Here is a 144,179-nt window from a genome sequence, read left to right on the forward strand (position 1 = left end):
ATCAAACTCTTAGAGGAAAACATAGGTAGAACACTCTATGACATAAATCACAGCAAGATCCTTTTTGACCCACCTCCTAGAGAAATGGAAATAGAGACAAAAATAAACACATGGGACCTAATGAAACTTAAAAGCTTTTGCACAGCAAAGGAAACCATAAAGAAGACCAAAAGACAACCCTCAGAATGGGAGAAACTATTTGCAAATGAAGCAACTGACAAAGGATTAATCTCCAAAATTTATAAGCAGCTCATGCAGCTCAATAGCAAAAAACAAACAACCCAATCCAAAAATGGGCAGAAGACATAAATAGACATTTCTCCACAGAAGATATACAGACTGCCAACAAACACATGAAAGGATGCTCAACATCTTTACTCATTAGAGAAATGCAAATCAAAACTACAATGAGATATCATCTCACACCAGTCAGAATGGCCATCATCAAAAAATCTAGAAACAATAAATGCTGGAGAGGGTGTGGAAACACTCTTGCACTGCTGGTGGGAATGTGAATTGGTACAGCCACTATGGAGAACGGTATGGAGTTTCCTTAAAAAACTACAAATAGAACTACCATATGACCCAGCAATCCCACTACTGGGCATATACCATGAGAAAACCATAATTCAAAAACAGACATGTACCAAAATGTTCATAGCAGCCCTATTTACAATAGCCCAGAGATGGAAACAACCTAAGTGTCCATCATCGGATGAATGGGTAAAGAAGATGTGGCACATATATACAATGGAATATTATTCAGCCATAAAAAGAAATGAAATTGAGCTATTTGTAATGAGGTGGATGGACCTAGAGTCTGTCATACAGAGTGAAGTAAGTCAGAAAGAGAAAGACAAATACCGTATGCTGACACATATATATGGAATTTAAGAAAAAAAAATGTCATGAAGAACATAGGGGTAAGACAGGAATAAAGACACAGACCTACTAGAGAATGGACTTGAGGATATGGGGAGGGGGAAGGGTAAGCTGTGACAAAGTGAAAGAGCAGCATGGACATATATACACTACCAAACGAAAGGTAGATAGCTAGTGGGAAGGAGCCGCATAGCACAGGGAGATCAGCTCGTTGCTTTGTGACCGCCTGGAGGGGTGGGATAGGGAGGGTGGGAGGGAGACGCAAAAGGGAGGGGATATGGGAACATATGTATATGTATAACTGATTAAATTTGTTATAAAGCAATAAATAAATAAATAAATAAATAAATAAATAAAAGAAAAAAAAAAAAGAAATGATTGCTGAGAACTTCCCAAAACTGGGGAAGAAACTGGGTATAAACTTCATGAAACTAATAGAACTCCTTATTTTAGCAATGAAATAGACCTTCTGCAAGACAAAATATAATGAAACTGTCAAAATCAATGATAAAGAAAGATTTTTAAAGGTGACCAAGATGCGGCGGGGGGAACCAGTAACCTACAAAGGAGCTCCATTAGGCTATGAACAGATTTCTCATCAGGAACTATACTAGCCAGGAGACAGCAGAATGACACATTTAAAGTATTGAAAGATAAAAATTGCCAACCAAGAGCACTCTATCCAGCAAAGTTATTCTTCAGATATGAAGGAGAAATTAACGTTTTCCCAAACAAAGGAAGCCAAGGGAACTCACCACTACTAGAAATGACTTACAAGAAATGCGGAAAGGAGCTCCTTAAGCTGAAAAGTCAAAGGTATGCAAAACTCTTATTAAGGTGATAGACAGAATTAGAAAACTACCTCTAGTTTAGAATAGTATATTAAACAATTAATGCATAAATGTTAAAGAGAAAGAGCATACACATAACTATAACTGCTGCAATTTGGTAACAAATCCACAGCTTAAAAAGATATAATTTGTGACATCAAAATCAAACAGGGGAGTAGCAAAAGGGTGGAACATTTACAGGTGAATGAAGATAAATTGCTATCAGCATAAAAATAACTATTTTATCTATAAATGTTTTATGTAAATCTCATGGTAACCACAAAGCAAAAATCTAGGATAGAGACACAAAATGTAAAAAAGAGGAGATTGAGCAATCCCTCATGGAAAACTACCAACTTACAAAAATAGACAGAAATAGAAGAAAAAAGTAATAATGGAGAGATAAAATAGCCAATCAAAAGGCACAGAGTGGGGCTTCCCTGGTGGTACAGTGGTTGAGAGTCCACTCGCCGATGCAGGGGACACGGGTTCGTGCCCCGGTCCAGGAAGATCCCACATGCCGCAGAGCGGCTGGGCCCATGAGCCATGGCCACTGAGCCTGCACGTCCGGGGCCTGTGCTTTGCAACGGGAGAGGCCACAACAGTGAGAGGCCCACGTACCACAAAAAATAAAAATAAAAAAATAAAAGGCACAGAGTGGCTGGATTGATACCAAAATAAGACTCAACTACATTCTGCCTACAAGAAGTGAGCTTCACTTCTAAAGATACATATAGGTTCAAACTGAAGGGATGAAAGATGATATTTCAAGCAAGTGGAAAGAAAAAGAGAGTGGGCATTGCCATACTTGTATAAGACAAAATAGACTTCAAGCCAAAAATGCTAATGAGTCAAAGAAGGACATTATATAATAATAAAGGGGTCAATCGTCAAGAAAATATAAATTCATAAATATATATGCCCCCAATATCTGAGCACCAAAATATACTATATACTAAGCCGATACAAACAAAACTAAAGGGAAATATAGACAACAACATAATAATAGTAAGGGACTTTAATACTGCACTATTAGAAATGGATAGATCATCCTGAGAGAAAATCGACAAGAAAACATTGGAATTGTATCATACTTTAGAACAAATATACTTAGCATATATGTGCAGAACATTTCATTCAAATGAAGCAGAATTCACATTCTTCAAAAGTGCACACGGAACATACTCCAGGGTAGATTATATAATAGTGCATGCACACACACACACATACACACACACACAATTAGCAAACTTAAGAAGATGAAAATCATACCAACTATCTTTTCTGACCACAATGGTATGAAACTAGAAGTCAACATCAAGAGGAAAGTGACAAGATCTATAAATATGTGGATACTAAACAACACACTTCAGAACCACTAATGGGTCAAAGAAAAAATCAAAAGGGAAATTAAAAGCTATTTTGAAATAAATTAAAATGTCAATATTACATATCAGATTATATGGGATGCAGAAAAACAGTTCTGGGAGGAGAATTTATAGAGATCAATGCTTATATTAAAATATTAGAGGGCTTCCCTGGTGGCGCAGTAGTTGAGAGTCCGCCTGCTGATGCAGGGGACGTGGGTTTGTGCCCCGGTCCGGGAAGATCCCACATGCCGCGGAGTGGCTAGGCCCATGAGCCATGGCCGCTGAGCCTGTGCGTCTGGAGCCTGTGCTCCACAACGGGAGAGGCCACAACAGTGAGAGGCCCACATACCAAAAAAAAAAAAAGAAAAAAAAACATTAGAAAGATATTAAGCAACCTAATTTTATACCTCAAGTAACTAGAAAATAGAAGAACAAATTTGGCTCAAAGTTAGCAAAAGGAGGCAAATAATAAAGATCAGAACAGAAATAAATGAAATAAAGACCAGAAAAAAATAGAAAGGATCAAAAAACTAAGAAGTGTTTCTGTAAAAAAAAATAATAATAAAATTGACAAATCTTTAGCTAGAATAGCTAAGAAAAAAATAAAGTTAAAAATGAGGCAGAAGGCCTTATAACTGATACAACAGAAATACATAAGATGATAAGAGGCCACTATGAACAATTATATGCCAAAAAATAGAAAACCTAGAAGAAATGGATAGATTTGTAAAAACACACAACCTATCAAGACTGAATCAGGAAGAAATAGAAAACCTGAACAGACCAATAACAAGTAAATAGATTGGCTCAATAATCAAAAACCCCCCAACACAGAAAACTCCAGGACTGGATGACTTCACTGGTGAATTCAACCAAACATTTAAAGAAAGATTAATACCAATCCTCCTTAAACTCTTCCAAAGTATCAAGGAGAAGGTAATATTTCCAACCTCACACTACAAAGCCAGCATTACATTGATACCAACACCAGATGAGGAAAGCACAAGAAAAGAAAACTGTAGACCAATATACTTGATGAATATAGAGGCAAAAATTCACAACAGAATATTAGTCACCTGAATTCAAGAACTCTTTAAAAGGATTATACACCATGACCAAGTGGAATTTATTCTTCAGATGCAAGGATAGTTCAACATATACAAATCAAAATGTAATATATCACATCAATAAATGTAAAGATTAAAATCACATGATAACTTCAATAGATGCATAAAAAGCATTTGACAAAATACAACATACTTTCATGACAAAACCTTTAACAGATTGGGATAGAAGGAACATATCTCAACATAATAAAGACCATATATGACAAACCCACAGCTAACCTGATACTCAATGGAGAAAAATTGAAAGCTTTACAACTAAGATCAGAAATAAGACAAGGATGCCCACTCTCACCACTCCTATTCAATATAGTGCCAAAATTATTAGCAAGAGCAATTAGGCAAGACAAAAGTATAAAGGCATCTAAACTGGAAAGGAGGAAGGAAAAGTATCATGATTTGCTGATGATATGATCTTATATATATAAAAAAGCAAGGAGTTAATTTAAAAACTGTTGGAACTAATCAACAATTTCAGGAAATTGGCAGGATACAAAATCAATATAGAGAAATCAGTTGCATTATTTTATGGTAATGATAAACTAACTGAAAAGACCACCTACTGAATGGAGAAGATATTTGCAAATGATATATCTGATAAGGTGTTAATATCCAAAATACACAAAGAATTCGTACAACTCTACACACAAAAAAACCAAACAACCTGATTGAAAAATGGGCAGAGAAGATGAATAGGCATTTTTCCAAGGAAGACATACAGATGGCCAACAGGTTTACTAAGATATACTGAACATCACAAATCATCAGGGAAATTCTAATCAAAACCACAATCAAATGTCACCTCACCTGTCAGTATGGCTATTATCAAAAAGACAACAAATAATGAGTGTTGGCAAAGATGTGGGGAAAAGGGAACCCTCATGCGCTATGGTGGGAATGTAAATTGGTGTAGCCACCATGGAAAATTGTATAGAAATTCCTCAAAAATTAAAAATAGAACTACCATATGATACAGCAATACCACTCCTGGGTATTTATCTGAAGAAAACAAAACAATAATTAGAAAATATATGTGCACCCCAATGTTCATTATAGCATTATTTAAAATAACCAAAATATAGAAGCAACCTAAGTGCCCATCAATAGCTGAATGGATAAAGAAAATTATATGTGTGTGTGTGTGTATAATGGAATATTACTCAGCCATAAAAATATATAAAATATTGCCATTTGCAACAACTTGAATGGGCCTAAAGGGTATTTACACTAAGTGAAATAAATCAAGCAGAGAAAGACAAATGCTGTATAATTTCACTTATATTTGGAATCTAAAAATAACAAAACAAATGAACAAATATAACAAAGCCATAAGCAAGAGTCATAGATATAGAAAAGAAACAGGTGCTTGCCAGAGGGAATGAGGGTAGGGGGAGGAAAGGAATAGGTGAGAGAGATTAAGAACTACAAACTTCCAGTTGGAAATAAATGAATCAAGGGCATGAAATGTACAGCGTGGGAAGATAGTCAATAACTATGTAATATCTTTGCATAGTGACATATCATAACTAGACTTATCATGGTGATCAGTTTGAAATGTATAGAAATATCAAATCACTATTTTGTGTAACAGGAACTAACATGGTGCTGTAGGTCAATTGTATTTCACAAACAAACTCATATAAAAAGAGATCAGAATTGTGGTTACCAGAGGCGAGAGAGGGAAGGGGGAATTGGATGAAGTCAGTCAAAAGGTACAAACTTCCATTTATAGGATAAATAAGTACTAATGATATAGTGTACAACATGATAAATATAATTAACACTGTATGTTATATGGGAAAGCTGTTAAGGGAGTAAATCCTAAGAGTTCTAATCACAAGAAAAATATTCTTTTCTATTTCTTTAAATTTGTACCTATATGAGATGATAGATGTTCACTAAACTTATTGTGGTAATCATTTCATGATGTATGTAAGTCAAATCATTATGCTGTACACCTTAAACTTATACGGTGCTTTATGTCAATTATATCTCAATAAAACTGTAAGTAAAAAAAGTAAACCCTCCCCCCCAAAAAAACTTCATAGTGGTTGAAGACCCCATTTCTTCTTTAAGTCTGTGTTCTTTGGCCAGTTTTACAACACTTTCAGTCTGCTTACCACCCTCAAACCTCTGGTTTAGTCAAACACACAGCATTATTAAGACTCAAGTGGCAAAATTTGTAGAGGTCCTCCAAATACATTAGCCAAAAGCATTGCCATTGGTCCTGCTAAATCATAGATCCATGCATTTTGGAGCTCATAAACTCTCACCCTTTGAGAGAGTCACATGATGCCCAATGCACAAGTCTCCTTCTTGTTTTTTTTTCCGTACGTGGGCCTCTCACTATTGTGTCCTCTCTCGTTGCGGAGCACAGGCTCCGGACGTGCAGGCTCAGTGGCCATGGCTCATGGGCCCAGCCGCTCCGCGGCATGTGGGATCTTCCTGGACTGGGGCACGAACCCGTGTCCCCTGCATTGGCAGGCGGACTCTCAACCACTGCGCCACCAGGGAAGCCCTCCTTCTTGTTTTGACCCACAACTGATAAAAGGAAAGCTACTCCAGTATTGCAAGGGCCTAATTGCTTCTATTAAAATTAACCATATTTTGGTAGAGCAATCTTTTCACAGCGTGCCGTTGGGAGATGAAGACCTTAAGCATCACATCTTGCAACTTGGAGATTTATCTACTGAAAAAGACACCTCCAAAACTTTCTTCTACCTCACTGGAGAGGCCCCTATCAGGTACTGCTAATCAACCCTTGTGCTGCCAATTCCAAGGAATGGACTTTTAGATTCATGTAACACATCTAAAGAAAGTACCAAACCCTGAATGGACATGCACATCATCTGGTTACCTGAAAGTAAAGATTTCCTGGAATTGAAGCAGAGGACATCTGATGAGACAGCTTTCCTAAGACATCTGGACCAGGCCTGTTGGAACTTAGTCTGTCAAATCTTTGGTGATGACATATAACTACAGGTGATCTCCAATGTCTATGATCTTGCAAACATATGGACTGTTGGAAGCCATCCTGGAGCCATTGCACCATGACAAAGTCATGAGCAACGGAAGGCGAAACTGCAAGGCAGCGCCGTGCCAGGAAGGTGGACTACAGCTCCGTTGTTATGTTTTATGATAATAAATTTACATACAGGGGCAATTTTGGGGGGATGTTGCTCCACGTGAAAGAAAAATTCCTCTAGGACTCCCCCTCCTGAAACTACCATGGAATGGGAAGTACCCACTAAAGCCCCGGGGAAATGGGTAAAGAATTAAGAGCCTGGAACTAAGGGGATGTTTTTATGAAAAACACCCTCTAGTATGGAGTTATGGCCATGGACCGGAGTTCCTGATGACATAGGAAATTTATGGTTCTATTATAAAGGAGGATTAATCATAGAAAAGCAAATGACCAGAGCAGAATTGGTTGCCAGGATAGGGAGAAAACACTGTCTCAGTTGAAGGAAACAACGAGAAAGAGCATGCAGGTACATTGTAAATATTTTCATGGAACCATTGTAAAAGGTTACCCATGCAAGAAGAGAAATAGGAACGAGTAGCTCCAACATTTACAATTGAAATAATCATATAACTGCTTGGCTTGGTGATTAAGAAACAACCTGTGATTAATGGGAACTTGGGGAAATATTTTAATAGAACATCTAGAAACTAGGGGATATTTTTTTAAAAATCTTTATAAAACATTTTGAGGTTTGATTGTGCTAAGATTGTTTGGCCACGTACCTGGTAATGTAATCAACTACAATATATAAACCTGTGATTGTAAACAATAGAAGAAGAATGAAGAATAAAGACATGAGAAAGAGAAACATGCAATGCTGATACTTTAAGAAGTGTAATAGAATTATTCCCTTCGCCGACGCTATCCACCCCTCAGGTATCCCTGGACTCGCTGGAGCTGGACTCCGGCAAGTGGCGTCCGAACAGGGACCTGAAGGGTAAGTGTAAATAGAGTGAGTTCGGGATAGCTAGGCTTCCACCTAGGGTGCTGCAGACTCCCTTGCAGATTATAGGCAAGGTAAGTGAAGGGTGGATAATCTAATAAGTTCTATAAAAGGTAAGTTAACTATGGGTCATAAGGAATCTAAAGAGAGAAAATTATTTATTGATATTATTAAACATATGTTATCTGGAAGAGGTATTAAGGTAACTATTAGTCAATTAGCTAACTTTTTAAACTTTATTCAAGAACAATGTCCATGGTTCCCAGAGGAAGGTACAGTTAATTTGGATACATGGGCTAAGTCAGGGGATCAATTAAAAACATATTATTCACTTCATGGTCCTGAAAAAGTTCCTGTAGATACTTTTGCTCTATGGAATCTCATTAGAGATACCTTAGATCCAGTACAAGAAAGACAGAGAATACCTTATATGTGAACTCCAGATGAAAGTACTCCCTTAATACCTCCAAAACCACCTCTTAAGAATGTATTGGCAGCTACATTTGAAAAATGTGAAATAGATGATGAGTTGTCCCCTCAGGATCAAAAAGACCTGGAGGAGGCTGCTGCTGCTTATCATAGAGAACCAGATCCTTGGGATTTTCCTGTTATTAATTCTGAGAGAAAAACACCTTTGCCAAAAGTTAGTTATCCTGCATTACCAGATTATAAACAAGACATGCCTTTGAGACCACCTCCACCTCCTCCAACTAACAAAATGATTAAAAATACATTTACTATTAAGCCAAAGATGCATTCCAGAAGAATTCGGGTCTTTGACGATCCAGAATTTGCTGCTTGTTTCCCTGTAGGTTTTGAAGGAGCCTTTGGTGATGGGGTGACATGGGAACCTCTGCCTTATAAGATTCTCAAAGAATTAAAGGCTGCATATGCTGATTATGGACCATTAGCTCCCTATACACTCACTTTGCTAGATACTTTTGCTAACAGATGGATGACATCATATGATTGGGTCCAAGTGGCTCGAGTCTGTCTCTCAGGTGGGCAATTAATAATACTATGGGGCGAACTTCCGGGTAAGAAGGCGGAAGAGTAAGACGCGGAGATCACCTTCCTCCCCACGGATACACCAGAAATACAGCTACACGTGGAACAACTCCTACAGAACACCTACTGAATGCTGGCAGAAGACCCCAGACCTCCCAAAAGGCAAGAAACTCCCCACATACCTGGGTAGGGCAAAGCGGAGAGATTCCCGCACAGAGGATCGGTGCCGAGCGGCACTCACCAGCCCGAGAGGCTTGTCTGCTCGCCCGCCGGGGCACGCAGTGCTGGAAGCTGAGGCTTGGGCTTCGGTCAGAGCGCAGGGAAAGGACTGGGGCTGGTGGCGAGAACTCAGCCTGAAGGGGGCTAATGTGCCACAGCTAGCCGGGAGGGAGTCCGGGAAAACTCTAGAGCTGCCGAAGAGGCAAGAGACTTTTTCTTCCCTCTTGGTTTCCTGGTGCGCGAGGAGAGGGGATTAAGAGCGCTGCTTAAAGGGGCTCCATGGACGGGCGCGAGTCGCGACTGAAAGCGCGGAGCCCAGTGACAGGCGTGGGACGCTGGGGCTGCTGCTGCCGCCGCCAAGAAGCCTGTGTGCGAGCGAAGGTCACTGCCCACACCGCCCTTCCGGGAGCCTGTGCAGCCCGCCACTGCCGGAGTCCCGGGATCCAGGGGCGGCTTCCCTGGGAGAACGCACGGTGCGCCTCGGGCTGGTGCAACGTCACGCCGACCTCTGCCGCTGCAGGCTCGCCCCGCACTCCGTGCCCCTCCCTCCCTCCTGGCCTGAGTGAGCCAGAGTCCCCGAAGAGGCTGCTCCTTTAACCCTGTCCTATCTGAGCGAAGAACAGACGCCCTCCGGCGACCTACACGCAGAGGCGGGGCCAAATCCAAAGCTGAGACCTAGGAGCTGTGAGAACAAAGAAGAGAAAGGTAAACCTCTCCCAGCAGCCTCAGAAGCAGCGGATTAAAGCTCCACAATCAACTTGATGTACCCTGCATCTGTGGAATACATGAATAGACAACACATCATCCCAAATTGAGGAGCCAGGAGTCAGTGCTGTGCCTCTGAGGTGGGAGAGCCAACTTCAGGACACTGGTCCACAAGAGACCTCCCAGCTCCACATAATATCAAACGGCGAAAATCTTCCAGAGATCTCCATCTCAACACCAGCACCCAGCTTCACTCAACGACCAGCAGGCTACAGTGCTGGACACCCTAAGCCAAACAACTAGCAAGACAGGAACACAACGCCACCCATTAGCAGAGAGGTGGCCTAAAATCATAAAAAGGCCACAGACACCCCAAAACACACCACCAGACGTGGACCTGCCCACCAGAAAGACAAGATCCAGGCTCATCCACCAGAACACAGGCACTAGTCCCCTCCACCAGGAAGCCTACACAACCCACTAAACCAACCTTAGCCACTGGGGACAGACACCAAAAACAACAGGAACTACGAACCTGCAGCCTGCAAAAAGGAGACCCCAAACACAGTAACATAAGCAAAATGAGAAGACAGAAAAACACACAGCAGGAGAAGGAGCAAGATAAAAACCCACCAGACCTAACAAATGAAGAGGTAATAGGCACTCTACCTGAAAAAGAATTCAGAATAATGATGGTAAAGATGATCCAAGATTCTATTTCCCAGATACAAAATCTCGGAAATAGAATAGACAAAATGCAAGAAACAGTTAACAAGGACCTAGAAGAACTAAAGATGAATCAAGCATCGATTAAAAACACAATACATGAAATAAAAAATACTCTAGATGGGATCAATAGCAGAATAACTGAGGCAGAAGAACGGATAAGTGAGGTGGAAGATAAAATAGTGGAAATAACTGCTGCAGAGCAAAATAAAGAAAAAAGAATGAAAAGAACAGAGGACAGTCTCAGAGACCTCTGGGACAACATTAAACGCACCAACATTCGAATTATAGGGGTTCCAGAAGAAGAAGAGAAAAAGAAAGGGACTGAGAAAATATTTGAAGAGATTATAGTTGAAAACTTCCCTAATATGGGAAAGGAAATAGTTAATCAAGTTCAGGAGGCACAGAGAGTCCCATACAGAATAAATCCAAGGAGAAATACGCCAAGACACATATTAATCAAACTGTCAAAAATTAAACACAAAGAAATCATATTAAAAGCAGCAAGGCAAAAACAACAAATAACACACAAGGGAATCCCCATCAGGATAACAGCTGATCTCTCAGCAGAAACTCTACAAGCCAGAAGGGAGTGGCAGGACATACTTAAAGTGATGAAGGAGAAAAACCTGCAACCAAGATTACTCTACCCAGCAAGGATCTCATTCAGATTTGATGGAGAAATTAAAACGTTTACAGACAAGCAAAAGCTGAGAGAGTTCAGCACCACCAAACCAGCTTTACAACAAATGCTAAAGGAACTTCTCTAGGCAAGAAACACAACAGAAGGAAAAGACCTACAATAATGAACCCAAAACAATTAAGAAAATGGGAATAGGAACATACATATCGATAATTACCTTAAATGTAAATGGACTAAATGCTCCCACCAAAAGACACAGAGTGGCTGAATGGATACAAAAACAAGACCCATCTATATGCTGTCTACAAGAGACCCACTTCAGACCTAGAGACACATACAGACTGAAAGTAAGGGGATGGAAAAAGATATTCCATGCAAATGGAAACCAAAAGAAAGCTGGAGTAGCAATTCTCATATCAGACAAAATAGACTTTAAAATAAGGACTACTAGAAGAGACAAAGAAGGACACTACATAATGATCAAGGGATCGATCCAAGAAGAAGATATAACAATTGTAAATATTTATGCACCCAACATAGGAGCACCTCAATACATAAGGCAAATACTAACAGCCATAAAAGGAGAAATCGACAGTAACACACTCATAGTAGGGGACTTTAACACCCCACTTTCACCAATGGACAGATCATCCAAAATGAAAATAAATAAGGAAACACAAGCTTTAAATGATACATTAAACAAGATGGACTTAATTGATATTTATAGGACATTCCATCCAAAAACAACAGAATACACATTTTTCTCAAGTGCTCATGGAACATTCTCCAGGATAGATCATATCTTGGGTCACAAATCAAGCCTTGGTAAATTTAAGAAAATTGAAATTGTATCAAGTATCTTTTCCGACCACAATGCTATGAGACTAGATATCAATTACAGGAAAAGAGCTGTAAAAAATACAAACACATGGAGGCTAAACAATACACTACTTAATAACGAAGTGATCACTGAAGAAATCAAAGAGGAAATTAAAAAATACCTAGAAACAAATGACAATGGAGACACGACGACCCAAAACCTATGGGATGCAGCAAAAGCAGTGCTAAGAGGGAAGTTTATAGCAATACAATCCCACCTTAAGAAACAGGAAACATCTCGAATAAACAACCTAACCTTGCACCTAAAGCAATTAGAGAAAGAAGAACAAAAACATCCCAAAGTTAGCAGAAGGAAAGAAATCATAAAAATCAGATCAGAAATAAATGAAAAAGAAATGAAGGAAATGATAGCAAAGATCAATAAAACTAAAAGCTGGTTCTTTGAGAAGATAAACAAAATTGATAAACCATTAGCCAGACTCATCAAGAAAAAAAGGGAGAAGACTCAAATCAATAGAATTAGAAATGAAAAAGGAGAAGTAACAACTGACACTACAGAAATAAAAAAGATCATGAGAGATTACTATAAGCAACTCTATGCCAATAAAATGGACAACCTGGAAGAAATGGACAAATTCTTAGAAATGCACAACCTGCCGAGACTGAATCAGGAAGAAATAGAAAATATGAACAGACCAATCACAAGCACTGAAATTGAAACTGTGATAAAAAATCTTCCAACAAACAAAAGCCCAGGACCAGATGGCTTCACAGGCGAATTCTATCAAGCATTTAGAGAAGAGCTAACACCTGTCCTTCTGAAACTCTTCCAAAATATAGCAGAGGGAGGAACACTCCCAAACTCATTCTACGAGGCCACCATCACCTTGATACCAAAACCAGGCAAGGATGTCACAAAGAAAGAAAACTACAGGCCAATATCACTGATGAACATAGATGCAAAAATCCTCAACAAAATCCTAGCAAACAGAATCCAACAGCACATTAAAAGGATCATACACCATGATCAAGTGGGGTTTATTCCAGGAATGCAAGGATTCTTCAATATACGCAAATCAATCAACGTGATACACCATATTAACAAACTGAAGGAGAAAAACCATATGATCATCTCAATAGATGCAGAGAAAGCTTTCGACAAAATTCAACACCCATTTATGATAAAAACCCTGCAGAAAGTAGGCATAGAGGGAACTTTCCTCAACATAATAAAGGCCATATATGACAAACCCACAGCCAGCATCGTCCTCAATGGTGAAAAACTGCAACCATTTCCACTAAGATCAGGAACAAGACAAGGTTGCCCACTCTCACCACTCTTATTCAACCTAGTTTTGGAAGTTTTAGCCACAGCAATCAGAGAAGAAAAGGAAATAAAAGGAATCCAAATCGGAAAAGAAGAAGTAAAGCTGTCACTGTTTGCAGATGACATGATACTATACATAGAGAATCCTAAAGATGCTACCAGAAAACTACTAGAGTTAATCAATGAATTTGGTCAAGTTGCAGGATACAAAATTAATGCACAGAAATCTCTGGCATTCCTATATACTGATGATGAAAAATCTGAAAGAGAAATCAAGGAAACACTCCCATTTACCATTGCAACAAAAAGAATAAAATATCTAGGAATAAACCTACCTAAGGAGACAAAAGACCTGTATGCAGAAAATTATAAGACACTGATGAAAGAAATTAAAGATGATACAAATAGATGGAGAGATGTACCATGTTCTTGGATTGGAAGAATCAACATTGTGAAAATGACTCTACTACCCAAAGCAATCTACAGGTTCAATGCAATCCCTATCAAACTACCACTGGCATTTTTCACAGAACTAGAACAAAAAATTTCACAATTTGTATGGAAACACAAAAGACCCCGAATAGCCAAAGCAATCTTGAGAACGAAAAATGGAGCTGGAGGAATCAGGCTCCCTGACTTCAGACTATACTACAAAGCTACAGTAATCAAGACAGTATGGTACTGGCACAAAAACAGAAAGATAGATCAATGGAACAGGATAGAAAGCCCAGAGTTAAACCCACGGACATATGGTCACCTTATCTTTGATAAAGGAGGCAGGAATGTACAGTGGAGAAAGGACAGTCTCTTCAATAAGTGGTGCTGGGAAAACTGGATAGGGATATGTAAAAGTATGAGATTAGATCATTCCCTAACACCATACACAAAAATAAGCTCAAAATGGATTAAAGACCTAAATGTAAGGCCAGACACTATCAAACTCTTAGAGGAAAACATAGGCAGAACACTCTATGACATAAATCACAGCAAGATCCTTTTTGACCCACCTCCTAGAGAAATGGAAATAAAGACAAAAATAAACACATGGGACCTAATGAAACTTAAAAGCTTTTGCACAGCAAAGGAAACCATAAACAAGACCAAAAGACAACCCTCAGAATGGGAGAAACTATTTGCAAATGAAGCAACTGACAAAGGATTAATCTCCAAAATTTATAAGCAGCTCATGCAGCTCAATAACAAAAAAACAAACAACCCAATCCAAAAATGGGCAGAAGACCTAAATAGACATTTCTCCACAGAAGATATACAGACTGCCAACAAACACATGAAAGGATGCTCAACATCTTTACTCATTAGAGAAATGCAAATCAAAACTACAATGAGATATCATCTCACACCAGTCAGAATGGCCATCATCAAAAAATCTAGAAACAATAAATGCTGGAGAGGGTGTGGAAAAAAGGGAACACTCTTGCACTGCTGGTGGGAATGTGAATTGGTACAGCCGCTATGGAGAACGGTATGGAGGTTCCTTAAAAAACTACAAATAGAACTACCATATGACCCAGCAATCCCACTACTGGGCATATACCCTGAGAAAACCATAATTCAAAAAGAGACATGTACCAAAATGTTCATAGCAGCCCTATTTACAATAGCCCAGAGATGGAAACAACCTAAGTGTCCATCATCGGATGAATGGATAAAGAAGATGTGGCACATATATACAATGGAATATTACTCAGCCATAAAAAGAAATGAAATTGAGCTATTTGTAATGAGGTGGATAGACCTAGAGTCTGTCATACAGAGTGAAGTAAGTCAGAAAGAGAAAGACAAATACCATATGCTAACACATATATATGGAATTTAAGAAAAAAAAATGTCATGAAGAACATAGGGGTAAGACAGGAATAAAGACACAGACCTACTAGAGAATGGACTTGAGGATATGGGGAGGGGGAAGGGTAAGCTGTGACAAAGTGAAAGAGCGGCATGGACATATATACACTACCAAACGTGAGGTAAATAGCTAGTGGGAAGCAGCCGCATAGCACAGGGAGATCAGCTTGGTACTTTGTGACCGCCTGGAGGGGTGGGATAGGGAGGGTGGGAGGGAGACGCAAAAGGGAGGGGATATGGAAACATATGTATATGTATAACTGATTAAATTTGTTATAAAGCAAAAAAATAAAATAAAATTAAATTAAAAAAAAATAATACTATGGAAGATATGGGAGCTTTACAGCCTGGATTGCCCTCTCCTGTTGCTGTTCCAATAAATTATAATATCATTATTATAGATTTACAAGATTGCTTTTTTACTATTTCTTTGGACCCTCAAGATAGAAAAAGATTTGCTTTTAGTGTACCCTCTACTAACTTTAAACAATCTTATCAAAGATATCAGTGGAAGGTATTACCTCAGGGAATGAAAAATAGTCCAACCTTATGTCAAAAATTTGTGGATAAGGCTATAACAGAAATAAGAATTAATAATCCGGAAGTATATATGATACACTATATGGATGATATATTGTTGGCCCATTCAGATAGAGGATATTTACAATAAGTCTTACAGCATTTAACAGAGGTATTGCAAAAAAATGGACTCCAAATAGCTCCAGAAAAGATTCAAACTGAACCACCTATGACTTATTTAGGGAGAATAATACATACACAAACTGTGACACATCAACTTCGGAAAGATAATTTATGAACATTAAATGACTATCAAAAACTATTGGGAGATATTAATTGGATTAGACCTTATTTAAAAATAACTACAGCAGAATTGAAGCCTTTATTTAACATATTACAAGGAAATTCAGATCCAACCTCATCTAGAAATATGACTCCTGAAGCAGAAAAGGCTTTACAGTCTATTGAATCTGCTTTAAACAACTGCTTCTTACAAAGAATAGATTACACAAAAGAATGGTGTTTGCTAATCTTGCCCACTCCAGTCACACCTACGGGTATACTTTGGCAGGAAGGACCTTTGGAATGGATCCATTTACCAGCTACTTCAAAGAAAATAGTTAGTTCCTATCCTATGTTAACAGCAACTTTAATAGCTAAAGGAAGAAAAAGAAGTAAGGAATTGTTTGGAAAAGATGTAACTAATATAATTATCCCTTATAATAAAGATCAACTACAAATTTTATTACAGAATGATGAAGACTGGCAAATAGCTCTTAGTTCTTATACTGGACAAATTCTGTTTCATTTGCCAAAACATCCACTATTACAATTTTTTGCTACACATCCAGTTATATTTCCTAAATGCTATGTTGATCAGCCAATAGAAGATGCAGCTTTAGTTTTTACAGATGGATCATCTAATGGAAAAGCTGCTTTACTTATTAATAATGTTCCAAAGGTAATTCAAACTCAGGAAACTTCTGCTCAAAAAGCGGAATTAATTGCAATAATACATGCTTTTGCTGAGCTGCAAAACCAGACTTTCAATTTATATTCAGACTCACAGTATGTGGTTAAGCTATTTCCTCATATAGAAACCGCAGTCTTGCCAGAGCATAAAACTACAATTTTTGATCTTTTAAATTGTTTACAAAAACAAGTTTGGGCACGTTCTTTACCTTATTATGTCGGTCATGTAAGGTCACATTCTAACTTGCCTGGAAGCATATGTGAAGGTAATAGCCAAGCTGACCTTTTGACACGAATTGTAGCTTTCCCTTGTATTGAGGAGGCACGAGCTTCACATAATTTGCATCATCAAAATTCCGCAGCTCTGCGATATCAGTTTCAACTGCCTCGGGAGATAACCAGATCTATAATTAAAAATTGTCCACATTGTCCAACTTATTCATCCAGTTTGCCCATGGGGGTCAACCCTAGAGGATTATTACCTAATATGTTATGGCAAATGGATGTAACTCATGTGCCAACTTTTGGAAAGCTATCTTATGTACATGTTTCAGTGGATACCTATTCTCATGTAATTCTTGCCTCAGCAAGAACCGGAGAAGATTTTAAGGATGTTATGCAACACTTATTTTTCTGTTTTGCCTTTCTAGGCATTCCAAAAGCTCTAAAAACTGATAATGCTCCTGCCTATGTTTCAAAGGCTTTTAAAGACTTTTGTGAAAAATTTAATATTTCCCATTCTACGGGAATCCCCTATAATCCTCAGGGTCAAGCAATAGTGGAAAGAGCCCATCATACTTTAAAAGTTCAAATTACAAAATTACAGCAAGGGGAATTCAAGTACAGTTCTCCACATCACATTCTTCAACACGCACTATTTGTATTAAGTAATTTGAATACTGATTCACAAGGTAATACGGCCATGATGAGGTATTGGAAACCCGATATTAATAAACCTAAACCTAGGGTGAAATGGAAGGATCTGCTCACTGGTCAATGGAAAGGACCTGATATTTTACTAGCCAGTGGCAGAGGTTATGCTTGTGTATTTCCACAGGACGCTGACTCGCCGTTGTGGGTGCCTGACCATCTCATCAGACATGTCGGGCCCTCCGCCCCCACCTTACCACTTTCCAGTCAGGCACAAGCCACCACAGCCGGAGACGTCAGCTGATGAATCACCATCAGCTAAAGAACCGCTGCTGCAGCAGATACAAAACCTCACCATCGGAGAGAGACCAATTCTTTGTCTGCCGCGTCCGCGCCGGAGACCTCGCAAGAGACAAGCCATCTCTATGAGAACTTCAAACCCACCAACTTGGGGTCAGATTAAACGACTTGCTGACGACGCCGAGAAAGTGGTAATAGACCAGGGAGCTACCTTAACACCTGGAAATCTTTTTGTTGCTATGCTTGCTATATTGGCCTGCCAGGTAACTAGGGGAAATGTTTTGGGTAACTCTTATTGGACTTATTTCCCTGATCCACCAATTTTACAAACTGTAGCCTGGGATAATGAGGATATACCAGTATCTACTACTATGCCCAGGTTAATGGGAGGAGCCATAAGCTCCTATCCATATAATAAATTTAAAACAAATAATAATTTTACTTTTCATGGAAAATCAGGGTTCCATCCTATATGTTTTGTATTTCCATCAATTAATAATTCTGTAGCCTCTCATAAGCATGGATGTATACCAGTTTTTCTTAAAGGACAGCTTACTGCTTCTCCTTCGAGTCAATCTAATAAGAGACTTCTTTGGTCTTTGATTTATCTAGCACCCGGAGAAGATCCATCTTATAATCAACCTTCCTCTCATTCTTTAAAATTTCCTCCTTTTAACCCTCCTTATGGTATTCGTACAGGAGTACAATCATCTATATTACAATCTCCAGAAGACCAATTGGATAGTAACTGGGATGCTGTAGATACCAATACAGGATTTCCTACATGGAATTATTGTATATATTCTTCAAGAATAGATATTCCCATACAGGATACCACAAAAAATGTGCATGACTGGAGTAATCCTGATCCATCTAAGGATTATAGATCTTATTTACAACATCATGCACGTTATGATTGGAATAATTCATTCATTCCTGCTTCTATGCGTGTTAATAGATGGCACACTGGAGGATGGGTGCCTCCTATCCTAACTATGGCTCAAGATAATATGTATTATGCACAGACCCAGCTTTGGAAAGCTATTGCTGCATCATCGCCAGTTATTCTTCATAGACCTAAAAATATGGGCATTTATTTTATGCAGGGTTGTGTGTCAGCGCCTTATGTATTCTTGGTAGCCCCAAAATATGTGGATAGAAATACTTATCATAATACTTTTGATTCTACTTTTTGGACACATTGCTATGATTGTATTTTGACAAGTTGTATAAATCCCTCTATGAATGTACAAGTTTTAATGATTCTAAAACGACCACCATACATTATGTTGCCTGTAAAATTATCCTCTGCCTGGTATGATGATTATGGCTTACAAGCTTTGCATGAAACTGAAGTTTTATTACATTTAAAGAGATTTGTTGCAGCTTTGATTCTAGGAATATTTACATTTATAGCTGTAATAGCATCATTTTCTCTTTCAATAAGTTCCTTAGCTCAACAAGTACATACAGCTCAACATGTAAATGAGCTTTCAAAAAATGTATCTTTAGCTCTGGCTACTCAGGAAGTTATAGACAGAAACTTAGAAGCAAAGGTGGATGCCTTAGAAGAGGCAATTTTACACATAGAGCAGGAATTAACAGCGCTCAAAGTAAGATTAGCTTTGAGGTGTCATAAAAAATATAGATGGATTTGTGTTACTCCTCTAAAAGTGAATGAATCATTATATTCTTGGGAACAAATTCAGACTCAGATTATGGGAGTTTGGAACCAAACAGATGTTAGTTTAGACCTTACTAAATTACATCAAGAGATTCATGACATAGGAAATACAAACTTAGATTTATCTCTGGCACAGTCTGCTCAGAATTTTTTTGAAAGTATTAAGTCATTTGTGTCACATAAAACCTTATTCTCAATGCTCATTAATGGAGGAATCATTGCAGTGGTTGTACTAATTCTGATATTTTTACTTCCAGTCATCATCAGAATAATTATTAAAAGCATCAAACAACTTTCCGTGGAGCTACATACTGCACTTAAAAAAAAAAAAGGGGGAGATGTCGGAAGCCATCCTGGAGCCATTGCACCATGACAAAGTCATGAGCAACGGAAGGCGAAACTGCAAGGCAGTGCCGTGCCAGGAAGGTGGACTACAGCTCCGTTGTTATGTTTTATGATAATAAATTTACATACAGGGGCAATTTTGGGAGGATGTTGCTCCACGTGAAAGAAAAATTCCTCTAGGACTCCCCCTCCTGAAACTACCATGGAATGGGAAGTACCCACTAAAGCCCCGGGGAAATGGGTAAAGAATTAAGAGCCTGGAACTAAAGGGATGTTTTTATGAAAAACACCCTCTAGTATGGAGTTATGGCCATGGGCTGGAGTTCCTGATGACATAGGAAATTTATGGTTCTATTATAAAGGAAGATTAATCATAGAAAAGCAAATGACCAGAGCAGAATTGGTTGCCAGGATAGGGAGAAAACACTGTCTCAGTTGAAGGAAACAACGAGAAAGAGCATGCAGGTACATTGTAAATATTTTCATGGAACCATTGTAAAAGGTTACCCATGCAAGAAGAGAAATAGGAACGAGTAGCTCCAACATTTACAATTGAAATAATCATATAACTGCTTGGCTTGGTGATTAAGAAACAACCTGTGATTAATGGGAACTTGGGGAAATATTTCAATAGGACATCTAGAAACTAGGGGATATTTTTTTAAAAAAATCTTTATAGAACATTTTGAGGTTTGATTGTGCTAAGATTGTTTGGCCACGTACCTGGTAATGTAATCAACTACAATATATAAACCTGTGATTGTAAACAATAGAAGAAGAATGAAGAATAAAGACATGAGAAAGAGAAACATGCAATGCTGATACTTTAAGAAGTGTAATAGAATTATTTCCTTCGCCGACGCTATCCATCCCTTGGGTATCCCTGGACTCGCTGGAGCTGGACTCCGGCAATGGACTTTAGATTAAAAGCACCTGAAATTTCTCCCTCTTACCCCTCCTTGTTATTCAAATGTGATCTCTATAGATTTTCAATCTGTACTCATTCCTTCTGATGTGAGACACTGCACCCAGGAAAGGTCCTTTGCAGCACTGAGGGACAAAAAGCCATTGAAACTAGAAAACCTGACTCTTGATCAGCAATGCTTTCAGAGAAAAATCTTGATCAAAAGGGGAAAATGTAATAAACAGAAACCTCAATTGAATAGAGTCAGGAGACCAGAAGGGGGAGCTCTCTTGCCCTGCAACAATAGCAGAAGGCACAACAGAAAGAAGGAAAAACTCTTTTTTCCTGGCAAGGACTAAGCCAATGAAAAGCCAAGGACTTTTTGTTTACTAAAGCCCTCCCAACTTCCTTTCCCCCTCTATAAAAGAGTTCTCCTTCCCTTTCCATGGGGGGACCTGTACATGGCTCCTTATGTTGCAGACCCTGAATTGCAATTCTCAGCTGATCCCAAATAAACCTATCTTTGTTGGAGAAATATCTAGCAGTCAACACTGCTAGTCTATTTCTTTTGATTGGGGAGTTTAATGCACTTACAGGTAAAGTAATTACTGATAGGGAAGGACTTACTATTGCCATTTTGTTGTTTCTTGAATTTCTTATAGCCTTTGTGGCCTTCATTTCCTCCCTTACTGACTTCCTTTGCATTTAGTTGATTTTTGTAGTGACACATTTTGATTTTCTTTTCATTTCCTTTTCTGTATATTCTATAGATATTTTCTTTGTAGTTACCATGGAGATTACCAGAAATATCTTAAAATTACAATAATCCATTTAAAAGTGATAACAAGTTAATTTAAATCACATGAAAAATTCTACTTTTTATAGCTCTGCCCCCAACTTTATTTCACTGATGTATCAAGTTACATATTTATTTATTATGTATCCTTTAACATAGATTTACAATTTTTATGTTTTTGTCTTTTAATCCTATGAAAAATTAAAGGTGAAGTTACAAACCAAAATAATAATAATACAGGTTTCTATATTTTACATATATTTACCTTTACCAGAGAACTTTATAGGTTCACATGGTTTCAATTTACTTTCTAATGTTCTTTTCTCTCATCTTGAAGGACTCTAGTTGTAGTGATCTCCCTCAACTTTGGTTTACCCAAGAATGTTTTCATTTCTCCCTCACTTTTTTTCCTCTTTTAAATAGATTTTTAGAACAGTTTTAGGTTCACAGCAAAATTGAGTGGAAGGTATAGAGAGTTCCTATATACTCCCTCTCCCTACACAGGTACAGCAACCCCCACTATCAACACCTCTCACCAGTGTGGTACATTTGTTAAAATTGATGAGACAACATTGACACATCATTACCACCCAAAGTCCACAGTTTACATTAGGGTTCACTCTTGCTGTGGTGCATTCTATGAGTTTGGAAAAACCTGTTTAATGACATGTTTCCACCACTATAGTATTACACAGAATAGTTTCACTGCCCTAAAAATCTTTTGTGCTCTGACTATTCATCTCTCTGGCCCCACAACTCCAGACAACCACTGATCTTTTTACTGTTTTCATAGTTTTTACTCTTTCAGAGTGTCATATAGCTAGAATCATAAAATATGTAGCCTTTTAATAGACTTCTGTCATTTAGTGATATGTATTTAAGATTCCTGTATGTTTTTTCATGGCTTGATAGCTCATTTCTTTTTGGTGTGGAATAACATTCCGTTATTTGGATGCACCACAGTTTATCTACTCACTACTGAAAGACATCCTAGTTGCTTCTAAGTTTTGTCAGTCATGAAAAAACTGCTATAAAAGTCTTTCTGCAGGTTTTTTGTGGACATAAGTTTTCAGCTCCATTGAGTGAATATCAACAAGTGCAATTGCTGGATCATATGGTAAGAGTATGTTTAGTGTTGTAAGAAAACACCAAATTGTCTTCCAGTGTGGCTGTACCATTCTGCATTCCCACCAGCAATGAATGAGAGTTCCTGTCATTCCAAACCTTTGTCAGCATTTACTGCTGTACGTGACCTGGATATTGGTCTTTCTAATAGGTATGTAATGGTATCTCATTGTTTTAATTTGCATTTCTTTGATGACATATGGTGTGGAGAATCTGTTCACATCCTTATTTGCCATCTTTGTCTCTTTTTTCTTGGAGAAGTGTTTCTTAAGGTCTTTGTCCCATTTTTTAACGAGGTTGTTTGCTATTGTTAAGTTTTAAGAGTTATTTGTATATTTTGGATAACAGTCCTTTATCAGATGTGTCTTTTGCAGATATTTGCTCCCAATCTGTGGCTTGTCTTCTAATTGCATTGACAATATCGTTTGCAGAAGGGAAGTTTTAAAATTTTAATGAAGTCCAGTTATCCATTATTTCTTTCATGGATCATGTCATGTCACTGATACGTGTCTAAATACATATCACCATACCCCAGGTCATCTAGGTTTTCTCTTATATTTTCTTCTAAGACCTTTATAGTTTCCCATTTTATATTAGGTTTATGATCAAACCATTCTGAGTTAATTTTTGTGAAGGGTTTAAGTTTTGTGTCTGCATTTATATTTCTGCTTGTGGATGTCCAGTTTTCCAGCAACTTTTGTTGAAAAGACTGTCTTCGCCCCATGGTACAGCCTTTGCTCCTTTGTCAAAGATCAATTAGCTATATATATATGTGGGTCTTTTTCTGAGCTGTCTATTCTGTCCCAGTGGTCAATTTGTCTCTTCTTTTTCTAATACCACACTCTCTTGATTACTGTGACTTTATAATCAGTCTTGAAGTTGGGTAGTGTCAGTGTTTCAACTTTGTTCTTCTCCAATATTGTGCTTGCTATTCTGAGTCTTATATCTCTCCATGTTAACTTTAGAATCAGTTTGTTAATATCTGCAAAATAATTCGTTGGGATTTTGATTTGGATTGCAAGGAATCTACAGATCAAGTTGGGAAGAACTGACATCTTGACAATATTGAGTCTTTTTATCTATGAACATGAAATATCTATACATGAATTTGGTTCTTTATCAGAATCTGAGGTTTTCCTCACATAGATATTGTACATTTTTAAAGATTTATACCTAAGTGTACAAATTTTTTGGTGGTAATGTAAATAGTATTGTGTTTTTAATTTTTAAAAAAGCATTTGTTTGTTGCTGGTATATTGGGAATCTATGGACTTTCTATATTACCCTTGTATCCTGCAACTTTGCTATAATTGCTTTTTAGTTCCAGTTGTTTTTCATTGATTCTTTCATATTTTCTACATACATGATCAAGTCAACTGCAAACAAAGATAGTTTTATTTATTCCTTCCAAATCTGTATGCATTATATTTCCTTTTCTTGTCTTACTGTATTAGCTAAGACTTCCATTATGATGGTAAAAAAGAGTAGTGAGAGGTGACATCCTTGCCTTGTTCCTGATCTTAGTAGGAAAGCTTTAAGTCTATCAGCATTAAACTATTCTTAGTTTGCTTAGTTTTTATCATGAATCAGTGTTGAATTTTGTCAAATATTTTTGTGCATTTATTGATGCTATCATGTGACTTTTCTTGTTTAGTCTGTTGATGTAATGGATTACATTAATTAATTTCCAAATGTTGAACCAGACTTGCATACTGAGATATATCACACTTGGTCATGCTGTATAATTCTTTTTATACATTATTGGATTTGATTTGGTAAATATTTTGGGGGGGGGATTTTTGCTCTATGTTCATAAGAGCTATTAAAATAACAAAGAATAAGGTGGTATGGTATGATGCCTAAGAGCTCATCACTGGTGTTAGGCCACCTGAGACAGAAACCTAACTTCTTCACCCACAAAAGATGGGGGTAATCTATCTCATACTACAGATACCTAGATACAGATGGTGTTACTGTTGCTTAAACATGTCACATGTTTAAGAGGGCATTTAACAATGACATAAAAGTCAGAGATTTTTATTCAATCAAGTGCCAATTCTGAAGTAATTTCTATCTAATTTATCTATTACAAAAAATAGTTACTCTAGTGTATTCTCTATGCTGATTATACTAGATGCCATGATTACTGCGATTTGTCTCACAAAAAATTAAGCAGATGGTACTTACACACCACAGTCCCACAGGTCCAATACCAATGCATTGGTCTATAGTTTTCTTTTCTTGTAATTTTTTTTTTTTTTTTTTTTTTTTTGCGGTACGCGGGCTTCTCACTGTAGTGGCCTCTCCCGTTGTGGACCACAGGCTCTGGACGTGCAGGTTCAGCGGCAATGGCTCATGGGTCCAGCCACTCCGTGGCATCTGGGATCTTCCTGGACCGGGGCACGAACCTGTGTCCCCTGCATCATCAGGCAGACTCTCAACCACTGTGACACCAGGGAAGCCCTCTTGTAAATTTTATATGGTTTTGGTATTAAGGCAATGCTGGCCTCATAGAATAACCTAGGAAGAAGTCTCTCTTCTTCTATCTTCTGAGATTGTAGATAAGTGATACAATTCCTTTCTTAAGTAATTGGTAGAATTCAACAGTGAATCCAAATGGGTCAGGTGCTTTTTCTTTTAGAAGTTAATTAAAAGTCAATGTTTTATAGATATAGGCTATTTCAGGTTGTCTATTTCTTCTTGTGTGAGTTTTGGAAAATTTTGTCTTTCAAGGAATCGTCCCTTTCATCTAGGTTATCAAATATGTGGACATAGAGTTGTTCACAGTATTCCTATATAATGTTTTTACTTCTATGTAATCTGTAGTGATGTGCCTTCATTCATTTCTGATATTAGTAAATTGTTGTCATCTCTTTTTTCTTAGTTAGCCTGGCTAGAAACATAATTTTATTGATCTTACAATTTTAAGATCAATAATTTTATTGAGAAAACCATCAAGTAATCCAGCACACAGGCAGAGGAATTACAGAAATCCTGATAAATCCCTACCTGGAAAGAAGAGAAAGGGAAACCTCTCCCAGCAGCCTCAGAAGCAGGAGATTAAAGCTCCACAATCAACTTGATGTACCCTGCATCTGTGGAATACATGAATAGACAACAAATCATGCCAAATTGAGGAGCCAGGAGTCAGTGCTGTGCCTCTGAGGTGGGAGAGCCAACTTCAGGACACTGGTCCACAACAGACCTCCCAGCTCCACATAATATCAAACGGCGAAAATCTTCCAGAGATCTCCATCTCAACACCAGCACCCAGCTTCACTCAACGACCAGCAAGCTACAGTGCTGGACACCCTATGCCAAACAACTAACAAGACAGGAACACAACGCCACCCATTAGCAGAGAGGTGGCCTAAAATCATAAAAAGTCTGCAGACACCCCAAAACACACCACCAGACGTGGACCTGCCCACCACAAAGACAAGATCCAGCCTCATCCACCAGAACACAGGCACTAGTCCCCTCCACCAGGAAGCCTACACAACCCACTAAATCAACCTTAGCCACTGGGGACAGACACCAAAAACAACGGGAACTACGAACCTGCAGCCTGATAAAAGGAGACCCCAAACACAGTAACATAAGCAAAATGAGAAGACAGAAAAACACACAGCAGGTGAAGGAGCAAGATAAAAACCCACTAGACCTAAAAAATGAAGAGGTAATAGGCAGTCTACCTGAAAAAGAATTCAGAATAATGATGGTAAAGATGATCCAAGATTCTATTTCCAAGATCCATAATCTTGGAAATAGAATAGACAAAATGCAAGAAACAGTTAACAAAGACCTAGAAGAACTAAAGATGTATCAAGCATCGATTAAAAACACAATAAATGAAATAAAAAATACTCTAGATGGGACCAATAACAGAATAACTGAGGTAGAAGAATGGATAAGTGAGGTGGAAGATAAAATAGTGGAAATAATTGTTGTAGAGCAACATAAAGAAAAAAGAATGAAAAGAACAGAGGACAGTCTCAGAGACCTCTGGGACAACATTAAATGCACCAACATTCGAATTATAGGGGTTCCAGAAGAAGAAGAGAAAAAGAAAGGGACTGAGAAAATATTTGAAGAGATTATAGTTGAAAACTGCCCTAATATGAGAAAGGAAATAGTTAATCAAGTCCAGGAGGCACAGAGAGTCCCATACAGAATAAATCCAAGGAGAAATATGCCAAGACACATATTAATCAAACTGTCAAAAATTAAACACAAAGAAATCATATTAAAAGCAGCAAGGGAAAAACAACAAATAACACACAAGGGAATCGCCATCAGGATAACAGCTGATCTCTCAGCAGAAACTCTACAAGCCAGAAGGGAGTGGCAGGACATAATTAAAGTGATGAAGGAGAAAAACCTGCAACCAAGATTACTCTACCCAGCAAGGATCTCATTCAGATTTGATGGAGAAATTAAAATGTTTACAGACAAGCAAAAGCTGAGAGAGTTCAGCACCACCAAACCAGCTTTACAACAAATGCTAAAGGAACTTCTCTAGGCAAGAAACACAACAGAAGGAAAAGACCTACAATAATGAACCCAAAACAATTAAGAAAATGGGAATAGGAACATACATATCGATAATTACCTTAAATGTAAATGGACTAAATGCTCCCACCAAAAGACACAGATTGGCTGAATGGATACAAAAACAAGACCCATATATATGCTGTCTACAAGAGACCCACTTCAGACCTAGAGACACATACAGACTGAAAGTAAGGGGATGGAAAAAGATATTCCATGCCAATGGAAACCAAAAGAAAGCTGGAGTAGCAATTCTCATATCAGAAAAAATAGACTTTAAAATAAAGACTACTAGAAGAGACAAAGAAGGACACTACATGATGATCAAGGGATCGATCCAAGAAGAAGATATAACAATTGTAAATATTTATGCACCCAACATAGGAGCACCTCAATACATAAGGCAAATACTAACAGCCATAAAAGGAGAAATCGACAATAACACAATCATAGTAGGGGACTTTAACACCCCACTTTCACCAATGGACAGATCATCCAAAATGAAAATCAATAAGGAAACACAAGCTTTAAATGATACATTAAACAAGATGGACTTAGTTGATATTTATAGGACATTCCATCCAAAAACAACAGAATACACATTTTTCTCAAGTGCTCATGGAACATTCTCCAGGATAGATCATATCTTGGGTCACAAATCAAGCCTTGGTAAATTTAAGAAAATTGAAATTGTATCAAGAACCTTTCCGACCACAATGATATGAGACTAGAAATCAATTACAGGAAAAGATCTGTAAAAAATACAAACACATGGAGGCTAAACAATACACTACTCAATAACAAAGTGATCACTGAAGAAATCAAAGAGGAAATTAAAAAATACCTAGAAACAAATGACAATGGAGACACGACGACCCAAAACCTATGGGACGCAGCAAAAGCAGTTCTATGGGGGAAGTTTATAGCAATACAATCCCACCTTAAGAAACAGGAAACATCTCGAGTAAACAACCTGACCCTGCACCTAAAGCAATTAGAGAAAGAAGAACAAAAAACCCCCAAAGTTAGCAGAAGGAAAGAAATCATAAAGATCAGATCAGAAATAAATGAAAAAGAAATGAAGGAAACGATAGCAAAGATCAATAAAACTAAAAGCTGGTTCTTTGAGAAGATAAACAAAATAGACAAACCATTAGCCAGACTCATCAAGAAAAAAAGGGAGAAGACTCAAATCAATAGAATTAGAAATGAAAAAGGAGAAGTAACAACTGACACTGCAGAAATACAAAAGATCATTAGAGATTACTGCAAGCAACTCTATGCCAATAAAATGGACAACCTGGGAGAAATGGACAAATTCTTAGAAATGCACAACCTGCCAAGACTGAATCAGGAAGAAATAGAAAATATGAACAGACCAATCACAAGCACTGAAATTGAAACTGTGATTAAAAATCTTCCAACAAACAAAAGCCCAGGACCAGATGGCTTCACAGGCGAATTCTATCAAACATTTACAGAAGAGCTAAAACCCATCCTTCTCAAACTCTTCCAAACAATTTCAGAGGAAGGAACACTCCCAAACTCATTCTATGAGGCCACCATCACCCTGATGCCAAAACCAGGCAAGGATGTCACGAAGAAAGAAAACTACAGGCCAATATCACTGATGAACATAGATGCAAAAATCCTCAACAAAATACTAGCAAACAGAATCCAACAGCACATTAAAAGGATCATACACCATGATCAAGTGGGGTTTATTCCAGGAATGCAAGGATTCTTCAATATACGCAAATCAATCTATGTGATACACCATATTAACAAATTGAAGAAGAAAAACCATATGATCATCTCAATAGATGCAGAGAAAGCTTTCGACAAAATTCAACACCCATTTATGATAAAAACCCTGCAGAAAGTAGGCACAGAGGGAACTTTCCTCAACATAATAAAGGTCATTTATGACAAACCCACAGCCAGCATCGTCCTCAATGGTGAAAAACTGAAACCATTTCCACTAAGATCAGGAACAAGACAAGGTTGCCCACTCTCACCACTCTTATTCAACTTAGTTTTGGAAGTTTTAGCAACAGCAATCAGAGAAGAAAAGGAAATAAAAGGAATCCAAATCGGAAAAGAAGAAGTAAAGTTGTCACTGTTTGCAGATGACATGATACTATACATAGAGAATCCTAAAGATGCTACCAGAAAACTACTAGAGCTAATCAATGAATTTGGTAAAGTTTCAGGATACGAAATTAATGCACAGAAATCTCTGGCATTCCCATATACTAATGATGAAAAATCTGAAAGTGAAATCAAGGAAACACTCCCATTTGCCATTGCAACAAAAAGAATAAAATATCTAGGAATAAACCTACCCAAGGGGACAAAAGACCTATATGCAGAAAATTATAAGACACTGATGAAAGAAATTAAAGATGATACAAGTAGATGGAGAGATGTACTATATTCTTGGATTGGAAGAACCAACATTGTGAAAATGACTCTACTACCCAAAGCAATCTACAGATTCAATGCAATCCCTATCAAACTACCACTGGCATTTTTCACAGAACTAGAACAAAAAATTTCACAATTTGTATGGAAACACAAAAGACCCCGAATAGCCAAAGCAATCTTGAGAACGAAAAATGGAGCTGGAGGAATCAGGCTCCCTGACTTCAGACTATACTACAAAGCTACAGTAATCAAGACAGTATGGTACTGGCACAAAAACAGAAAGGTAGATAAATGGAACAGGATAGAAAGCCCAGAGATAAACCCACGGACATATGGTCACCTTATCTTTGATAAAGGAGGCAGGAATGTACAGTGGAGAAAGGACAGTCTCTTCAATAAGTGGTGCTGGGAAAACTGGAGAGGGACATGTAAAAGTATGAGATTAGATCACTCCCTAACACCATACACAAAAATAAGCTCAAAATGGATTAAAGACCTAAATGTAAGGCCAGACACTATCAAACTCTTAGAGGAAAACATAGGCAGAACACTCTATGACATAAATCACAGCAAGATCCTTTTTGACCCACGTCCTAGAGAAATGGAAATAAAGACAAAAATAAACACCTGGGACCTAATGAAACTTCAAAGCTTTTGCACAGCAAAGGAAACCATAAAGAAGACCAAAAGACAACCCTCAGAATGGGAGAAAATATTTGCAAATGAAGCAACTGACAAAGGATTAATCTCCAAAATTTATAAGCAGCTCATGCAGCTCAATAACAAAAAAACAAACAACCCAATCCAAAAATGGGCAGAAGACCTAAATAGACATTTCTCCACAGAAGATATACAGACTGCCAACAAACACATGAAAGGATGCTCAACATCTTTAATCATTAGAGAAATGCAAATCAAAACTACAATGGGATATCATCTCACACCAGTCAGAATGGCCATCATCAAAAAATCTAGAAACAGTAAATGCTGGAGAGGTTGTGGAAAAAAGGGAACCCTCTTGCACTGCTGGTGGGAATGTGAATTGGTACAGCCACTATGGAGAATGGTATGGAGGTTCCTTAAAAAACTACAAATAGAACTACCATATGACCCAGCAATCCCACTACTGGGCATATACCCTGAGAAAACCATAATTCAAAAACAGACATGTACCAAAATGTTCATAGCAGCCCTATTTACAATAGCCCGGAGATGGAAACAACCTAAGTGTCCATCATCGGATGAATGGGTAAAGAAGATGTGGCACATATATACAATGGAATATTACTCAGCCATAAAAAGAAACTAAACTGAGCTATTTGTAATGAGGTGGATGGACCTAGAGTCTGTCATACAGAGTGAAGTAAGTCAGAAAGAGAAAGACAAATACTGTATGCTGACACATATATATGGAATTTAAGAAAAAAATGTCATGAAAACATAGGGGTAAGACAGGAATAAAGACACAGACCTACTTGAGAATGGACTTGAGGATATGGGGAGGGGGAAGGGTAAGCTGTGACAAAGTGAAAGAGCGGCATGGACATATATACACTACCAAACGTAAGGTAGATAACTAGTGGGAAGCAGCCGCATAGCACAGGGAGATCAGCTCGGTGCTTTGTGACCGCCTGGAGGGGTGGGATAGGGAGGGTGGGAGGGAGACGCAAAAGGGAGGGGATATGGGAACATATGTATATGTATAACTGATTAAATTTGTTATAAAGCAAAAAAAAATGTAAAATAAAAAAAAAGAAAAAAAAAAAAGAAAGACACAGACCCACTAGAGAATGGACTTGAGGATATGGGGAGGGGGAAGGGTAAGCTGTGACAAAGTGAAAGAGCGGCATGGACATATATACACTACCAAACGTAAGGTAGATAGCTAGTGGGAAGCAGCCGCATAACACAGGGAGATCAGCTCGGAGCTTTGTGACCACTTGGAGGGGTGGGATAGGGAGGGTGGGAGGGAGACGCAAAAGGGAGGGGATATGGGAACATATGTATATGTATAACTGATTAAATTTGTTATAAAAAAATTATAAGTAAAATTCCAAAAGGTAAAAAATAATAATAATAATAATTTTATTGTGCAATTTTATTGTTTTTTTAAGAACCAGCTTTTGGTTTCATTGATTTTCTCTATTAATTTTCCATTTTATATTTTATTGATTTCTGCTCTAGTTTTTGTTATTTCTTTTTTTGGCCTACTTAGGATTTAATTTACCTTTTTTTTTTTTTTTAGTTTCCTAAGATGGAAGCTTATTAATTTTAGATCTTTCTTCTTTTGCAATATATGCATTTAACATTACTATTTCTGTATAAACAATGTTTTCACTGCATTCATAAATTTTTAGTAAATTATATTTTCATTTAGTTAAAAATATTTTAAAATTTCTCTTAAAATTTATTTGACCCATATGTTATTTAGAAGTACATTGTTTAACCTCCAAGTATTTGGATATTTTTCAACTATCTTTCTGCTATTGATTTCTATTTTGATTCCATTGTGGTCTCAGAGCATTCATTGTATGTTTTCAATTCCTTTAAATTTGTTAATGTGTGTTTTATGGAGCCCAAAGTTCTCTATCTTAGCTTATGATCTATGTGAACTTGAGAAGAATGTGTACTCTGCTGTTGTTGGATGTAGTCTATAGATGTTATGTCCAGTTGATTGACACTGCTGTTGAGTTCAGCTATGTTCTCACTAACTTTCTGCCTGCTAGACCAATCCATTTCTGATAGAGCAGAGCTGAAGTTTCAAACTATAATAGTGGAATGGTGTTTCTATTTGCAGTTTTATCATTTTTTTTGCCTCACAGATTTTGATGCTCTGTAGTTAGGTGTATACATATTTAGAACTGTTATGTATTCTTGGTGTATTAACGCTTTCATCATTATGTAATGCCTCTCTTTATCTCTGATGATTGTCCTTCCTCTGGAATCTGTCCTGTCTAAAATTAATATAGGTACTTTAGCTTTCTTTTTATTAATATTACTATCTTATAACTTTCTCCATTCCTTTATGATTAGCCTATATGTGTCTTTATATTTAAAGTGGGTGTCTTGTAAATAAGGTTCAGGACATGCTACCCCAAAATGAGGAACCTTGGAATATTGCATATTTTGACCTAAAGAAATTTGAGCAAACAAGAGAAACAAGAATGTTACTCTATTATCAGAAAGACAACAAACAATAGGTGTTGGCAGAGACGTGGAAAGCAGGGAACCCTACTGCATGGTGGGAATGCAAATTGATTAGCCACTATGAAAACAGTATGTCTGTTCCTCAAATTAAAAATACAGCTACCATATGATTCACCAATGCCACTTCTGGGTATTTTCCCAATGAAAACAGAAACACTAATTCAAAAAGAGATATACAGCCATATGTTCATTGCAGCATTATTTATAATAGCCAAGATATGGACACAACGTAAGTTTCCATCAAGAGATGAATGGATAAAGAACACGTGGCATATATGTACAATGGAATATTACTCAGCCATAGAAAAGAATGAACTCTTGCATTTGCAACAAACTGGATGGATGTAGAGGGTATTATGCTAAGTGAAATAACTCAGGCAAAGTCAAATACCATATGATTTCACCTATATGTAGAATCGTAAAAAACAAAATAAATGAACAAACATAACAAAACAGAAATAGACTCATAGATACAGAGAAAAAACTGGTGGTTGCCAGAAAGGATGGGGTGGGATATGAGTGAAATAGATGAAAGAGATTAAGAGGTACAAGCTTCTAGTTATAAAACAAATAAGTCATGGTAATGTACAGCATAGGAAATATAGTCAATAATATTGCAATAACTTTGTATAGTAACAGATATTCACTAGACTTATTGTGGTGATCATTCTGTAATGTAAAAAAGTATCAAATCGCTATGTTGTACTCATGAAACTAATACAATATTGTAAGTCAATTAAGTTTCAATAAAAAATTTAAAAATAAAGAAGTAAATAAAAAATAAACAATTAATTAATTAAAATACTGAGGTCAAGACGGCAGAGGAGTAAGATGTGGGAATCACCTTCCTCCCCACAGATACATCAGAAATACATCTACATGTGGAACAACTCCTACAGAACACCTACTGAATGCTGGCAGAAGACCTCAGACTTCCCAAAAGTCAAGAAACTCTCCACATACCTGGGTAGGGCAAAAGAAAAAAGGAAAAACAGAGACAAAAGAATAGGGACGGGACCTGCACCTCTGAGAGGGAGCTGTGAAGGAGGAAAAGTTTCCACACACTAGAAAGCCCCTTCACTGGCAGAGACGGTGGGGTGGGGGGGAGATCGGGGGGTAGCAGGGGGGAAGCTTTGGAGCATTTGAAGAGAGCGCAGCAACAGTGGTGCAGTGGGCAAAGCAGAGAGATTCCCGCACAAAGGATCAGTGCCAACCAGCAGTCACCACCCTGAGCGGCTTGTCTGCTCACCCACTGGGGCTGGTGGAGGATGGAAGCTGAGGCTCTGGCTTCGAAGGTCAGATCCCAGGGAAAGACCTGGGGCTGGCTGTGTGAACACAGCCTAAAGAGGGTTAGTGCACCACAACTAGCTGGGAGGGAGTCTGGGAAAATGTCTAGAACTGCCTAAGAGGCAAGAGACAATTGTTTTGGGGTGCTCGAGGAGAGGGGATTTGGAGCACCTTCTAAACGAGCTGCAGAGATGGGCGTGAGCCGCAGATATCAGGACGGAACCAGAGACGGGCATGAAACTCTAACGTGGCTGCTGCAACCACCAAGAAGCCTGTGTACAAGCACAGGTCACTATCCACACCTCCCCTCCTGGGAGCCTGTGCAGCCTGCCACTGCCAGGGTCCCATGAACCAGGGACAACTTTCCCAGGAGAACACACAGCTTGCCACAGGCTGGTGCAATGTCACACCAGTTTCTGCAGGCTCACCACGCATTCCATACACCTCCCCTCCGCACCTCCCCTGAACTGAGTGAGCCAGAGCCCACTAATCAGGTGCTACTTTAACCCCATCCTGTCTGAGTGAAGAACAGATGCCCTCAGGTGACCAACACGCAGAGGCAGGGCCAAATCAAAAGCTGAACCCCAGGAGCTGTGCCAACAAAGAAGAAACAGCGATATTACTCCCAGCAGCCTCAGGAGCAGTGGAATAAATCTCCACAATCAACTTGATGTACCCTGCATCTCTGGAATAAGAGAATAGACAAAGAATCATACCAAATTGAGGAGGTGGACTTTCTGTGATTTTGTCTGTACAGCGTTGCTTTTACCACTTCTCCTACGGTTGTCTGTACTTTTTTTTTAAATAGTATTTAGAGTTTGTTATCATTGGTGGATTTGTTTTTGGTTTGGTTGCTAGCTTCTTTCTTTTTCTTTTTTTATTACTTTTTAATTTTTAGTAATTTTTACATTTTTAAATAACTTTATTTTCTTTCTTTCTTTCTTCCTTTCTTTCTTTCTTGCTTGCTTGCTTTCCTTTCTTTCTTTTATTCTCCCTTTTCTTCTCAACTGTGTGGCTAACAGGGTCTTCCTGCTCCATCCGAGTGTCAAGCCCATGCCTCTTAGGTGGGAGAGCCGAGTTCAGGACATTGGTCCACCAGAGACCTCCTGGCTCACTGTAATATCAGATGGTGAAAGCTCTCACACAGATCTCCATCTCAATGCTAAGACCCAGCTCCACTCAATGACTAACAAGCTACAGTGCTGGACACCCTATGCCAAACAACTAGCAAGACAGGAAAACAAACACACCCATTAGCAGAGAGGCTGCCTAAAATAATAATAAGGTCACAGACACCCCAAAACACACCAACAGATGCAATCCTGCCCACCAGAAACACAAGATTCAGCCTCATCCACTAGAAAACAGACACCAGTCCCCTCCATCAGGAAGCCTACACAAAACACTGAACAAACCTTGGCCAATGGGGGCAGAAACCAATAAAAACGTGGACTACGAACCAGCAGCATGTAAAAAGAAGACCCCCAGAAAAGTAAGTGAAGCAAAATGAGAAGACAGAGAAATACACAGCAGATGAAGGAGCAAGGTAAAATCCCACCAGACCAAATGAGGAGGAAATAGGCAGTCTACCTGAAAAATAATTCAGAGTAATGATAGTAAAGCTCATCCAAAATCTTGGAAATAGAATGGAGAAAAAACAAGAAACCTGAAACAAGGATATAGAAGAACTAAAGAGCAAACAAACAATGATGAACAACATGATAAATGAAATTAAAAATTCTCTAGAAGGAATCAATAGCAGAATAACTGAGCAAGAAGCAGGGATAAGTGACATGGAAGATAAAATAGTGGAAATAACTACCACAGAGCAGAATAAAGCAAAAAGAATGCAAAGAATTGAGAACAGTCTCAGAGCCCTCTGGGACAACATTAACCGCACCAACATTAGAATTATAGAGGTCCCAGGAGAAGAGAAAATAAAGGGACTGAGAAAATATTTGAAGAGATTATAGTTGAAAACTTTCCTAATATAGGAAAGGAAATGGTCAATCAAGCCCCAGAAGTGCAGAGAGTCCCATACAGGATAAATCATAGGAGAAAGAGACCAAGACACATATTAATCAAACTATTAAAAATTAGACACAAAGGAAAAATATTAAAAGCAACCAGGGAAAAGCAACAAATAACATACAAGGGAATCCCCATAAGGTTAACAGCTGAACTTTCAGCAGAAACTCTACAAGCCAGAAGGGACTGACAAGACATATTTAAAGTGATGAAAGGGAAAAACTGACAACCAAGATTACTCTACCCAGCAAGGAGCTCATTCAGATTCGATGGAGAAATTAAAACCTTTACTGACAAGCAAAAGCTAAGAGAACTCAGCACGACCAAACCAGTTTTACAACAAATGCTAAAGGAACTTCTCTAGGCAGGAAACACAAGATAAGGAAAAGACCTACAATAACAAACCCAAAACAATTAAGAAAATGGGGATAGGAACATACATACCGATAACTACCTTAAATGTAAATGGATTAAATACTCCAACCAAAAGACATAGACTGGCTGAATGGATACAAAAAGAAGACCCATATATATGGTGTGTACAAGAGACCCACTTCAAACCTAGAGACACATACAGAGCGAAATGAGATGAAATGATATTCCATGCAAATGGAAATCAAAAGAAAGCTGGAGAAGCAATTCTCATATCAGATGAAATAGATTTTAAAATAAAGATTATTACAAGAGACAAAGAAAGATACCACATAATGATGAAGGGAACAATCAAAGAAGAAGATGTAGCAATTGTAAATATGGATGCACCAAATATAGGAGAACCTCAGTACATAAGGCAAATGCTAACAGCCATAAATGGGGAAATCGACAGTACCACAATCATAGTAGGGGACATTAACACCCCACTTTCAACAATGGACAGATCATCCAAAATGAAAATAAATAAGGAAACACAAGCTTTAAATGATATATTAAAAAGATGGGCTTAATTGATATTTATAGGACATTCCATCCAAAAATAACAGAATACACTTCCTTCTCAAGTGCTCATTGAACATTCTTCAGGATAGATCATATCTTGGGTCACAAATCAAGCCTTGGTAAATTTAACAAAATTGAAATCATATCAAGTATCTTTTCTGACCACAAGGCTATGAGACTAGATATCAATTACATGAACAAAAAAAATCTAAAAAATACAAACACATGGAAGCTAAAGAATACACTACTAAATAAACAAAAGATCACTGAAGACAACAAAGAGGAAATTAAAGAATACCTAAAAAAAAACGACAAGAAAAACATGATGACCCAAAACCTATGGGATGCAGCAAAAGCAGTTCTAAGAGGGAAGTTTATAGCAATAAAATCCTACCTCAAGAAACAAGAAACATTTCAAATAAACAACCTAACCTTACACCTAAAGCAATTAGAGAAAGAAGAACAAAAAATCCCCAAAGTTAGCAGAAGGGAAGAAATCATGCATGTCAGATTAGAAATAAATGAAAAAGAAATGAAGGAAACAATAGCAAAGATCAATAAAACTAAAAGCTGTTTCTTTGAGAAGATAAACAAAATTGATAAACCATTAGCCAGACTCATCTTGAAAAAAAGGAAGAAGACTCAAATCAATAGAATTATAAATGAAAACTGAGAATTAACAACTGACACTGCAGAAATACAAAGGATCATTAGAGATTACTACAAGCAACTGTATGGCAGTAAGATGGACAACCTGGAAGAAATGGAAAAATTCTTAGAAAAGCACAACCTTCCGAGACTGAAACATGAAGAAACAGAAAATATAATCAGACCAATCACAAGCACTGAAATTGAGACTGTGATTAAAAATCTTCCAACAAACAAAGACCCAGGGCCAGATGGCTTCCCCGGCGAATTGTATCAAACATTCAGAGAAGAGCTAACACCTATCCTTCTCAAACTCTTCCAAAATATAGCAGGTGGAGGAACACTCCCCAACTCATTCTACGAAGACACCATCACGCTGATAGCAAAACCAGACAAAGATGTCACAAAGAAAGAAAACGACAGGCCAATAACACTGATGAACATAGATGCAAAATCCTCAACAAAATACTAGCAAACTGAATCCAGCAGAACATTAAAAGGATCATACACCATGATCAAGTGGGGTTTATCTCAGGAATCCTCGGATTCTTTAATATACACAAATCAATCAATGTGATAAACATATTGACATCTTGAAGGAGAAAAATGATATGATCATCTCAGTCAATGCAGAAAAAGCTTTTGACAAAATTCCACACCCATTTATGATAAAAACCCTCCAGAAAGTAGGAAAAGAGAGAACTTACCTCAACATAATAAAGGCCACATATGACAAACCCACAGCCAACATCATTCTCCATGGTGAAAAACAGAAACCATTTCATCTAAGATCAGGAACAAGACAAGGGTGCCCACTCTAACCACTATTATTCAACACAGTTTTGGAAGTTCTAGCCATAGCAATCAGAGAAGAAAAAGAAATAAAAGGAATTCAAATTGGAAAAGAAGAAGTAAAACTGTCACTGTTTGCAGATGACATGATACTATACATAGAGAATCCTAAAGATGCTACCAGAAAGCTGCTGGAGCTAATCAATGAAGTTGGTAAAGTAGCAGGATACCAAATTAATGAACAGAAATCTCTTGCATTCCTATACACTAATGATGAAAAAATCTGAAAGAGAAATTAAAGTAACACTCCCATTTACCATTGCAGCTAAAAGAGTAAAATACCTAGGAATAAATCTACATAAGGAGACAAGCGACCTGTATGCAGAAAACTATGACAATGATGAAAGAAATTAAAGTTGATACAAATAATTGGAGTAATATAGCATGTTATTAGATTGGAAGAATCAACATTGGGAAAATGACTATACTACCCAAAGCAGTCTACAGATTCAATAGAGTCAATATCAAATTACCAAGGGTGTTTTTCCCAGAACTAGAACAAAAAATTACACAATTTCTATGGAAACACAAAAGACCCCAAATAGCCAAAGCAATCTTGAGAAAGAAAAGGAGAGCTGGAGGAATTAGCCTCCCAGACTTCAGACTATACTACTAAGGTATAGTAATCAAGATAGTATGGTTCTAGCACAAAAACAAAAATGTAGATCAATGCAACAGGACAGGAAGCCCAGAGATAAACCCACGCACATATGGTCACCTTATTTTTTGATAACGGATGTAAGAATATACAATGGAGAAAAGACAGCCTCTTCAATAAGTGGTGCTGGGAAAACTGGACAGCTACATGTAAAAGAAAGTAATTAGAACACTTCCTAACACCATACACAAAAATAAACTCAAAATGGATTAAAGACCTAAATGTAAGGCCAGACACTCTAAAACTCATAGAGGAAAACATAGGCAGAACACTCTATGACATAAATCACAGCAAGATCCTTTTTGACTCACCCCCTAGAGAAATGGAAATAAAAACAAAAATAAACAAATGGGACCTAATGAAACCTAAAAGCTTTTGCACAGCAAAGGAAAACGTAAACAAGCTGAAAAGAAAACCCTCAGAATGGGAGAAAATATTTGCAAATGAAACAAGTGACAAAGGATTAATCTCCAAAATATATAACAGCTCATGTAGTTCAATATCAAAAAAACAAAGAATCCAATCCGAGAATGGGCAGAAGACTTAAATAGACATTCCTCCAAAGAAGATATACAGATTGCCAACAAACACATGAAAGGATGCTCAACATCGCTAATCATTAGAGAAATGTAAATCAAAACTACAATGAAGTATCATGTCACAACAGTCAGAATAGCCATCATCAAAAAATCTACCACCAATAAATGCTGGAGAGGGTTTGGAGAAAAGGTAACCCTCTTGCACTGTTGTTTAGAATGTAAATTGATGCAGCCACTATGGAGAAAAGTATGAAAGTCCCTTAAAAACTAAAAATAGAACTACCATATGACCCAGCAATCCCAGTACTGGGCATATCGCCTGAGAAAACCATAATTCAGAAAGAGTCATGTACCACAATGTTCATTGCAGCTCTATTTACAATAGGCAGGACATAGAAGCAAGTTAAGTGTCCTTCGACAGATGAATGGATAATGAAGATGTGGCACATATATACAATGGCATATTACTCAGCCATAAGAAGAAACGAAATTGAGTTATTTGTAGTGAGGTGGATCGACCTAGTGTCTGTCGTACAGAGTGAAGTAAGTCAGTAAGAGAAAAGCAAATAACCTATGCTCACACATGTGTATGGAATCTAAAAAAAAAAAGAAAGAAAAAAAAGGTTCTGAAGAACCTAGGGGCAGGACAGGAATAAAGACACAGAGATAGAGAATGGACTTGAGGACAAGGGAAGGGGAATGGTAAGCTGGGACAAAGTGAGAGAGTGACATGGACATATATATTGGAAAGCAGCCATATTGCACAGGGAGATCAGCTCAGTGCTTTGTGACTACTTAGAGGGGTGTGATACGGAGGGTGGGAGGGAGAAGCAAGAGGGTGGAGATATTGGGATATATGTATATGTGTAGCTTATTCACTTTTTTATAAAGCAGAAACTAACACACCATTGTAAAGCTATATACTCCAATAAAGATGTTAAGAAAAATAATTCTGAGGTCTAAGTGTTTCTTCAGGTGTTTATTTCCTTATGAAATCTCCCATGTCACATAAAACATATTAAATTTCATGCTTTTCCTTTGCTAGTCTGTAATTGTTAATTTAATATTCAGATCCAGCCATGGTCCCTGAGAGGATTAAGAAAAACCTTTTCCTCTCTATAACAACATGTACTTGGATCTTGTTTTTTGATCCATTCTGAAAACCTGTGTCTTCTTGCTTGATTTATACCATCAATTTTTTTTTCAAAGGCACAGAATGTATGAGATGTAACCTATTTATTATAAAATGTGCAATATTCTTTTTAAAATTTATTTATTTTATTTACTTTATTTTTAGCTGCATTGGGTCTTCGTTGCTCTACGTGGGCTTTCTCTAGTTGCAGTGAGTGGGGTTACTCTTTGTTGTGGTGCTCGGGCTTCTCATTGTGGTGGCTTCTCTTGTTGTGGAGCAGGGGCCCTAGGCATGCGGGCTTCAGTAGCTGTGGTGTGTGGGCTCACTAGTTGTGGCTCAAGGGCTCTAGAGCACAGGATCAGTAGTTGTAGTGCACAGGCTTAGTTGCTCCGTGGCATGTGGGATCTTCCCGGACCAGGGATCAAACCCGTGTCCCCTGCGTTGGCACGTGGATTCTTAACCACTGTGCCACCAGGGAAGCCCTATACCATCAACTTGAAAAGTGATTATTGATATACTGGATTAAGATCTACCATACGTTTTACTGTTTTCTACTTATTGCCCTTGTTCTTTTTTCCTATTTTTGTTTTCCACTCTTTTTCTGCCATTTGTGGTTTTAATTCATTTCATGTTCTCTCCTTTCTTTGCATATTAAGTTTATTTCTTTTAAAATTTATTTTAGTGGTGACCTAGATTTTGCAATATACTTTTACTACTAATCCAATTTCACTTTTAAATAACACTATACTACTTCACGGTATAGTAGTACAAGTACCTTATAATAACAAAATTCTCCTAATTCTTTTCTTCCATTCTTTGTCTCATTGTTGTTATTCATTTCTTTTATATATGTTATAATCATCAAATATATTACTGCTATTATTATTTTGAAAAAATGCTATCTAGCAAATCAGTTAGAGTAAGAAAAATAAATTCTCACTTATTCTTTCTTTAATGTTCTTCCCTTCTTTATCTATATCTCAGTTCCTGAACTATATCATTTTTCTTCTCTTTGAAGATCTTCTTTTAACAATTCTTGCAATGCAGATCTACTGGTCACAAATTTCCTCTGATTTTTGTTTGTCTCAAAAGTCTTTATTTCTCCTTCATTTTGAAGAATAATTTTGTAGGGTACAGAGTTCTAGGTTGGTGGGTTTTCTTCTCTCAACATTTGAACTATTTCACTCCACTCTCTTCTTGCTTGCAGGTTTCTGAGGAGATGTGAATTGTAATTCTTAACAGTTCTCTTCTATAGATAAGTTGTGTGGGGGTGTTTGGCTTCTTTCGAAATTTTTTTCTTTATCCTTGATTTTTATGTAATTTAAAAATGATATACTTAGCAGTACACTTTTTTTTCTTTTCTTGGCCTTTATCCTGCTTGGTGCTCTTTGATCTTCCTGAATTTGTGAGTTGGTGTCTGACATGAAGTTAGGAAAAATTCTCAGTCGTTATTGCTTCAAATATTGCTTCCTCTTCTTTCTCTTTTTCTTCTCCTTCTATATTCCCATTATCATATATTACCCCTTTTGTAGTTATCGCACAGTCCTTGGATATTATTGTTATTCTTTTAGTCTTTTTTTCACTTTGCTTTTCAGCTTTGGAAGTTTCTTTTTACATATCCTCCAGGTAAGAGATTCTTTCCTCAGCCATGTCTACTCTACTAATGAGTGCAAACAAGGCGTTCTTCATTTCTGTTACAGTGCTTTTGATCTCAAGCCTTTTTTTAGTCTTCATTAAAAATTTCCATCTCTTTGCTTAGATCACGTATCTGTTATTGCATATTATCTATTTTTCCATTAGAGCTCTTAGTATATTAATCATAGTTATTTTAAATTCACAGTTGAGTAGTTCAAAAATTTCCCTCATGTAGGCAAGGCGCTGATGATACTCCAGTAGGTTATGCTCTAGTAAAATAGATTCTCCTGATGAGAGGCCTTGTTAAGAAGGACAGAAAGTTCTAGTTTATTTCAAAATGGTTACTTTTCCTCTCCCACTGCCAGTAGCAGGAGATATTCACTGTGAGGACCTGGTAGAACTCCTGGGGATAAAACTCACAAAAGTGTGGAGCCTCCCACTATGACTAGGCTGTTTTGGAGTTTTTAACTTTCAGATTTGTCCACACTGAGCCTCCAGAAAATTGTCAATTAAAATTCAGGTTTACCTACCCTGGTGGCAATTCCCACAGAGGTCTCTGTGTGGGTTTCTGCTCTGAAGAGTTATCATTCTCTGTATCCATCCATCTCTCTCTACAATTTTAATGGAAGCAGTTTGCCCTGTGACTTCATTGTCTCTGATGAATCCAAGAAGTCTTGTTGGTTTTTCAGTTTGCTCAACCTTTTACTTGTTGTTAGTATTGTGTAGCAACTCATAAGCTCCTTACGTGCTGGGCAGGAAACCAGAAGTCCCTCCATTAGACTTTCATTCATCAAATATTTAAGTCTAGTTAACTGAGAGATTATTTCCTGATATTTCAAGCAAAGGAGTGGGAATGCAGAAGAAAGAGCTGCCCACAGGATGTAGGAATAAGCTCATGGGACTCTGGGCAGTAACAGCGAGCTATGGGAACAGAGGAAGAAGGGAAGTTTGGAGGAGAAGAAAGGCAGGGAAGTTATGAGGGACACTTTGGAATTGGAGACCCATGGGTGTGGTTGAGGATAAGGTGACTAGAATGAACTTAGGGAATAAAAGGAAACACATCTTATTGGATCTAGGGGCACTATATTACTTTTTCTTGCTGAGATGGATGGTTAAAAACATATGGGGTGGTGTCTGGACAGATGGAATGCTGATATGTTTGTATGTGTATATAAGTGTGTATGAGTATAGTGAAGCTGAGGTGTTAGATATAAGCATCTGACAGGAAGTGGTACCTGAAATAAAGGAATGTTTGTACCTCTAGCGTCTAACACAGTTCCTGGCACTGTTCAATAAATATTTGTTTCACGAACACATGAATAACTCCACAGAGCTTAATCAACACCTTCGGAAAAGAACCTATAATAAAAAGTCTAAAACTTAACTTGACATAAATAAAAAGTAACCTTCATCTCCTATCTATGTAAGACTCTTTAATGAAAATGTAAAAGTGAGTACCAATGATACTTGGGTGAAAACCAGAATCTTAACTTCTAGACCGTATAGGAATGCATTGTATCAACAGTCTTATTTATTCTCTGGAATCAACTCTTAATTTGGTTTAGTTCCTCAATCTTTTTCAAATCCCTTTCTTCCACTCCCATCTTCCTACCTCTATTCCTCTTCTTTTCTCTTCTCCTTTCTTCTCTCTTCCTTCCCTTTTCCCATCTCCCAACTTCTTCCCCTTTTCTTCTTCATCCCTTCTCCATTTCTTCACCTTTTACACATGGAACTTGAGTGAGGTAGTGAGAATGGGCAAAAGTGTGATGGTTTGGAGAAGGAAATGGAGACTAGCAACAGGGAGACAGTGACTTTCTATAAAAGAGTGGTTTAAGGGAGCAATGTGGCTGGTGAACCCTGGTGTTAGTAGGGGTTGAAGGATATATTGAAAGCTGCCTTTACATAACAAGCACATATTATTACATTGAATGCTTTTTGAAGGGTGAGATGATTGATGAAGATTATTCCACCCACTCCAAACTCCTTTGAAACTGCCACTGTAGGAAAATCACTTATGAGGCTATTGCAATTATCCAGGGCAGATATTATAACAGCTGGGACAAAAACAGCAGCAGTAAGTATAGGGAGGAGCATAGAGATTGTAGAAAATGGACTAATGAGAACTGCAGAAGTCTCAGCACATAACTCTGTCCAAACCCCTGCATCAAGAGACTTGCCAAGCCCCTAGGATGACCCCCAATTCCCAATTGACCCCACCCCTACCCTCATTAAAAAGCCTGCTTGAGAAATCTCAACACTGCAAGGAGAATTTACGGTTTGGTCCAGCCTGATGACAGGACCCTGACCTACTTTTTTCAGAGCATTTAATCAAAAGAGCTTACAACTGTGAATATGTATCCACTACAACTCAGAATTGTCTTTCTCAAGGATCTGAGAGCCATTCCTTTGAAACATAATCATCAGGAAGGATAGGTGAGGGAGATTAAGAGGTACAAACTTCCAGTTGCCAACAAATGAGTCATGGGTATGAAATGTACAGTGTGGGGAATATAGCCAATAACTATGTAAAATCTTTGTATGGTGACATACAAAGATTTGTATGGACTTCCCATGGAGATCATTTTAAAATACACAGAAATAGCAAATTGCTATGTTGTGTAACAGAAACTAACATAGTGTTGTAGGTCAATTATACTTAAAAAACAGCAACCTAAATGTCCATTAATAGATGGATGGATAAAGAAGATGTGGTACATATATACAATGGAATATTACTCAGCCATTAAAAGGAATGAAATTGGGTCATTTGTAGAGACGTGGATGGACCTGGAGACTGTCTTACAGAGTGAAGTCAGTCAGAAAGAGAAAAACAAATATCGTATATTAACACATATATGTGGAATCTGGAAAAATGGCACAGATGAACTTATTTGCAAAGCAGAAGTAGAGACACAGACGTAGAGAACAAACATATGGACACCAAGGGGGGAAAGGCAGGGTGGGATGAATTAGGAGATCAGGATTGACATATATACACTGCTATGTATAAAATAGATAACTAATGAGAACCTGCTGTATAACACAGGGAACTCTACTCAGTGTTCTGTGGTGACCTAAATGGGAAGGAAATCCAAAAAAGAGGGGATATATGTATACGTATAGCTGATTCACTTAGCTGTACAGCAGAAACTAACACAACATTGTAAAGCAACTATACCCCAACAAATAAATAAATAAAGTAAGTAAGTCAACTGATTAGGAATGATAATTACATCTGCAAAACTCCCTTCAGAGCAACAACTGAAGATTCGTTTGACTGGGAGAAGCTGTGTGGGTGTGCGTGCGTGTGCACACGGCTACTTTCATTCTTTAAACCATTGCAAAAGAATATTTTTTGAACTGTCCTTTATTCCCCATTCAGGCACATACTAGAAAGAATTCTTGGGAGCATAGTTTAGCCTAGAGAAATTGACACACTGCAAAGTTATTATCGACCCTCAATTTGGGATGTGTCTCTCCTATCTATCCTGCATCTATCAATCTCCCTTCAGCTTCTGTTCTGAAGAGGATATACAGGCTCTTACTACCAAGTATATTTTGCTTCTTCCAGAGTATGAGCGATAGCAGGAATGTCATGAATTTGAAGGATAACAAGTGGTCAGATATGGCAAGGAGCATATTGTGCATAGTTCTCAGTAATAAACAAAACAGAAAATGTTTAACATTTCATTTTGAGTGGAATCTTATATCTTACCTCTCTAAATTTATCCCCTGGCATGCTTGTTGCTTACTGTCTTGCTGCCAAACTGAAAGCACTTGTCGTTTTCCACCTGTGGGGAGGCCTTTGCCCATTCTATTCCCCTGGCCTGGCATGCTAGCTACAGAATTTCACGGGACTTTCTCCATTGGTTCATTCAGGTCTGATCTATGATCACATCCTTGTTGGTCACTCTTTATGTCTTCATACTACTTCACTGTTATTTATTTGTAGAACTAATTACTACTTTAAATTTCATTATATGTTGGCTTACTTCATTATTTTCTGCTCTCCCTACTTCATTAGTTTCTGCTCTCCCTCTACAATTAAAGCTTCTTGAAAGTGGGAGATGTCTCTCTTTAGTTCAACATTGTATGTCTAGCAATCAGAACTTTACTTAGCACTGTCAGTAGAATGTGCTTCATTCTGAGGTTTAGCTGAAATGAATGAGTGATTGAAAGTCCTCAAACATTAATGGAAGAATTCCTAGGCATTTATGTATCTTAATATGGAATAGATAACTTAAAATTTTTCAATGAATAATATTTCACTAATGTTAATAAGACAAAGGCAGTTTTTTAATATTAAAAAGACAAGTTTCACAGCTAATTATATTTTGAAAAGTTTTTTGAATATAGAATGATTATTTACTTATTATTGGGAATTTTTAGTATCCTAAATAGTAACTCTGAGTTGGAAAATTTCAGAGAGACCCAAGTTGGATTATAGTTCCATCACTTCTCAACTATGGCACTGTGAGCGAAATTAGCCTCAGGTTTTATTGTCTTTCAAGTGGAGATAATATTGGACACATATTTTAATGAGGAATACACGAGGTCCATATACAGTAAATCCTCAATGAATGCTATCTATTCATTTCTTATCAATTGTAATATAGATAGATTTTCACAAAGAAGTTACATATAATCTTATTTAATAATTAGTATTTAGAACAGGCTATAAAATACGGATAACAGCATCCTTTCATTGCATTGAATATTTAATTTTAAATGATATGCCTAATTTTATTTTTTATTAAAACACTTTGCATGGCACAACCATGAGAATGGCTAAATTAAAAGAAATGTCAGATAAAAAATAAGTGTCACTGCCAAATATCAAGAATATGAAGCTAACTAGATATTCACCCAGAGGCCATATGTCCCATCTTGCTGTGATACTCTAGGGTGACACCTGTTGTTATGGTATAAGTAATAGCATCTCCTTTCATTCTCTAAAGTATATTGGTCCGGCTTGTGAAGTTTATTGTTGACTTAATTGAAATAAACAACATGAAGGTTGGGAAGAGAGACCTAACTATAGATATTTCAGAGATTAAAAAAAAGATTAAAAGGATATTATGGACAATTGCATACCTGTGTATTAGAGAACTTAGATGAAATAGATATATTCATTTTAAAGCAATATGTTAAAATTGACAACTATATATATAAAACTTTATAAATGTAAAACCTATAACTATATATATAATGTATATTATATATACACATATGTAATATATATAGTATATATATAAAATTTGAATAGTCTTAAAAATCATTAGAGAAGTTGAATGTGTTAAACATCTTCTGACAAAGAAAATACCTGAAATGGTAATATCCGAGAATAAATAATCCAATTTTAATATAATCCTCACAGAGAGAGAAAAAGAAATAATCTCTCAATCTTCATGAGACAAACATAACTCTAATAATAACATTAGATAAGGATAATCTAAAACAACAAAAAAAGAGAAACTTAAAAAGCACCCTTACTTGAGAACATAGGTACACAGTCCTAAGCAAAATATTGGCAAAGCAAATATAAATATTTTTCTTCATAAAAAATCAAAAGGGGTGATCAAATGGACATATATAACACATAACTCCCCCCAAATAGAAGAATACACATTTTTGTCAATAACAAATTGCTTATCTCCAGTCTGAGTCTTTCCTCTTAGATAAAATCCACAAATTAAACTCTTCATTAGAGTGATCTGATTGGATAAAACTGTAAGCCCATCAAATTCAAAATTTCCATAACTGCATTTATCAGACGATAATTAATAAATCTTTCCCACATCCTCTTTTTTCCTACATCAACCACTTCACCAAGCAAGAACTCTTGAAGTCATCATAAAATACTTGTATCCCTAGGCCAGAGACTTCCAATTGGTTACTGAGTCCTGCCAGTTCTATTGTTGACATGGCTCCATCTGCAGTGGTAATACCTCAATAGGACCCTCGTTATTACCATGTAGACCAGCGTTCCCCAACCTTTTTGGCACTGGGGGTTGGGGACCCCTGATGTAGACCACTGCAGCCACCTTTGATGTCATCATCCTCTTACCCATTTTACCCAGTCTTGAAACTCCTGCAGATTTATCTCTTTAAATTGTGAATCTGATCATTGCTGTCTACTTAAAACCTTTTTGTGTTTTTCTATCCTCTTCAGTATTAAAATCTAATGTCAACAATATTTAGTGGGTTTCTGGCCCCTGACTTCTAGATATGTTACCATATTCCTATACACTATGCTCTACTCATACTAAATTACTTGCAACACATAAAAATAGCATATTAATTTGTTTCTTTGCTTTTGCAAATACTTCTTCTTTTGCTTGTAAAATTCTTTTTTCTTTCTTAAATGGTTGATCCATATTTTCTTCAAAGAAGCCAATCACAGGAATCATCTACTTCGAGATTCTTCCCAACTATTTTTACGTTTCTCTTGAAACCTCCTTTCCCCCTTTTCCATTCGTACTGTACTTAGCACACTATAGTTTAATTTTCTTTTTATTTATTTTTTCCTATCTGGACTGAAAGCTTCTTGAAAGAAGGGATCATGGCTTGATCTCTGTGTTCACAGTGCCTAGCATATGCACTCAATGAAGATTTGTTAAATAAGTGACAAATGAATATAAAGAAGTAGAATATGAAAGCATATGTACTAGTATACATATGTACACTCAAAATTTTGAAAGTGATTCTTTCTGTTTTGACTAAATATGAGATAATTTTTCCTTTTGGTACCCTCCTTAGTTTGTATTTTGAGAAATAATGTGTACATATGCAGTTCTTAAGGTGGAAAAATCATTAATATAAATTCACTGTTGAATGAGTTAAACAAACAAACTCAGCAAAAAAGATCAGATTTGTGGTTACAGAGGCCAGGTGAGGCGGGAAGTGGGGGGAGGAGGAATTGGATGAAGGCTGTCAACACGTACAAACTTCCAGTTATAAGACAAGTAAGTACTAAGGATGTAATGTACAACATGATAAATATAATTAACACTGCTGTCATACTTGAAAGTTGTTAAGAGAGTAAATTTTAAGAGTTCTCATCAAAAGAAAAAAATTTTTTTCTATTTCTTTAATTTGGTATCTATATGAGATGAAGGATGTTCACTAAACTTATTGTGATAATCATTTCATGATGTATGTAAGTCAAATCATTATGCTGTACACCTTAAAGTTATACAGTGCTGTGTGCCAATTACATCTCAATAAAACGGGAAGAAAAAAAATAATAAAATGACTTCCTGGTTTGGGACTCAGGGTCTTTCACCACACAGGGAAAATTAGAACAGGAGCTGGTTTGTGGTCGGGTGGTAGAGAGGAGGAAGAAGATTTAGCAAGTGATAGGGCCAAGGAATCATGGTCAGAATACAATGAATTTTTCTTGAGGCATATCAGTTGTGGTAAGAAAGGATCATATAGGAGGGTAAATGGGGACGTCTGGGGGCAAGACAGCACCCCATTTTTGTCCAGTTTCCCTTTCTTTCTTTCCGTCCTTCCTCCTCTCCCTCCAGTCCTTCTTTCCTTTCTTTTCAAGGAATATGTACATGTGGTTTAAATACATAAATATATAAGTATATATATATCACATATATATGTGGTTTAAATATATATATATATATATATATATATCACAAAAGAGAATAAGATGAAAAGCAACAGTCCCCTCACTTCCTATCTCCTGCCCCTCTCCAGAAGCAACCCCTTTAAACTACTTCAGCCGTTTTATCTTGTAGTCTCTGTATCTAAATACAGTATGTATATGCCTACCAGTAGTCCTTCAATCATCAACTCTAGATTTTGTCTATTGACTTTTACTATGGTGTATGATAATTCATTTCCCTTTCAGTTTTAAAGTGGGGAGATAAGTCCTAAATTTCCTGATGAATACCTGATTCCAGCAATAATTACTTTTATTGAGCACTACGTGAAAGACACAGTTGTAATCACTTTGGATGTATTAACTCATTTAATTACAAGCTCAGTTACAAGGACGGGGCTAATAACAAAAACAGGAAAACAAAGACTTAAAAAACAGGGAGAAAAAAAGACAATGCTAGGCCTTCCCCACTGAAAAACGTTAAGGGTGAATGAAATAGCAGTTAGAAAAAAAAAAAAAAAAAAGGCCAGCTTTGAGGCACTAAAATTGCAACCGGCTCCTTTAATTCCCCGCGGCAGGCGGGGCGTGGCACCAGGTGGCCTACAATGAACGCCCCTTCAAGCTGGCAGCGCCCTACCAAGCCTGTGGCTTTGTAAGAGCCCGGGTCACGTGACGGCGACAGGCGGCGCTCTTTCTCCGCGCAATCTCTATGGTATTCTTCTCAGCCCACCCGCCCCTAGAGAAGCGGCAGTCACGTGACAAGCTCCGGGTTTACGGCAGGTGTCCACGTGATCCTGGCCTGCAGTAGGGTGGCTGCGGTGAGGTACCTGCGCTCCTGAAGGGTGGGCGGTTAGGTCGTAGCCACCGCAACCTCCGGCGGACTCTCCCGAGCGGCCAGGCTCGGGGAAAACGAGCCGACTGAGGCATTCATCGCTTAGTGCCTACGGCACGGGTCTGTTCTTTATGCCACCTCCGCCTTCCTCGTCCCCACCTCTTTGCGGGTGAAGTCCCCTTTGGGTTTCGAGACCTTGGGGCCTGAGGCCCAAACGCGAAACGAACCCCCCCACCCATCCCTCTTTCCTTCTCATCCTCCACCTCTTCCTTTGCATCACCGAATCACTTAGCCGTTGAGCTGGCCAGCTCGGCGGTGCCTTGAGGCCAAGTTCGAGGCGGTAAAGGTAACGGTGGGGAAAGCAGCCCCCCAGTGGACAAAGGTGGAGGCAAGACTAGAGCAGGCCTGAGGGCCGCAGGCAAGGAGAATAGGCGGCTGAGGGGGTGAACAGGAAAAAAAAAAGAGTACTGCGGATTTAGAAGGGACTGGAAAGGACTTGTTGCACGATGGAAGAATCTGACTCTGAGAAAAAGATGGAGAAAGAGAATCTGGGGACGAGAATGGATCCTCCCATAGGGGAACCGGAAGGATCGCTTGGGTGGGTGAAGGGTATTAAGTCAAAGCTGGAAGGGAGGGGGCAGGGGGGACGTTCTAACTGAAGAGAGTATTGTGAATTAGAATACCCCACCTATGATAAATTCTTTCGATTTATCAGTAAGGTTGCTTTTGGTGATTGGATAAACTAGCAAGAGGTCTGGTTGCTAACTGGGGAGAAACAATCCTTAGGACAGGCCTGATATCACTCCGGGGAGGGGGAAGTGTTCTAATTGAGGAGGCAGTTCTGAATTGCTTTGAATTGTCAATAAAGGAGATTTTACGTCATCATGTTGACGATAAGAAGACTAGGAAGAGGGTTGGCTTTTCCTGGGCAGAGATCAGTGGCTCGAGAGTGCTTTCTGTGCCGGTTTATACCTGAATTTGAGAATTTATATACTTTGTGCCTGTGATGAGTGAAATATGACTTGGAAGGACACCTGAAGGACTTAAGATTTTTAGAAATATGCTGACTTTGAAAAACAGGATATTCAAATATGACAATATTGTTTGATTTATTAAAGCATTTGTAAATATTGCTTTGATAAATTTTTTAAGGTGATAAAATATTGCATCTTGAATTTTAATGGCTCATTTATATTCCTAAATAAATCTTCCTAGGAGCTATTTCCTGAGCACATAATTAAGGTAGAGGGAGCATAAACCCAGTTTTATAATTTAGGAAAATGAGGGCCTCTACCTAACTGAGGTCCCCCACACAGCTGTACTCAGCTGTTGTACTAAATGTGCTCTTTTGCACCTCTACATTAATTCCAATTTCTAAGGCAACTGGATCATGGAAACTCTGTCTTTTGGTTTATATCTGCAGGTGGGTGCTACCAAATACAGCCATGAAGAAAAAGGTAAGATGTGTTAGGTACATCAAAAACATGAAGGTAAAGGTAAGAAGTTACTGTTCAGGAAGCATATTTGTGGTCATATCTCTGGTCATCTGTGGTCATATCTGTGGTCATCTTTCCTTGACTGTTGTAGGAACCTTCTACATGCTCTCCCTGACTCTTGTCCCCTTCTTTGCTATCAGATTTAATTTTTCTAATATAGAAATCTAAGTAAGTCATTCACATACTTAAGAACTTTTTGTAACTTCCTGAAGCCCATAGAATACAATCCAAAAGCTTTCATCTCATAGAATGCCCTTTAAAAATCTATTCCTGACTAAACCATCAGCCACACCTTTGCACCCTATCATAGCCACGCAGAATCTGTTTTTCTCCAAGTTTACAAATTAATTTGCATTTTGTGCAAGCCATACACACACACTGCACAGGCCTCTGCCTGCACATTTATGTTGAACCCAACTCAAATGTTATCACTATTAGGTTTCATGTGAGTTCTCCAAATGGAATTGGACACTCCTTCCCTTGTGCTCTTATGGTACTGTGCCTCACCTTTGGGTTTAAGAAGAATCGATAAGGGCACAGTTCTAGAGTAAGTTTCTGAATCTTTTGGGCTTTCAGTTTCTCCATTTATAAAATGGTGATAATAAGGTTACCTGTCTCATAGAATTATTATGAAGTTTTTAAACAAGCAAATGCAGGTAGAGCACTTAGATTAGTACTTAATACAGTTAGCCTTGGTAAGTCTTTCATAAGCTATTAAAGTAAGATTTCTTAAACAACAAAAGCTCATAAAAAATAATGAAATATTGCCATTTGCAGCAATATGGATGGACCTAGAGAATATTATGCTTAGTCAAATAAGTCAGAGAAAGACAAATGCTATATGATATCACTTATATATGGAATCTAAAAAATAATACTAATGAATCTATATACACAATAGAAACAGACCCACAGACATAGAAAACAAACTAGTGGTTACAAAGGGGAGAGAGACAAATTAGAGGTATGAGAGTAACAGGCACAAACTACTATACACAAAATACATAAGCAACAAAGATTTACTGTATAGCACAGGGAATTATACCCAATATCTTGTAATAACCTATAATGGAATATAATCTGCAAAAAAAATGAATCACTGTGCTGTACACCTGAAACTAACACAATATTGTAAATCAACTATACTTCAATTAACAAAAAAAAGAAAGACACTGTATTTAGCCTTAACTTTATCTAATAAGTCAGTTATATAACTTCAGTTTGCTAAGGAAATGTTCTTGATGAGCTGGTCTAAAGTTGCTATCAACAAGGATGCCTAAAAATACCAGAAATTTGTAAATGATAAAGAATAAAAGCAAAACGTTTTTCTAACAACTTTAGACTATCTCCTCAGTAACGTTTCCTTAGTGAGATAAAGTTATATAGCTAAATAGATTAAGCCTGAGTGCAGTACCCTTTTATTAATACTCCCTATATTTGTAATGAGAAATCTTTATAAAATACCTTGGAATTGAAGATAGAACATGTATCCTCTCGTTTGAAAATCAAGGTAATTAGAATTATATTTCATAAATTTTGAGTTAGAAAAGACTCTTAGAAGTTACCTCACCCAATTTCCCCTCTAGTGCAAGAATCTACAGCATCTTTGATAGGTGTTTTTCTGTCTTTATTAAATGCTGTCATTGACAAGGTGTTTACCTTCACCCTTTCCATTGTTAAAAAATTGCTTGTTTTATACCTTTGTTTTGATAGCTTGCTCATTCTTTTGATGAACATATTTTGAGCATCTGTTATATGTTAGGCACTGAAGACTCAAAGGGGATTTTCCCTGCCATTCAGGCGCTCAGAGTCTTGTGAGAGACCCAAAAAAAATGGATAACTGCAATGCATTATGGTTTTAGCAGTGTCATAAGAATGTCATGGGAGGACAGAGATGAAATACATCTAAGCCAGCCTAGGGCATTGGGATCAGAGAAGTTCTTGAGATGATTACTGAACCAAGACTTGAAGGGTAAGTGGAGCTTAGCTGAAGGAAGAAAAGGGAGTGGAAAGTTACTGGTAGAGAGTTCAGCATGAAAAAAAGACCAGGAGCAATCAAAGGGACTAAAAGCAGTTCAGTTCAGTATGGCTGGACTCGACAAGTTCCAGGCTAGGAGCATCAGAAGATGAGGGCAGAGGAGTAGATAAGCCAGATCAAGGAGGGTCTTATATGTAGTTTAAAGACTTGATCCTGTAGGCGATGGGACACTCTTGAAAAGAAAAGAGTAATTAATGGAACAAAATCATGAAGGTAAGTAAAAGGGATGAAATTAAGGGCAGAGGTGGTCAGGTTGATCCTGAGGAGGAGAAAGAACTTTCAGTTATACTGAAATACCCTGCCAGATAGTTCAGTGCATAAAACATTACATTATGAGAGTTCCTCTCAAGTTGATATTTTGCTAACATAGTACTGAATGCATGATAGTATATATTAATAGCATAATGAATTCACTGTGATTCTATCACCAAGAGAATGTGTGACTCCTGACAGGTAAGTGGCTGGCCTCTGGAATTCTCGGTACCTCTGCATTCACCACTGGTCAGAGAACTAGTCAGTTACAAGTATCCACTCTAGGTTATTAGTACTGTCACTTCAGTGAAACGTCAAGTGCAAGAGAGAAATAGATCCCTTTAGACTTGATTTGCTCTTGATTGCTGACTTCTTTCCTTTCTTTTTCCCCATTTTGTCCTTAGGTGCTGTTGATGGGTAAAAGTGGGTCTGGTAAGACCAGCATGAGGTCTATTATCTTTGCAAATTATATTGCAAGAGACACACGTCGCCTTGGTGCAACAAGTAAGATGTTTTATCTTATTGTAAAGTCAGGTGATCTTAATAATTCGCATAACACACTTGGTTGCAGTAACTTGGGGATTGACAGATTTGTTTTTGAGCATGTTTCCTTTTTTTTCATTCCTTCTCAGAAGGATGTGACCTAATTCTGGTTATTACTGCTTGCTCTCTTGGGGAGGTTCTTTCCTTTCTAGGTTGCTTACCAAATAGGATAACCTTGTCCAACTTCGTTTTTATCCTGCTCTTTCTCAACAAGCATAGGGGTCCTTTTGTTTGTTCATTTTTTAGGAGGGGGAGGGTGTTTGTTTTTAACAGTTGTTATATAAACAGAAATTAATTTATAGGCATTAACAAGCATAACATTAAGATTTTATAAAGCAGTAGTCCTAGTCTTCATTAAAAGGTGAATTGTTGGGTTTGGGAGGCTGTCAGAGGGAGGTTACCCAGATCTGTACTCTGCTACTTCTCTTCCTGGATACATATAGATGTTTTCTTTGGAGTTATAGCTTTGACTTGAGAAATGTTTCCTTGCCCTTTATGGTTTGAATGTTAAATCTTGTTTCTTAGTATAGGCTAGCTGGGCTGCCATGGCTGCCAGTTCAGTGGATCTATGCTCCTGGGAGACCCTTTCTGTCTTTAGGCTATAACATCTTTTCATTTTGTAGCACCTAAGGATTTCTGGATTCTTCCTTGGTCCTTGGCCTCTAGGTGACGAAACCATTGCTTTACCTGGCTTTCAAATTTTCCTGATCTGGGTTGCTAGCATCTTGGACACTTTTAGGGACAAGACACCCACTACTTCATAAGGTATCTCTGGTTTCAAGAACAACAAACATTTTTAAAACACCCTATGTTCCAGAACCTAGGATACAAAAGAGAAGGGAACCTCATTTCTGTTCTTAACGTGCTTGGAGTGTAGAATAGACTCTCATAATTAGGGAAGCTTTAATGATTAGAAAGTTATTTCTTAGAGCCCTCAATCTATTTCCATTTATTTCTGTTAGCTGGTACACTTTCTGTTCTCTTGAGCCTCAGTAAATATTTTAGTATGATTAATGTCTCAATCTATCCTAGCCATTCCTTGCCTCCCAAATATTATCTTCCTTAAGTTAAATATCTCCAGTTCCTTCATCTATTCCTCGTTTGACATCATTTTGAAGCATTTTTAAGGACTTGTTAGAATATGTCTATATTTTTTTAGTGATGAGATTTAAATGAAGATGTGGTCTAATCAGAGCAGAGTAGGACTGTTACGTCTCTTGTTCTATAGGCATCACACTACTGTTAGCACAGTCTATCCCCTACTCTCCTGTGGAGCAGCCTTCATCATACTGAGTCATACTAAAAAAAAGAAAATTCCTTTTCACATATATTTTTATTAAAACAACATATCCTCCTTCTGATTCTTGTGAAGTTAATATTTTGAACCTAAGAATAAATGCTTATCTCTATTAAATTATTCAGTTTTGATTGTTTTAGCCCATGAAAGGTTAACTTAAATACAGAACAAGTTACTATCTCACTGGGCCTCAGTTTCCTTATCCATAGAAAAGGGGTTGGATCCTATTTTCATTTTAGCTACTTATTCTCTCATTTGATATGTTAGCTATCCTTCCTAGCTTTGTGCAGTTTGTATACTTGATAAGCATCTCATGTAGTTTTCATCTAAGTCATTTATCAAAAATTTTGGCCAGGACGGGGTCCTATGGCCTGTTGTGCCTCAAGAGACTTCCTTCTAGAAAGTACCTGTCCAAACTTCTCCCTGTTTTGATTTGCTGTATTTTATTTTTTTCTATTTTTCCAAGTTTAATATCTAGACCTAATAATCACATGGTTTCAGTAGATCAGAGGAAGCTAATGTTTATTGTATGGTGTTTTATTTACTTTAGTTCTCATATTAACTTCATTTTAATAGGTGAAGAAAGTATGACTTAGAAGTTAAGGTCACGCAACTCATAAGTGTTAGAGCTAGAATGTCAATCTGTGCTCCTACTGTATTCATTGTTCTACAGCCACAATTCCTGGCAGACTTCTTTCTGTTTATGTTTTAAATTCTGCACATTTCATTGATGTACTTTTTCTCTAGTCCAATTAATATTTTTGTTTTTAGCTAATCAGCAGAGTTGATTTACTACCTAAGTCTGGTGAATAGTCTTAAAACCCAAATTTCAGAGCTAGTCATGCTATTTAACAGTTTTGAAATAATCCAGCAGATTCGTTAAAAAGTTATGAAGAGAATGTTGCAAATTATCTGAACCCTGTACATGAAGCAGGCCATTTATTTTAACAATGTTTTTCTGGAGCTTCCTGTGGATGGGACGGGGCTCTTGACCTTAAGAATATCTCAAGTGGGACCTTTATCAATAATACTTTGTTAGTAAGTGCTGTATTTCTTAAAGGTGATAAGAGTATACTTCAAAATATTATGTTGGCCTGATGCTTTAGTGTATCACTAGCTAGTTTGTCATTGCTGAAGAAAGGTCTTGGTTCTACTTGCTAAACTTATAGACTAATTAAAAATACATATAGTGTGTTGATTCTTACTTACTATTCCTTTTTGTGAAGTTACTGATTTTCTTTAAAAGTAGTGAAAGAGTACTTATTCTAAAATATTATATCACCTTGAATGTTTTAGTGTTTCTTTAGTTTGTCATTGCTGAAAAAAGTCCAGGTTAATTTTGTTAAACTTAGAGTGTACTGTGTTTTGAAATTTGAAGTAAGGATACAAAATGGTGGTATTTATTTATCAGGGGGCTGTTAAAATGTGTTTGTTGGAATAGTAAACTTGTCAATAAAAATGTGATTATGAAGTATTTTAGCCTCAAACACTGTTGACGGCTCCAAGATTTCCTGCCTTCTCAAAATTCTCTGATCCCTTGGCTTTTATTTAATGCTTTATTACCCTAGTTTTATTCCTTTATCTTTAACCATCCCTTCCTTTTAAAAAAATGAGTATTTTCTTCTTTCTGCCCCATAAGTGTATGTGATTTCCCAAAGCTCTGTTCTTGGTTCTTTTCAGTTGCTGTTATGATAGCAGGACAGGAAGATTAGGAGAGCCAGAGGGCCCTATAGGAGACCTGAGACTCAAGAGGGAGGCAGAAATTGGGGGTTAGATCATAAAATGCTCTATAAGCCAAGTCAGGTAGTTTAAACTGAGGGTAGAGGGCAATGCTTAGAGAGTTTCAAACAAAAGTAATATCAGATTTCAATATTTTTAATTTTCAATTTTAATTAGAAAAGTAATACTTGTGAAAGATTCAAACATTGCAGAAGTGTAGAGAGTCTACTCTGTCCCTCATTCTCAGGCCTACTTCCTAGGGACAGCCACCATTAGTAATTTGAGGTTATCCTTTTGGCCTTATGTTTTCTGGGTATATAGAGTCATATATAGACAGAGACATGTTTTTTTTTCTTTTTAAAGAAGAATGAAATAAAATCTGCACTGTGGAGAGATCATTATACCTGTAATATAGAGGATAGATTGGAGGGAGGCAAGGGAAGAAACAGATTGACAGATTAGGGAAATGTTTTTAGTAGACCAGGTAAGAGATGATAGGGTCTTAACTTGGGTTAGGGTGGTAATAGTGGGTATGGTGAGAAGTAAATGGATTTGGGATATTTAAAAGGTAGAGTCAATGTGACTTGCTGGTAGGTTTGGGGGGAATGGTGGGGGAAAGAGTGGACTCAAGGATGAAACTTAGTGTTTGGCTTAGGCATCTGGTTAAATTCACTGAGTTAAGGAGGACTGAAAGAGGATAGATTTTGTGGGAAGAATGGGCAGATGATGAGTTATATTTGGATACATTGAGTTTGGGATACTTGTGGTTTATGCAAGTAAAGATGTCCAGTATATGATTCAGAAAGGGAAGAGAGAAATCTGTATTATAGATACATGTTTATGGATTATCAGTGTCCAAGTGGTAAATAAGATGATATGAATTGATTAGCTTGCCTGGGGGGAAGAATACATAGAGAGAAGAGTAGGTGGCCAAAGATGGAATCCTGAAGAACTCCAGCATTTAAGGGACAGAAAGAAGAATAGGAGCCTGTGAAAGAGGACCTGCCAGAGAGGTTATAGGTGATGCTCTCAGAGGCCAGGAGAAGAGAATTTTTTGAGAAGAGAGTAGTCAACAGTGTCATGCTGCAGAAAGTAAGACAAGGACTAAAAAGTCCATTGGATTTGGTAATGGGGCCATTGGTCACTTGATGAGAACAATTTCTATGATATGGGAGTAGAAACCAGATTTCTATCCCATGTGCTCCATATCTAAACAGTCGCTGAATCCTGTCACTTCTTTTATTATTGTCTTTCCCTTTCTCAGTAGCACTTCTTTCCATTTTTTTTTTTAGTACTAGACCGTTTACATAGTCTTCAAATTAATAGCAGTTTGAGCACCTACTCTCTCGTAGACTCTGTTGGAAATACAAAGACATGTAAGATATGATTCCTTTTCCAAGGAGGGGGAAGTAAAGGGGAGAAGGGAAGTAGTTTGAGCACCTACTACGTGCCAGGCACTTAATGTATGATAACTCCTGTAATCCTCACAGTAATGTGAGGTCAATACTATGCCTCCAACCTTTTTTTTAACAGAAGAGGAAACTAATACTCAGAGGTTAAGTGATTTACCCAAGGTCACACAGAGAGGTAGAGCTGGTATTTGAACTAAGAACTGTTTGACTCCAATGCCCATGTTTTTTTTAAGTAATGCTTTGCTGCTTATGATCTAGGTTATGAGAAGATAAAATTGCACAAAAGCTAGATAGCAGTCAATTTAAGCAACAGCTTCAAGGTAGTCATAGAAGAAACACCACTGTGTGATGTTTAACTGTTACATAAACTGTAAAGATGATAATTGCTAGACTTTGAGAAATTTCCAGGATAAGAATTTTCATTATTGTTCCTTGTGATTTTTAGTGCCTGGCAGAGAGTAGATGCTTAATAAATGTTTAAATGAATTCAGAGGGAGTGATGATGGTAAGTGGGGGTGGCCAGGTAGGGCTTTTAGAGGAGGTGGGATTTAAGCTGGGTTGTAGAAGATGAATCTAACTTTGGAAGAAAGGTGGGGAGGACTTTCTAGGCAGATGGACAGAGTAGGCAAAGTAAAGGGTGGGAAGGGAAGTGTAAGGCAGAGGTCGCAAACAGGCAGCCTGTATGCTGGATAAGGCCTGTAGATGTGTTTTGTTTGGCCTGTGTAATGTTTTAGAAAAATTGGAATTAGTTATCAATATGTAAAAGTTTCCATTAAAAATCTGGATTTCCCACTACTATTGAAAAATTTAAAGATCTGGTAATCCTGAGCCCACGTTCCTGCATGGCAAATGAGCTAGAGCTGTGTAACTGCTACCCACTCCATCGTCCCCTTGGGTGGATATTTACTCTCCATACATGATCAGCTTCACTCTTGTACGTTTACCGGCCTGGCTTCTATTAGCAAGTTTGCGACCCCTGATATAAGGTATGTTGGAGGTTGGGGTGGTAGAGGGGTTTGGGAGGACTATGAATAAACCAAATTGGACTGGAGCAAAAGGCTTCGTTAATGTGAATCATTGGGGAACATAAAGGTAGATTGGAAGCCAAATTCTGAAGGACCTTGAATGCCCCCCGTGTAGGTCTGGAGGAGCCATTGAAAGTTTTTTGAATGGGGAGTGACATGTTCAAAGTAGTGTTAAGAAGATGAATCTGGCAGTAGCCTATAGGATGAAGTAAAGTGAGTAAGGCTTCCTGGTGGGAGGTAATTATGGAGCTACTGTAGTTGTATAGGCTTGAGAAGGTAAGGGCCTTCCTTAATGTTAGTAGCAGGTTGTAAAACAAAGAGTGGAATTGAGAGAGATTACAAAGGAATAACAATTAATTGAATGTGGACAGAGGAGTCAAAAATGACCCCCTCAAAGTGGGAAAATGGTAGGGTCATTAACCAAAATAAGGAAATCAATAGAGGGAGCGAGTTTGGTTATGTTTTATGTTTGTTTTGTATTTGGTTTTTGTTGTCTTTTTTTAATTTTTAAATTTTTAAAATTTTTGTGGAGGTGTTTGTGGGTCAGAAAAGAGCTATTAAATGGTATATGTTTCTGTCTTACATGTTGAAATTTTAACAGTATTATAATTGGAGATTGTTTCTGCTCTAAGCACTAAAACAACTAAAAAGTAAAACGACTTACGTGAGAGCCAGTTCTGTAGCTCAGGGTAGTTTAGGTGCCCACCTTGCCACTAAACCACACTACTAAGCTGAAAATCACCTTCTTGTTGTAGCTTTGAGCATTTCACTCCACTTTGGTCCTTCTAAATTCCATGGGTTAGCACGTTGCTTATTTTGAGTTTCATCTCGCATGCTACAATTACTAGATTTGTCATGTTTATCTTCCAGTTGATGTAGAACATTCTCATGTTCGATTTCTGGGAAACCTGGTATTGAACCTGTGGGACTGTGGTGGGTAAGTACCATCTGCTTAATTCTTCATGAGGCCAATGTCAATAATCATGGTATGTAGTATAATCAGTACAGAGAATACATTAAAATAACTATCATTTGTAATAGCTACATTAGATAGAAATTACTTCAGAATTGGCACTTGATTAAATAAAGATCTCTGACTTTCATGTCATTGTGAAAATGCCCTCTGTATGTGACATGTTTAAGCAGCACTCACACAAGCTGTATCTAGGTATCTGTAGTATGGGATCGAACATTCTTCTCTTTTTCTGGTGAAGAAATTAGGTTTCTATCTCAGGTGGCCTCACACCAGTCCTGAGCTCTTAGCCATCGCTCCATACCGCCTCATTCTTAGTTATTTCAATAATTATCTCCAGGCAGTCCAGGCACTGTTGATTGGACCTCAGTTCTCCAGCTGAGTTTCCCACTGTTGGAGGAATAGGAGACAGTTTTTCCTCTCATGTCCAAGACACTTCCAGAATATCCTATCATAAATACACATTCACTGTGCATATGGTGCTCCCTTGCATCTCTGTACTGAAGCAGCAACATGTAGTGCACAGTGGTTAGGAGCCTAAGCTATGGAGTTAGATTGGGGTTTGTATCTCAGCTCTGTTAGCTGTGTTATCTTGGATAGATCATTTAAACTCTCTGAGCTACAGTTTCTTCATCCGTACAATAGGAATAATGGTAGTACCAACTCGTGTGGTTGTTTTGATGATTAAGATTAAATATATGTATATATATGTGTGTATATATATATTATATATACCATATATATATATATATATATTTCATATATATATATGTATATATTTCAAGAGTACCTACAAAATAAATACATGTTATAATTAGCTCAGTGTCTCCCAGCTCCTAGTATAGAGCCAGCCATGGAATAGGTGCTCAATGAATATTTGTTGAAAGAATAACAAATAAGAAAATGACTTCCTTATTGCTAGCAGATGGATAACACCCTAGTAGCTTTCTCCATGTAAATCCTTCCTCAGTATCATTTCTTCCAATTCTGTAATCTGTGTCAAGAAATTAGTTCAAGTCCTTTGCTTTTAGGCACTAACGTTATTGTCATTTTTACAGATAAGGCACAGCTACTTAATAGCAAAGTGTAGGACTAGAAGCTAAGTTCATGATTTTTTTTAAAGGAACTGCTGTTTATTGAGAGCATGCTATATGCCAGGTTTCATGCTAGATTCTTTCCTGTAGGAAAGAAAATCTATAGATTTTCAGGATAGCCTCCAGAAATGTAGAAAACTAAATTCACGAGAAACCCCCACCCCAGTACACTGATTATTCTGGTTTTCTAGAAATCTATTCAACATTCATTCAGCAAACCTCTGTTGATCACCTACCATGTACCACACAGTGAGCAAAGCATTGAAAGTTACACCATAGTAGATTAACACACACAGTATTTGGTGGCTATGACAAAAACCTTTAAATATAATCTTTTTTCTTTCCTTTATTTATTTAATTGTTTTATTTTTGTCTAGTTTTTAAGATTTAATTTTTGTTGAGGTAACATTGGTTTATAACATAAGTTTCATGTGTACAACATTATATTTCTACTTCTGTATACCCTACAGCATGCTCACAACCAAAAATTTACTTTCTATCCATCCATCAGCATACAGTTGACCACCTTACCCTGTCTGCCCTCCCCACTGCCCCTTTCCCTCTGGTAACCACTACTCTGTTCTCTGTGTCTATGGGTTTGTTTTTGTTTTATTTACTTTATTTTATTTATTGTTTGTTTTTTATATCATGGGTGAGATCATATGGTATTTGTCTTTGTCCATCTGACTTATTTCACTTACCATAATACCCTCAAGATCCATCCAGGTTGTTGCAAATGGCAAGTTTTCATCTTTTTTATGGCTGAGTAATAGTACATTGTATATAGATACCACATCTTTTCTTTTTTTCTTTCCTAGTACTTTACTTCTTTAGAGCAGTTTTGGATTCACAGCAAAATTGAACAAAAAGTATAGACATTTCCCATTACCCCCGGTCTCCACATGTGCATAGCCTCCCCCATTATTAACATTCCCCATCAGAGTGATACATTTGTTACAAGTGATGAACCTACATTGACACAACATTATTACCCAAAGTCTATAGTTTACATTAGGGTTCATTCTTGGTATTGCACTTTCTATGTGTTTGGACAAATATATAATGACATGAATCCACCATCATAGTATCATACACAGTAGTTTCAGTGGCCTAAAAATCATGTGTGCTCTGCCTATGCATCCCTCCATCCACCTTAACTCCTGGCAACCATTAATCTTCTTACAATCTCCACAGTTTTAACTTTTTCAGAATGTCATAAACTTGGAATCACACAGTATGTAGCCTTTTCATATTGGCGTCTTTTTTTTTCCCCTTTTTTTCTTTTTGGCTGCACCACGCAACATGTGGGATCTTAGTTCTCTGACCAGGGATCGAACCCGTGTCCCCTGCATTGGAAGCATGGAGTCTTAACCACTGGACCACCAGGGAAATCCCCATATTGCCTTCTTTCACTTACTAATATACATTTTTAAAATATCTTTATTGGAGTATAATTACTTTACAATGGTGTGTCACTTTCTGATTTATAACACAGTGAATCAGTTATACATATACATATATCCCCATATCTCTTCCCTCTTGCGTCCCTCCCACCCACCCTCCCTATCCCACCCCTCTAGGTGGTCACAAACACTAACCTGATCTCCCTGTGCTATGCGGCTGCTTCCCACGCTATCGGTTTTACATTTGGTAGTGTATATATGGACATGCCACTCTTTCACTTTGTCCCAGCTTACCCCTTCCCCTCCCCATATCCTCAACTCCATTCTCTGGTAGGTCTGCATCTCTATTCCCGTCTTGCCCCTAGGTTCTTCATGACCATTTTTGTTTCCCTTAGATTCCATATATATGTGTTAGCATACAGTATTTGTTTTTCTCTTTCTGACTTACTTCACTCTGTATGACAGATTCTAGGTCCATCCAACTCACTACAAATAACTCAATTTCGTTCCTTTTTATGGCTGAGTAATATTCCATTGTATATATGTGCCACATCTTTATCCATTCATCTGTCGATGGACACTTAGGTGGTTTCCATATCCTGGCTATTGTAAATAGAGCTGCAGTGAACATTTTGGTACATGACTCTTTTGGAATTATGATTTTCTCAGGGTATATGCTCAGTAGTGAGATTGCTGGGTCGTATGGTAGTTCTATTTTTAGTTTTTTAAGTAACATCAATATTGTTCTCCATACTGGCTGTATCAATTTACATTCCCACCAACAGTGCAAGATGGTTCCCTTTTTTCCACACCCTCTCCAGCATTTATTGTTGGTAGATTTTTTGATGATAGCCATTCTGACTGGTGTGAGATGATATCTCATTGTAGCTTTGATTTTCATTTCTCTAATGATTACTGATGTTGAGCATTCTTTCATGTGTTTCTTGGCAATCTGTATATCTTCTTTGGAGAATTGTCTATTTAGGTCTTCTGTCCATTTTTGGATTGGGTTGTTTGATTTTTGATATTGAGGTGTATGAGCTGCTTGCAAATTTTGGAGATTAATCGTTTGTCAGTTGCTTCATTTGGAAAAATTTTCTCTCATTCTGAGGGTTGTCTTTTCGTCTTGTTTATGGTTTCCCTTGCTGTGCAAAAGCTTTTAAGTTTCATTAGGTCCCATTTGTTTATTTTTGTTTTTATTTCCATTTCGCTAGGAGATGGGTCAAAAGCATCTTGATGTGATTTATATCATAGATTGTTCTGCCTATGTTTTCCTCTTAAGAGTTTGATAGTGTCTGGTCTTACATTTAGGTCTTTAATCCATTCTGAGTTTATTTTTGTGTATAGTGTTAGGGAGTGTTCTAATTTCATTCTTTTACATGTAGCTGTCCAGTTTTCCCAGCACCAATTATTGAAGAGACTGTCTTTTCTCCACTGTATATTCTTGCCTCCTTTATCAAAGATAAGGTGACCATATGTGTGTGCATTTATCTCTGGGCTTCCTCTCCTGTTTCATTGATCTATATTTCTGTTTTTGTGCCCAAACCATACTGTTTTGATTACGGTAGCTTTGTAGTATAGTCTGAAGTCCAGGAGCCTGATTCTTCCAGCTCCATTGTTCTTTCCCAAGATTGCTTTGGCTATTCGGGGTCTTTTGTGTTTCCATATAAACTGTGAAATTCTTTGTTGTAGTTCTGTGAAAAATGCCACTAGTAGTTTGATAGGGATTGCATGGAATCTGTAGATTGCTTTGGGTAGTAGAGTCATTTTCACAATGTTGATTCTTCCAATCCAAGAACATGGTATATCTCTCCATCTATGTGTATCATCTTTAATTTCTTTCATCAGTGTCTTATAATTTTCTGCATACAGGTCTTTTGTCTACTTAGGTAAGTTTATTCCTAGATATTTTATTCTTTTCATTGCAGTGGTAAATGGGAGTGTTTTCTTAATTTCATTTTCAGATTTTTCATCATTAGTGTATAGGAATGCAAGAGATTTCTGTGCATTAATTTTGTATCCTGCTACTTTACCAAATTCATTGATTAGCTCCAGTAATTTTCTGGTAGCACCTTTAGGATTTTCTATATATAGTATCATATCATCTGCAAACAGTGACAGTTTTACTTCTTCTTTTCCGATCTGGATTCCTTTTATTTCTTTTTCTCCTCTGATTGCTGTGGCTAAAACTTCCAAAACTAGGTTGAATAAGAGTGGTGAGAGTGGGCAACCTTGTCTTGTTCCTGATCTTAGTGGAAATGGTTTCCGTTTTTCACCATTGAGGACGATGTTGGCTGTGGGTTTGTCATAGATGGCCTTTATTATGTTGAGGAAAGTTCCCTCTATGCCTACTTTTTACAGGGTTTTTATCATAAATGGGTGTTGAATTTTGTCAAAAGCTTTTTCTGCCTCTGTTGGATGATCATATGGTTTTTCTCCTTCAATTTGTTAATATGGTGTATCACGTTTATTGCTTTGCATATATTGAAGGATCCTTGCATTCCTGGGATAAACACCACTTGATCATGGTGTCTGATCCTCTTAATGTGCTGTTGGATTCTATTTGCCAGTATTTTTTGAGGAGTTTTGCATCTATGTTGATCAGTGATATTGACCTGTAGTTTTTCTTTTTTTGTGACATCTTTGGTTTTGGTATCAGGGTGATGGTGGCCTCGTAGAATGAATTTGGGAGTATTCCTCCCTCTGGTGTATTTTGGAAGAGTTTGAGAAGGATAGGTTTTAGCTCTTCTCTAAATGTTTGATAGAATTCGCCTGTGAAGCCATCTGGTCCTGGGCTTTTGTTTGTTGGAAGATTTTTAATTACAGTTTCAATTTCAGTGCTTCTGATTGGTCTGTTCATATTTTCTATTTCTTCTTGGTTCAGTCTCGGAAGGTTGTGCATTTCTAAGAATTTGTCCTTTTCTTCCAGGTAGTCCATTTTTTTGGCATAGAGTTGCTTGCAGTAATGTCTCATGATCCTTTGTATTTCTGCATTGTCAGTTGTTATTTCTCCTTTTTCATTTCTAATTCTATTGATTTGAGTCTTCTCCCATTTTTTCCTTGATAAGTCTGGCTAATGGTTTATCAATTTTGTTTATCTTCTCAAAGAACCAGCTTTTAGTTTTATTGATCTTTGCTATCGTTTCCTTCATTTCTTTTTCATTTGTTTCTGAGCTGATCTTTATGATTTCTTTCCTTCAGCTAAGTTTGGGGTTTTTTGTTCTTCTGTCTCTAATCGCTTTATGTGTAAGGGTAGGTTGTTTATTTGAGATGTTTCTTGTTTCTTAAAGCAGGATTATATTGCTATAAACTTCCCTCTTAGAACTGCTTCTGCTGCATCCCATAGGTTTTGGGTCATCCTGTTTTCATTGTCACTTTTTTCCATGTATTTTTTGACTTCCTCTTTGATTTCTTCAGTGACCTCTTGGTTATTTAATAGTGTACTGTTTTGTCTCCATGTGTTTGTATTTTTTACAGATTTTTTCCTGTAATTGATATGTACTCTCATAGTGTTGCGGTTGGAGAAGATACTTGATACGGTTTCAGTTTTCTTAAATTTACCAAGGCTTGATTTGTGACACAAGATATGATCTATCCTGGGGAATGTTCCATGAGCACTTGAGAACAATGTGAATTCTGTTGTTTTTGGATGGAATGTCCTATAAATATCAATTAAGTTCATCTTGCTTAATGTATCATATAAAGCTTGTGTTTCCTTATGTATTTTCATTTTGGATGATCTGTCCATTGGTGAAAATGGAGTGTTAAAGTCCCCTACTATGATTGTGTTAATGTCGATTTCCCCTTTTATAGCTTTTCATAGTTGCCTTATGTATTGAGGTGCTCCTATGTTGGGTGCATAAATATTTACAATTATTATATCTTCTTGGATTGATCCCTTGATCATTATGTAGTGTCCTTCTTTGTCTCTTGTAATAGTCTTTGTTTTAAAGTCTTTTTTGTCTGATATGGGAATTGCTACTCCAGCTTTCTGTTGATGTCCATTTGCATGGAATATCATTTTCCATCCCCCCACTTTCAGTCTGTATGTGTCCCAACGTCTGACCTGGGTTTTTGTATCCATTCAGCCAGTCTGTATCTTTTGGTTGGATTATTTAATCCATTTACATTTAAGGTAATTATCGATATGTATGTTCCTATTCCCATTTTCTTAATTGTTTTCGGTTTGTTATTGTAGGTCTTTTCCTTCTCTTTTGTTTCCTGCCTAGAGAAGTTGCTTTAGCATTTGTTGTAAAGCTGGTTTGGTGGTGCAGAATTCTCTTAGCTTTTGCTTGTTTGTAAAGATTTTAATTTCTCAGTCAAATTTGAATGAGATTCTTGCTGTGTAGAGTAATCTTGGTTGTAGGTTTTGCTCCTTCATCACTTTAAATTTGTCCTGCCACTCCCTTCTGGCTTGGAGAGTTTCTGCTGAAATATCAGCTGTTAACCTTATGGGGATTCCTTTGTGTGCTACTTATTGTTTTTCCCTTGCTGCTTTTATGGTGTTAGGGTCTAATTTCATTCTTTTACATGTAACTGTCCAGTTTTCCTAGCACCGCTTATTGAAGAGTCTGTCTTTCTCCATTGTGTATCCTTGCCTCCTTTGTCATAGATTAGTTGATCATAGGTGCATGGGTTTATCTATGGGCATTCTATCTTGTTCCATTTATCTATGTTTCTGTTTTTGTGCCAGTATCATATTATCTTGATTACTTTAGGTTTTTAGTATAGTCTGAACTCAGGGACTCTGATTCTTCCAGCTCTGTTTTTTTTTCACGCAATACTGCTTTGGCTATTCGGGGTCTTTTCGGTCTCCATACAAATTTTAAGACTTTTTGTTCTAGTTCCGAGAAAAATGCTGTTGGTAATTTGATAGGGATTGCATTGAGCCTGTAGATTGCTTTGGGTAATATAGTCACTTTCACAGTATTGATTCTTCCAATCCAAGTACATGGTATATCTCTCTATCTGTTTGTTTCATCTTTAATTTTTTTCCTCAGTGTCTTATACTTTTCTGCATACAGGTCTTTTTTCTTCCTAGGTAGGTTTATTCCTAGGTATTGTATTCTTTTTGTTGCAGTGGTAAATGGGAGTATTTTCTTAATTTCACTTTCAGACTTTTCATCATTAGTATATATGAATGCAAGAGATTTCTGTGCATTAATTTTGTATCCTACAACTTTACCAAATTCATTGATTAGCTCTAGTAGTTTTCTGGTGGCATCTTTAGGATTCTCTATGTATAGTATCATGTCATCTGCAAAGAGTGACAGTTTTACTTCTTCTTTTCCAATTTGTATTCCTTTTATTTCTTTTTCTTCTCTAATTGCCGTGTCTAGGACTTCAAAATCTATGTTGAATAATAGTGGTGACAGTGGACATGCTTGTCCTGTTCCTGATCTTAGAGGATATGCTTTCAGTTTTTCTCCATTGAGGACAATGTTGGCTGTGGGTTTGTCGTATATGACCTTTATTATGTTGAGGCAGTTTCCCTCTGTGTCCAGTTTCTGGAGAGTTTTTATCATTAATGGGTGTTGAATTTTGTCAAAAGCTTTTTCTGCATCTATTGAGATGACTATATGGTTTTTCTTCTTCAATTTGTTTAAATGGTGTATCACATTGATTGATTTGCAAATATTGAAGGATCCTTGCTCCCTGGGATAAATCCTGGTTGATCATGGTTTATGATCCTTTTAATTTGTTGTTGGATTCTGTTTGCTAGTATTTTGTTGAGGATTTTTGCATCTATATTCATCAGTGATATTGATCTGTAATTTTCTTTTTTTTAGTATCTTTGTCTGGTTTTGGTATCACGGTGATGGTGGCGTCATAGAATGAGTTTGGGAGTGTTCCTTCTTCCATAATTTTTTGGAAGTGTTTGAGAAGGATGTGTGTTATCTCTTCTCTAAATGTTTGATAGAATTCACCTGTGAAGCCATCTGGTCCTGGAGTTTTGTTTTTTGGAATATTTTTAATCACAGTTTCAATTTCATTACTTGTGTTTGGTCTGTTCATATTTTCTATTTGTTCCTGGTTCAATCTTGGAAGGTTATACCTTTCTAAGAATTTGTCCATTTCTTCCAGGTTGTCCATTTTATTTGCACAGGGTTGCTTTTAGTAGTCTCAGGGTGCTTTATATTTCTGTGGTGTCTGTTGTAACTTGTCCTTTTTCATTTCTAATTTTATTGATTTGTGTCCTCTCCCTCTTTTTCTTGATACGTCTGGCTAATGGTTTATCAATTTTGTTTATCTTCTCAAGGAACCAGCTTTTAGTTTTATTGATTGTTGCTATTGTTTTCTTTGTTTCTATTTCCTTTATTTCTGCTCTGATCTTTATGATTTCTTTCCTTCTGCTAACTTTGGGTTTTGTTTGTTCTTCTTTCTCTAGTTCCTTTAGGTGTAAATTTAGATTGTTTGTTTGAGATTTTTCCTGTTTTTTGAGGTAAGCTTGTATAGATATAAACTTCCCTCTTAGAACTGCTTTTGCTACATCCCATAGGTTTTGGATCGTCGTGTTTTCATTGTCGTATGTCTCTAGGTATTTTTTGTTTGCTCCTTTGATGTCTTTAGTGATCTCTTGGTTATTTAGTAGCGTATTGTTTAGCCTCCATGTGTTTGTGATTTTTACGTTTTTTTACCCTGTAATTCACTTCTAATCTCATAGCATTGTGGTCAGAAAAGATGCTTGCTATGATTTCAGTTTTATTAAATTTACTGTGGCTTGATTTGTAACCCAATTTGTGATCTGTCCTGGAGAATGTTTCGTGTGCACTTGAGAAGAAACTGTAATCTGCTGCTTCTGGATGGAATGTTCTATAAATATCAATTAAATCTGTCTCATCTGTTGTATCATTTAAAGGTTTTGTTTCCTTATTTATTTTCATTTTGGATGATCTCTCCTTTGGTGTAAGTGAGGTGTTAAAGTCCCCCACTATTATTGTGTTACTGTCTATTTCCTCTTTTATTGCTGTTAGCAGTTGCCTTATGTATTTATGTGCTCCTATGTTGGGTGTGTATATATTTATAATTATTATATCTTCTTGTTGGATTGATACCTTGATTATTATGTAGTGTCCTTCCTTGTCTGTTGTAACATCCTTTATTTTAAAGTCTATTTTATCTGATATGAGTATTGCTACTCCAGCTTTCTTTTGATTTCCATTTCCATGGAATATCTATTTCCATCCCCTCACTTTCAGTCTGTATGTGTCTCTAGGTCTAAAGTGGGTCTCTTGTAGACAGCATATATATGGGTCTTGTTTTTGTATCCATTCAGCCAGTCTTTGTCTTTTGGTTGTAGCATTTAATCCATTTACATTTAAGGTACTTATCGATATGTATGTTCCTATTACCATTTTCTTAATTGTTTTGGGTTTGTTATTGTAGGTCTTTTCCTTCTCTTGTATTTCCTGCCTAGAGAAGTTGTTTTAGCATTTGTTGTAAAGCTGGTTTGATGGTGCCAAATTCTCTTAACTTTTGCTTGTCTGTAAAGGTTTTAATTTTTCCATCAAATCTGAATGAGATCCTTGCTGGGTAGAGTAATCTTGGTTGTAGGATTTTCCCCTTCATCACTTTAAATATGTCCTGCCCCTCCCTTCCAGCTTGCAGAGTTTCTGCTGAAAGATCAGCTGTTAACCTTTAGGGGATTCCATTGTATGTTATTTGTTGTTTTTCCCTTGCTGCTTTTACAATGTTTTCTTTGGATTTAATTTTTGATAGTTTGATTAATATGTGTCTTGGCATGTTTCTCCTTCGATTTATCCTGTATGGGACTCTCTGTACTTCCTGGACTTGATTAACTCTTTCCTTTCCCATATTAGGGAAGTTTTCAACTATAATCTCTTCAAATGTTTCCTCAGTCCCTTTCTTGTTCTCTTCTTCTTCTGGGACCCCTATAATTCGAATGTTGGTACATTTAGTGGTGTTCCAGAGGTCTCTGAGGTTGTCCTCAATTCTTTTCATTGTTTATTCTGCTCTGCCATAGTTATTTCCACTATTTTATCTTCCAGGTCACTTATCCGTTATTCTGCCTCAGTTATTCTGCTATTGATTCTTTCTAGAAAATTTTTAATTTCATTTATTGTGTTGTTCATCACTGTTTGTTTGCTCTTTAGTTCTCCTGGGCCCTTGTTCCACGTTTCTTTTATTTTCTTCTTTCTATTTCCAAGATTTTGGATCGTCTTTACTATCATTAGTCTGAATTCCTTTTTAGATAGACTGTCTATTTCCTTTTCATTTGTTAGGTCTGGTGGGTTTTTGCCTTGCTCTTTCATCTGCTATGTGTTTCTCTGTCTTCTCATTTTGCTTAACTTACTTTGTTTGGGGTCTCCTTTTCACAGGCTGCAGGTTTGTATTTCTCGTTGTTTTTGGTGTCTGTCCCCAGTGACTGAGGTTGGTTCAGTGGGTTGTGTAGGCTTCCTGGTGGAGAGGACTAGAGCCTGTGTTCTGGTGGATGAAGCTGGATCTTGTCTTTCTGGTGGACAGGTCTACGTCTGGTGCTGTGTTTTGTGGTGTCTGTGTCATTATTATGATTTTAGGCAGCCTCTGTGCTAATGGATGGGGTTGTGTTCCTGTCTTCCTAGTTTTTTGGCATAGGGTGTCCAGCACTGTAGCTTGCTAGTCGTTGAGTGGAGCTGGATCTTGGTGTTGAGATGGAGATCTCTGGAGGTTTTCGCCGTTTGATATTACGTGGAGCTGGGAGGTCTCTTGTGTACCACTGTCCTGAACTTGGCTCTCCCACCTCAGAGGCACAGTACTGACTCCTAGCTGGAGCACTAAGATCCTTTCATCCACACAGCTCAGAAGAAAAGGGAGAAAAAATGGAAAGAAAGAAAGAGGATAAAATAAAATAAAGTAAAATAAAATAAAGTTATTAACATAAAAAATAAGTATTAAGAAAAAAACCTTTTAAATTAAAAAAAAATTGATGGACAGACCCCTAGGACAAAATCACATACAGAAGCATACACATACACACTCACAAAAAGAGAAAAAGGGAAAAATATATACATCGTTGATTCCAAAGTCCACCTCCTCAATTTGGGATGTTTCGTTGTCTATTCAGGTATTCCACAGATGAAGTGTACATCATGTTGATTGTGCAGATTTAATCTACTGCTCCTGAAGCTGCTGGGAGACATTTCCCTTTCTCTTCTTTGTTTGCACAGCTCCCAGGGTTCAGCTTTGGATTTGGACCTGCCTCTGCCTATAGGTCGCCTGAGGGCCTCTGTTCTTTGCTGAGACAGGACGGGGTTAAAGGAGCAGCTGGTTCGGGGGCTCTGGCTCACTGAGGCATTGGGGATGGAGAGGAACGGAGTGCTGGTCGAGCATGCACCAGCAGAGGCCAGCATGATGTTGCACCAACCTAAGGTGCCCCGTGTGTTCTCCCGGGGTAGTTGTCCCTGCATCACGGGACCCTGGCAGTGGCGGGCTGCACAGGCTCCCAGGAGGGGACGTGTGGATAGTGACCTGTGCTTTCATGCAGGCTTCTTGGTGTCTGCAGCAGCAACCTTAGCATCCCATATCTGTCTCTGGGGTCCGTGCTGATAGCTGCAGCTTGCGCCCATCTCTGGAGCTCCTTTGAGCAGCGCTCTTAATCCCCTCTCCTCACACACCAGGAAACAAGGAGGCAAGAAAAAGTCTCTTTCCTCTTCGGCAGCTCCAGACTTTTTCCTGGACTCCCTCCCGGCTAGCTGTGGTGCACTAGCCCCTTCTGGCTCTGTTCATGCAGCCAGCCCGACTCCTCTCCCTGGGTTCTGACCTCTGAAGCCCAAGCCTCAGCTCCCAGCCCTCACCCACCCCAGCGGGTGAGCAGGCAAGCCTCTCAGTCTGGTGAGTGCTGGTCAGCACTGATCCTCTGTGAGGGATCTCTCCGCTTTGCCCTCCACACCCCTGTTGCTGCGCTCTCCTCCGTGGCTCTGAAGCTTCCTCCCTCCACTCCCCGCAGTCTTCGCCCACGAAGGGGCTTCCTAGTGTGTGTAAACCTTTCCTCCTTCACGGCTCCCTCCCACTGGTGCAGGTTCCATCCCTATCCTTTTGTCTCTGTTTATTCTTTTCTCTTTTGGCCTACCCAGGTACGTGGGGGAGTTTCTTGCCTTTTGGGAGGTCTGAGGTCTTCTGCCATCATTCAGTAGGTGTTCTGTAGGAGTTGTTCCACATGTAGATGTATTTCTGATGTATTTGTGGGGAGGAAGGTGATCTCCGCGTCTCACTCTTCCACCATCTTGAAACTCCTCCTCCGATACCATATCTTTTTCATCCGTTCATCTTTTGATGGGCACTTAGGTGGTTTCCATATCTTGGCTATTATAAATAATGCCATAGTGAACATAGGGGTGCATGTATCTTTTCAAATTAGAGTTTTCATATTCTTTGGATAAATACCTGGAAGTGGGATAGCTGGATCATATGGTAGTTCTATTCTTGATGTATTTTTACATCTTATTTATTTACTTATGTATTTATTTTCGGCTTTGTTGCTGCACACGGGCTTTCTCTAGTTGCATTGAGTGGGAGCTACTCTTCTTTGTGATGTGCAGGCTTCTTGTTCCTGTAGCTTCTCTTGTTGCAGAGCATGGGCTCTAGGTGCGTGGCCGTCAGTAGTTGTGGCTCACAGGTGCTAGAGTGCAGGCTCAGTAGTTGTGGCACATGAGCTTAGTTGCTCCATGATATGTGGGATCTTCCTGTACCAGGGATCAAACCTGTGTCGCCTCCATTAGCAGGCAGACTCTTCACCACTGCACCACCAGAGAAGTCCATATTTTTGTTTTTTTAGGACTCTCCATATTTCTTCCATAGTCTGTGCACCAATTTACATTCCCACAAACAGCATATGAAGGTTCCCCTTTCTACACTTGTTATTTCTACACTTGTTATTTCTTGCCTTTTTGATAATAGGCAATCTTAAGGGGCGTAAGTCGGTATATTATTGTGGTTTAGATTTACATTTCCATACTAATCAGTGACATCGATCACCTTTTCATGTGCCTGTTGGCCATCTGTATATCTTTGGGAAAATGTCTATTCAGGTGCTCTTCCCATTTTTTTTTTTTTTCAGTACGCGGGCCTCTCACTGTTGTGGCCTCTCCCATTGCGGGGCACAGGCTCCAGACGTGCAGGCTCAGCGGCCATGTCTCATGGGCCTAGCCACTCCGCGGCATGTGGGACCTTCCCGTACCGGGGCACAATCCCATGTCCCCTGCATTGGCAGATGGACTCTCAACCACTGCGCCACCAGGGAAGCCCTGCTCTTCCCATTTTTCAGTCAGGTTGCTTGTTTTGTTGTTGATGAGTTTGTATGAATTCTTTATGTATTTTGGATATTAACTGCTTATCAGATATATGATTTTCAAATATCTTTTTCCATTCAGTAGGTTGCCTTTTTGTTCTGTTGATGGTTTCTTTTGCTATGCAGAAGCTTTTTATTTTGATGTAGTCCCATTTGTTTATTTTTGCTTTTGTTTCCTTTTAGGAGACATATCTAGAAAGACATTGCTAAGACTGGTATCAAAGACCATACTGCCTATGTTTTCTTCTAGGACTTTTATGGTTTCAAATCTTGTGTTGAAATCCTTAAACCATTTTCAGTTATTTTTTCTGTATGGTTTGAGATATTGGTCTATTTTCACGTTTTTGCATGTCACTCTTCATGTTTTCCAAAACCATTTATTGAAGAGACTATTCTTGCTCCACTGTGAATTCTTGCTCCTTTGTTGTAAATTAATTGTCCATATATGCATGGGTTTATTTCTAGGCTCTCAATTCTGTTCCTTGCTCTGTGTGTGTTTTTCTGCCAATACCATTCAGTTTTGATTACTGTGGCTTTGTAGTATATTTTGAAATCAGGGAGTGATGTACCTCCAGCTTTGTTCTTTTCTTCAGGATTGCTTTGGCTATTTGGGATCTTCCATGGTTCCATACAAATTTCAAATTTTAGGATTATTTGATCTATTTCTGTGAAAAATGTTGTTAGAATTTTGATAGTGATTGCATTCAGTTTTTATGTTGCTTTGGGTAATAGAGACATTTTAATGATACTAATTCTTCTAATCCAAGAGCAGAGAATATCTTCCCATTTATTTGTTTCTTCAATTCCTTTCATCATTGATTTATAGCTTTCAGTGTACAGTTCTTTTTTACTTCCTTGGTTAAATTTATTCCTAGGTATTTTATTCTTTTTGTCACAATTATAAATGGTATTGTTTACTTAATCTCTCTTTCTACTAGCTCATTATTGGTGTATAGAAACACAACAGATTTTTGTATATTGATTTCATATCCTGCAAATTTAACGTCTTTGTTTCTTATTTCTAATAGTTTTTTTTGGTGGAGACTTCAGAATTTTCTATATATAAAATCATGTCATCTACAAATAGTAACAGTTTTACTTCTTTCTTTCCAATTTGGATGTCTTTTATTTCCTTTTCTTGCCTAATTGCTCTGGCTAGGACTTCCAATACTATGTTGAATAAAAGTGGCTAGGGTGGGCATTCTTGTCTTGTTCCTGATTTTAGAGGAATAGCTTTCAGTTTTTCACCATTGAATATGATGTTAGCTCTGGGTATTTCATATATGGCCTTTATTATGTTGAGGTACATTCCTTTTATACCTACTTTATTGAGAGTTTTATCATAAATGTGTGTTGAATCTTGTCAAAAGCTTTTTCTGCAGTTACTCAGATAATCATGATTTTTATACTTTATTTTGTTAATGTGGTATATCACATGGCTTGATTTGCAGGTGTTGAACCATCCTTGTATAACTGGAATAAATCCCACCTGATCATGGTGCATGATGCTTTTAATGCATTGTATTTGGTTTGCTATTATTTTATTGAGGATTTTTGCATCTGTGTGCATCAGAGATATTGGCTTGTAATTTCCTTTTTGTGTGTGTTGGCTTTGTCTGGTTTTGGTATCATGGTAATGTTGGCCTCATAAAATGAGTTAAGAAGTGTTCCCTTCTCTTCAGTTTTTTGGAGTAGCTTGGGAAGGATAGGTATTAAATCTTCCTTGAATGTTTGGTAGAATTCATCTGTGAAACCATGTGGTCCTGGACTTTGTTCTTTTGGTAGCTCTTTGATTACTGTTTCAATCTCTGTACTAATGATCAGTCTGTTCAAACTGTTTCTTCATGGTTCTGTTATAGAAGGTTGTATGATTCTAAGAATTTGTCCATTTCTTCTAGGTTGTCCAATTTGTTGGAATATACTGTTCATAGTATTCTCTTATAATCCTTTGTATTTCTGTGGTATCTTTTGTTACTCTTCTCTTTTATTTCTGTTTTTTTTTTAATCAGGATTTTCTCTCTTTCTTCTTTGTGAGTCTAGCTAAAGGTTTGTCAGGTTTTTTTATCCTTCAAAAGAACCCACTGTTAATTTCATTGACCTTTTCTCTAGTCCTTTTAGTCTCTATTTTATTTATATCTGCTCTGACCTTTGTTATTTACTTTCGTCTACTGATCTTGGGCTTTGTTCTTCTTTTTCTAGTTCCTTTAGGTGTAAAGTTATTTATTTGAGATTTTTCTTGTTTCTTGAGGTAGGCCTGTATTACTATAAACTTCCCTATTTGTGCCACTTTGCTGGATCACATAGATTGTGGTATGTCATATTTTCATTTGCCTTCAGGTAGTTTTCGATTTCTCCTTTGATTTCTTCATTGACCCAATATTGTTCAGTAACATGTTGTTCAGTCTCCAAATATTTGTTATTTTTCCAGCTTTATTCTTGTAGTTGATTTTAGTTTCATACCATTGTCAGAAAAGATGCTTGATATGATTTCAGTCTTCTTAAATTTATTGAGCCTTGTTTTGTGTTACAACATATGGTCTATCTCTCAGAAACTTCCATGTGCAGAAAGATTTGTATTCTGCTGCATTTCGATGGAATGTTCTGTACAAATCTAACAAATCCATCTGGTCTGATATTTCATTTAAGGTCAGTGTTTTCTTCATTTAAGGCCATCTGTCTGGATGATCTATCCATTGATGTAAGTGGGGTATTGGTGTTAAAGTTCCCTACTATTATCACATTGCTGTCAATTTGTTTTCTTACTTCTGTTAATAATTTCTTTATATATTTTGGTGCTCCCATATTAATCACTGTTATGTCATTTTTATCTCTTACTACCCTTTTTCGGCTTGAAGTCCATTTTGTGTGATATGAGTATGGCTACACCCACTTTGTTTTCACTGACATTTGCTAAGACTATCATCTTCTGTCTGTTTACAAAAAGCCTATAGATCTGAGGTGAATCTCATGGAGGCAGCACAGAGTTGAGTATTGTTTCATAGCCTCTCCAGCTACTGTGTGTCTTTTGATTGGTGAATTCAGTTCATTTACATTTTGGGTGATTATTGATGGATGAGTACTTAGTACTGCCATTTTATCTTCTGATTTCTGTTTGTTCTATACTATCATTGTTTCTTTTTTTAACATCTTTATTGGAGTATAATTGCTTTACAATGTTGTGTTAGTTTCTGCTGTACAAGATTTGTTAATGTATATATGTCAGTGCTGCTCTCTCACTTCATTCCAGCTTACCCATTACCCTCCCCATGTCCTCAAGTCCATTCTCTGTGTCTGCGTCTTTATTCCTGTCCTGCCCCTAGGTTCGTCAGAACCATTTTTTTTTAGGATCCCATATATATGTGTTAGCATATGGTATTTGTTTTTCTCTTTCTGAGTTCACTCTGTATGACAGACTGTAGGTCCATCCAGCTCACTAAAAATAACTCTATTTCATTTCCTTTTATGGCTGAGTAATATTCCATTGTATATAGATGCCACATCTACTCTATCCGTTAATCTGTTGATGGACACTTAGGTTGCTTCCATCTCCTGGCTATTGCAAATAGAGCTGCAGTGAACATTTTGGTACATGACTATTTTTGAATTATGGTTTTCTCAGGGTATATGCCCAGTAGTGGGGTTGCTGGGTCGTATGGTAGTTCTATTTATATTTTTTTAAGGAACCTCCATACTGTTCTCCATAGTGGCTGTACCAATTCACATTCCCACCAGCAGTGCAGGAGTATTCCCTTTTCTCCACACCCTCTCCAGCATTTATTGTTTCTAGATTTCTTGATGATGGCCATTCTTACTGGTGTGAGACGATATCTCATTGTAGTTTTGATTTGCATTTCTCTAATGATTAATGATGTTGAGCATTCTTCCATTTGTTTGTTGGCAATCTGTATATCTTCTTTGGAGAAATGTCTATTTAGGTCTTCTGCCCATTTTTGCATTGGGTTGTTTGTTTTTTTGATATTGAGCTGCATGAGCTACTTCTGTATTTTGGAGATTAAACCTTTGTCAGCTGCTTCGTTTGCAAATATTTTCTCCCGTTTGGAGGATTGTCTTTTCGTCTTCTTTATGGTTTCCTTTGATGTGCAAAAGCCTTTAAGTTTCATTAGGTCTCATTTGTTTATTTTTATTTTTATTTCCACTTCTCTAGGAGGTGGGTCAAAAAGGATCTTGCTGTATTTTATGCCATAGAGTATTCTGCCTATGTTTTCCTCTAAGAGTTTTATAGTGTCTGGCCTTACATTTAGGTCTTTAATCCATTTTGAGTCTACTTTTGTGTTTGGTGTTAGGAAGTGTTCTAATTTCATTCTTTTACATGTACCTGTCCAGTTTTCCCAGCACCCTGTATTGAAGAGACTGTGTTTTCTCCATTGTATATTTGTGACTCCCTTATCAAAGATATGGTGACCATATTTGTGTGGGTTTATCTCTGGGCTTTCTATCTTGTTCCATTGATCAGTATTTCTGTTTTTGTGCCAGTACCATACGGTCTTGATTACTGTAGCTTTGTAGTATATTCTGAAATTAGGGAGCCTGATTCCTCCAGCTCCAGTTTTCTTTCTCAAGAGTGCTTTGGCTATTCGGGGTCTTTTGTGTTTCCATACAAATTGTGAATTTTTTTGTTCTACCTCTGTGAAAGATGCCATTGGTAGTTTGATAGAGATTGCATTGAACTGTAGATTGCTTTGGGTAGTAAAGTCATTTGCATAGTGTTGATTGTTCCAATCCCAGAACATGGTATATCTCTCCATCTTTTTGTATCATCTTTAATTTCTTTCATCAGTGTCTTATAGTTTTTTGCATTCAGGTCTTTTGTCTCCTTAGATAGGTTTATTCCTAGGTATTTAATTCTTTTTGTTGCAGTGGTAAATGGGAGTGTTTTTGTATTTTCTCTTTAAGATTTTTCATCCTTAGTGTATAGGAATGCCAGAGATTTCAGTGCATTAATTTTGCATCCTGCAGCTTGGCCAAATTCATTGATGAGCTCCAGCAGTTTTCTGGTAGCATCTTTAGGATTCTCTGTGTATAGTATCATGCCATCTGCAAACTGTGGCAGTTTTATTTCTTCTTTTCTGATTTGGATTCCTTTTATTTCCTTTTCTTCTCTGATTGCCGTGGCTAAAACTTCCAAAACAATGTTGAATAATAGTGGTGCAGGTGGGCAACCTTGTCTTGTTGCTGACCTACGAGGAAATGGTTTCATTTGTTCACCATTGAGAACGATGTTGGCTGTGGGTTTGTCATATATGGCCTTTATTACGTTGAGGTAAGTTCCCTCTATGCCTACTTTCTGGAGAGATTTTATAATAAATGGGTGTTGAATTTTGTTGTAAGCTTTTTCTGCATCTATTGAGATTATCATATGTTTTTTCTCCTTCAGTTTCTTAATATGGTGTATCACGTTGATTGATTTGCATATATTGAAGAATTCTTGCATTCCTGCGATAAACCCCACTTGATTATGGTGTATGATCCTTTTAATGTGCTGTTCGATTCTGTTTGCTACTATTTTGTTGAGAAATTTTGCATCTATGTTCATCGGTGATATTGGCCTGTAGTTTTCTTTTTTTGTAAAATCTTTGTCTAGTTTTGGTATCAGGGTGATGGTAGCCTCATGTAATGAGTTTGGGAGTATTACTCCCTCTGCTATATTTTGGAAGCATTTGAGAAGGTTAGGTGTTAGCTCTTCTCTAAATGTTTGATTGAATTCACCTGTGAAGTCATCTGGTCCTGGACTTTTGTTTGTTGGAAGATTTTTAATCACAGTTTTAATTTCAGTGCTTGTGATTGGTCTGTTTATATTTTCTATTTCTTCCTGGTTCCATCTTGAAAGGTTGTGCTTTTCTAAGAATTTGTCCATTTCTTCCAGGTTGTCCATTTTATTCGCATATAGTTGCTGGTAGTAATCTCTTATGATCCTTTGTCTTTCTGCAGTGTCAGATGTTACTTCTTCTTTTTCATTTCTAGTCTTGTTGATTTGTGTCTTCTCCCTTTTTTCCTTGATGAGTCTGGCTAACGGTTTATCAATTTTGTTTATCTTCTCAAATAACCAGCCTTTAGTTTTATTGATCTTTGCTATTGTTTCCTTCATTTCTTTTTATTTCTGAGCTGATCTTTATGATTTCTTTCCTTCTGCTCACTTTGGAGTTTTTGTGTTCTCCTTTCTCTAATTGCTTTAGGTGTAACATTAGGTTGTTTATTTGAGATGTTTCTTGTTTCTTGTGGTAGGGTTGTATTGCTATAAACTTCCCTCTTAAAACTGCTTTTGCTGCATCCCATAGGTTTTGGATCATCATGTTTTCATTGTCATTTGTTTCTAGGTATTTTTTTATTTCCTCTTTGAATTTTTTCAATGATTTCTTGGTTATGAAGTAGTGTATTGTTTAGCCTCCATGTGTTTGTATTTTTTACAGTTTTGTTTTTTTTTTACTGTAATTCATACCTAGTCTCATAGTGTTGTGGTTGGGAAAGATACTTGACATGGTTTCAATTTTTTTAATTTACCCATGATTGATTTTACCAAAGATATGAATCTATCCTGCAGAATGTTCCATGAGCACTTGGGAACAAAATATATTCTGTTGTTTTTCAATGGAATGTACTATAAATATCAATTAAGTCCATCTTATCTAATGTGTCATTTAAGACTTGTGTTTCCTTATTTATTTTCATTTTGGATGATCTCTGTTCATCGGTGAAAGTGAGATGTTAAAGTCCCCTACTATTGTTGTTACTGTCGATTTCCCCTTTTATGCCTGTTAGTATTTGCCTTTTGTATTGAGGTGCTCTTATGTTGGGTACATAAATACTTAGTTGTTTTCAGTTCTTCTTAGATTGATCCCTTGATCATCATGAGTGTCCTTCTTTGTCTCTTGTCTGTATTTTAAAGACTATTTTGTCTGATATGAGAATTCCTGCTCCAGCTTTCTTTTGATTTCTATTTTCATGGAATATCTTTTTCCACCCCTTCAGTTTCAGTCTTTATGTGTCCCTTGGTCTGAAGTGAGTCTCTTGTAGGTAGCATATATATGGGTCTTGTTTTTGAATCCGTTCAGCCAGTCTATGTGTTTTGATTGGAGCATTGAATCCATTTACATTTAAGGTAGCTACTGACATGTATGTTCCTATTACCATTTTCTTAATTGTTTTGGGTTTGTTATTGTAGGGCTTTTCCTTCTCTTCTGTTTGCTGCCTAGAGAAGTTCCTTTAGCATGTGTTGTAAAGCTGTTTTGGTGGTGCTGAATTCCCTTAGCTTTTGCTTGTCAGTAAATATTTTAATTTCTCTGTTGAATATGCATGACATCCTTACTGTGTAGAGTCATCTTGGTTGTAGGTTTTTCTCTTTCATCACTTTAAATATGTCCTGCCACTCCCTTCTGGCTTGCAGAGTTTCTGCTGAAAGATCAGCTGTTAACCTTATGGGGATTCCATTCTATGTTATTTGTTGCTTTACCCTTGCTGCTTTTAGTGTCTTTTCTTTGTATTTAATTTTTGATAGTTTGATTAATATGTGTCTTGGCATGTTTCTCCTTGGATTTATCCTGTATGGGATTCTCTGCGCTCCCTGTACTTGATTGACTATTTCTTTTCCCATGTTAGAGAAGTTTTCAACTAGAATCCCTTCAAATATTTTCTCAGTCCCTTTCTTTTTCTCTTCTTCTTCTGGGACTCCTATAATTCGAATGTTCGTGTGTTTAATGTTGTCTCAGAGGTCTGTGAGCCTGTCCTCAATTCTTTTCATTCTTTTTTCTTTATTCTGCTCTGTGGCAGTTACTTCCACTATTTTATCTTCCAGGTCACTTATCCATTCTTCTGCCTCAGTTATTCTGCTGTTGATTGCTTCTAAAGAATTTTTAATTTCATTTATTGTGTTGTTCATCATTGTTTGTTTGCTCTTTAATTCTTCTAGGTCCTTATGAAAGTTTTTTTTTTTTGCATTTTCTACCTTCTGTTTCCAAGATTTTGGATCATCTTTACTCTCATTACTCTGTATTGTTTTTCAGGTCGACTGCCTGTTTCCTCTTCATTTGTTTGGTCTGGTGTGTTTTTACATTGCTCCTTCATCTCATGCATTTTTCTCTGTCTTCTCTCTTTTTTTTTTTTTTAACTTACTGTGTTTGGGGTCTCCTTTTTGTAGGTTGCTGGTTCGTAGTTCCCATTGTTTTGGTGTCTGCCCCCAGTGGGTGACGTTGGTTCAGTGGCTTCTGTAGGCTTCCTGGTGGAGGGGACTGGTACCTGTGTTCTCGTGGGTGGGACTGGATCTTTTCTTTCTGCTGGGCAGGGCCATGCCCGGTGGTGTGGTATGGGTTGTCTGTGAACTTTGTATGATTTTAGGCAGCCTCTCTGCTAATGGGTGTGCTTGTGTTCCTGACTTGCTAGTTGTTTAGCATAGGTTGTCCAGCACTGTATTTTGCTGGTTGTTCAGTGGAGCTGGGTCTTTGCATTGAGATGGAGATCTCTGTGAGAGCTTTCATCGTTTGATATTAAGTCAGGCTGGGAGGTCTCTGGTTGTCCAATGTCCTGGACTTGGCTCTCCCATCTCTGAGTCTCAGGCCTGACACCCAGGTGGAACACCAAGACCCTGTCAGCCACACGGTCGTTTCTGTGCTGCTTCCCTACCAGGAGCATCCCAATGTGGTGACCAACTCAGTCTCCAACTTCCCTTTCCTCAGGACGGTCTCACTGTTTCTTTTTCCTTGTGTTTTTGTCTTCCATTTTTGTTTGGTGGTTTTCTATGATATTTTTCTCAGTTTCCTCATTTTGTTTTGTGTCTCTGTTCTAGATTTATGTTTTGTAATTAACATGAAGTTTGTATCAATTGTCACATAGATAAATAGTTTTTTTCTGCTGATAGCATCTTATCTTCATTTAACTGTATGGTTTTCCTCTTCCCCTTTTGTGTTTTTGTTGTCTCAAACTTTCCCTTTTTACATTGTAAGTTTGTTACCAAATTGAAGTAGCTATAGTTATTTTTTCTGCATTTTCTCCCTTTTTTAACCTTTATACTGTAATAAAGTGTTTAAGAACCTTTTCTGGTAAATAGTTGAAATGTTCTGATTCTGTCTGTCTATCACCTTACTGCAAATTTTGTGTACTTTTGTCTTTGTTTCTGGTGTACGACCTCTGCTCAACATCTCTTGTAAGGCAGGTCTAGTGTTGATGAACTGCCTCAGCTTTTGTTTGTCTGTGAATGTCTTTACTTCTCCTTCATATCTGAATGATAACTTTGGTGGATATAGTATTCTTGGGTGACAACTTTTATCTTTTAGTATTTTGATAATGTCATTCCATTCCCACCTGACCTATAGAGTTTCTGCTTAGAAATCTGCTCATAGCCTAATTTGGGTTCCTTTGTAGTTCACCATTTTTTTCTCCCTGGCTGCCTACAAAGTTGTTTCTTTGTCATAGACTTTTGGCAGTTTTAATATGTGTCTTGGAGAAGGTCTTTTTGCATTGAGGTAATCACGTGTTCTCTTAGCTTCATGGACTTGTATATCCAGTGCCTTGCACAGTTTAGGAAATTCTCAGCCATTATTTGTTTAAATAAACTCTCTGCTCCCTTCTCCCTCTTTTCTCCTTTGGTGCTGTCCATCATCCTAATGTTGCCCTACCTAAGAGTCAGATAGCTCTTGTAGAATTTCCTCATTTTTTTTGCATCTTATTTTTCTTTCCTCTTCTACTTGTATCTTTTCTAGATTTCTATCTTCACACTCACTAATTCTCTCTTCCATATGGTCTGCTTTATTTCCAGTGCTTTTTAATGCATTCTTTATCTCATTTATTGAGTTTTTCAGCTCCAGAATTTTAGTCTTTTTTTTTTTTAGTTTCAACCTTTTTGGTAAAGCATTCCTGTTTATTAATTTTACTCCTGAGCTAATTGATGTGCCTTTCTGAGTTTTCATGTAGCTTGTTGAATTTCTTCATGACAGCTATTTTAAATTCTCTATCAGATCACATTATTCTGTGACTTTAACTTTGGTTTCTGGAGAATTGTCATTTTCTTTTTGTGGTGCGGTGTTACTGTGCTTCTTCATGGTACTTCCTTCTGCCAGATCATGTGAAGTGAGACAAGTTAGAGATTAGGGGTCTTTTCTTTATCCATAGGTGGCACTATAGCACAAGTTTTTGGTTTCTCTTACCTGAGCTGCCTCTGTCAGAGGTGTGCCCCCTGTCCCAACTCTCATTATCACTTCTGGTGTTTTCATGGTCATTGGCAGCTTGCTTCTGCCTATGTCACTGGCAGAAGCTACCTGGTTCACCTGGATGGTGGGTTCTTCCCTTGCTTCCAGGATCCTCTGAGTCACAGGCTCAGCCACCACAGGGGGAAGAGGTGGAGGGAGCCAGGGTCATACCAGTGCTTCTTCCCTATCTGGTTTTCTAAGGTTCTCAGGCTCTGCCACTGCTGGTGGGAGAGCAGGGGGGCTGGAGACTTGGGCACCTCAGTGGCTGGAGGGACAGGACCGCAGGCCCCATTCCCACTGCTGTACAGTTAGATGTGGCCATGGGTGCCACTGCAGCCAGGAGGCTGTTGTTGTGTGTGCTGTCTGCTCTGCTGCTACCAGGTTCTCTGGGGCTGCAGGCTTAGCTGCCATGGCCAGAGGGCCAGGATTATAGACACTACCTCTACCGTTCCTTCAGTTCTGCCTCCTCTATCTGTTCCAGTCCATCCACCTTTAGATGTACAGGTGTGTGGAATACTCTAGCATCCTGGTGTGTTGGACAAAAGTACCTTTGTTGAGTTGTGAATGTTTTAGTGGTTGTAGATTGAAGGGGAGAGACAGAGGTAGCTTTTCATTCCACCATATTGTTGATGCCACCCCTTGATTTTTTTGTTTAGGACAGAACACTACTGTATTCTTCTAGCCAGCTGGCAATTGAGAATTTCTTGGGAAGCAACACACAGCCTAAGGAGCAAAGAGCAACATTCTGCTAAAAAGTTAACTTGGAGCCATTTTCATATAGTTTAGAGTGTTTGACTAATTATTCATTCAGTAAATATTCATTGAGCAACTACTCTGTGGCAAGCTCTATGCTAAAAGCTGGGAAACAATGTCAAACTGTAACAGACATGGTCCTTACCTTCATGGAGCTTGCTGTCTAGGGGATTGAATGCCACTAATTAAAAACTCACACAAATATGTATAATATCACACTTGCGGTGAGTGTTAAAAATAAAACCAGTATGTTAGTATAATTGCCTATGGTGACTAGATTTGCCCAAGTCAGTGAGGTCAGGGATATTTTCTGTGAGGAAGTATGAATTGAACTGAAATCCAGTGGAACAAGTAGGAGTTAATTAGGTATAAAAGTAAGGGGAGGGCTTCCCTGGTGGCGCAGTGGTTGAGGGTCTGCCTGCCAATGCAGGGGACGCGGGTTCGTGCCCCGGTCTGGGAGGATCCTGCGTGCCATGGAGCGGCTGGGCCCGTGGACCATAGCCGCTGAGCCTGTGCATCCGGAGCCTGTGCTCCACAGCGGGAGAGGTCACAACGGTGAGAGGCCCGCGTACCACACACACACACAAAAATTAAGGGGATAGATTGTGAGACAGAGTGTAAAGCACGTGTAAAGGCCCCTCGGTGGATAGACCATGGGCCACTAGAATTGAGGGAAGGTCAAAGTATATTTGGAACACAAGGAGAGGAGCAAAAGGTGGCACAAGATGTGGCCTTAGAAGTAAGAAGGTGAGGCCATCCTAATTTGCTATCATTTTCCCTTTAATTTGAAGCTTTAGGATTATCTTTCACACTGATTAAGCCAACAAAAATAGATCATAAATAGGAGTGATTAAGTGATGACTTGCTTATTACCTAGATTTTTTTTCCTACTAGACAGGACACCTTCATGGAAAATTATTTCACCAGCCAACGAGACAACATCTTCCGTAATGTGGAGGTTCTGATTTATGTATTTGATGTGGAAAGCCGAGAACTGGAAAAGGACATGCACTATTACCAGTCATGCCTGGAGGCCATTCTGCAGAATTCTCCAGATGCCAAAATCTTTTGCTTGGTGCATAAAATGGATCTGGTACAGGAGGATCAACGAGACCTGGTAAGAAATAGAAAGGGTGGTGCACCAAATAATTGACATCCTTTGTAGACTTCTTCTGTAGGGATATAGGTAAATTTGTACCATTCTTTTTAGGAAAAAAAAATCTCAGCATAAGCTTTCAAAATGAAGTTGACATTTGTTTTTAAAAACACTTATAAACAGGGCTTCCCTGGTGGCGCAGTGGTTGAGAGTCCACCTGCCGATGCAGGGGACACAGGTTCGTGCCCCGGTCCGGGAAGATCCCACATGCTACAGAGTGGCTAGGCCCGTGAGCCATGGCTGCTGAGCCTGTGCGTCCGGAGCCTGTGCTCTGCAACGGGAGAAGCCACAACAGTGAGAGGCCCATGTACCGCAGGGAAAAAAAAAAAAAAGCTTTGGGGCTTCCCTGGTGGCACAGTGATTGGGAGTCCGCCTGCCGATGCAGGGGACGCAGGTTTGTGCCCCGGTCCGGGAGGATCCCAAATGCTGTGGAGCAGCTGGGCCCGTGAGCCATGGCCGCTGAGCCTGCGCGTCTGGAGCCTGTGCTCCGCAATGGAGAGGCCACAGCAGTGCAAGGCCCGTGTACCAAAAAAAAAACAAACTTATAAACAAATGTTCCATGGTGGTAAGGGAAATATAATGTTCATTTAGCAAATAATCTTCAAATTTGGGAAAGGATCTTGACCGTGTGATATCACTAAGCAGCTTTATGTATTTTTAAAATATATTTGCTACCACTGTTTTACTGTCCTTTAGAGCAGGCAGTTATTGTCAAGGCCAGAAGACCCACCAGGGGTGAGATAAAGAAAGGTCATAGCTCACTAGGTTGACCTAGGAAACTGGTATGCACCAATTCAAATGCCAACTATACTGTGTTAGGCACAATGCCAAGGCCCTCATAATTGCACTGATATGGTATATTTTCTTTTCTAGCATGGGAGTTGGTACACATAAATTTAAACCAGAAAAGACACAGTAGAAAGGGCAAACTCCTAGCTAGCTATGAGACCCCAGAACTGGCAAGTCACAAATAGAGTCTAGCTTTAGTTTGCTCCATATAAAATAAGAGGATTGGATTTTAAAGTCTAAGCTGAAAGAGAAGATCCTCTATTTCCAAGGGTAAAGTTGAGGAAAGCAGTTTTAGAATATGCTGGTGATGTAGAAGAATACAGTTCCTCTTTGGGTTGGAACCTAGGAGTCTAAGGATCCCCTTTAACTTAAGAATTTTTTGGTAATAACTGTGGTCAGGAATACTTTTTTTTCCATAATTAGTTACAGGATTGCCTTCAGTGTTCCAGTATTTGAGTATGTTTTGGTGTTTCTAGATTAGCTTACAGGCTTTCAGAAACCACTTGACAGGGTTCCGTATTTGACTCTGAAAAGGACTTTTGAGTATTCTTTTTAGTTCCTTCTCTCTCTCACTACATATCAATTCTGTTTTAATTCAGCAGAAAATTCTGTATGTAGCTTGATCTTGAGCTTGTGAGGGGTTTGTTATTATTACTGTTTTTTGTTTTGTTTCCCTGGCCCAATTTGCAACAGAAAAACCTAGAGCATTCCAATAAATGACCTCCTTATGGATTTTTTAATTACTTGTAATTTTTAGTGATCAACATATTGTTTTCTAAATGCTTATGTAAATATCCCCAAAGATACATTAATGTTCTTTGTGGGATTTTAAGCTTAATTAAGAAAAGTATACTCTCTTTCATTAAAGTTTCAGACTTGGAGGTTTTGGAATAAAATGGCTAGGGTGCTTCCCTGAATATCAGTTTCAAGCAAGATAGGTGTTTCCCTCTATGTGTGTGTATTAGTCAGGGTTCCTCAGAGAAACAGAACCAATAAGAAGTGTGTGTGTGTGTGTGTGTGTGTGTGTGTGTGTGTAGAGAGAGAGAGAAAGAGAGTGAGAATAAGAGAGAGACTGATTACTTTTAAGGAATTGACTCATGTGATTGTGGAGGCTGGCAAGTCTGAAATCTGCAGGGCCGACTGATAGGGAGAGACCCTTGTTGCAGCTTGAGTCAGAAGGCAGTCTGGATGGCAGAATTCCCTCTTCCTGGGGAATGGCAGTCTTTTTCTCTTAAGGCCTTCAACTGGTTATATAAAGCTTACCCATATGATGGAGGGGGATCTGCTTTACTAAAAGTCCACTGATTTAAATATTAATCTCATCTAAAAAATGCCTTCATAGCAACATCTAAATTGGTGTTTAACCAAATGTCTGGGTATTGTGGCCTAACCTAGTTGTTGCATAAAATTATCCATCACAGTGTGAACAGTGCACTCACTATAAGCCCACCCAGTCCTGGAAAATATCTGTGTATGTGTTTATATTTGTATAAATAGATATTTTTCCATGTATATATGGGCATATATATAGATAGATACATAGCCAAGAATAGATATTTGTGTGTAAGGCGTTGTTATATCTATGTAGCCAAATAAATACAGTCCATACAGAAATAATATATGTGTATGCATGTGTGTATGAGAGTAAGATATCTACAAAAGTTGAAGTATTTTGATTTATAAAATCTTGATATTGGTATAGATATCTTAAAAATGACCCAGATTGGATTATTTGGAATGTTAGATATATTTTATTAAGATTCCTCTGTATGGTAAATTTTATTTTCCAGCATAGTGTTCTCAGTGAGTACTCAGAACAAGCAGCACAGTCCTGAAGAATTCTAGTAGCCATTGCACTTTGTAGACCTGACTTGAAATCATTTCTGCCATCCTAGTCTGTAAAGTAACGTACACATTTAAAAATTCCTTTGAGGAAAAACGAAATGCCCCTGTTTAAAATATGCTAAAATATTACACCTCAGATTTTGCAGTGAGAGAGGAGAGCTGTTAGTTATATGCTGACCAGTATGTTGGTCTATTTACTTCAGATTTTTAAAGAGCGAGAAGAAGATCTGAGGCGTTTGTCTCGCCCATTGGAATGTTCTTGCTTCCGAACATCTATCTGGGATGAAACTCTCTATAAGGTGTGTATGTTTCCCTGAGTTCTCTCATTTAAAGAGCATGAAAAAAAAAGCTAGAAGGGTATTATCAAAACTAAAAGATTTTAAACTCTTTCATAGCCATCTAGATGTGTTGAACCAAAAGAAGAAATAATCTACAATAAATTGTTTGAAAAATACCCAATTTAACCTTAAGAAATTTTGGTTTTGATCTTAGATTGGGTCGACATACCTATCAGATCACACTGAATTAACCCAGTTTGGTCCTGATTAATTTGATACAGATCTTCATGACAGTAGAGGTTTCACTGGCCATCATCCATTTTGACCTGTTGTGGTCTCAGTGCTGACTGGAATTGTATCTAATATTCAGGTACCTCTACAGGATATAAGCTAGTCTGCCTAAGTTTGGATGGCAATAGAAGAACAATATTTAGGGGAGAGATTGGAGAAGGGAGTCTTAGAATGGGATATGTTATTTCTAGAGTATGATAGCTTCAACTTTCATGCCAAATTAGAGACTAGCATTCTTTCAACCAGAGAGATTGTTCCCATTGGTGGAATGGATGCTACACTACTTGTAGTAGTTGTAGAGGTTACAAACAATAGCTGTGTTATGGAGGAAGCTGAAATTACCTTATTGGCACATGGGCTCCTTATCCTGCTTCCTCCCTTTCTCCCACTGATTTAGTGATTTGAAAGACTGGCTCCTTTTGGGTCCTCCTGTGGTCAGACTGCTTCTGGTATCCATTGACAAGTCTGGGTAGGAAAGCATCCTTCTCTGTGACTTGTAGCTACAGCCTCAGTATCAACTCCATCTGACAAGTATCTACAACCAAAAGCACAGAAACCTGATTTGCCAAGGAGAAAAACAGTTGGACTTTAAACATAGCCACTGATTAATTTTTTTAACTAATTCATTTTCCCCCCAATATGTTGACCCAGCCTCGCTCTAATAACAGATCATTTTGAGATACCTATCTAGGAAATACTGTTCTAGATTAATTTGGGCCGAATTTCTCTCAAAGCCTTATTCCCATAGAACAGGTAACCGTGAATAAGGATGGACATGACGCACTGATAAGAACCAACTGCGGTGTGAAGGATGGCAATACATAACACGACCAAAGACAATTGGCTAATCACAACACTGCTGTGAGTGACAATGTCTCTGCTGTGGTTAGCTTTGGTGCCTTCTCCAAGGTAAATTCAGCAGTGACATTAACACCGACCTGGGAACTTGGAACCTGAACCCCCATGCCTAAGTAATAAAACTAATTGGAACAGAGACATGGCTCTACTCTCTCTTACATCAACGTTGCATAGAGCTGACATAAATTTTTATATTAAGTTTTATTCTACAAGCACTCATTGCAATCTGCTTGATGCTGTTGGACGCACAGATGGCTAAGACCAGGTTCCTGCCCTCTAGTAGGGGAGAGAAGAACATTGTACACCTTACCAGACAAATTGGAGCGAAATTGAAAGAAATATTATAATGAAAATTCAAATAAAAGAGCCTTAAGAGAATAGAGGGAGGGTGTGGTTAATTTCAACTCCTTATTTTAGTCATACTCCTCTGGATGAAGTCAGTTTTAGGCAAACACGCAGTGGACTGTTTTTAATTCAATTGGATCAATAATTTATAAAGCTGACAATAAGCCTTTTGGAATGATAATGCCACTAATTTCTCTTGTAATTTCTATTGTATGTTATCCCATTGAAGGGAGGGGTCATTTTTCTGCGTGGCTCTGATATTTTCATAAAATTGTTTCTTAGATGTATGTTAAATATAGCATTATTAGGTTCTGATCTTTAGAGCAATCTACACTATTGGACTTACATATCTGTTTGAATGGCTGGATTAGAAGTTCTTTAGCCCAGTATATCAGAGTTTTCAACTTCCCTAAGGCAATATGATGGAATTAAATATTTGTTTATTTTTAATTATCAATGGAAAGAAGTATTTTACAAAAGTGTTTGAAACTTTAAAAAATCCAACTGAAGGATAAAAATCAAATATTATCTTCATTTTCTCACTTTGTTTGTGTTATACTTGTTGCCAGAATTTGTTTGGGACTCAATTGTCACCATATTTTGCTGTCTGTATGTTATAGTATACTTACTCATTTGCAAAGATCTGGGACTGGCTACCTGTTAGTAATATTACACTGTGCTTCTGTTCTGTTAGGCTTGGTCCAGCATTGTTTATCAGCTGATTCCCAATGTTCAGCAGCTGGAAATGAACCTAAGGAATTTTGCTGAAATTATTGAGGCTGATGAAGTGCTTCTATTTGAGAGAGCCACTTTTCTGGTGAGAACTTTCTGCTCTGCAGATGTACTTCATACTCACCTTCTTCTATTCAGCAACGGAGAATACGTTGCGACTTTCAGGAAGAACCTTTTTCCCTCTTGTCATTACTTCACCATGCATAGCCTTATTTACAAAGTAGTATTGTCAGCAAGTAACTTGAAAGAAGTTATTTGGTGTGTGGATCTTTAGTAATTAGTAAAACTTAGATGTTTGCAGGTAAGCCTTACTATAGAGTTTAGATTATTTTTGTGAATAATTGTTCATTTGTGTTAAAGAATTCCTATTTCCTATTGACTTTTATTATGAAATGATGGGTATTTTTCTTTGAGTTTAAAGCTTTTAACATGGAAGAGATGTAATGGTCAACTCAGTGACATAGCTAAGAGTTCAGATGGGGAGGTGAAAGGGCAAAGAGGTATGTCGGTATTTTTATTTTTCTTATAAATTCGGCTTAACAATGATATTAGCACCTGTATTTGGCCATGAGGGGGTATGCAAAACCCAATATTATATTTATAAGTAAAATTTTTAAATAACTAATAAAAATTGACTTGAGCTGTCACAAAGCACTGCTTAAGTAATTGCTGATCAGCTTAACAAATATAACTCTAAGAGCAGCTCACAGTAAGTAACTGGTTTCTGAGCTCTACCAGTGCTTCATGATTTTAGACACATTTCTTGCTTTTTTTGTTTTTTACATACACACGTATCCTTTTTCAAATTCTTTTTTCATTTAAGTTATTACAGAATATTGAGCAGAGTTCCCCATGCTATACAGTAGGTCCCTGTTGGCCATCTATCCTAAATATAGAAGTGTGTACGTCTCAATCCCAAATTCCCAATCTATCCCTACCCCCACCCTTCGCCCCTGGCAACCACAAGTTCCTTCTCTAAGTCTGTGAGTCTGTTTCTGTCTTGTAAACAAGTTAATTTGTATCATTTATCTTGGATTCCACATATAAACAATATCATATGATATTTGTCTTTCTTTGTCTGACTTACTTCACTTAGTATGATAATCTCCAGGTCCATCCATGTTGCTGCAAATGACATTATTTCATTCTTTTTAATGGCTGAGTAATATTCCATTGTATATATGTACCACATCTTCTTTATCCATTCATCTGTTGATGGACATTTAGGTTGCTTCCACTGTCTTGGCTATTGTAAATGGGGCTGAAATGAACATTGGGGTGCATGTATCCTTTCAAACCATGTTTTTCTCTGGATATATGCCCAGGAGTGGGATTCCTGGATCATATGGTAGCTCTAATTTTAGTTTTTAAAGTAATCTCCATACTGTTCTCCACGGTGGCTGTACCAATTTATATTCCCACCAACAATGCAAGAGGGTTCCCTTTTCTCCACACCCTCTCCAGCATTTATTGTTTGTAGACTTTTTGATGATGGCCATTCTGACTGGTGTGAGGTGGTACCTCATTGTAGTTTTGATTTGCATTTCTGTAATAATTACTGATGTTGAGCATCTTTTCATATGCCTCCTGGCCATCTGTATGTCTTCTTTGGAGAAATGTCTATTTAGGTCTTCTGCCCATTTTTTTATTGGGTTGTTTGTTTTTTTTCATACTGAGCCACATGTGTTGTTTGTAAATTTTGGAGATTAATTCCTTGTCTGCTACATTGTTTGCAAATATTTTCTCCAATTTTATGGGTTGTCTTTGTGCTTTCTTTATGGTTTCCTTTGCTGTGCAAGATCTTTTGAGTTCAGTTAAGTCCCATTTGTTTTTTGCTTTTTGTTTTTTAATTTCCATTACTCTAGTATTCCATTACTCTTGCTGCAATTTATGTCAGTGTTCTGCCTATGTTTTCCTCTAAGAGTTTTAGAGTATCCAGTCTTACATTTAGGGCTTTAATCCATTTTGAGTTTATTTTTGTGTATGGTATTAAAGAATGTTCATTTTTTTTACATGTAGCTGTCCAGTTTTCCCAGCACTATTTATTGAAGAGACTGTCTTTTCTCCATTATATAGTCTTGCCTTCGTTGTCATAGGTTAATTGACCATGGTGTGTGAGTTTATTTCTGGGCTTTCTACCCTATTTCATTAATCTATATTTGTTTTTGTGCCAATTCCATACTGTTTTGATGACTTTAGCTTTGTAGTATAGTCTGAAGTCAGGGATCCTGATTCCTCCAGCTCCGTTTTCTTTTCTCAAGATTGCTTTTGCTATTCGGGGTCTTTTGTGTCTCCATACAAATTTTAAGATTTTTTGTTCTAGTTCTGTGAAAAATGCCCTTGGTAATTTGATAGGGATTGCATTGAATATATAGATTGTCTTGGGTAGTATAATCATTTTGACAATATTGATTCTTCTAATCCAAGAGCATGGTATTTCTTTCCATCTGTTTCTATCATCTTTGATTTCTTTCATCAGCATCTTATAGTTTTTTGAAGTACAGGTCTTTTGCCTCCTTAGGTAAGTTTATTTCTAGGTATTTTATTCTTTTTGCTGCACTGGTAAATGGGATTGTTTCTTTAATTTCTTTTTCTGATCTTTCATTGTTAGTGTATAGAAATGCAAGAGATTTCTGTGTATTAATTTTGTATCCTACAACTTTACCAAATTCATTGGTGAGCTCTAGTAGTTTTCTGGTAGCATCTTTAGGATTTTCTATGTATAGTAGTATCATGTCATCTACAGACAGAGACTGTTTTACTTCCTTTCCAATTTGGATTCCTTTTATTTCTTTTTCTTTTCTGATTGCCATGGCTAGGACTTCCAAAACTATGGTCAGTAAAAGTGGTGACAGTGGATATCCTTGTCTTGTTCCTGATCTTAGAGGAAATGCTTTCAGCTTTTCACCATTGAGTATGATGTTAGGTGTAGGTTTGTCATATATGGCCTTTATTGTGTTGAGGTAAGTTTTCTCTGTGCCCACTTTCTGGAGAGCTTTTTTCATACATGGGTGTTGAATTTTGTTAAGAGCTTTTTCTGCATCTATTGAGATGATCATATGGTTTTTATTCTTCAGTTTGTTGCTGTGGTGTATCACACCGATTGATTTGGGGATATTGAAAAGTCCTTTCATTCCTGGGATAAATCCCACTTGATCATTGGGTCTGATCCTTTTTAATGTATTGTTGGATTCGGTTTGCTAGTATTTTGTTGAGGACTATTTTTGCATCTATGTTCACCAGTGACGTTGGCCTGTAATTTTCTTTTTTGGTGGTATCTTTGTCTGGTTTTGGTTATCAGGGTGATGGTGACCTCATAGAATGAGTTTGCAAGTGTTCCTTCCTCTGCAATTTTTTGGAATAGTTTCAGAAGGATAGGTGTTATCTCTTCTCTAAATGTTTGATAGAATTCACGTGTGAAGCCATCAGGTCCTGGACTTTGGTTTGTTGGGAGTTTTTTAATCCCAGTTTCAACTTCATTCTTGTAATTGATCTGTTCATATTTTTTGTTTCTTCCTGGTTCAGTCTTGGGAGATTGTACCTTTCGAAGAATTTCTCCTTTTCTTCTAGGTTGTCCATTTTATTGGCATATAGTTGCTTGTAGTAATCTCTCATGATCCTTTGTATTTCTGTGGTGTCTGTTGTAGCTTCTCCTTTTTCATTCCTAATTGTATTGATTTGAGTCCTCTCCCTTTTTTCCTTGATGAGTCTGTCTAAAGGTTTATCCATTTTGTTTATCTTTTCAAAGGACCAGCTTTTAGTTTCATTCATCATTTCTGTTGTTTTCTTTCTCTCTATTTCATTTATTTCTGCTCTGATCTTTATGGTTTCTTTCCTTCTATTAACTTTGTGTTTGTTCTTCTTTCTGCAGTTGCTTTAGGTGTAAGGTTAGGTTGCTTATTTGAGACTTTTCTTGTTTGCTGAGGCAAGATTGTGTTGCTATAAATTTCCCTCCTAGAGGGATGTCTAGGGGTGTCACATAGGTTTTGGATCCTCATGCTTTCATTTTCATTTTCTCTATATACTTTTTGATTCCTTTGATTTCTTCAGTGATCCATTGGTGTTAAGTAGCGTATTGTTTAGCCTCCATATGTTTGTGTATTTTACAGCTTTTTCCTTGTAGTTGATTTCTAATCTCATAGTGTTGTGTTTGGGAAAGATGCTTGATATGAGTTCAGTTTTCTTAAATTTACCAAGGCTTGCTATGTGGCCCAGCATGTGATCAATTCTGGAGAATGTTCCATGTGTACTTGAGAAGAATGTGTATTCTGCTGTTTTGGGATGAAATGCTCTAAATATCAATTAAGTCCATCTATTCTAATGTGTCATTTAAGGCCTGTGTTTCCTTATTGATTTTCTGTCTGGATGATCTTTCCATTGATGAACATGGGGTGTTAAAGTCCCCCAATATGATTGTGTTACTGTCGACTTTTCTTTCTATAGCTGTTAGTATTTGCCTTATATATTGTGGTGCTCCTATGTTGGGTTCATATATATTTACAATTGTTATGTCTTCTTCTTGGACTGATCCCTTGATTATTATGTAGTATCCTTCTTTGTCTCTTGTAACATTCTTTATTTGAAACTCTATTTTGTCTAATATGAGTATTGTTACTCTAGCTTTCTTTTGATTTCTGTTTGCATGGAATGCATTTTTCCATCCTCTTACTTTCAGTCTGTATGTGTCCCTAGATCTGAAGTGGGTCTCTTGTAGACAGCATATATATGGTAGACACATATCTTAATCTCTCTGAGTTTGGTTCCCCTTTTATAAAATGGAGATAATAATATCTATATCATAGGTTTATTGTGTGGATTAAAATGGGACAAGGTAACATTAAGCCCTAGCACAAAGTTTATCATACAGTTGGCAAACTGTTAAACGTTGATTTCTTTTGATATTGCAGCCAACAGAGGGCAGAGAATGCAAAGTACAATTTTTCTCCTTCCTTTGTAGAAACATTATTTTTAATGGTAGCATATTTGGGAGTCATCCTTCCTGCTAACTGGTACAGCTGAGACAAGGAGTCCTAACTAGAGTGTCTTTCTGCCTCAGCCCATAGGCAGGGATCACTTGCTTGGAAGTTCACTACCCTGAGCCCTGTCTTTCCTGCTAGTGGTAATAGCAACAAGCAAGTGAGCTCTTCTGTCTATCTTGAGACACGTGGCATGGTAGAATCCTGCCTCAGCAGTATTCTCCTGCCACATCTACCACACATGATCATAGAGGTTAACCTAATATAAACTCTGTTTTTCACTGGCAGTAACAAGTAGCTTTTGCTTTCTCTTGAGGGCTAAGTTTAGTTGTGATTGACCATTTTCACTATAGCTCTTGAAGTCAAGCAACAGGAACCTATTCCACCATTGGTCTAGGGATTATGTTTTGAAAATTTCACATGGTTTCAGGGAATTGCCCTGTGAATTTTCTTCTGGCAAATGACTCAGTTTTGCTTCCTACTAGAAACTTTACATCAGCCTATGGGAAATACTCGTGTGGTTTCATTTATCTGAAAGTGTTAGGGGAAGTATTTTCAGCTGGCATTGGTGTCCATCATGAATAGGTTCATTTATAAATAGTAAATCCTCAGAGGTCAGAATCGTTCAGTTAAGATTTTTAAATATGATACGAAAAACCACTTGGTTATAGCCTTCATTAAAATCAAATACATTAAGTACACCTCAACAACAGCTAAGAGGGACTTCCCTGGTGGTCCAGTGGTAAAGAATCCACCTTCCAGTGCAGGGGATGCAGGTTCAGTCCCTGGTTGGGGAACTAAGATCCCACATGCCACGGGACAACTAAGCCTGTGCACCACAACTACTGAGCTTGCACACCTCAACTAGAGAGCCCGCATGCTGAAAACGACAGAGCCCACACACCCTGGAGCCCACGTGCCACAAATAGAAGCCTGAGTGCCGCAACGAAGAGCCTGCACGCCACAGCGAAAAGATCCCACATGCCTTGACGAAGATCCTGTGTGCCTGCAATTAAGACTTGACACAACCAAAATAAATAAACAAATAAATAGATAAATAAAATATTAAAAAAAGAACAGCTAAGAATTTTTATTTTTCCTTTTTGATTTGTACTTTTTTTGAATCAAAGACCATCGTATTGAAATAAGATGAATATTTAATGATTAAAGTAAGTGAGAAGGGACAGCAATGAACCAAAATAGATAATACAATACTTAAATGATCTAATAAAATTATAACCAAACAGTACTGGATGGGTCATCCGTGGGGATGTTGAAATTATGCAGATGTTGACAGGATATGGGACAGAGGAATAGAGGCAGTAAAGCCAGGTGCCAAGTCTACCCTGAAAATCAGGGTGACCAAGAGACTGACAAATGTATTGCCTTGAAGAGTGGTAGAGTGTGATATGACAACACTGCATGGATTTAAAGGGCATTGCTCTTTTTCATAGGTGATTTCTCACTATCAATGTAAAGAACAGCGTGATGTCCACAGATTTGAGAAAATCAGCAACATTATTAAGCAATTTAAGCTGAGCTGCAGGTAAGAGATCTTATGTGATGTATTTATCTATGGAACACATTGTCATTTTTTGAGAGGTTCAAATAACTATAGTAGACTGCACTTCTATATTCAGCATACTTCTTTGTATTAAAAATAGAGCTAAACTCTAAGGGAGCCTACAGTTGACTGAAGTGAAAGACATCTTTAATGCAAAGTCAACTGATGCAGAAGAAGCATATGAAAAATATCTAAGCAGAGTACCCCTTCAAGATGTTTGATACTATTTGGGAAAAGATAAACAGAAAATGTCCAAGAGAGTTTTGAAAAACAAGAAAGGAGAATTTACCCTACCAAATACCAAGATTTACTATAAAACTACAGTAATTAAAATAGTGAGGGACTGATTCAAGAATGGCACAAAGCAGAGAGTCTAGAAATATCTGATCATATTGTCTCAGCTTTGTTTAAATACAATTTGAATCTTAGCATTGTGAATATAGGAAGAAGGAATGGCTGAACATCATAATCTAGTAAAGATTTAATAATCAAAATTCTTATCCTGGTAAAACTTTGATGCCCAGACAATAGAATAAGTGTAAGTTTTTCCCTCTTATTCCATAGCACACTTTGAGACTTTCTGCCATGTTTATTCTAACGTTTTAAAGAAGAAATAGCAAATGGCATATAAATATCATTACCCTTTTTGTTTTCAAAGAAATGGGATCATTTCTAGAATTTCAGCATAACTAACATTCAGAAGATACAGTTATTAATCTCAATGATAGGGAAATTTCAACTGAATAAACTTCTTAAATATTAGAGAAATCTTTGGTAACATGATTTTTAATATGAATCTAGGTCTAAGCCCACTTTTCATTTCACAGTCAGTATCAAGTCCTAGTCCACTTTCTAAGTCACTTTCCAGCACGTGTTAAATTTGTCATTAGAGTTTCCTTGGAAAGCAAAGTGGGATTAGTGATTAACTGTCTTAATGAGGTGGTGGATTGAGATATAATGCTATGAAAATGTTTAACATGAAAGATAAGAATGTCTTATGTTGCTATTATTTTATGTTCTTTACTCACTTTTCTCCTTTCTCCTATAGCAAGCTGGCTGCCTCTTTCCAGAGCATGGAAGTCAGGAACTCTAACTTTGCTGCTTTCATTGACATCTTTACATCCAACACTTATGTGATGGTCGTGATGTCTGATCCATCCATTCGTAAGTTTAAACTTAGCTGACATAGGTTCAAAGCCACATATTCTTTAAACTAATTTCCCTAGAGGTAGTACATTATTAAAGATACTGAAAAGCTATTTTGTAGTGAACAACACTGTGAATGTACTTAATGCCACTGACCTATACATTTTAAAATGGTTAAAATGGTAAATTTTATTTTATGTGCATTTTACCACAATGAAAAAAAATTTAGTACTAGTGGTAAATACTTTTTATTTAATAGACATATTTTGAAACTTAAAGATAATTTAGACTCTAGGGTATTATGTCTTCTTCATGGGAACTTTAAAAATTACTTATGTATAGTTACTACATCTAAGGATTTTAAAGAAGAAGAACCCAAATGTATGACTTATGCTCCATGTGGGGTAGATTTTTAAAAGACTAGTCAATCTAAGCTCTGAACTATTAAATGTTGAACCATTTTATATGTCATTGTATATTCCTAAGTATCATACTCCCATATTTCTGTTATGGGCATAAAGAGAGATATTTGGTGCTTCCATGCCATAATATCCATATCCATCACAACCATTGAAATAAAGGTTCTAGCAATATTTCCAGGATGCTCCCAGAAGTTTAAATTATCTCTTAAGTTATCTATCTTAGGTTAATATTAGAATACAGCATAAGATAATGTTCTTTTTTTTACTATTAGCTCCAAACCAAAAGAGTTTGAAAATTTATTTTGAAAATACTATGCTTAGAATATAAACAGGGCCTCCCTGGTGGCGCAGTGGTTGAGAGTCCGCCTGCCGATGCAGGGGATACGGGTTCGTGCCCCGGTCTGGGGGGATCCCATATGCCGCGGAGCGGCTGGGCCCGTGAGCCATGGCCGCTGGGCCTGCGCGTCCGGAGCCTGTGCTCCGCAGCGGGGGAGGCCACAACAGTGAGAGGCCCGCATACCGCAAAAAGAAAAAAAAAAAAAAAAAAAAAAGAATATAAACAAATCTTTTATTTATTCAGAAAAATTAAACTCTGGTTAACTTGGGACTTATGTTCTCTGTGACATACATTGAGGGATTTGGCTCTCTTTTGTTTATTTGTTTTTACTAATCAATTATTCCTTTGGCTGCTTGTACTTAGTCTGTTGGTTATCTTCCCTACCCCACCCTCAGCTTCTGCAGCTACTCTGATCAATATCCGCAATGCCAGGAAACACTTTGAAAAGCTAGAAAGAGTGGATGGACCAAAGCAGTGTCTTCTCATGCGCTAAAACATTGCCAAATGCTGTTTCAGAAAAAAATTGGAATACTGTTTCTTAATCTTAATGTTGTATTAGTATATATAGGCTCTGAAATGTTGTGATGCTTATCACTTCTGTATTTCTTCCCTACTCCCCAGTCTTAATGTTTAACCTTGAATGCTATTTACTCAAATAGCCAGTGATGAGTTAGAAGATGAGCTGTTTATGAAGTTGGTGTGACATATAAAGTAGGTGATATATAAGTGTTCTGATAACAACGTTCTAATAGTGCAGGTGTTCTGTTAACCTGATTCCAGTTGTTGTGTATGCCAAAGCCTTTCCCAACGTCATCTTGTACTCCTTACCAGAGAGTAACCTATACGTTTGGAATATTACTGTTTTCTCAGCATGCATTAAAAATATTCCTTAACTACAATTGTAAATAAACTTTTGCTGTTAGGGATTTCAGTGTCTGTTTTTCTTTTCCTTGTTTCTTCAACTTTTCCCTAAGAAAGCGCAAGTGAATTTCAGTTATCCTAGGGGAAGGGGACCTGCTGTTTGGGAAATAGTACAAAATAAAGTTTGGTAGGAAGGATGAGCCAAATGATAGCCTTAAAGCTAGGCAGAAGAGTTTTGGTACAATGTGATAGGAAACGACAAAGGAATTTTGAAAGAAAGTTAACCTATAGGCTGACTGATGGCAGTCGGAGAATCTGTGGTAGTAATCCAGGCCTGAGGTGTGTTGAAAGTCTATTTCAGGATGCAACTGGAGAAGGAATGAATAAAAAGTTGAGGGAAAATAGTATTTATGAGATGTAAGTCTTCTTTCTATGAGGTCCAGGAATGGTTAATTTTATATATTCCGTAACACCTGGTGGGATGTGCCTTCATTATACTAGTTAAGTAGTATTAAAACCTCTCTCAGGCTGGGAGTTTATTTGACTTCATCCCCTAAGGAAAAGATGAGGCATTGTGAACTGGGAGAAATGGAGCTTGACAACACTGACTAGAACTACTCAGAGCCCTTTTTCAGTTTCCATAGAACTGAAACAGAACACAGAAACATTTAGGGAATCTACAGCAGAGTAGACTCATCCCAATTTTCTTGTCTCTATGTCATGAAGAAACTTCTTCCAGACTGCCAGAACCTCACCTTTCCCCATCTTATTGTCCCCAATTGAGATAGGGTTTTTACTGAGCAGCAAAGAACATGTTGTTTTTTAGGCAGTTTAACGTTATGTAGATTAAAAATATCAATTCTTAAAAGAATCTCATTGGACTAATTTTATCAACAGTTGTATTAATCTTCTATAGAAGGAGAGTTTTTTAAGTAGGTGTTCCAGATTATCCTAGTAACATCTAGGAAAATGAAAAGAGCAAATGAACTGGGCGGGGTGGCGGGGGGCGGTCTGTTCTGTGACTAATGATTTGGCATGTTCTCCTTATCCCTATCTGGGGTGAGGTTTGAAGGAAAATACCCAAAAGTGTTTTTTTTTTTTTTTGTATTTTGGAAGGTGGATAGATATAGATAATCAATTAGATAAGCACAAAAAAAATAAAACAGTTATATAATTACTCTGTTCACTCTCGGTTCAGCCCTTTCTCAGATTCTAGTTATAACTTGGACTTAGAGGATGTATAAAAGTATGAAAGGTTAGAAAAATAAGGTTATGATTTGACTTAATCCTTATGGTAATGAGCATCCGGTCGTCTTTGTCACTGAAGACAAAAAAATAATGTTTTGAGATAGATATTTGTCCAAAGACGGAGCCGCTTAGAAACGGAAGTAAACACAAGTGGACAGTGAAGGCATGTACACGGAAAGAGTTGGAGAGAAGAAATCAAAACCAGAGGTGTAGGAATTACAAGATCAGTGATACAATGAACTGATTCTTTTTACAGGTCATGTTAGCTATGTCAGTAGAATAGGGCAATGGTTCTCAAACTTGAGCATGCATGATAACCACTTGGAGGGTTATTGTTAAAACACACACTGTTGGGCTTCCCTGGTGGCGTAGTGGTTGAGAGTCTGCCTGCTGATGCAGGGGACACGGGTTCGTGCCCTGGTCCGGGAAGATCCCACGTGCCGCGGAGCGGGCTGGGCCCGTGAGCCATGGCCGCTGAGCCTGCGCATCCGGAGCCTGCGCTCCACAACGGGAGAGGCCACAACAGTGAGAGGCCCGCGTACCGCAAAAAAAAAAAAAAAAAAGCCACACACTGCTGTCCCACCCGCTACCACTGAGAGTTTCAGATTCAGTAGGTCTCGGGTGGGGTCCATGAATCTACATTTCTAACAAGTTCCCAGGTGTTGCTGATACTGATCCTGCTGGTCCACAGACTATATTTTGGGAACCACTGCTTTAAGGAAAAGAAGAGGAAATGTAGACCTGGAAGCAGGAGTGGGAAAACATGTGCTCACCAGGTTTGTAAGGATAAGTTGAAGGCATTATACCAAATAAGATATATGTAGTTTATACCAAATGTAAAATAGATAGCTAGTGGGAAGCAGCCGCATAGCACAGGGAGATCAGTTCATGCTTTGTGACCACCTAGAGGGGTGGGATAGGGAGGGTAGGAGGGAGACACAAGAGGGAGGAGATATGGGGATATGTGTATATGTATAGCTGATTCACTTTGTTATAAAGCAGAAACTAAGATCATTCTAAAGCAATTATACTCCAATAAAGATGTTAAAAAATAAACACGTTAAGAGGTTAAAAAAAGAGGTTAAAAACAGAGATAAAGATATATAAAAATCAGACCACTGATTCTCAAAGTAATCTAAAAGTTTGTAAAGCACTGTCTTAGATAAAAGCAATGACTAGGAAGCTCCTATTTCATAAGTAATGTGTTGCAAATGGAAACCATTGCTAGCATAGAGTATGGGTAGTGATTTGTGAAGGGACCTAACTTTTTCCAGTTTCAACCAGCTTTATTTGCTAACTTAATAGTATATCATGAAAATGTAGGTGGGTTGCAAATGAAAACAGTGCTACCTTTTGTTCAGTATTTACTAAGTGTAATGTTGTAAATGCTTTATAAGGATTGTCTCATTAGTCTTTACAAGAACCCCATGAGGTAAGTACTATCACTATCCCACTTTTTAGATGGGGGAATTGGGCCCAGAGAAGTAAGAAACTTGCCCACATTTAAACAGTAGTGGTAGAGCTGGGATTTGAATTCAGGTATTCTAACTCCAGAGCTTGTGCACTTAAACTTAACCTTGAAATTGTATGGCCTTCCTGAATTTAAGGGCCTTCTCAGGATGGAGAGTTTGAGGTGCATACAGGTATGGTACCTAGCTGTGAGACTACCACTGTGGTGGCTACTATGGAAATAGTAAGCCAAATGCTTGTGAACCTGTATTACTCTTGTTTTCATTGGGGCTTTGCCACATGGAATAAGAAGCTTTACCACAGTTGGCAGTGGAAAGCAGAGTCGAATAGGAGGGGGAAAAATCTCTAGCTTGAAGGATTTAGGTCAAATCTAAGTAGTTTTTCAGTATTTGTGGGTTTTCCCCAAGAATTGGACTACTGTGAGAAGTTAGTTATAGCCTCTACTTCTCTGGGGCCTTTTAAAAATAGGAGGGAAAAAGTTTGTAACTCTTGGATCTCCCACAGCAATATTTTGCAAAGGCCAGCTTATGATTTCCCAGTTAAATTCCTGACTTCCTTATAAAGCAGGAAAGCAATCAGGGTCTTCCTGCAGTCTTCACTAACAAAATTTCTAGCCTCGTTGCATGTAAATGTCCTCACTGCATGTGATTTAGTGGAACAAAATCAGCATTTTTTCCAGCTTTATTGAGGTATGATTTACAAATAAAAATTGTATATGTGTAGGTTGTACAACGTGATTTTTTTAAGGTGTACAACATTATGATTTAATATACAAATACATTGTGAAACAATTACCACAATCAAGTTAATTAACACATCCATCACCCTACACAGTTACCTTTTATTTTTCTGGTAAAGAACACTTAAGATCTACTCTCTTAGCAAGTTTTACGTATACAATACAGTATTCTTAACTATAGTCACCATGCTGTAATTAGATCTTGATAACTTATTCATCTTATCACTGGAAATTTGTTCTATCTGACTAAAATCTCCCCATTTCCCACACCCCTCAGCCCCTGGCAACCATCATGCTATTCTGCTTCTATGAGTTCGACATGTTTAGGTTCCACATATAAGTGAGATGATACAGAATTTGTCTTTCTCTAACATCTTGCATAGCATTATGTCCTCAAGGTCAGTCTGTGTTGTCACAAATGGTTACATTGGAGTGAAGGAGGCAGAGACCATACTCACTGGGCCTGAAGAGTATGTGGACGGTGATGAAGTAAAGCAGTGACAACTGCTTCAAGAAGTATAGTTATGTAGGGAAGAAAAGAGGATGGCAGCAATGTCCAGGGAAGTATTTTTTCATAACTCCTGAAGAATTGCTTCCTTAGGCTGGTCTCATCCCAAAAGAAATTTCTCAAAGTCTGACCAGCAGCTTCTGAGTGAAAGATTCCCTCATTTATAATCTATTTTCAACACCACATATATGCTCCTCTTTAACACTTCTTGAAACTGGAAAGACAGCAATCAGTGTAGAAGAGAAAGTAGCCAAATTCTCACCCCATAAAAAACAGGAAACTGAATTTCTTTGGAGTAGCTCAATTGAAAACAACTAACTTTTGGTAGCTCCCTTCATTGTAGCTCCAGAACAACAATTATGATTTCCAACATTTATTGGTTGCTTACCATATGTTATGCACTCTTCTAAATATTTATATTAATTATTTAATCAATTATTTAATTATTAATTATATTGTTAATATATATTAATTCATTTTGTCCTTAAAATTCCATTAATTAGGTACTGTTATATATGTTAAAAATGAGACATAGAGAGGTTAGGTTACTGGCCCACAACTCACATGGTTTGTGAGTGACAGAGCCGGGACTTGAATCTAGGCATCTAGTGTGTGCCACTAACCTCTCCTGCTGTACTGCCTGAGTAGCAGAAAATATTTTAGAGAAGGAGATGTCTGCACCTTGTAATACTCAGGAACTTCAGAATAAGGTAGATAGAACTGGACAGACACACTATCTCTAGATGAGATTTAATCTGAATTAGCCCCATAGGGTATCAATTCCAATTTCCCTTCATATGCTAGTAAGCATTGACTGAGAAACCTTGAATATTCAGCTGTTTTAGGCACTGTGGTTAAGAAGACAAAAAGACAGTCTGCTCGCAAAAAAAGCTTTTCCCACAATACTGGAACCTCCTTGAGGGCATAAATATGTCTATTTTCCCTCCTCACTGACTCCACATTATAGGACAATTCCTGACATGTCATAAGCATTCGATAAATAGTTGATGAATGAATGAATAAAGCTTCCATTCTAGACAGTCCCTAGAGAGGGAGCAAGCAATGTTGGCTGGATTAATTGAGGTCAAGAATAAATCTAGCTCTAGTTACTAGCTTTTAGATTGTTGTATAGTCAGACTTTTTTTTTTTTTTAGGTTTTCCTTTGGAGGCAGGGTTCAAATTCCTGAGCAAGCTGCTTGGTGTTTTTCCAAGCCAGACTGCTAAAATACATCCTGAAACTTTGGGCAACATAAAGGCATTCTGCTGCTGTGGACCTTTGAGAATAAGATCAGTTCTTTTCACACTTTGTGACATAATCTGAGGTAAGGAGACATCGTCTTACTTTGAGGCTATTCTCATTGGTATCTACGAGGAAAAGGATGGCCAAGATCATGCATACTTTATACTTTTCCACTCCAGACACTTTCTCTGCCTCCAGCCATGCTTTCTTAGGTAGAACTCTCAGGGACTGGGGTCTGAAAACCCCAAAAGCAGATGTCTTGTCTTCCTTCTTCCACCTACTCAAGGGGATAGGTGGGGTGCAACTTTCACTGGCTCAGGTCGCCAAGAACTACCTAGATGTCTGAATATGAAAAACAGTGACTTTTCTCTAAGGTATCCTGGTGTAGAAGTAAACGATTGGGCATTAAATTCAGACCAGGTGTTTACTTTCTAGGTGGATTATTTTGGATAGTCTCTTAACCTCTCCCAGCCTCAATTTCCTCATCAATAAAATGGTAGTAACAACATCAGCTTCACAAGGCTGCATGTAGAATGAGAGGAGATGAGATAATGTACCTAAAGCTCCCTAACAGTGCCTGGTGTATATTTGGTACTCAACAATGATAAATAATAATAATAACAGCAATAATAAAAGTTCATTCAGTTGGTAGATCCATAGTGAGATGAAGCTGGAATACCTGACTCAGGAAGATGTTAAGGGGGAGATGACTTGATTAACTCCCCAGAAACTGCAGTTCTGTACCACTGAAATGTCATGAGACATTGGAGTCTTTACAAATCTCTGGCAATATTGAGCCTGGGCAGGGCCACTAGCCTCCTTAAGGCTTCATGTGAGCAGAGATACTACTTATGGTAGTGAGAGAGCTTAGCTCAGAGGTGTGCCTGACTCTCTGTTGCTCTCTACAGACCTGGTTCTGATTTGATAGCCATGCTGGCAATAGCTCCTTTACCTCATCCATATCCATCCTTATTAAGTCTACCATACCTTGTTCCTGGCTGGCTTTCCCCCCAATCTGATCCTCAGTTCTGTCTCCATTCTTCCTGGTCATTCTGGTCTCAATCTCATTCAAGATTGCAACTTCATCAGCATCCTGCCAGAGTAATAGTGATAATAACTGCTATTTGGAGAGCACCTACTATGCAATAGGCTCTTTACTTATATGATTTTGTTTCATCCCCAAAGTAATCTTCCTTACTTAACACTCCCCTGTATAAAACTCTCAGATGGTCCTTAACTTTCAGACATAAATGCCAAATGATGAAAGGATAGGAAGTGTGAAATTTGCTTCAAAATTATCTGAAGTTGTGTGGGGAGTAGGTAGGTATATAGATAAAACAAGAGAAGCCATGACTTCATGACTTGATAATTATTAAAGCTGGGTAATGAGTATAAGGGATTTATTATATTATTCTCTCTACTTTTGTATATATTTGAAACTTTCCAAAATAAATATATTTTAACTAAGGAGAAAAGTAAAACAGACACATATGCAAAACAAAAATAAACAAAAATTCTCTCAGATGGCCTGTCATCACACAGTACAAATACTGCTTAATAAGACTTACAGGGTGGGATTGCTAGATCATATGGTAGTTCTATTTGTAGTTTTTTAAGGAACCTCCATACTGTTCTCCATAGTGGCTGTACCAATTCACATTCCCACCAGCAGTGCAAGAGTGTTCCCTTTTCTCCACACCCTCTCCAGCATTTGAGAAAACCATAATTCAAAAAGAGACATGTACCAAAATGTTCATTTCAGCTCTATTTACAATAGCCCGGAGATGGAAACAACCTAAGTGTCCATCATCAGATGAATGGATAAAGAAGATGTGGCACATATATACAATGGAATGTTACTCAGCCATAAAAAGAAACGAAATTGAGCTATTTGTAATGAGGTGGATAGACCTAGAATCTGTCATACAGAGTGAAGTAACTCAGAAAGAGAAAGACAAATACCGTATGCTAACACATATATATGGAATTTAAGAAAAAAAATGTCATGAAGAACCTAGGGGTAAAACAGGAATAAAGACACAGACCTACTAGAGAATGGACTTGAGGATATGGGGAGGGGGAAGGGTAAGCTGTGACAAAGCGTGGGAGAGGCATGGACATATATACACTACCAAACGTAAGGTAGATAGCTAGTGGGAAGCAGCTGCATAGCACAGGGAGATCAGCTCGGTGCTTTGTGACCACCTGGAGGGGTGGGATGGGGAGGGTGGGAGGGAGGGAGATGCAAGAAGGAAGGGATATGGGAACAGATGTATATGTATAACTGATTCACTTGGTTATAAAGCAGAAACTAATACACCAGTGTGAAGCAATTATACTCCAATAAAGTTGTAAAAAAAAAAAAAAAGGACTTACAGGGACTTACGTGACCTGTTTTGATCTCATTTCGTACCACTCTCCCCTTGGCCTGCTGAATTCCATCCATACTGTTCTCCTTGCTGTTCTTGGAATACGCTAAGCCTGCCTATGTATCAGGGCTTTGCACTTGTTCCCTCTGCCTGGACCACTCCTTTTTCAAATATTCTCTTACCTTCCTCCTTCTTTTCATTCAGGTCTCTGCTCAAATGTCACTTCCTCAGAGAAATATTTTCTGACTTTGAAAGATAGCTCCATTCCCACTTGTTACTCTCTAGCCTTTTACCCTGTTTTTCAGCTTTTAAAAAGTATGTATCACTATCTGAAATGATAATAAACATTTTTTGTTTACTTGTTTATGTTTTGTCTATCCCACTAAATTGTGACTTTTCTGAGGACAGGGACTTTGTCTTGTTCCCTGTTATATCCTAAAACACCTAAAGCAGTCCATGGGAAATGATAGTTCTCAAATGTTCATTAAGAGAACTTAATTGAAGTATAAGTAATTGTCATGGCTCTTAAATGAAGTCCAAGGAAATGTTACTACCATACTAAAGTCAGACATGTGTGTAACACAGGCAAGGTAATTACTTAGTTCCCCACCAGAGCCAATAGTCTTCAAACACTAATTCAGCATTTTTGAAATTATAATCAGTTTTTCTACTAATATACTTTTATATCTCTCTATTTCAAAATAGAGGATTTGGTATGTATTCATTACATATAATGTTCTAAAATCAGACAACTTCTTGGAAGACATTTTAAGGAGACATAATATTCAGCTAATAAAACAACTCTCTTTTTTCCAGTGAACAATATACATCAAGTACTATTTGGTTTCAGAATTCCATCTGACTTAGACTACCAACTTTAGACAACTCTCAGTTGATTGGTCTCAGGTTGGTGATCCAAACTTATAACTTCACAATGCAGTTTGCAATTGTGTGTTGCAAAATTATTCATCTGGGGATTAATTAATTGGTGCTATGAGTGAGATTTTTTTTAAATTTCAATTTCCATTTGAATGTGCTTTCTACTTCAGCAGTAGGCAGTAGAGAGACAAATTCACATTTCCATAGTTAAATTAAAAGTATTATGCTGAGACTTAAGTTATCTAAAGTGCTTATAAAGATCTGGATAATATACAACATGCAGTTAATGAGGCCTAAAACTCTGGTAGAGCCCTAAAAAGAACTGTTGATAAAAGATGAGATAAGGAAGGGCTTACATTGTACCTTTAAAACTGAGGAACTTCCCTAGGCCTCAACTTTTCCCCTCCACTCTCATTCTGAGTTAATATGATCAACAGCTATTTCTAAAGAGAAAAATATATAAAGACTTTATTATTACACTGATACCACACTTACCTGTTTTACCACCTGGACACTAATTTCCTGCCAATAGCAACTTTTCTATAGACACAAGGGGAAAAAAATTGACTATATTTGTAGTAAAAAGACCTGGGTCCTAGTGCACTGCTCAGTCATGCCACTGAGAGGTAAAGGGCAAGTCACTTAACCTCTTCAAGCCTCAATTTCCTCATATGATGGGCTAATACCATCTATCTCATTAACTCATTGCACCTATCCTTTTATGGGAATTCCCAGAGCACCCTCTACATATTTCTAGCATTGTGCTTCCCAAGTTATATTGAAATGAGGTATTTATATCTTTCCCACCAGAACTTCAACTGCTCATTGGCAGAAATTGTGACTTACTCATTTATGTAACCCCAAATACTTATGATTAGGGTCTTAAAGAAATGATGTGCAACTAAACAAAACACTTGTAAAGCAAAAAAGGCATTAAAAGTAGTTGAGAACAAGTTTTCAATCAATATTGCTAGCACCCGACTAATATAACATAAATTACAGGGACATTAAAGATGGCGGAGGAGTAAGACGTGGAGATCACCTTCCTTCCCACAAATACATCAAAAGTATATCTACATGTGGATAGATAGTGGGAAGCAGCCGCATAGCACAGGGAGATCAGCTCGGTGCTTTGTGACCGCCTGGAGGGGTGGGATAGGGAGGGTGGGAGGGAGGGAGATGCAAGAGGGAAAGGATGTGGGAACAGATGTATATGTATGACTGATTCACTTTGTTATAAAGCAGAAACTAATAAAAAAAAGTATATCTACATGTGGAATAACTCCTACAGAACACCTACTGAATGCTGGCAGAAGACCTCAGACTTCCCAAAAGGCAAGAAACTCCCCACATACCTGGGTAGGGCAAAAGAAAAAAGGAAAAACAGAGACAAAAGAATAGTGATGAAACCTGCACCTCTGGGAGGGAGCTGTGAAAGAGGAAAAGTTTCCACAGACTAGGAAGCCACCTCACTGGGGGAGACGGGGGTGGTGGGGGGAAATCTTCAGAGCCACGGAGGAGAGCACAGCAGCAAAGGTGTGGAGGGCAAAGCAGAGAGATTCCCACACAGAGGATCATTGCTGATCAGCACTCACCAGCCTGAGAGGCTTGTCTGTTCACTCACCGGGGTGGGTGAGGGCTGGAAGCTGAGGCTGGGGTTTCAGAGGTCTTTCCCAGGGAAAGAACTGGGGCTGGCTGCGTGAAGACAGCCTGAAGGGGGCTAGTGTGCCACAGCTAGCTAGAGGGAGTCCGGGAAAAGTCTGGACCTGCCTAAGAGGCAAGAGACCATTGTTTTGGGGTGAGAGAGGAGAGGGGATTCAGAACACTGCCTAAACGAGCTCCAGAGATGGGCGTGAGCCACAGCTATCTGCATGAAAACCAAAGACGGACATGAAATGCTAAGGCTGCTGCTGCAGCCACCAAGAAGCCTGTGTGCAAGCAAAGGTCACTATCCACACACCCCCAGCAGCTTGTGCAGCATGCCACTGCCAGGGTCCTGTGATCCACGGACAACTTCCCTGGGAGAATACATGGCATGCCTCAGGCTATTGCAACGTCACGCCAGCCTCTGCTGCCACAGGCTCACCCCACATTATGAACCCCTCCCTCCCTATGGCCTGAGTAAGCCAGAGCTCCCTTATCAGCTGCTACTTTAACCCTATCCTGTCTGAGAAAGAACAGTTGCCCTCAGGTGACCTACATGCAGAGGCGGGGCCAAATCCAAACCTGAACACCAGGAGCTGTACAAACAAAGAAGAGAAAGGGAAATTCCTCCAAGCAGCCTCAGGAGCAGCAGATTAAATCTCCACAATCAACTTGATGTACCCTGAATTTCTGGAATATCTGAATAGACAACAAATCATCCCAAAATTGAGGTGGTGGATTTTGGAAGCAACTGTAGACTTGGGGTTTGCTTTCTGCAACTAATTTGTTTCTGCTTTTATGTTTATATTAGTTTAGTATTTAGAGCTTATTATCATTGGTAGATTTGTTTACTGATTTGGTTGCTTTATTCCTTTATTTTTTAAATATACATTTTTTCCTTTTTATTTCTGTAAGTGTGTATGTGTATGCTTCTTTGTGTGATTTTTGCCTGTATAGCTTTGCTTTTACCATTTGTCCTAGGGCTCTGTCTGTCCATTTATTTTTTGTTTGTTTGTTTTTTTTTTGTATAGTTTTTAGAGCTTGTTATCATTGGTGGATTTGTTTTTTGGTTTGGTTGTTCTCTTATTTCTTTTTTCTAATTATTACTTTTTTTAAATAATGCTTTTATTTTAATAACTTTATTTTATTATTATTTTCTTTCTTTCTTTCTTTCTTTCTTTCTTTCTTTCTTTCTTTCTTTCTTTCTTTCTTTCTTTCTTCCTTTCTTTCTTTCTTTTCTCCCTTTTATTCTGAGCCGAGTGGCTGACAGTCTCTTGGTACTCTGGCCAAGTGTCAGGTCTGAGCCTCTGAGGTGGAAGAGCCAAGTTCAGGATATTAGTCCACCAGAGACCTCCCAGTCCCTTATAATATCAAATGGTGAAAGCTCTCCCAGAGATCTCCATCTCAAAGCTAAGACTCAGATCCACTCAATGACCAGAAAGCTACAGTGCTGGACACCATATGCAAAACAACTAGCAGGGCAGGAACACAACCCCACCCATTAGCAAAGAGGCTGCCTAAAATCATAATAAATTCAGAGACACCCCAAAACACACCACCAGACGTGGTCCTGCCCACCAGGAAGACAAGATCCACTCTCATCCATCAGAACACAGGCACCAGTCCCCTCCACCCGGAGGCCTACACAACCCACTGAACCAACCTTACCCACTGGGGTCAGCCACCAAAAACAACAGGAAATATGAACCTGCAGCCAGCAAAAAGGAGACCCCAAGCCCAGTAAGTTAAGCAAAATGAGAAAACAGAGAAATGCATAGCAGATGAAGGAGCAAGGTAAAAACCCACCACAATAAACAAGTGAAGAGGAAATAGGAAGCCTACCTGAAGAAGAATTCAGAGTAATGATAGTAAAGATGATCCAAAATCTTGGAGGTAGAATGGGGAAAATACAAGAAACTTTTAACAAGGACCTAGAAGAACTAAAGAGCAAACAAACAATGATGAAGAACAAAACAAATGAAACTTAAAATTCTTTAGAAGTAATCAGCAGCAGTATAACTGAGGCAGAAGAATGGATAAGTGACCTGGAAGATAAAATACTGGAAATAATTACTGCAGAGCAGAATAAAGAAAAAAGAATGAAAAGAATTGAGGACAGTCTCAGAGACTTCTGGGACAACATTAAATGCACCAACATTCGAATTATAGTGGTCCCAGAAGAAGAGCAAAAAAAAAAAAAGGGGGACTAAGAAAATATTTGAAGAGATGATAGTTGAAAACTTCCCTAATATGGGAAAGAAAATAGTCAGTCAAGTCAAGGAAGCACAAAAAGTCCCATACAGGATAAATCCAAGGAGAAACATGCCAAGACACATACTATTCAAACTATCAAAAATTAAATACAAAGAAAAGATATTAAAACAGCAAGGGAAAAGCAACAAATAACATACAATGGAATCCCAATAAGGTTAACAGCTGATCTTTCAGCAGAAACTCTGCAAGCCAGAAGGGAGTGGCAGGACAAATTTAAAGTGATGAAAGGGGAAAACCTACAACCAAGATTACTCTACCCAGCAAGCATCTCATTCAGATTTGACGGGGAAATTAAAACATTTACAGACAAGCAAAAGCTAAGAGAATTCAGCACCACCAAACCTGCTATACAAAAAATGCTAAAGGAACTTCTCTAGGCAGGAAACACAAGAGAAGGAAAAGACCTACAATAACAAACCCAAAACAATTAAGAAATTGGTAATAGGAACATACATATCGAATAGTACCTTAAATGTAAATGGATTAAATACTCCAACCAAAATACATAGACTGGCTGAATGGATACAAAAACAAGACCTGTAAATATGCTGTCTACAAGAGACCGTCTTCAGACCTGGGGACACATGCAGACTGAAAGTGAGGGGATGGAAAATGATATTACATGCAAATGGAAATCAAAAGAAAGCTGGTGTAGCAATTACTATATCAGACAAAATAGACTTTAAAACAAAGACTATTACAAGAGAAAAAGTAAGACACTACATAATGATCAAGGGATCAATCCAAGAAGAAGATATAACATTTGTAAATATTTATGCACCCAAAATAGGACACCTCAATAATTAAGACAAATGCTAACAACCATGAAAGGGGAAATCGACAGTAACACAATCATGGTAGGGGACTTTAACACCTCACTTTCACCAATGGACAGATCATCCAAAATGAAAATAAACAAGGAAACACAAGCTTTAAATGATACATTAAACAAGATGGACTTTATTGATATTTATAGGACATTCCATCCAAAAACAAGAGAATACACTTTCTTCTCAAGTGCTCATGGAACATTTTCCAGGATAGATTATATCTTGGGTCACAAATCAAGCCTTGGTAAATTTAAGAAAATTGAAATTGTATTAAGTACTTTTTCGACCATAATGCTATGAGACTAGATATCAATTACAGGAAAAAATCCATATAAAATACAGACACATGGAGGCTAAACAATACACTACTAAATAACCAAGAGATCACTGAAGAAATCAAAGAGGAAATCAAAAAATACCTAGAAACAAATGACAATGAAAACACGATGACCAAAAACCCATGGGATGCAGCAAGCAGATTTAAGAGGGAAGTTTATAGCAATACAATCCTACCTCAAGAAACAAGGACATCTCAAATAAACAACCTAAACTTACACCTAAAACAATTAGAGAAAGAAGAACAACAAAAAACCCAATGTTAGCAGAAGGAAAGAAATCATAAAGATCAGATCATGTATAAATGAAGAAGATGTGACACATATATACAGTGAAATATTACTCAACCATAATAAGAAATGAAACTGGGTTATTTGTAGTGAGTTTGATGGACCTAGAGTCTGTCATACAGAGTGAAGTAAGTCAGAAAGAGAAAAACAAATACCGTATGCTAACACATATATACGGAATCTAAAAAAAAAAATAGTTCTGGTGAATCTAGGGGCAAGACAGGAATAAAGACGCAGACGTAGAGAATGCACTTGAGGACACGGAGATGCGGATGGGTAAGCTGGGACGAAGTGAGAGAGTGGCATGGACATACATACCCTATGAAATGGAACATAGATAGCTAGTGGGAAACAGCCAAATAGCACAGGTAGATCAGCTAGGTGCTTTATAACCACCTAGAAGGGTGGGTTAGGGGGGGTGAGAGGGAGATGCAAGAAGGAGGGGATATGGGTATATATGTATATGTATAGCTGATTCACTTTGTTGTACAGCAACAACTAACTCAACAATGTAAAACAATTATACTCCAATAAAGATGTTAAAAGAAAAAAATATTTCCTCCAAAATGTGGAATCCTTTCTTCCAAACTCCAGTCTATTACTGCTGTTGTACCTCACCACCTTGCCCTTTCCCTAGATGTGCGATCATTAATATTTTGGATTCATGACTCCCTTAGATGATCTGATGAAATTCATGGACTCTCTACCTAGTAAAATGTACACAAATACCAAGTATTTTTTCAGTTTCATGGGATCTGTGATTTCCTAAAACCCAATCTTGGATTCCAGGTTAAGAGTCCTCACACAAGAAGAAATATGAACTAACTCTTAGCCTTGCATCTCACACTGCTGCGGGCCTCAGGTCTACGTCTGAAAGCAGCTCATGTTCAGAGGAGGACTATCCCTTCCAAGAAGGGCATGCAGTCTTGAGGAGCAAGTGCCAGGAAAAGCTCAGTGCTGTTTATGCTACTGCTTTGGCCTTAAGAAGAGGATTGGCCTATGTGCCCCCAGAGGAGCAGGAGAGGCATAAAGCCCTTGTAAAGGGTTCTCAAAAGTTGGCAGAGGAACCTAGTAGGTTCAGCACCCATGATTTGCTCAGACGATTGTGATATGAGGAAAGGTTTTTTCTCCTTCTCCAGCCTGAGCCTGAATCTGAGTGAGTTGAGCTCGTAAAACATACATGCCCCTCTGAGCACTCTGTTTCATTGACCCAAGTTTTGATAAGGAAGTAGTAGCAGCCATAACAAGCTGTTAACCAACAAGAAAAAGACAAAAATATACCAAGAAATTCCCAGCAACAAGACAGAGGTGCAGACACATGCACTCACACAACACACACACATCTCAAAAAAGGAAAAGTGTAACCTCAATAACTTCACCCATGATTCAGAGCAATTAACCCCATCCTCTCTCCCTCCCCAAGATTAATTTAAGTTTAAATGAAGGTAAATCCCAATCATCCACTATATATATACCCAGCATCAGGCCAAATCTTTCACTAACTAGAGTAAACTCTTTAAAAATCATTAAGAAGTTAAATTGAATTGACTTCTGATAAGGTATGAGCATCCTCTTCAATTTAGTAGAAAGGGAATATCAAAGCAACAAAAACAAAAGTGAGTTCTCTGACTGGGAGGGTTTTTGCTAACATGAAGAAGTAAAATCCTTTAACCTATCTTGAAGAATTACTAATCCTGGGAGCACCAATCTCCAGAAAATATTGTTTTATTTTTTTGAAATTCTCTATAATAACTTCACCTTTAATGTATCCAAATCTTCTCTCTTGGCATCAGTATGTACTCAATGAATTCTGTCCAGGTCTAGAAATATTTTTTTTCTGGAAAGTAAGAAGTATGGCAATACATGCCAGACAATAGTACCTTTTCTTCATGTTCCATACATTTATCACTCACTAATTTAGGATAACAACCAGTCTGGGTCAATGGTGATTCTGATGTGTTTTGATTCCTGAATCAGCACATGTAAGGAAAATGATCCTACCATAGTGGAGAAAGAGAGTTTCTCATTCACCTGAGCCCTTAAGAAAAAGCATGTTTTATTCATTCAATCAATTGAGCAATTAATAAGCACTCTTGGAGAGTCTATTCTGTGTGATGCCCTGTGCTGGACACTAAGGGTAACCATTTATTTGTGGAAAAAACACTATTGAGTGCCTGCTCTATGCCATATACTCTTCTAGGTTCCATGGATACAGTGGTGATTAAGACTAGGCTCTGGCTTCAAGTAGCTCACTGTGAGTTACTGGAGGAGGCATACATTTTAACAGATAACGTGAAAAAAATGCAAAAAAGTAACAGTTTTAGTCTTATCTTACAAGATATCTTCATAATATGTAACAGAACTTATAAATCCATATGTTTTGATTATATATGTCTAACAAGAAAGAAAAATATAGAAAATAAGGTAACAGATATCCACGGACCCATCCCCTAGCTTTACCACATGCATCTGGAAATTATCGTCTCGGTTTCCATTATAAAATATCTTCTTGTTTATTTTAGAACTCTTTCATCATTTTTCTGTTTATTTCATTCATTCATTAATTTATTCATTCATTCACGAAATATTTATTTACTCATTTATTCCACTTCCACTACCAATTGCCTTAAATATCCGCTTTTTTCAAGGTTTCATCCTCAGCTCATTGGTCTTCTTGAAATGCAAATTATCCTTGGAAGAATTCTTCCACTTGCACAGCTTTAATGACCAATAAGTTCAGGGCTGCCACTAATGTTTATAGCACCTTCGTGAGAATATGAAAAAAAGGTCCCCCTTCTTGTGGACCCATTGCTGTGGGCACAATGCTTGGACAGTGAATAACAATATTGTGCCAATTAAAAAAAATCACATCTTCTTCTAGGCAGTTAGTTTTTTGTTGGAGTGCACAGGTTAGTATGCAGCATGTGGACTGAACTTCAGCCTCAGGTGAGCCCCTCAACCAAGCACCATGCATAGTACACAACCTGCACAACTATATGTGCTTATGTATTTGATGATGATTCACAAATTTATATGTCCAGCCCTCATTTCTCCTATGAGATCCAGACTAAGATACCAAACTTCCTATTGGACATTTCTGCCTGAACATACCATAGCTTAAATTCAACATGTCCAGAACTGAAATTTCCAACTCCTACTCCTGCTTTCCCTCACTCACTTAGCAGGTTAACCATCGATTTAGGAATGCAAAACAAACAAAAACATGAAGGCATCTCTATTTTGTTTCTCCTACTCCCACATGCAGTCACCAAACCATCCCATTTGGATTTCCTAATATTTCTCTCTTCCTACTATTGCTATCTTGCTTTAGACATTCATAATCCTTCACCTGCCTTACTACATTAGACTCCTAACTTGTAACCCAGCTTCCAGGCTTGTTTTTCCTCTCCAAGTATAGCCCTCTGAAATAGTTTTTTTTTTTTTCATTCTGCTACTTCTTTTTTAAAAATTCTGCTATGTCTTCCCATTACCTGGTAGATAAAGTTCAAGCTTTTTCTCATGGCATACTATGCCCCTTCATACTTCTCTTGCTTTATTTATTTCCATTTATTGCTTCCCAGTTTATACTCCAGCAATACTGGATAGCTTGCACTTCCATAAACACAGCATGATCTTCCATGCCTTCTAACTCACCTTTTCCTGAAACTCCCTTTCCCTCAGTCTTCATCTGGCTTTACCTCCTGCTTTTCCTTCATGGATCAGCTCAGGTGTCACCGTGCTCTATGAAGGTTTCCCTGATCACACCTTCAAAGTAAGCAGATGTGCTTACTTTTGTGTATTTAAATCATCTATTGTATTTGCCCTATTTTTTTCTTGACTCTAAATCTTTCAAAGGGAAGGGGCTGGGAGTAAAAAAATTGTTAGAACACTTCCAAGAGGAGGTGACACTTGAACTAAGCCTGAAAGGATTATGAGTTACTGGATGGATGGATTAGCTGGGGAGGGTGTTATGGTCAGTAGGGCAGAAGATTTAAGGCAGAGAGAATAGTATAAACAAAGGAAGGCAGCAGAGCTTATGAATGGATTTCCCTTGGACAGAATTCAGACTGCAAATGTGTTTTACTTGGCCTTCACCACTTTAAAAAATGAATTAGTTGCCAACATAAAAATTGGATTTCTGACTTCTCTTCAATAACTAGAAGATCTGGAGACACTAGATAAGTAATTCCATATGACAACAACTGGTTGGAGGGAAATAGTGGTTACCATCTTTAGAGTAGAATTTCAGTACTTTGGTCTATCATTGTCTCCATCTTTTCCACTTGCTTATACTTGGCCTGCTTTCCTCATATATGTTGCTCACTTTATCACTGTAGGATTTTGAGTTTGTGAACCTTTACACAGAGGCATAAAGGAGTATGACAGGTTTGGGAATCTGTAATTAAGTCAGCATGACATATAAAAGAGAAAAAAAATATTGTTCTCTGCCTTTCATGAGCTTAATTGGAATATAAGAAAACCAGATAAAGGACTAATTGTATTAAAATTATTGGTATACTGTAGTGTTCTAAACCAGTAGTTTTCAAAATATTTAAAAGCAATGGAATTTTTCAAGTGAAAGCTACAGAAATTCTAGTTCTAGTTACCATCAACTCTCCACCGTAGCTTTTGCCCTTGCCCTTCTACAAATAGAGCCACAAGGCAAAAAAAAAAAGTGGTCAAGCCACACCTTTGCTCAAAATTCTTTATTATCTTCCTATTTTTCTCATAGTAAATCCCAAAGTTTTACAATAGCCTTCAAAACTCTTCAAGGTCTGGTCCCTGAATACCTCTATAACTTCATCTCCTACAATTCTATCCCCCACTCACTTCATGCCAGCCCCGTGAGTCTGCTTGTTGTTCCCTGAACATGTCAGGAAACTTTGAGTTTGCCATTCCTCTGCTTGGACTGTTTTTCCCACAAATAACTGTATGGCTCACTCCCTCATTCAGGCCATCTTGTCATACATCTCGTTGTCAGAGAGGCCTTCCCTGACCACCCTATATAAAATAGTACCACTTTCACTCTTTATCATTTTATTCTGGTCTATTTGGTTTTCATAGCACTTATCACTAAACAACTTTATCATCATATACTTATTTACTTGGTGTGTATGTATGTATGCATTATATGTATTGTATATATGCATACCTTATTGGGATATAACTTCCATGTGGCAGGATTCATATTTTTTTTATTTATGTGTCTCTAGCATTGCTAGAATAGTTGGCACACTGTAAACAGTGCATATTTGCTCAAGAAAGGAACTAAGGAAAAGAAAAAGGAAGAGGAAAATAAGGAAGATGGAAGATAATTTCTGAAAGATGCTGAAAATCAGGCCCAAGAGTTTGTTTTATAGGTAATGATGAGCCATTGAAAGTTTATGAAAGGAGATTTGTATCTTCAAAGCAATATTTTAGGACGATTGAAGTGACATCAGGTTGTCAGAGCAGATAATGCCTCCTTGTAGAACCCCATACATATTATCTTTCCAACTAAAAAATCTCCCTTTCTCCTTTAACAGTCCTAGGAATCTCCAAATAAGGTTATTTGAATCCTCCTGAAATGGACATCTATGTGCTATGGGTCAAGATTTGAGCCTTTGTCCAAGAGCTGATTTGCATCTCTCATTTTCCAGTTCTATATCCAATTTATCAATGGAAATCAACATTAAAATGAGAAAGGACATTAATTGTTACCCCTACCCCAAAATTATCATATTTATTTGATTTGGAATTTAAGATAGAACTCTTAGGAAGCTTAAATTTCTCAAGTAAAATGTGAGTCACAGAAAAGAAGTCTGCCATTTTTTTCCTGTGGGCATGTATATATACACACACACATACACACATATATATGTGTGTGTGGGGGGTGGGTTTATATACAGTTAGAGAAAGATATGAAAGGATACACACTGAATTTTTTTGAAAATTAAACTGATGGTATGTAGTAAGTAAGCAAAATGTGAGCTGGTTAGGAAAACAAGATTTTCTAATTTCCTGGATGAGTCTTTTCTGAAGGACAGATGAAGCCAGGAATTGACTAGACAGGGGAATTGCTTACCTAAGGCAGGGTTTTCACAAGTTACCAGTTTGATTCTCAGAAGAAAGATTATATAAAGTACTTAGAATAGTGGCTGGCATACTATGTACTTAACAAATATTAGTAATTATGATAAGGATAATGATACTAACGATGACGATGATTTTCTGCATCAATGAGGTTAGTCTTGTCCCAGCTTTGAGTTTTATCATTGCTATTTATGCTGTAATGCTTTATTTCCTTATCAGTGTCTACTTTTCCGTGTATAGTTTGGAGATATTGGATGCTTAGTTTTTGGTATTTTATAATCCAAATCTCTTAGTTTTTATATTAGTATTTCAGGGATCCAAGTCTGAATTAAAATTGTGTGAACACAGGATGTATCCATGACTGGAAGAGGTGGCTTCTCCAGGAACTATATATATATATAAGAAGCTGTATCCAGTGAAGAACTTGCTCCTCTATGTGAGATGATAGATGTTCACTAAACTTACTGAGATGATAATTTCATGATGTATGTAAGTCAAATCATTATGCTGTACACCTTAAACTTATACAGTGTTGTATGTCAATTATATCTCAATAAAAATGGAAGAATAAAAAGCAGGGGAAAAAAAGAACTCACTCCAAGGGAGAGAGAATCTACGTGAACATATTTAGTTCAAGTATCAGCCTTAAAGAGGAAAGATACATAAAATGACTTTACCAATATTTTCTTTTGACCCAGCACCAAGAGACCTGTGTCCGATCCCTAAACTGATGGGGCTAAAACAAAAGAATGAAAAGAATAATTACAAGAAAGAGTTCAGTGAAAGTGTTGAAAGGGGGTGTTGAAAGCACGTGTTTCAACTTTTGATGTCTTCAGTCCAAAAATTCATTACTCTAGGTGGTGGATCAAAAAAGATCTTGCTGCAATTTATGTCAAAGAGTGTTCTGCCTATGTTTTCCTCTAAGATTTTTATACTATCCAGCCTTACATTTAGTTATTTAATCCATTTTGAATTTATTTTTGTGTATGGTATTAGGGAGTGTTCTAATTTCATTCTTTCACATGTAGCTGTCCAGTATTCCCATCACGGTTTATTGAAGAGACTGTCTTTTCTGCATTGTATATTCTTGTCTCCTTTATCATATTAGATGGCCATAGGTGCGTGGGTTTATCTCTGGACTTTCTATCCTGTTCCATTGATCTATATTTCTGTTTTTGTGCCAGTACCATAGGGTTTTGATTACTGTAGCTTTGTAGTATAGTCTGAAGTCAGGGAGTCTGATTCCTCCAGCTCCGTTTTTCTTTCTCAAGATTGCTTTGACTATTTGGGGTCTTTTGTGTCTCCATATGAACTGTAAAACTTTTTGCTCTAATTCTGTGAAAAATGCCATTGGTACTTTGATAGGGATTGCATTGAATCTATACATTGCTTTGGGTAGTATAGTCATTTTCACAATATTGATTCTTCCAATGCAAGAACATGGTATACCTCTCCATCTGTTTATGTCATCTTTGATTTCTTTCATCAGTGTTTTATAGATTTCTGCATACAGGTCTTGTCTCCTTAGGTAGGATTATTCCTAGGTATTTTATTCTTTTTTTTCATGATAGTAAATGAGATTGTTTCCTTAATTTCTCTTTCTGATCTTTCATTGTAAGTGTATAGGAATGCAATAGATTTTTGTGTATTAATTTTTTATCCTGAAAATTCATCAAATTCATTGATTACCTCTAGTAGTTTTCTGGTGACATCTTTAGGATTTTCTATGTACAGTACCATGTCATCTACAAACAGTGACAATTTTACTTCTTCTTGTCCAATTTGGATTCCTTTTATTCCATTTTATTCTCTGTTAGCCATGGCTAGGACTTCCAAAACTATGTTAAATAAAAGTGGCGAGAGGGGACATCCTTTTCTTGTTCCTGATCTTAGAAGAAATGCTTTCAGCTTTTAACCACTGAGAATGATGTTAGCTGTAGGTTTGTCATACATGGCCTTTATTATGTTGAGGTAGGTTCCCTCTATGCCCACTTTCTGGAGAGTTTTTATCTTAAATGGGTGTTGAATTTTGTCAAAAGTTTTTTCTGCATCTATTGAGACAATCATATGATTTTCATTCTTCAATTTGTTAATGTGGTGTATCACAATGATCGATTTGCATATATTGAAGAATCCTTGCATACCTGGGATAAATCCTACTTGATCATGGTGTATGATCATTTTAATGTGTTGTTGGATTTAGTTTGTTAGTATTTTGTTGAGGATTTTTGCATCTTTTTGCATTAGTGATGTTGGCCTGTAATTTTCTTTCATTGTGATATCTTTGTCTGGTTTTGGTATCAGGGTGATGGTGTCCTCATAGGATGAGTTTGGGAGTGTTCCTTCCTCTGCAATCTTTTGGAAGAGTTTCAGAAGGATAGGTGTTAACTCTTCTCTAAATGTTTGACGGAAGTCACCTGTGAAGCCATCAGGTCCTGGACTTTGGTTTGTTGGGAGTTTTTTAATCACAGTTTCAATTTCAGTACTTGTGGTTGGTCTGTTCATATTTGCTATTTCTTCCTGGTTCAGTCTTGGAAGGTTGTACCTTTCTAGAAATGTGTCCATTTCTTCTAGGTTGTCCACTTTTTTGGTATACAGTTGCTTGTAGTAGTCTCTTATGATACTTTGTGTTTCTTTGGTGTCCATTGTAACTTTTCCTTTTCCATTTCTAATTTTATTGATTTGAGTCCTCTTCCTTTTTTTTCTTGATGATTCTGGCTAAAGGTTTATAAATTTTGTTTATCTTCTCAAAGAACTAGCTTTTAGTGTCATTGATCTTTTTTTATTGTTTTATTAGTTTCTATTTCATCTATTTCTGCTCTGATTTTATGATTTCTTTCCTTCTTCTAAGTTGTTTTGTTTGTTCTTCTTTCTCTAGTTGCTTTATGTGTAGGGTTAGGTTGTTTATTTGCAGTTTTTCTTGTTTCTTCGGGTAAGGTTGTATTGCTATAAACTTCCCTCTTAGAACTGCTGCATCCCATAAGTTTTGGATCAATGTGTTTTCATTGTCATTTGTCTCTAGGTATTTTTTTATTGCTTTTTTGATTTTTTTCAGTGGCCCATTTGTTGTTTAGTAGCATATTGTTTAGCCTTCATGTGTTTGTGTATTTTACAGATTTTTTCTCATGAAATTGATTTCTAATCTCATAGCATTGTGGTCAAAGAAGATGCTTGATATGATATAAGTTTTCTTAAATTTATCGAGGATTGATTTGTGACCGAAGATGTGATCTATCATGGAGAAGGTTCCGTGTGCACTTGAGAAGAAAGTGTATTCTGCTTCTTTCTGATGGAATGCCCTATAAATTTTCAGTTAAGTCTATTTGGTCTAATGTACAGATGGGACCTAATTAAACTTAAAAGCATTTGCACAGCAAAGGAAACCATAAACAAAACAAAAAGACAACCGTCAGAATGGGAGAAAATATTTGCAAATGAAGCAACTGACAAGGGGTTAATCTCCAAAATATACAAACAACTCATGTAACTCAATATCGAAAAAGCAAACAACCCAATTTAAAAAATGGGTGGAAATATTTAAATAGACATTTATCCAAAGAAGGAATACAAATGGCCAAAATAGACATGAAAATATGCTCAACATCACTGATTATTAGAGAAATGCAAATCAAAACTACAATGAGGTATCACCTCACACCGTCAGAATGATCATCATTAAAAAATGTACATACAGTAAATGCTGCAGAGGGTGTGGAGGAAAGGGAACCCTTCTACACTGTTGATGGGAATGTAAATTGGTTCAGCCACTATGGATAACAGTATGGAGGTTCCTTGAAAAACTAAAAATAGAATTGTCATATGACCCAGCAATCCCACTCCTGAGCATATATCCAGCGAAAACCATAATTCAAAAATATACATGCACCCTGATGTTCATTGCAGCACTATTTAGGACATGGAAGGAACCTAAATGTCCATCGACAGAGTAATGCATAAAGAAGATGCGGTACATTCATACAATGGAATATTACTCAGCCACAAAAAGGAACGAAATAAAGCCATTTGCAGTGACATGGATGGGCCTAGATATTGTCATACATGGTGAACTAAGTCAGAAAGCGAAAGACAAATATTGTATAATATCACTTATAGGTGGACTCTAGAAAAATGATACAGATGAACTTATTTGCAAAGCAGAAATAGAGACACAGATGTAGAGAACAAATTATGGTTACTAAGGAGGGAAGGGGAGTTGGGATGAATTGGGAGATTGGGATTGACATATATACACTACTATATATAAAATGGATAACTAATGAGAACCTACTCTATAGCACAGGGAACAGTACTCAATGCTCTGTGGTGAGACCTAAATGGGAAAGGAATCTAAAAAAGATTGGAGATATATATATATATATATATATATATATATATATATATATGACTGATTTACTTTGCTGTACAACCAAAACTAACACAACATTGTAAAGCAATTATACTCCAATAAAAATTAATTTTAAAAGTCATTTGGAAAATTTGAGTACTATGCTCTTGTTCCACTTCTTGCCTGGCACCAGGGAGTCATGAGAGAACCCAAGATCATGGTGTGGCTTATATTGGATCCTCACAAACACCCGGGATGTGATGGCTTAGGAAGGGTATAATCTCAAAAATACAGTCCTGTAAACTACACCTTACCCATGTAAAGTCACTAACTTGGTTACGATCTACTCCACTACTCCATAGAGTTGACTCTGAATTGGCTAAGGAGAGAAAGGAGAAGAGTATGTTAAAAATTCAAAGTGAACTTGGAAATGGTCTGGTTCTTTAAAAACCCCTAGAATGAGTCACCACTGTGTAGCAAAGCCAATAAAAACTTACTAAAGTATTAGAGAAAGCACTTATTTATGAAAAGTATTATCTCTTTTGAACATCTAATAGGTGGTATGTACTGGGGATCAAAGAGCAGTAAGACAGAGAAGGGGAGAAAGGAAGAAACTAAACTGTGAGTTCCACGGAACTCCTTCAGAGTATTTCCCACAACAGTCCTAGGATTGGCTGTCATTGCCTGGATTGGGTCACATAGCCATTTCTATGTAAATCACTGTGGCCACTGGAACAAATTGGCTTTGCCTGAGTCATGCATATACCCCTTTAGCTGGGAGTCAGATATTTGGGTCAAAAAGGAAACTGGAAGGAGGGTTAATTACCAAGAATAAAATCAAGATGTTATTAACCAATTAAAGTCGGGATGGGTGCTGGGCCAGAAAAAACACTGGGTATGGATAGAAACTAAATTCAGGGAACATAATGGGAGATAACAGAGCAGGAATGAGAATGTTTGGGGAAGTATGGCAAAATTTTAGGCCCTGGGTGTGGGCCAAAAACTGCAAACTGAGCCTGGAGAAAGTACAGTGAGCTCATCCACACCTGGCTTGGGTTCAACTGTGCAAAGGAAAATTGAAAAAATCCCTTTTAAGGGATTGCGGTGAGGATAGTTGCAGAAGCGTGGAAACAGAAAGAGATCAGTTACAAGCCAGCTCAGACAAACAAGAAGGAGGCAGTACCCAGCCCTCTGGGAATAACTCTTCATAGTAAGAATCTGTCTCATAGCCCTGATAGCCTGGAAGGAGGTAGAGAAACGTAACAAATTTTATAAAACCTTGCAGTGTAACTCAAAGTTAAGAAGGAGGCAGAAGCCTTTTTTCTCCATAATGAGGTTTTAAAGTAATGCCAGTAGGGGCAATAAAAATCTTGTATGTAGTTTGGTGAGATTTTCTGGTCCCACATTCATGGATGGAGCTTTATTAGGAGATAATAAGGTAAAGAGTTAGTTCACTGGGTGGCTGAGACGTAATAAATCTAGTAATTAAGTGCTCAGGTTTTGGAGTCAGAGTGCCTGAGTTGGAATCCCAGCATCTCCACACATCATTAGCTGTATGACTTCAGGCAAGCTAGTTGACCTTTCTGTCCCTCTGTTTCCTAACATCTAAAACAGGGATAATTAAGAGCATATACCTCATAGGGCTAATCTGAGCATTAAGTGAATTAATAGATGTAAAGCTTACAGTAGTGCAATGCTTCACTTTTCACCCCATCTCCACCTCACCTCTTTATGATTTGGGTTCTTTCACTAGGAGCATGAAGTCAAACTGATGGAAATTGACTTGGGCTTTTGTCTTTGTGTATTCACTCAGCAGAGGATGGAAAGTAGGTCTCTCACCTTTACCAGAGTCAAAAACAGACCCTTGACACCTTCAGTGAAGACTATGGGGACAAAGAAGCTATCAAGATGATCACCAAGCCAAACAAAACAGCAAGTCCTTGAGTTATTTGTAGTGAGGTGGATGGACCTAGAGTCTGTCGTACAGAGTGAAGTAAGTCAGAAAGAGAAAAACAAATACCATGTGCTAACACACACACACACACACACACACATATATATATATACATATATATATATATATATATATATATGGAATCAAAAAAAAAAAGGTTTTGAAGAACCTAGGGGCAAGACAGGAATAAAGACACAGGCGTAGAGAATGGACTTAAGGACACGGGGACAGGGAAGGGTAAGCTGGGACGAAGTGAGAGAATTCATACATTCTTAATGAGGTAATGTCACCTCTAAGGGGTTAACTGGTTCCTGGAAAGTGAAAAATTCATAGATTTTACAATGGTTTGGTACCCTCCAAAGTTCAACCCTATCTGACAAAGTCTTATTCCTTAGTATTTAATTTCTCTTTAAGGAGGTGACAATTTAAAAAAAGATTGAGAAACACTAGCTTAAAGTATGGGTAACGTGGTTGTGCAGCACTGTAGCCTCAGGGAATGATATTATGATATGACTGGGGCCTACTGCAAGCTTCTTGCATTTTACTTGTTAGTGTGTGGGAAGCACTTCACACAGAACCTGGTAGATAGTAAACAGTGAAATGTTAGTTTTTCTCTTGGCAGGTAGCTAAACAGATTAAAGAAGAGCAAATAGTAATGAGGGGCCACAGCAATACCTCTATGGTTCATGAGCTTAATAGGTAAGGTCATTAGACTCAGTCCTTGATACAAGTGTGTGTGTGTGTGTGTGTGTGTGTGTGTGTTACATACACATGTACTTGGTTTTCAATCTATCTTTCATTTATTTTCAAATATTATTTGTTTAAATTCCTATTTGAAGCATTTTTCTTCTACTTCACACAAAAGAACCAAAATTTAACACAAAATTCAATTGCTTTCTACATAAAAATTTACACCTAAGTTATTATTTTAATTGAAATTGTGTTCCCTTCACTGCTCAGCCCAGTGTTAAGATGCTGTAGATCAGAAGTTCTCATACAACAGTCTTAATCTTAACACAGTTGGCACTAAGCTACTCATTCTCACAATAATTAGCCAGAAAATTTGCTACTAAGTTTGCTTCTAGTGTTTTCTCAATAGTTAAGGAAAAACTATTTGAAGGAATAAGGGCTTTGGGAGAGGATGTTAATACAGTGTAAAGAAAATGTTTTCTTCTTTTAAAATTAAACAGTTTTTGTGTTTTACTTTTTGATTTCTCAAAGCCTTTCATGTACTAACTTATATTGAGCAGCTTCAAGAGGCAAGCTTATTTGAGAACAGAACTCTTTGTTCTTTGAGCACCAATTAACATCTGAACGCTACAATACTATTATGCAAATGCTGTTAAAATTATTTTCTTATTATTAGCACCTAGCATAACCATAACACATAGTATTCACTGAATTTTTGTTCAGTGAATGAATTATAAATGAAAACTATATCAAGTTATTGAAATGTATTTAAAAGAAGGGGATCAGGACAGTTAAATTTCTCAACTTTTTGTGTTGAGTAGAGGTATTGTGCAGTCAGCTTATGAAATTTCACTCCAAGGTGGCTGAGTAAAAAAGTTATTTCAAGAGTGATATATGTTGCAAACAGTATTATGTTATCAACTTTTCTTTATGAGATAAAAATAATAATGATTTATAGAAATGTTAAATAATCATCATATTCTACTTGTTATAGTAGAATTGTAACATTAGAATTGCCATAACCTAGCTGTAGGCCTGCTGGAAGTCCCTGGGAGACATGCTGGGAGAGGGAGTGAACTGAAGCCTACTGCTGAGAGGGCTGGGGAGAGACAGAGACTAGAAGAGTAAGGCTGGCCACCAATAGGAAGAGGCCAGAACTCCAAATCACCAAGTCCAATGGGAATACAATGACTCCAGCAATCATCAATGTCCAAAGGTCTGAATGGATGGGAAATGGCTTCTAAACAGTTCTTGGAGTTAGATGAGTGTCAAAATTATAGTTTAGGTTTACTGGAAGTGGGGCATAGTCAGGCCCCCAGCTAATTGGGTTGTTATTCATGGTCCAGGCTCTAGCTTTAGTAGGATTCTAGAGTGGGGACCAGGAATCAACAATCTGAGAGAAAGTCATCAAAGTAACCTGGCTATCCCCTGCAGGAGGGAGGGAGGAAGAGATATTACAGGTCCCAAGTGACCTATCTTTCCCCAGACACACTCTTGGTGGAGGGATGGAAAGCTAATTCCATGTCTCATCCACGCACTGGCCAGGGGATTGCAGAAATAACTAGGTCTAAAATATTTTGTCCCATATATTTGGTTGAGAAACACATTGATAATTGTAGTTAAGATTTATTCAGGGTTTATGGTGTGCCAGGTTCTAAGTCTAATCCTCACAACAACCCTGTGAGACATAATTATTCTCATTTTATAGATGAGAATGCCAAAGAATGGAAAGGTTAGGTGAATAAAGTGACACAGCTTGTAAGTAATAGAGCTGAGATTTGACTAGGTCCTTTCAGCTCCAGAGCCCATGGAGCTCTTTTACACTCCCAGAATTTAAAATGTTGGCACTTTGGCTGAATCTAGTCCACAAGACCCATTATGTTATGCTGGAATAATGTTTTAAACTGTTTAAAAGTTTAAATGTCTTTAGGCGAGGTAGGGCTTTCCACTTTGACAAAGAACCCACTATTCCCTATTATTTTACTCATGACCACTTCACATATTTATATTACTAGTTTATCCTTGGAAAGCATTGAAGTTTTTAAGTTCTGTATACTGCCTCCCACATTTCTCACAGTCCTAGACACTTCTGCTTATTAAGGAGGCAACACATTGGCTCCATGGCTAAAGTAATATATGTTATCCCCACTCGGCTTATCCCATAAACTGTATTTTAGCATGATTATATTGTCGTCATAAATGACTTCGATGAGGATATTACTCCTATGCCTCTATCCTGTAGAAAAGTCCCTTGGAAAAGCAATTGTCCCAGTCATGTTTTTCTATAGGTGAAACCACTGCCAATTTTGGTATTCACCTGCCAAACAATGTACGGTTAGATAATATAAAGTTCTGAAGACTGTTTAATTTGATCTGAATATCTGGGGGAATCATTGTACACATTAGTAAGAAGTAAGTAATATATTCCAGGTGGACAAGATAATTTTATAGAGATGGAAGCTGCCTCTATAATGCTAATAAGATTTGTGAGGCTATCCCTACATTCTAAGTATAAGAACCATTATGAGAAGGCTGGGAGAGAAAAAACTTGTAATTTTGAACCATTTAATAATTACCTACTATAAGGGAAATCACTGACAAAACAAAAGAAAACCTACTGAATGGGAGGAAATATTTGAAAATGATGTGACCTATAAGGGGTTAATATCCAAAATATATAAACAGATCATACAACCCAACATCAAAAAACCAAACAACCCAATTTAAAAAATGGGCAAAAAAACTGAATAGACATCTTTCCAAAGAGGAAATGCGGTTGGCCAACAAGCCCATGAAAAGATGCTCAATATCACTAATCATCAGGGAAATGCAAATAAAGCCACAAGTCTATCATATAAAGGAACACAAATAATAAATGTTGGTGAGGATGTGGAGAAAAGGGAACCCTCGCACACTGTTGCTGGGAATATACATTGGTGCATCCACTGTGGAAAACAGTATAGAGGTTTCTCAAAAAAATAAAAATAGAGACTTCCGGGTAAGATGGCGGAAGACTAAGACGCGGAGATCACCTTCCTCCCCACGGATACACCAGAAATACAGCTACACGTGGAACAACTCCTACAGAACACCTACTGAACGCTGGCAGAAGACCCCAGACCTCCCAAAAGGCAAGAAACTCCCCACATACCTGGGTAGGGCAAAGCGGAGAGATCCCCACACAGAGGATCAGTGCCGAGCGGCACTCACCAGCCCGAGAGGCTTGTCTGCTCGCCCGCCGGGGCGCGCAGCGCTGGAAGCTGAGGCTCGGGCTTCGGTCAGAGCGCAGGGAGAGGACTGGGGCTGGCGGCGAGAACTCAGCCTGAAGGGGGCTAATGTGCCACAGCTAGCCGGGAGGGAGTCCGGGAAAACTCTGGAGCTGCCGAAGAGGCAAGAGACTTTTTCTTCCCTCTTGGTTTCCTGGTGCGCGAGGAGAGGGGATTAAGAGTGCTGCTGAAAGGGGCTCCACAGACGGGCGCGAGTCGCGAAGGAAAGCGCGGAGCCCAGAGATGGGCGTGGGACGCTAGGGCTGCTGCTGCCGCCGCCAAGAAGCCTGTGTGCGAGCGCAGGTCACTGCCCACACCGCCCTTCCGGGAGCCTGTGCAGCCCGCCACTGCCGGGGTCCCGGGATCCAGGGGCGGCTTCCCTGGGAGAACGCACGGCGCGCTTAGGGCTGGTGCAACATCACGCCGACCTTTGCCGCTGCAGGCTCGCCCCACACTCCGTGCCCCTCCCTCCCGCCCGGCCTGAGTGAGCCAGAATCCCCGAAGAGGCTGCTCCTTTAACCCTGTCCTGCCTGAGCGAAGAACAGACGCCCTCCGGCGACCTACACGCAGAGGCGGGGCCAAATCCAAAGCTGAGACCCAGGAGCTGTGAGAACAAAGAAGAGAAAGGGAAACCTCTCCCAGCAGCCTCAGAAGCAGCGGATTAAAGCTCCACAATCAACTTGATGTACCCTGCATCTGTGGAATACATGAATAGACAACATATCATCCCAAATTGAGGAGCCAGGAGTCAGTGCTGTGCCTCTGAGGTGGGAGAGCCAACTTCAGGACACTGGTCCACAAGAGACCTCCCAGCTCCACATAATATCAAACGGCAAAAATCTTCCAGAGATCTCCATCTCAACACCAGCACCCAGCTTCACTCAACGACCAACAAGCTACAGTGCTGGACACCCTAAGCCAAACAACTAGCAAGACAGGAACACAACGCCACCCATTAGCAGAGAGGTGGCCTAAACTCATAAAAAGTCTGCAGACACCCCAAAACACACCACCAGACGTGGACCTGCCCACCAGAAAGACAAGATCCAGCCTCATCCACCAGAACACAGGCACTAGTCCCCTCCACCAGGAAGCCTACACAACCCACTAAACCAACCTTAGCCACTGGGGACAGACACCAAAAACAACGGGAACTACGAACCTGCAGCCTGCAAAAAGGAGACCCCAAACACAGTAACATAAGCAAAATGAGAAGACAGAAAAACACACAGCAGGAGAAGGAGCAAGATAAAAACCCACCAGATCTAACAAATGAAGAGGTAATAGGCAGTCTACCTGAAAAAGAATTCAGAATAATGATGGTAAAGATGATCCAAGATTCTATTTCCCAGATCCAAAATCTTGGAAACAGAATAGACAAAATGCAAGAAACAGTTAACAAGGACCTAGAAGAACTAAAGATGAATCAAGCATCGATTAAAAACACAATACATGAAATAAAAAATACTCTAGATGGGATCAATAGCAGAATAACTGAGGCAGAAGAACGGATAAGTGAGGTGGAAGATAAAATAGTGGAAATAACTGCTGCAGAGCAAAATAAAGAAAAAAGAATGAAACGAACAGAGGACAGTCTCAGAGACCTCTGGGACAACATTAAACGCACCAACATTCGAATTATAGGGGTTCCAGAAGAAGAAGAGAAAAAGAAAGGGACTGAGAAAATATTTGAAGAGATTATAGTTGAAAACTTCCCTAATATGGGAAAGGAAATAGTTAATCAAGTCCAGGAGGCACAGAGAGTCCCATACAGAAAAAATCCAAGGAGAAATACGCCAAGACACATATTAATCAAACTGTCAAAAATTAAACACAAAGAAATCATATTAAAAGCAGCAAGGCAAAAACAACAAATAACACACAAGGGAATCCCCATCAGGATAACAGCTGATCTCTCAGCAGAAACTCTACAAGCCAGAAGGGAGTGGCAGGACATAATTAAAGTGATGAAGGAGAAAAACCTGCAACCAAGATTACTCTACCCAGCAAGGATCTCATTCAGATTTGATGGAGAAATTAAAACGTTTACAGACAAGCAAAAGCTGAGAGAGTTCAGCACCACCAAACCAGCTTTACAACAAATGCTAAAGGAACTTCTCTAGGCAAGAAACACAACAGAAGGAAAATACCTACAATAACGAACCCAAAACAATTAAGAAAATGGGAACAGGAACATACATATCAATAATTACCTTAAATGTAAATGGACTAAATGCTCCCACCAAAAGACACAGAGTGGCTGAATGCATACAAAAACAAGACCCATATATATGCTGTCTACAAGAGACCCACTTCAGACCTAGAGACACATACAGACTGAAAGTAAGGGGATGGAAAAAGATATTCCATGCAAATGGAAACCAAAAGAAAGCTGGAGTCGCAATTCTCATATCAGACAAAATAGACTTTAAAATAAAGACTACTAGAAGAGACAAAGAAGGACACTACATAATGATCAAGGGATCGATCCAAGAAGAAGATATAACAATTGTAAATATTTATGCACCCAACATAGGAGCACCTCAATACATAAGGCAAATACTAACAGCCATAAAAGGAGAAATTGACAGTAACACACTCATAGTAGGGGACTTTAACACCCCACTTTCACCAATGGACAGATCATCCAAAATGAAAATAAATAAGGAAACACAAGCTTTAAATGATACATTAAACAAGATGGACTTAACTGATATTTATAGGACATTCCATCCAAAAACAACAGAATACACATTTTTCTCAAGAGCTCATGGAACATTCTCCAGGATAGATCATATCTTGGGTCACAAATCAAGCCTTGGTAAATTTAAGAAAATTGAAATTGTATCAAGTATCTTTTCCGACCACAATGCTATGAGACTAGATATCAATTACAGGAAAATATCTGTAAAAAATACAAACACATGGAGGCTAAACAATACACTACTTAATAACGAAGTGATCACTGAAGAAATCAAAGAGGAAATTAAAAAATACCTAGAAACAAATGACAATGGAGACACGACGACCCAAAACCTATGGGATGCAGCAAAAGCAGTTCTAAGAGGGAAGTTTATAGCAATACAATCCCACCTTAAGAAACAGGAAACATCTCGAATAAACAACCTGACCCTGCACCTAAAGCAATTAGAGAAAGAAGAACAAAAACATCCCAAAGTTAACAGAAGGAAAGAAATCATAAAAATCAGATCAGAAATAAATGAAAAAGAAATGAAGGAAACGATAGCAAAGATCAATAAAACTAAAAGCTGGTTCTTTGAGAAGATAAACAAAATTGATAAACCATTAGCCAGACTCATCAAGAAAAAAAGGGAGAAGACTCAAATCAATAGAATTAGAAATGAAAAAGGAGAAGTAACAACTGACACTACAGAAATACAAAAGATCATGAGAGATTACTATAAGCAACTCTATGCCAATAAAATGGACAACCTGGAAGAAATGGACAAATTCTTAGAAATGCACAACCTGCCAAGACTGAATCAGGAAGAAATAGAAAATATGAATAGACCAATCACAAGCACTGAAATTGAAACGGTGATAAAAAATCTTCCAACAAACAAAAGCCCAGGACCAGATGGCTTCACAGGCGAATTCTATCAAGCATTTAGAGAAGAGCTAACACCTATCCTTCTCAAACTCTTCCAAAATATAGCAGAGGGAGGAACACTCCCAAACTCATTCTACGAGGCCACCATCACCTTGATACCAAAACCAGACAAGGATGTCACAAAGAAAGAAAACTACAGGCCAATATCACTGATGAACATAGATGCAAAAATCCTCAACAAAATACTAGCAAACAGAATCCAACAGCACATTAAAAGGATCATACACCATGATCAAGTGGGGTTTATTCCAGGAATGCAAGGATTCTTCAATATACGCAAATCAATCAACGTAATACACCATATTAACAAATTGAAGGAGAAAAACCATATGATCATCTCAATCGATGCAGAGAAAGCTTTCGACAAAATTCAACACCCATTTATGATAAAAACCCTGCAGAAAGTAGGCATAGAGGGAACTTTCCTCAACATAATAAAGGCCATATATGACAAACCCACAGCCAGCATCGTCCTCAATGGTGAAAAACTGAAACCATTTCCACTAAGATCAGGAACAAGACAAGGTTGCCCACTCTCACCACTCTTATTCAACATAGTTTTGGAAGTTTTAGCCACAGCAATCAGAGAAGAAAAGGAAATAAAAGGAATCCAAATCGGAAAAGAAGAAGTAAAGCTGTCACTGTTTGCAGATGACATGATACTATACATAGAGAATCCTAAAGATGCTACCAGAAAACTACTAGAGTTAATCAATGAATTTGGTAAAGTTGCAGGATACAAAATTAATGCACAGAAATCTCTGGCATTCCTATATACTAATGATGAAAAATCTGAAAGTGAAATCAAGGAAACACTCCCATTTACCATTGCAACAAAAAGAATAAAATATCTAGGAATAAACCTACCTAAGGAGACAAAAGACCTGTATGCAGAAAATTATAAGACACTGATGAAAGAAATTAAAGATGATACAAATAGATGGAGAGATGTACCATGTTCTTGGATTGGAAGAATCAACATGGTGAAAATGACTCTACTACCCAAAGCAATCTACAGATTCAATGCAATCCCTATCAAACTACCACTGGCAGTTTTCACAGAACTAGAACAAAAAATTTCACAATTTGTATGGAAACACAAAAGACCCCGAATAGCCAAAGCAATCTTGAGAACGAAAAATGGAGCTGGAGGAATCAGGCTCCCTGACTTCAGACTATACTACAAAGCTACAGTAATCAAGACAGTATGGTACTGGCACAAAAACAGAAAAATAGATCAATGGAACAGGATAGAAAGCCCAGAGTTAAACCCACGGACATATGGTCACCTTATCTTTGATAAAGGAGGCAGGAATGTACAGTGGAGAAAGGACAGTCTCTTCAATAAGTGGTGCTGGGAAAACTGGATAGGGACATGTAAAAGTATGAGATTAGATCACTCCCTAACACCATACACAAAAATAAGCTCAAAATGGATTAAAGACCTAAATGTAAGGCCAGACACTATCAAACTCTTAGAGGAAAACATAGGCAGAACACTCTATGACATAAATCAGAGCAAGATCCTTTTTGACCCACCTCCTAGAGAAATGGAAATAAAGACAAAAATAAACACATGGGACCTAATGAAACTTAAAAGCTTTTGCACAGCAAAGGAAACCATAAAGAAGACCAAAAGACAACCCTCAGAATGGGAGAAAATATTTGCAAATGAAGCAACTGACAAAGGATTAATCTCCAAAATTTATAAACAGCTCATGCAGCTCAGTAACAAAAAAACAACCCAATCCAAAAATGGGCAGAAGACCTAAATAGACATTTCTCCACAGAAGATATACAGACTGCAAACAAACACATGAAAGGATGCTCAACATCTTTACTCATTAGAGAAATGCAAATCAAAACTACAATGAGATATCATCTCACACCAGTCAGAATGGCCATCATCAAAAAATCTAGACACAATAAATGCTGGAGAGGGTGTGGAAAAAAGGGAACACTCTTGCACTGCTGGTGGGAATGTGAATTGGTACAGCCGCTATGGAGAACGGTATGGAGGTTCCTTAAAAAACTACAAATAGAACTACCATATGACCCAGCAATCCCACTACTGGGCATATACCCCGAGAAAACCATAATTCAAAAAGAGACATGTACCAAAATGTTCATAGCAGCCCTATTTACAATAGCCCGGAGATGGAAACAACCTAAGTGTCCATCATCGGATGAATGGATAAAGAAGATGTGGCACATATATACAATGGAATATTACTCAGACATAAAAAGAAATGAAATTGAGCTATTTGTAATGAGGTGGATAGACCTAGAGTCTGTCATACAGAGTGAAGTAAGTCAGAAAGAGAAAGACAAATACTGTATGCTAACACATATATATGGAATTTAAGAAAAAAAATGTCATGAAGAACATAGGGGTAAGACAGGAATAAAGACACAGACCTACTAGAGAATGGACTTGAGGATATGGGGAGGGGGAAGGGCAAGCTGTGACAAAGTGAAAGAGCGGCATGGACATATATACACTACCAAACGTGAGGTAGATAGCTAGTGGGAAGCAGCCGCATAGCACAGGGAGATCAGCTTGGTGCTTTGTGACCGCCTGGAGGGGTGGGATAGGGAGGGTGGGAGGGAGACGCAAAAGGGAGGGGATATGGAAACATATGTATATGTATAACTGATTAAATTTGTTATAAGGCAAAAAATTTAAAAAAAAATAAAAAATAAAATGAAGTTAAAAGCCCCCCCCCCCAAAAAAAATAAAAAAATAAAAATAGAACTACCATATGACCTAGGAATTCCCCTCCTGGGTATATATCTGCAAAGAAAACAAAACAAAAACACTAATTCAAAAAGATACATGCACCCCAGTGCTCATAGCAGCATTACTTACAATAGCCAAGATATGGAAGCAACTTGTGTCCATCAACAGATGAATGAGTTAAGAAGATATAGTATATATATGCAAAGGAGTATTACTCCACCATAAAAAAGAATGAAATTTTGCCATTTACAGCAATATGGATGGACTTGGAGGATATTATGCTAAGTGAAATAAGTCAGACAGAGAAAGACAAATACTGTATGATATTACTTATATGTGGAATATAAAAAATGCAACAAACTAGTGAATATAACAAAAAAGAAGCAGACTCACAGATATAGAGAACAAACTAGTGGTTATTGGTAGGGAGGGGGAGGGGGAGGGGCAATATGGGGAAGAAGATTAAGAGGTACAAACTGTTAGGTATCAAATAAACTACAAGGATATATTATACAACACGGGGAATATAGCCAATATTTTAAATAACTATAAATAGAGTATAACCTTTAAAATTGTGAATCACTATATTGTACACCTCTAACTTATATAATATTGTACATCAACTCTACTTCAATTAAAAATATAAAAAAATAATTACCTACTATCTGTCAGGTCCTATCTCTCTCTATCTATCATCTATCTATCCATCTACACATATATAGTCTTATTTTATCCCCACAACAATTCTATGACATAAATATTATTTTCTAAAATTTATAGGTAAAGAAACTAAACCTTAGAGAGTTTATTTGTCCAAAGAAATCAAGCTAGGAAGTGGTACAGCCAGAGCGGTTCTTTTTTTTTTTTTTTTTTTTTTCTCCAAAGAAAACATCACAACTTCCACATTTTTATTTTCTATTATTTACAAAAATTCATCATAACTCCCACCATCCCCAACTCTTGGAAATGGCAGTGAGACAGGGGAGGGAGACCTTAAGCTTTAAAACTTTTAATAAATGCTATATCAGACACCTGCTGGTTTAAGTAATCTCTTTGGGAGAATTCAGTCTCTATTGAGAAAGGCTCAGTCTTTAAAATTTCTGTCATTTTCCTCACTCCTTGATGCTTCATAAGTATAGTGGGGTGGGGAAAGGCCTTACTGCCATGAGAAACTTGCTGCCTTGAAGGAGCTGTTGAGAAGGGTTTGGCATGTTGTAAAGAGCAAGGATTTGAATCTAGACGTGTCTGACTCCTAAGCTTGTACAAGCTCTTACCTCTGTTCAATACTGCCTCTCTGCCAAAATCTGGATTTCTTAATGAGATGCAAGGAAAACCCAGAATAATGTTTGCAGGTTAATGCTGGGGCCCTGTCCTATAGAACCTAGACTGCAAAGCAGAGCACCAATTGCACAGTCAAGTGAATCGATGTCTTCCATACCACTAGCAGCCCTTCTATATGTCTCTATCCTGCTCCTTCTCCTATTTTACTCAGAAGCTATTTCCAGTCATTCATCAGAGAACATTACTCAAACTGTTTTTCTAAAAAATGTAGGTTGTCAGATTGGAAGAGTCTAAGTTTCCTCCTCTTCCCCCTTGGCAACAACCAAACCTATCTGTATCTTTCCTCATCCTGTCCACCTTCCCTCTGACAGTATGGATGACCTTGCCTTCCTCTGGGGTAAAGCACACCCTACACCACTCCCAACCTGCTCTTTGAATTTACTTCTTCCTGCCTCCTCAGGGATCTTCTTCATTAATTTACTACTCTCGTGCACTTTCAATCTCTTCCTTATTTTGCACTCATGCCCCCTTTTCTTTCTTCATATTTTCTCCTTGTGTGAGCTTCTTGAGAAAATCATTGTTAACTACTGATTAATAGCATGGGCTTGAAATCCAGCCTGATTGGGTTTAAGCCAGCTCTGCCACTTCCCAACTTTGTTATCTTAAGCATGCTTCCTATCCTTTCTGTGCCTCCACTGTCTCATTGCTAAAATGAGGCTAATAATAGTACTTAACTCTCTAGGTTATTGAGAGAATTCAGTGAGTAAATATACTTTGAAGAAATTAGAATTGTGCCTGACACGCATAAAGCACTATATGAAATGTTAGTGACTATTATTGCCTATAGAATGAGGATAGTAAAAATATCTACTTCACAGAGTTGTGATATGGGTTAAGTGAGTTAGTATATGTAAAGTGTTTAGAAGTTCAAAGTAGCTGCTTAATAAACATTAGGAGTATTTTATACTTCTTTTTTCTACTGTCTTACCTCTCATTTCTTATTCATACCCCTGGAATTCAGCTTTGATTCCCACCACTTCACTCGTCTCTACAATGTGACCAATGACCTCATAGGTGGTGAATGCAATCAATATTTTTTCTGTTCCTATTGTATCTCTGCAGAATTTTATATATTTTATAATTCCATACTTCTTGAAATTCTCCTTTGACCTCTTGAACACATTTTTACTGTTACTTCTTGGTCTCTTTGGTAGGTTCTTTCTCCTGGCCCTTAATTTAATTGTTCTCTAGAACTCTGTCCTAGGCCTCTTCTCTTCTCCAAGCTCCACTTGGATGACCACATCTATCCCTACCATTACAAATACTACTTATATACATTACATCCAAAATATATGCATCTCAACTATATCTCTCTCCAGTCTCTACCTTTCATCTGACATCTGGACCTGACTATCCAAGTGGAAATATCCACCTGAGTGTTCTACATGTACCTCATAAGCACTATGCCTAAGTCTGGATTCAGTGCCCTCCTCTACATACATCAGTTACTCCTCTTACTAGAAACTTCATCTCTTTGAATGGACATACCATCTATCCATCCACCCAATACGGTACCACAGTGTAGGCTGGAAAACTATCTCTCTGAGCAAACATACTAATAAACAAACAAACCCTGATTTGTAGTACTTCCTCATTTCCATGATGTAAATATGTCTACCATGACTATCTCAAGCTGCCAATGGTTAACAAACAGCTCTCAAAATTCCTGAAAAGTTGACAATAAATTCTCATGAGAAGCACAAAGATATCCCTATCTCACTCTGCACATAAAATCAACTACTATGCCTCACCTAAGTATATTTCCACTTGCCCCCCTACTCTCTAGCCTGCTTGCCAACACTTTAGCCTAAGCCTTTATTATCTCTCACTTATATTTTTACGTATCTCCAGCCCATTCTTCAAAAAACAGCCAAAGTAATTTCTAATACACACATATGAGCATGTCACTTCCCTGAGTAAAACCTTTCAATTATTCATTATTGCTTTCAGGATTAAGTCCATATTCCTCTGCTAGGCATTAATAAAAAACATTTACTTTTGTAATACACCATGGCCCCACTTATTTCTTATTCAAATGACACTTCCTCTAGAAAGCTTTTTCTGATTATCCCAATACTCAAATGTTATTTACTACAGTCTGTATTGTAACACAGCTTTTATAAAACTAAACTTATTGAGATATAGTTTACATATACAAGTTTTGTTTGTATTTTTCAGGGACATCATATAGATTAAAGTCACTGAAAGCAGGGGCCAAGTTTTTTCAGTACCTAGAAGAGTAAATAGAATGTGCTCAAAAAGTGTTTGAGTAAATGAATCAATGAGCATAAATGTCATGGTCAGTTGTAGCTTGGAAATTAATTATGTATGATCTGTGGGCCAGTAAAGTCAGATAGTGAGAAGCAACACTAGCCATTTCACTATCCTCAGTACTGATAGCAACATACTTTGGAGTGCTTGATACTAGATTTTGTAAGAAAAAAATAATAATTGAAAACATCTAGAGGAAGATGACTATAAATGGTAACAGGAGGAGAAACTATGTCACACACAGAGAGACAAATGGAATTGGCTCGGGGGTAATGTTTGCCCTGTACACTAAGGAAGTATGTAAGCACTGCTTTCAAACATGGCAGAACGTTGTGAGAACAAGATTTATCCTACTTGGGATAATCTTGCTCTATATGATCTGAAAGGGCAATATGAGGGTCAAAGAAAAGAGGGTATAAAGAGGCACAGTCCTATATCCTAACAGTCATAGATCTACAAATAAATGCTTTTAGATGAGCGTTCGCCTGCCGATGTAGAGGACGCGGGTTCGTGCCCAGTCCGGGAAGATCCCACATGCCGCGGAGCGGCTGGGCCCGTGAGCCATGGCCGCTGAGCCTGCGCATCCGGAGCCTGTGCTCCGCAATGGGACAGGCCACAACAGTGAGAGGCCCGCGTACCACAAAAAAAAAAAAAAAAGAAAAGAAAAGGTAATAATATATGTGTATCATACTCTATAGAACGTGCACAAAAATGGGGGGTTAAGAGCTAAAAATTAGAATTATAATAACTTCCCACATCTCCATAGATCACCTTAGGCACCAAGGGGGTAAACATTCCCACTTTGGAGATCACTGACTGAGACCAGGGTTTTCTGATTGATATTAGGACCTTCCTCCTAGGTAAGCAGACAACTCTGAATTAGGGTTGAGTGTTAAAAGGATAAGAAGCACAAAGAAGAGTTCTGGATCAGATGGCTTCACTGGTGAATTCTACAAAACATTTAAAGAAGAATTAATACAAATCCATCTCAAACTTTCCCCCAAAATTGAAGAGGGTAAAACAATTCCTAACTCATTCTATGAGGCCAGCTTTACCCTGATACCAAAGCAAGAAAAATATACCACAAGGAAAGAAAACTGCAGACAAATATCTCATGAACATTGATGCAAAAACACTACCAAACTAAATTCAGCAGCATATTAAAAGGATTATACACCTTAAAAGGATTATACACCATGGCCAAGTGGGATTTATTTCTGGAAGGCAAAGATGTTTTAACATATCAAAATCAATCAATCTAATACATCCCAATAACAGAATGAAGGGGAAAAACCCACATGATCATCTCAATTGATGCAGAAAGCATGTGACAAAATTCAACAGCCACTCATGAAAAAACACTCAACAAACTAGGAAGAGGAGGACATTTCTCAACATGATAAAGGCCATATATAAAAAATGTACAGCTAACATCATACTCAATGGTAAATACTGAAAGCTTTTCCTCTAAGATCAGGAAGAAGACAAGGATACTGCTTTCATTACTTCTATTCAGCACAGAGTTACGAGTTTTAGCCAAAGCTATTAGGCAAGAAAAGAATAAAAGGTATCCAAACTGGAAAG

General features: G+C 37.8%; 1 protein-coding gene across 7 annotated transcripts; it reads left to right on the forward strand.

Annotated features, from left to right (window-relative positions):
• Nucleotides 1–51,166: 51,166 nt before the first annotated feature.
• Nucleotides 51,167–102,486, forward strand: RRAGB (Ras related GTP binding B). 7 transcript variants are annotated; one of them, XM_082609553.1, is made up of 11 exons: nt 51,167–51,250; nt 52,794–52,827; nt 55,561–55,660; nt 60,008–60,091; nt 62,023–62,089; nt 87,753–87,975; nt 90,852–90,947; nt 93,115–93,237; nt 99,583–99,674; nt 100,741–100,856; nt 101,993–102,486. In XM_082609553.1, the coding sequence occupies exons 2-11, from the start codon at nt 52,816–52,818 to the stop codon at nt 102,088–102,090; spliced, it is 1,011 nt and encodes a 336-aa protein (XP_082465679.1). In that variant the 5' UTR covers nt 51,167–51,250; nt 52,794–52,815; the 3' UTR covers nt 102,091–102,486. The 7 variants fall into 7 exon arrangements, with proteins under 7 accessions (XP_082465679.1, XP_082465678.1, XP_082465680.1 ...); XM_082609552.1 differs by lacking the exon at nt 51,167–51,250 and adding an exon at nt 51,306–51,361; XM_082609554.1 differs by lacking the exon at nt 51,167–51,250 and adding an exon at nt 51,310–51,356.
• The last annotated feature ends 41,693 nt before the right edge of the window (nt 102,487–144,179 follow it).

This window comes from Mesoplodon mirus (genome assembly GCF_964341445.2).
Source record: "Mesoplodon mirus genome assembly, chromosome: X".
Classification (NCBI taxonomy): Eukaryota; Metazoa; Chordata; class Mammalia; order Artiodactyla; family Ziphiidae; genus Mesoplodon; species Mesoplodon mirus.

Bases quoted from the DNA above. Each gene is read 5' to 3' on its own strand.
- RRAGB (XM_082609548.1), top strand. From the start codon at position 51,877: ATGGAAGAATCTGACTCTGAGAAAAAGATGGAGAAAGAGAATCTGGGG. The intron at 51,969-52,793 runs GTGGGTGAAGGG...TTATATCTGCAG, and splicing joins GAACCGGAAGGATCGCTTGG to GTGGGTGCTACCAAATACAG. The intron at 60,092-62,022 runs GTAAGATATGAT...TTTATCTTCCAG, and splicing joins TGTTGGAAATACAAAGACAT to TTGATGTAGAACATTCTCAT.